Below are 117,397 nucleotides of genomic sequence, written 5' to 3' on the forward strand. Positions count from 1 at the left end.
GAAGCAGAGTATCAAAGCTGATGCTCTACAAAAGTGTGCTTAAGACATCAGCATTAGGTGTATGAGGTCAAGAAAATGTGACTGCTAGGTCCCATTTTGTTGAAAGCAACGAACAGAAAACTTGTGCCAGAACAGCCAAGGAAAGAAAGTTTGGCAAGCTGTTCATAGCCATGGAGGCTTTGGAGCACAGTGGGATGTGGTATCTGGAGAGGGTTTAGCAGTGGAGCCATAATCATATCTGTGTTCGGTTTTTCAGATTTTCAGGATTTGGTAGTTCATCAGATTAGTTTTTGAAGCTGTTTGCAAGGTTGGAGCTAATCAATGAGACACTGGCATGCAGGCAACACAGATCCAGGCATTTTTCTTACCTAGTTTCTCCACAGCTTCCACGCACACACTGGGATACATGCCCACTCTGTAAGCAGCAACAAGGATGAAAGTCTTTGTCTTCACAACTATCAGGCCTCCATCTGGCTAGATAATACAGAAAATTGGTGTAAGGTTAAAAGGTTCTAAAAATATGCACATGTGTACACAATGCCTTACAACTTGGGCTAATTACAGGCATTTTCTTTGCCAATACCTATCTTCTTGGGAAAAAAAAAAGGCAAATACTATCTCAATGTCTAAGCCAGGACACAGAAAAACAGCAACAGTGCATGTTTTGAAGACTGCTGACTATTAAAGCAAGTCAGTCAAATGCTTTATTATATTGCCTATTCTCACTTCCATTGATTAATGTATTATTGCACAGCATTTCAAAGAAGTGTTATCCGAGTGCTCAATGTCATATGCAAAAGCATTGATAAATGCAAATAAAATAACTAATATTTACATGAAAGCATGCCCAGTGTTTTATGAACCCTGACTCCCAAACTCTGCCTCACTCATTTGTAACAAGGAATGGAAAAAGATGTTGCCAAGTATTGCATTTTTCTGAAACAGGATCCAGGTTTCAGAGCTGCTCAGCCTCTTCTGCAAGTTGCTTTGCTCATTTCAGGATGGATTTACTGGGGAGAAGAAAAATTAAGAAGACTCCAGTAACAACCAGTTGGATGTGCTTACTTTAGATTGTGTGACTTGGCAGTAGTAACAAAATTCTGCCATCCTGAGCATGGCTGGATGCAAGCATGTCCTCAGTTTCTGTACTTCATAGGTGAATTACTGAGGCTGGAGTCCCATAAGGCGAGTAGGCTGTCAAACAAGGTCGTGCTCACCTGTGTCTCTCCCCCAACCCAGTTACCTGTTCCCGCTACCTTATTCTGGCCCTGGGCTTGCCAGGCCCTCCTATTCCCTGATTAATCCATTAATGTGGCAAGAAACCAAGCCAGAAAAAAAATGCAGTGATGAGGTTTTTTCTGTATTAGGGAGATGAACTGATTCAAAGGAGAACGTGACGAGCACTGCAGCTGGTGTTAGGGAAATGAATGGTGTTACCCACTAAATTTGTATTATACAGCTGACACTTTTTTGTACTCTACATCGACTTCGTTCCACACCTGCTGGGAAGGTGATACGGAGAGAAAGAAAGAAAGAAGCATGTGAAAGCTTTCTGCTAGTGTTACAGTATTCATGTAATCAGGCAGTGAGGGAAGGAAGTAGGAAATCTCCAGATTTCTCAGGATGGCCATAGCTCTTGTCAACGTACATTTTGAAGATAGATGGAATGCTCATCCGCACGGACACATTTATAGTACTTCTCCTTGAAGCAGAGTCCTCCCCTTCTAACTTGCAATAAGTTCTTGTAGAAAGCGTAGATAAGGTTTAAAGCATTCTCTGGTGGCACCTGTGTTAGTAAAACACAATGTTATGGACCAAAAATGCAAGTCTTTGCTACGGTGAACTGCTTTGCACCCTCCCACTTTCTTTGATAGTTCACTAAAAATTATGATGTAAAAAAATATTTTATAAAAATCTGCCTGGCTTTGAAACTAGACCTAGTTTTGTGTACAGTCCACTAGATTTTCAAAGTCTCATTTGAAACAATCTGCTTAATCTGTGATTACTATCTGTGGGGACTGAGGCAAAAGAAGGGTTAAGTGTGGTAGAACTAATAGGGAGGAATAAGCAGCTGCAGCACTGTTTTGGCAGACGAAGAAGTTGTGTGAAGCTATTCCCTAGATAAGGAGGTGCTGCTCACAGGGAAGAGAGATTCCCTTTTCGGTGGGAACATGATCTTTTAGAGTACGTGATGGTGTAAACAAGTAAAGTAGAAAATTACTGGCCTTGGTAGAAAAGCATATAAAGAGCATGCTTGCTTAATAAAACGGATTTCAATCCTGCATATTGGAGTCCGTGTCTTTCAGTCGCCACAAATGGTGACCCCGACGTGATGCTAAGGAAGAAGACGACTGGAAATAGTCGTGGGGACGGAGCTCAGTGAAGCTGAAGACAGCGGGCAGAGCTGTTGACGGATCCGGACCATACTTAAGAAGACACCTGTAGTAGGTGAGCCACTGGGGACATAGGAGGGAAGTCTGGTCGTCCCGACAGCAACAACTATCTGTGTAGTCCCATTAATCAGTGACACTTCTCTAAGTAGGCAATGCACCCCATGGCGACCAGACCCTTCTGTTAAAGGCAATATAGGGTAGGACACAGCCTTCCCTGGGCTTGCACAGAGCTCACCCAAGGATGCCAATTTCAAATACTCGTAGTGTAACCTTTAGCAACTGCAGGAGACAAGATCATCACACCTCAATGGAGCAGTGCACACAAGTCACAAATCTATTCATGTCGATGAGCTCTTGGGCTCAGTGTATGTGTAAGTGGGTCACTGGTTTGGCAGATTTATATTCAGCTGGTTGGATGAGATGATCCAATGATCCCTTCTGGCCTGAAGTTCTTTCAAGTCAGTGGAGCTGGTGACACTTTACACCTTCTGAGGACTTTGCTCTGGACCTCAGAATATAATCTGCTGTGCTAAAGAGACAGCAGGCTGGCATCTCTAAAACCTGTGATTTATATTAAATTTCATTTACATATCAAAGATGATGTCACTATTACCTCATGGACAGATGACTCTGCTGAGAATCTGCCCCCAGGGACGGAGTTATTTTAACAAGAGCTTCATCTTTTGAACACATTTTTCTGAGAATCCCAAGGGTAGCAACATGTACCCCTGGAAAAACTGCCTGGAAATGTTTCAGAGCTGGTATCATGGGGATTAGGAGAGGAAGTGGTACCTTCCAATGACATAAGGATGACACTGGTGTGGGGAGCATTTCTGAGCACCTAGAGAGTTCACAGACTGTGTCAGGGAGTGCACATTAGTTTTGCCATATAACATGCTATGAACAGAAGTGCTATTGTTCTGCTGTTTATCAGCTGATGGACAATGAAAACAGATAAGCTACATCTATACCAGAAAATGTAAGGTGCCAAGGAGCAGTTCTGAGTAATGTCAGAACAGTCCAGGTACAGTTTTGGCCTGGGCCCGCAAGCACTTTCCCAAACAATTCCCAGGCACAGTTTGCAAAATTAGAATGGCCCAGGACTGCTCGCCACAGGCAACCTGGTACAGCCATCCTGCTTGAGGTTATAGTATGGGCACAGGTTATTCCACACCAGCAGGTCTTGGTGCCAGGGAATGGACCTACGTACATCTGCTTTACCAGTGGAATCATTGAGTGCAAAGTAGTTAAAAACAACTCCTTCAAAATGCCAGTTAAATTTCATCTTTCTTCCAAAAATCAAAGATGTGAAATTAGCAATCATCTTTGCAAGTTAGCCTCTCAACACAGCAGCTAGGCTGTGCCTGTGTAACTCGGGCTCCAAGGCTGAAAGAAGCAAGTGTATTTAATAGAGCACAGCACTTCCTGCCATTATCACTACTTTGTGCTCTAGATTCCCAGAGTTTCTACCTCTGCTGTCACTTCCCAGGGTGCTCTTTGATCTCTTACATTAAAGCCAAAGGTTGATGCACAGACTTTCCTTTCCTTTATGTCGATGATAGCTGCGTTTTCCACATGCTCTGTTCTGATAAGACTGTCATTCAGCAAAGCCTGCAGTTGGTCCATTTTCCTTCTGTTCTGTAAAAAGAAATAGATGTATAAATGTTCATCCCCCTTCCCTTTTATACTAGAAAACAGATCTTCCTCCAAGTGAAAATCAGGAGTTTTGGCAGAAGTAATGATAGGCCTCAGAGAAGCAAAATAACAAAACAAAAATCCTAAAAACAAAATAGCAGCAGAATAGACCAGCAGGAAACTGGTCACCTTTCTCAGAAAGGCCATAAAAGTCCAGTTACTTTTTTATAGTGTAAGTATGTCTGGGTTCTTTTTTCCTGGCACTTAATTTTCCTCTTACTAAGGAAACAGCCCACAGTGAAAACACTAAGAAATGAAATAAAAGTTGCTACAACCATCAGATCAGAGCAGAAATAGGGAGGTTGGGGGTGATTTCTGGGACAGGCTTGACCCAAACCAAAAATTATTTTCTTTTTTAAATGGTCAGCGCTAACATGGTTATTGTTAGGTCTCTGGGTCACTGCGACAACACTGGGGTGCTGCTTGGAAATAAACCTTACATTTCTCTCATGTGAGGTTGTCTGCATAAGTAGCAACAAGAAAAGTTCGATGATGATTAAATCTTCAGAGAATTGCCCATAGGCATCTTGTTTACTTCAATCCTGGCCAGCTACTAGATGGTGGCAAAAATTGCAGGCCTGCAGTTCTCTTTGTGCCATTGTGCTCAAATCATTAGTAGAAAAGTAGTGTTTTCTTATCACTAGAGTAAAGCCACCTTATAAACCAGATTTAAGTTTAAATTTTAATTTCATGAAGTCAGTATTACACAGTAACATATGAAATCTCGTAATATAATTTAGTAAACTAACTCTAGATAAACTCTGTGGCTTTATTGCTACATAACCTAGGAGGGTTTGTTTTACTTGAGGGTATTGGAAAAGACATTAATGCTGCAATTAAAGCTATCAGGCTTATCCGACAGTGTCATGAATGGCCTGTCGTAAAGACATCAGGCTGGAGCATTTATTATTAATTCCTGAGCAGTGAGGACGGATGTGAATTATAACCCAAGCAGGAATGAGAGGCGGTGCGGTTAGGGGTGCGTGCAGGCCCCAAGCACCACAAGGAGCCTGGCAGAAGGCCGCAAAGCCTCGCCACGGCGGGGCTGGGCCCCACGGCCCCTGCTGACGCCCTTCCCCGGGCAGCCCCTCCGCTTTCTGCCCCCTCGCCAAGGCGGTTCCACGGGCCGAGGCAGCTCCGCCGCCCGTAGGAGCAACCCTCGGCTTCTACCTCACGGAGGGAGAAAAGCGCTCGGCTGCCTCTCACCTGCCCTGGAGGCCGGCTGTCCTCGCTCCTGATTGGCTCCCTCGCCCAGGCGCTCCCTTTCTGATTGGCGGAAAGGCCTACCCGTGGCCGCGGGGGCCAGGGGAGGGCTCTCGGTTCGGGTTGCCATGGCAGCGGGAAGACGCTGGGCGGCCGGCAGCGGAGGGATCCGGCCGCGCCTCAGCCCCGCTTCGTCCCGCCGCTGCCCAGGACGGCCGCTGTATGTCCCGGCCCTGCAGCCGGGGATCCGGATCGCTGACCCCAGTGACAGTCCCTCCTCTTCCCGAGAGGCTGGGGGTGGTGGGGGAGGGAGTATTTTCTCCGGCGGAAGGACACGGAGGGGCGGAGTGAAACGATTTGAAGTGCCCGGGGAGGGGGGCGTCGCCATCTTCTTTGTGGTGGGGTTGTGGCTACCACCGCACCACTTCCCGCCTCCCCTGGGGCCTCCCGGGGCCTCGCCGGAACCGGTGAGGGGTCCCCGGCACGGCGGTGTGTCGGTACGGGCGAACGCGGGGCCCTGCTGCTGCCATCGCCTCCCTTCGGGCCTGTGGGACCCGCTTCGGGGCTGGGCAGGGTGCGGGTCAGGCCCAGCCTTTCTCTCTCACCGGGGTTGGCCCATCGCTGCCTCTGAGGTGGAGGGAAGAGGCCTGTGGGTCCTCTGGACGTGTGCACCTTACCTGTTCGCATTCACAAACTACTAGATTCTGCTCACAGAGCTGCGCTGTTTGCTCTAGAGGCTGGTTCTCTCCTCATGCTCTGTCCTGGCATCTGAGAGCATCAGAGGGGGCTAAGCCCGCTGTGCTTGCAATGGGTGACGTACATGTATGCTGAGGAGATGGCAATACGTAAGCCTACGGGCATGGCCCATGTAAAGGTTTTTGTCAGAAAGGGGCTTTTGAGAGGACTGAAGCTTGTGTAGGGATACTGACTTTTTGTGACAGAAATGCTAAAAATATGTCTTCTCAAAGCTGTTGCTAAGACTCGTGTTTGGGCAGAGACTGAATTTTAGCAGATGGGTGTTTGGGGAAGAATGTTGTACTTGACTGAACAGGGCTTGTGAAGCAAGAGAAACCGGTCTTTAAAACAATTACAAAGCTGTATTGCTGACTGCAAAGTAGAATGCAGGTGTATCTAGCAAGACATTTTAGGCAGGGTTATTCTCAGGTCCTAGTACAGAACAGCCAACCCGCTCATGGGGTTTAGCACTTGTGGGCACAACTGTTAGATTAACTTCAAATCTTGTTTTATCTGTTCAGACCTTGGAAATCCTTTACTGTGTTTCTGTCCCAACATGAGATTAAACTAAGACTTTTAAGAACTGCCAAAGAGCTGGTGTCTCATACAAGAGGGCTCTGCCTTTGCGGAGTTGACATCTCATAGCAAGATTCCAAACAAAATGGAAAAAGTCTTAATGCTAGTTACTGAAAACAGGTGGAAAGGAGGCTAGTGTGGGGTTGATTTGTTTTGTAAACTTAGAAAATATTAAAATATATATTTTCCTCATCTTAAGCTTGTCCAGGGATTTACGGCATCCCTATCTCAGAACAAAACTGCTTTGAGTGGAAGGAAATCTGCAAAAGATGGCCTGAAGCAGGAGTCCGTGGCACCATTGTAGATAGGTGGGATATATTGCTCATAGGAAGGTGTTTTTACTTGCTAATACTAAATTTGTAGCACGTCAGGTATCCAGATCTTCTTAAGTCCTCACTGTTTGCCCGTTTATTTTATATCAGAAATTAGTTCAGTGCTAATCAGGGTGCGCTTACTGTTACTTATCCATGTAAGTAGTATAGTGCACAGTCTCCTTAAATTGGTTGTTGCAGGATAAAGAGTAAACTGTGAGAATCCTTTGCCTGCTCCTAAGAGACCACAAGGTCTGATATGCTTTACATCATTCCTTGGAACTTAGACTTGGGCTGTCTGGAAAAAGGGGAGATAGTTTTCAGAGCAGGGAACTTCTCAGAGGGAATATCAGCCTTCATGGCAGGCACAACATTGTGGAAGCAACAGGGCATATGTAGACAAAAAAAAAATAATCTACATCTCCAGGTGGAGAGAGGCAAGTTGCCTGCTTTCCAGATCGTGTAGTAGTGTCCTAATTGTAAGCCCGTATTTTACTCTGCATCTTTTGTGTCCTCTATACAGAGAAGGCAGGAAATCATGTTAGAGGAAGTTCCACAGTACTAAGGCTAGTATATATTTCTAGTTTTGGAAGCTGTCTTACACGGGCTGAAAAAAATATAGTAGAGGATTGGGATGTTGTGACCTATTCCACTGTGAATCTTTTAGTTTTCCTTGTGTCTGATGAAATAACAGAAATCTCGCAAAGTTATGCTGGAGGGAAGGAAAGTCCTTGATATGTGCATTACATTGGCTTTTTTCCCTTCCTTTGTCCTGGATTATATGGCAGAAGTGAGGATTTTGCTTTTATAGAAGCAGTTGGAGTGAAGGACACGAGGTTGCAAATTTGAGGAAGGAAATTTTCAAAACTTGAATGGGCGAGGCCCTGAGCAATCTTGTCTATGAGGTTAGCTGTTCTTTAAGTAGGCAGCGGGACCAGATGACCTCCAGAGGCCCCTTCCAAAGTATGCTTTCCTGTGGTTTCTGACTTTCGGTTGGAAAAGACAGATAAGCGTTTCTGTGAGGAGGCAGGAATATCCAGGCAGATGTGTCTGTCAGTGGATAAGAGCAGGGAATATGAAATGAAACAAATAAAGTTGTGGATTAAAGACTTCACCGTGAACCAGGGATAAGAGATTTGAATCTGCAGTCTAGAGAAGTCAGTTGGGAGCCAGGTAGTATCACTACCTGGCCGGGTTGGACAGAATAAATTCTTAACAGTTGTCTTGTACAAAAAAAAGTTGTCATCTTGTACAGATACCTGATTCAGAGAGTCTTTGTAGATTCTTTTAACTAGATGTTGCCAAAAATAATTGAAAAACAGTTGTTTTTTTTTTTTCGTAGCTGAAAGATTTGGCTGAAGAATGTGGAGGTCAGTAACTCTGCAGGTGTAAGCTTTTCTTTTGGTCCACTCTTTACCTAAGTAATTTTGTGACTACATCATTTCCTGGAAGCAGTGTGTCTCCAGTAAATCTGAAACAGGTTTAAATGGTGGTTCCTGTAAAGGGCATTTTGCCTCTGTGGTCCTACTGTCTCTGTGTTATAAGTCGATCCAAATATACTGGTGTACATACAATAGAGGAGATGGAATTTCCTGGCTGGTATGCAGAGTTAGTGCTTCAGCATAAGCTTCATCTGGTACAACTAACTTTAAAAACCACTAAAATGCAACCATCCCTATGGTGGAATGTAGCGGTTATTTGAAAGTGACTTTTATGTAGTTGAAAAAGGCACAAAGGAAAGAAGTAAAAGTCAGGAGATGGAATTTGATAACTGATGTTTTCAAAGCTGACAAGCATTCTGGAATAATTTGTGAATCACTTTTTTCTTTGAAACAAAATGTACTATCCGTTGCTCATGGACATGAAAACAGTTACTATCAGAGAGATTAACTGACTATAAACCTGATACTTCATCTCTCAGTTTAACTTACTGTGATTGGAAAATGCTGCTGGTAGAATTCCTTTTGAGATTTATTTCATTGTTTGGTGGGAATTGTAGGAAAACTAGATTTTTTCTGTTCATACAATAGTTTTATATGGCTTTGAATGTTATGTTTCTCACAGACTAGTCCAACAATGTGTACTGTGAATAGCTCAGACGCTACCTGGCTACTAAGACTTAAGTGTCCAAGACCTGTGAGAGAATGTGATCAGCAAAAGCCTTGGCAGGTGAGTGCCTCTATACTTTCCTTCAGCTGTACTGTGAAAAATCAAAGTTCAGGACACATGAAACCAGTATCTGTAACTGGGATCCCAGGATATATGGATGTAATTGAGCTCCTGTCTTGGAATTGGCCACCTAATAGCCACTGAAGTTCTAGACAGTGATCTGGTCTGTCTGTCTGCTCTCCAGGACTGCCATCCCCAGCATGTGCCTGAATTCATTAGTTATAATAGACATTCCTCCTACTTTGGAGGAATGTCTCTGTGCTTTTGTCCCTCCCTCCTTGACATGCTCAGTAATGTGCATTACAGGAAGATGTGTGTGCTGTCCTTCTGTCCAGAGGAAGCCCAAAGTCAATGCTGGTCAGCAGTGTTAGTACATTCAGAAAGGATATCGCAGCCTGCCTTACGTGTATGCATGAGTAGGCTGCTGACTCAGTAAGTGGCAGTCTGGTATTACAAGAGGTGCTTAAACTGTGAGTGGGTAGGATTGAACATACTTGTGTGTCTTTCTTTGAAGAAGCATGCCCAAACTATTAAAATCATGGCTCTAAATTGGGGTATCCCAATCTCCATTGTTTCTGTTTCATCTGTGTGAAATGTTCTCCATCTCCTGCCCTGAAGTATTCCTGAGAAGTGCTACAAGGATGCTTTGTTGTACTTCCTGCACAGAAATAACGAGGTTTGCAAGGCAGCACGGTGTGAAGATGTTCAGTGAACTTCTTACTGTTCTGTCCCAGTTTGTAGCTTGATTGTGGGTCCTAGACGAGAACCTGATCTTTATGAAGCAGGTTGGATTTTTATGCAGACCTTTTCCTTTTATTTTTTTTACATTTATCCGGAGGTTCTCCTTGACACCAGCAGAGAGTGGCCCAGCAAACTTCTGTTGTGCAAAGGTATGAGTGGAAAAATGAAATGGAATGGAAGGTATGAAGGGAGGATTGAAAAATGGTTATATGCAAAGTCCTGTAAAATCTGAGATATGGGGAACAAAAAACTCTGGAAATAGCAGTCCAATGGGTTTTATTGAGCCCTTGCATTCTTTTGAGGTAGCTTTATTGACTTCCGTGCAATTTGTGGAACAGTTTCCCATAAAACCTTAAACAATCTTGTGACTACTTAGAATCATAGACTCAAAGAACAGCCTGGGCTGGAAGGGACCTTGAAAGATCATCTGGTCCAGCCTTTTGTGGGAAAGAGATACTAGATGAGATTATCTAGCACCCTGTCCAGTTGCATCTTGAAAACCTGTGGTGACGGGGACTCAACCACATCCCTGGGGAAGTTGTTCCAGTGAATGGTTGATCTCACTGTAAAAAAATTCTTTCTTATATTAAGATTAAACCTCTCCCAGTGCAACTTGTACTTGTTGCGTCTTGTCTTCTCCATGTGGCTTCCTGTGAAGAGAGAGCCTCCATCTTCTTTGTAGCCATCCTGTCAGTACTGGCATACTGTGATGAGGTTCCCTCTGAGCCTTCTCCAGGGGGAAGAGAACTAATTCCTTCAGTCAAAGGAGACCTAACTCTTTTGGTTCTGTAAGGATTCTTCAGATGCGCATCATCTTGAAGCAAAACCTGTCACCTATTCATCAATGTGTGTTCTCAGTATGTTCTGCTGGCTGTTCTTCTCAGCTGGAGAGATGGCCTGGTGCTGGTGCTGTTAAGGTACTAGTTTTAGAATGATTCTGTGATTATGTGAAGTAGATCTGTCAGGTATAATGCAACATGCCAGTTGTTTCAAATAGTAGGATGAAAGGGTCTTAAAACACGCCAGAAATTTAGATTTCCCCTTTCTCATTTGTTTTGGTTTGTTTTGGTTTGGTTTTTTTTTGTTGTTGTTTTTTTTGTTTTTTTTTTTTATACTGCTTGTTTTCTACCTGCTTACTCTCATGTATGATGTCCTGCTCATCTCTGGGTAAGAAGCCTGTTGGAGTGTGGAGCTGGTCAATGGGGTCAAGGCAGACGCGACTGGAAACTACACTGTTTATTTGGATTAAAAATTAATATTAAGCACAGGTAGTCTCAGGCTAGTTTTCCATTCTGTGCATCAAATGCATTCCTTGAGTCTTGTGCTGCCACTGGCGTGGTAGGCTTGTGCAAAAATGCCATGGCTGTAGCTCAGTTTTTAAATGGCACAAGAAGGCTGCAGCAGGGATGGGTCTGAATTCATCTATGGAAAACATGGGAGGTAGCCAGCAGGTCAAACAGATGAAATATGAATGTTTCAGCCCTGCCTCTGGCTTCGGTCGAAGCAAAACCAGGTCACTTTTCTACCAACTTCTGCTGGTATAAAAAATTAGTATGGATATACTGAAACTGATTTAAACTTTTAGTGATACCTAAGCTGGCATTAGCATCCGTGCAATTCTTGTGAAATGCTAACTTAAAAGCGATGGCAATCATACGACGCACTAGCTGAGCCTTATTTCTCAGTTGGGACAGGCTGTGAGCGTGTCGTATTGTCCTGGTTTGAGGTAAAACAGAACCAATTTTGTTCAGTAACTTCGCTTCTTAGCTGGGCCTCTTCTAACTACTGAAATTAGCAAAGCAGCTAATGCGATAATTTGTTAAGCTGTAGGAACTCAGTTGTATGCCTGTTCTCTTAGGCTGAGCTGGTGCAAGTGAAGCAAGTTCCTATCAGTGTCTAAATTGAGGGTTAGTCCCAGAAGGCAGAATGGATTGTGAATTTGTTTTCGCTTAAATGACATGGTCTGTCTAAAACAGGTTGTGTTTTAGTTTCCTGCATTGCAACTTACCTCCTGAATTTTTGACATAATGCTGTAAAGCTGGTAATTTTTTTTTGTAGTGGATTCTTCAAGATAGATTTTGCTGTGGAATTAAAATTCTTTGTAAAGTTGTTGCTTATAAAAGCTGCTGATTGACTCATGAAGACAAGATCCCTCTGGTTAACCCACGAAGTTGGTCCTGCCTGATCACAGGGGAGATACCCCAATTGCATGTGTGTTCTAATCTTGCCTGGAGGGACTCCATCCCCTAATGACAGATTAATTTGTTCTGTATTGCTTGTGCTTGTTGGCTGCAGTGCAGGAGTTGCAGCTAATAAGCCACACGTTATAAGGTGTTACCTGTTTAACAATAAAATTGACAACAGCAGCGCATTGCAAAGGCTATTTTCTTAAATCATGTTTTGGTGTGCTGATATTCACAATGCTGGCAACAGTTTCTCCCTATTCTGATCTTCAAAAAGAGTAAGAGGAGAGCTTGGTTGATGTCACAACAGTAACTGAGATTTAAAATGCAGACCAATTCATGAGCAGAGGCAGCAGCGAGGCAGTTTCCTGCTTTGGAGGGTTTTTTTCTCGTGATCTTTCCTCTTACATTTCACTGTTTTCCTCTATTTTTCCTTTTATAGTTTTACTAATACCTCATCATGGTTTTAATTTGCTTGATTCCTATTTATATAGTGTTGCTGTATCTGTATTGAAAATGAAGGTGTGGAGAGATGCCTGTTGCTCATGTGAGCAACAGTGGCAAGGAGCAAGTGGTGGTGTGGTCACGGTGGGAAGCAACCAAGGAGGTGTATGTTCTGGTCCCACTGAACATGTACCTTCCAGTTTTTCCAACACTCCTCTGTTGCTACATTTAAGCTAACGATTCAGAGCAAGTCTTGCAAGGATTTGCCTGCCTGTGCAAGCTGACAAGCTGCCATCTGGGTTATGGTATAATGTGTCTATAATCACAACACAAGTAATTATTTTGAATACAAAGGTAATTCTAACTCTTAATCTAGTCCTGCTTTTACTTCATGTGGTTTTTTGATGTTTTGTTAGGCAGCACCTGATGAAAGCCGAGACATCATTGCTTCTGCTCAGCACATCTTGGACGGAGAAAATTATTTTGTGAGGGTAAGAAGTGATAGCTGTTCTCTCACTTGCTATGTGCTTTCCTGCATGTCAGTGTTTTTTCTCTCCATCAGTGATTTATGATAACACATCAGTTGGTATTCTTGGAAAACTAAATTCTGGCCTCCTCAGTCTCCTCAGGATATCCCTATGAGTGCATGGGGGTAGGACTGAAGTGGTAAGCCTAAATATGAGCTTAGGAATTGTCTGTCTTTGACTTACCTGCCTGTTTGCACCTAACTTTTGTTCTGTGGGTGTGATCAGATGGTGATGGTGGGCCTGTGAATAAAGGGCGCGAGGGCTGATCTGATCTAGCAGAGTGCCAGTGCTGCAGGGAGAAGGTCCTTCTCCTGCTGCATGTCTTGCACAGTCTGGTGTTTATATCAGACCCCTGCTCTGAAGTGATTTCAGCTCACTAACCTCATGGGAGAAAGTGAATGATTTTCTGCCAGTCTTGCACTACATCTTAAGCATTAGAGTCTGAATGCCAGAGCTCATTCAAGGGAGAGCTTGGAAACAAGTGGTGGGAATTGGAGAGAGGGAGGAGCAGAAAGAAGGGCTGGAAAACAGGGCCCTTGCAGCAGTGGCCAGTCAGATCAGGTCAGCCAAGCTGCGTAGCTTCACCCATGGACTCTTTAATGTGGTTGGCCAATAGGTTGCATGGCTTTTATTTTCTGTTTCTTTCTTAGGAGGTGGACAGGTATTTGAGGCACAATGATTTCTTAAATCTGAGAAAGAAGGAGATCTTGTACAAGAAGTGGCTTGAGGATGTTTCAGAGCCACTGCTGCAGAAAATTCAGAACAAAATGGATAGCCAGTCGAGTGAAGAAATACGGAAAAGGAAAGAACAACAACACTCTCTCTATTTAAACTACTGTAATAAGAAGGTATCAACGAGAAATAAATTTCTGTCATGGAGAGGGTTGCATACAGGGTTGTGTGGACAAGATCAGCAGTTTAGCTGTTATTTCTGGTTCAGTTGAGTAGCCTGGAGTTCAGATATGCCTTACCTGTTACTTATTCTTCTCAAGAACATCTGTAATGATGACATATGTTACAGCTGTTTAGATTCACCATCAGAGATGAACAATAACATCGTTTGGTGCAGTGAGCATGTGTTGGAGTCTGACTATGGTGAAACACCATATTGTGGTGGGTTTCCCTCTGTGAGCCAAACCATTTAGAGGCAAAACCTGTGAGCTGAAACCAAAGGCTGAGTCTGTGACCAGGGAGTGGACTGCACTCTCATGTCTCAGGAGTTCAGCTAGAGCAGTACTGCAGTGTATTGGCAGAGCACGAGTGAAACAATTTCATGGCCTTGGATGCTACTGATCAAGCTTTATAAAAGAAAAAAAGGTGGGAACGAGGAAACAGCAACAATTTTCTTAAGTCTGCCTGCAGGTGAATAGACCTGACTCATTGATTCTGTAGTTCCGTGTATTTCAGTACTCGTAAAAATTGCAGTCACTGTGGGAAATAGTTGCTGGTTTTCTTGATTTTGCCCTGAATTTCACACCACTGTTGAGTATCAGATCCCATGACTCAACTTTCTGCGTCTCAGGAATAGGTATATAAAGCAATAAGAGCAGTTATGTCATCTGCCACAAATAGAATAGTATTTTACATAGAGCAGGCTTTTGTTGTCAGTGGAAACCACTGCACAGTGGAGTTATGAGACTGTAAACAAGCTTCCCATCCAGAAATGAAAATATCATGGGAGCTGTGGTGTTTTAATGAGAGAAAATGGTCTCTTTTTCAAAGGTCTGATGTGAAAGACCCATGCATTTAAACTGCACATAATGACAAAGAACTGAACTCCTGGGATTTAGTATATGTTGGGTGCACTGTACGCATCTGGGTCTGCATCAGTCCATCTTGCAAGCTTCTGTGTCAGGTCAGGACTTTGCTGGGTGTCCTCCAAAAGCAATGGCTGGGTGTCCTTCTCCCTGAGCAAGCACAGCGGCAGTGGTCAGCCTCCACCTTTTCTCCTTGCTCTGTGATATTGGCTCCATCATAAGCACGTCTGAAAAGCAGGCTGAAGCCCTTCAGAGTAACAGGACAGTTAATTTGCATAGTTTGCATTAATTGTGGTAGCATATGATATATTTTCTAGAACTTAAGGTACTTATGTGTATTGGTTAATATACCAACTTCTAGCCATGTTTTTCCACACACCCCGCCCCCCTTCTTTTTGTCCATTTTCTCTTGCTCTCTTCCCTGCTATTAGGTTTCCCCTTGTCCTGTTACCCAGATCACCTCACTTTCCTGTGTCTCTGTCACCAGTCTGTTCCCCCTTTCCATATCTGTTCTTCTTCCTCCAGTCTCTCCTCTTGCTCTCTTTCTCTCTCTAGTCAACCCTTTTACTCCATCCCCAAGTCTTCCTGTTTTGCCCCTCTTTCTTCTGTCAGACTCCCCAGTGCTGTATGTCCCTCTCCTTGTTGATTCTGATGATTCCTCCAAGTTCTCCACTGTCCTTTGCTTTCCAAAGCTGCCTTCTCCCCCTTTCCTCCACTCTCTCCCCCCCCCTAACACTTTCTCTCCTCGCTATCCTTATAGGTTCCTCCATCTCGGTCTTTCTGTCAGCTCACGTTCTGCCTCCTTTTTCATGCTATCTGAGCCTTCCTCCTTTACCCCCCTTCCTTGACTCTCCATTGTTCCAATGATCTGCTCATATGTTGTTTTTTTTTTTTTTTTTTCCTTAAATCTGCCTCCTTTTCACCCTCGTTTTCACCTCCTCCTTACCCCTAGTCCCAGAGACATGGACTACAGATGGTTGATCATAGCAGGAAGATGGCAGCAGCTCTACTTTTCTTCTGGCACCGGCAGAAGTGCCATGCTGCAGCCTGCAAGGAGGGGGAAGTTTCCCTGGCCTCTGTTGCTGCTGTGTTAGCCACAACTCAGCTTCTGGTAGTCCAGAATATTGTAGGCATTGTGTGCTGAAATGCTGCAGAGTAAGAGACCCTTCTGACTCGTTTTTGAGAGCAGGCTGTTGCTCTGCTTTCTGCCGAGGGGTGTGTGAGTGATAATACACGGACTGCATGAAGGGATCAAACATGGGTGTGCTGCGCAGCACCTAGCACAATCGACTGAGGTCTCAGCACATACTGTAATGGGGTGATATGTAATAATAAACCAAGGGGTGGCACTAAAACTCTGCAAATTGAGGCATGTTAAGACTTAAGGCTTTCCAGGGACAGAAACAGGAGACGGTGAGTGCAGCTGCTGCGTGCTCTGTGGTGAATTGCCAGATCCTGGGGAGCAGAGGCCCGAGCAGAGGCCGCAGTGTTCATGCTCAGCAGTAGCTCCAGCCCCAGAGCTGCCCAGGTGCCTTACGAGTGTCTGGGAACAGCACAGGCCCTTGAGGCCTGGCTCACTCACCCATGTCGGCACCTTTGACACAGTGATCTCTTAAACCTGCTGCAGATCCCACTTTTTTAGGTTTAGACTCATTTTGCAGCACTCCTGAACCATCCACGTTAAAGTATGTTTTTTCAACTCTCAGCTTGAAATCACATCCACAGATTGCCAAAAAGAACTGTGTAGGGCTGAGACCTAGAGGGCCATGGCCTGAATGCTCCCTTTTCTTCCTGGGGACCCCTGGAGAATTGTCTGCACAAGAAAGCTGAAAAACTTCATTTGCAAGTTTATGGAAGAATAACTGAGGGTAGTGGGGAGAAGTATTTTATATGCTTGCCCTGTTCTTACTATTCTTAGGGCATCACTTGTGGCCTCTGTTCTTGTTATGGTTTAAGGAACCCACAACAATTTATTGTTGTTCAGACAATTATTCTATCACCTGATGACCCCTCCCCACACAGGAAGGGGAATCGGGACAAACAAGGAAACTTGAGGGTTGAAATATAAACAGATTTAATAGAATAAGACTAAATAATTAACGTTAATAATACTAAAGAACCAATATTGATACCGATACCAATATAAAATATACACAGATTGTACTCAGCCAATTCTATCAGTAGGAAGCTGTGCACTCCCAGCAGGCGACAGCAAATGTGGGACACTGTGAGTGCTACAGCTTCAGGAGGAAGGGAAGGGCTCAGGGGTCTGGCACTGGGGCAAGAAGCTCTCAGGATCACAGCCATCAAGGGAGGGAGAACTCCTCAGCAAACTTTCTAATTTATATTGAATATGACATTCATGGTATGAAATAATCCTGTTGGCCAGCTTGGGTCAAGTGCCTGGGTCTCACTCCGCCTCATCCCTGCATGTGGCTAACTCAAAAACACTGAGACCTTGAAAACCACATACCATAGCTATCAATAAAGTAAATATTTTCACAAATTCAGACACTATAGTCTTCTAAAAGTGCAGTTTTCCCAAGCATTAGAAGAGAAATTAGTCCTGTGTTGCTCAAACCAGGACTGTTTGTTTGTTCTTTTTACTTACATGTTTTGTCATCTGTACAGCTTTTATTTGATGCAGTTTAGGTATGTCCTGGCTTATTGGCTGAAAACAGTGTATTATAATTTGGAGAAAAATGGTTGTAATGCATCCAGATTTGGTCAGTGTGTTGACCTCAGTATCTGTTCAGCTTCTTGAGAGCCTGTTTGATCTGGTGTTCTTTGGTCTTGGCATCAATAGTGAATGCCAAGTGGTGGTACGTGCTGTTCCCCAGCTAACTGGTCATAGGGAACTTGAACTGCAGAATATGAAGTTTGTTGCAGGCAGAGTTCTTGATGAGGTGGAGCTGTGGTCTGGACCATTAGGTACTTACTCCTATATATAGATAGACAAGCATGCTCATGACCTAGACTTGGAGCTCGCATCTCACAGACTAGTAACTTGCCTAGGGCTATGGCTCAGTCACTTCTTTTTTTCTTTTCTTTCTAATATCTGTTTCCTTTTCAGTCAAAACATTTTCCCTTGAATGACATTTCCATTTTTCTTGACTGCCCTAGTTGTGATTAGCATTTCAGCCTGTAATTATTTTTGGATGCTTCATGAAATCATTTATTATGTATTTATGGCTATGATAAATTAAAATGGATGGAGGAATTTTCCTGTTAAACTTCAGTCACCTTCCTTCTGAGGTGCAGCATGTGAAAATTCATGAGTCCTTTCCTTCACCACCTCTGGTGCTGTGTTCCTGCCATGCCTGGCTGTGTATTACCTAGGCTGGCTGCTCTCTTACTATTTGTTTTATAACTAATAGCTTCTGAGACCTAACCCGCTGCCTGCTTCTCCCACAGGACTATGTGGCTTTGGAAACTTATGACCCATCAGAGTATGATCCGCTCTTCCTGAAGATGTGTACAGACTGCTGGAAGGTGTGATGGTTATTTATGCTATGAGGTTTAGAGGCACCCTTTGACCAGCAGGAAATTAATGGTTAGAGAGGTGCAGAACGTGTTACCGATGTGCTGCTATGGGACTGGTGTTGAGCAACACATTCTAGTTTTATGAACTGAACAAATAGGGGTCCCAGCTCCTACTGCATTTAAGCCCAAGAGTGTTTGAACATAGTTTTCACTGGGAGCATGGTTTGGATCCATACTAAGCCCAGATTTGGAAGCACAGTAGGGAATGGAAGGGGGGAGGTTAGTCTTCCTCATCTCAAATTCATTGTGGCAGTGTGGGAAGTGTCCCGTCTAACAAGGGTTGGGGAGTTCCCCGACAGGCTGGGTGTCTGCTCTGTAGAAGGAAATAATCTGACAGCGCAGATGATCTTTACAGAAGTTCACTCAAATGCACCAAAGACTTGGGTACCTAGTAGAAGAGTTGAGGAAGATTCAAACAAAAATCCATGAAGTGCAATTCTCTAAATCCCTTCTGGATGCTGTGGGCACTTGGCAGTTATGAGGACTGAGCTGATACTTCATTGCAATGTGCCACACAGGGTTCATCAAGATCAACTGCTTACAGGACATCAAATCGCATGTTTGTGGACTAACTTTGTGGCAGAGTTGTTGAATGCCTTATGGCCTGCCTTAGGAGCTGAGATGCTCAGTGTTTCTCAGGCCACTCAGGTCTGCACCTCATGTTTTTATTCATAAAAAATTAAGTTGATGTTCCTTCCCTCCTAACTAACGGTACCTTGACTTTGGTCTTTGAGACTCTTTGACAAAGTGCTTGTGTTGGTGCATAAGCATGAAATAACTGTCTCTTGTCACAGGTTTCAATACCAACTTTACAGGATCCTCTGTTAAAAGACATTCAAAAGAAGTTTACTGAGACAGGCATTATCAAGCAGTGTGAGACAGGTATATTAAACAATTGGTATCCCTTGGAAGTGTTTCATACTGGGCGGGCCATCCTTGCTTGTGACAGTAGATCCTCACGCGAAGCACTGTTTACTTTCCTGCCAGGAAGACCGTGCTCTACCAGAGAGCTGAATGAACTCAGTAAAGCAGAACTGCCACTGCTTCCTTTGAGCCGGCAACGTATGGATGCAGTTGAGTGGCTGAAGATACCACACGCCTACATTGCTAGTGACGTCCACCAGATGAAGAGGTAAGAGCTAATGTGTTTATTGAGAGGTAGCACAATAGCTACAGCAGATGAGGTGGTTGTAGCTGTTTTCCTGCTTGGCTGCATAGCAGAGTATTTGCTAAACTTAAATGTCATGGTGAATTCTGCTTTGTTGTGTATTTTTCCTGAGAAGGGAGTGTTGGTGAAGGGAAAGCCTTCAGGTATGGAGTGGACAGCAGGAGGTATTGAAGTAGAACATTGCTGGTCAAGCTGAGCCTTGAAATAAAGTGGCTTTTGGTGGGCTGTTTCCTGCATTTTCTGCATGCAGGCTGGCTGCCAGCCCCATAGGTCAAGCCATGGAATATCTCCTGGGTGGTTTACGGGAAGATCTGAAAGGATTTAGTGTTCATACTTGCTTTGGGGTTGGGTTTTTTTTTTGCCATTAGTTTCTAGACTTTGGGAGCAGAGGGAGGTCACTCTTGTATCACAGACTGGTTGAGGTTGGAAGGGACCTCTGAAAGTCATCTTGTCCAACCCCTCCTGCTGAAGCAGGGCCATCTAGAGCCAGCTGCCCAGGACCGTGTCCAGATGGCTTTTGAATATCTCCAAGGATGGAGACTTCACAAACTCTCTGGGCAACCTGTGCCAGTGGTCTGCACCTTCACAGTAGGAAAGTGTTTCCTGATATTCAGAGGAACCCTCCTGTGTTCCAGTTTGTGCCCATTGCCTCTCATCCTGTCACTGGGCACCACTGAAAAGAGCCTGGCTCTGTCCTCTTTGTATCTTCCCTTCAGGTATTTGTACAGGTATTGATGAGATCCCCCTGAGCCTTCTCTTCTCCAGGCTAAACTGTCCCAGCTCTCATGGCCAAGAGTGTCCTCAACTCGTGTCCTTTGACCGTTGTGATATTGTGTGCATCCTGGCTCAAGCCATGAGACTGGCACTATAAAGAAGTGGCTTGCACTGAGGGAGCTACACACCACTCCAAAAGTTGCATCCTATAGCTATGATGTCCCAGTTTTTAAGTCCCAGTGCTCCGATTCACCCCTTTTGAAAGCTCTCTGGTTCTGTCATTGCCATATAGCACTTGAGGGCACTCCTGCTCTCCAGTGGCAAGAGCATCAAAGCTGAACTGGGAGCCTGATGGCCTCCTGAACTAGGCGCACTCTCTCCCCAGCCAGCCCCTGCCCTAGAGTTTTATGCCTCTTACTGGCCCAAGGCTTTACTCCAGCATGTTTAGAGCAGTTATGGTATAATGGCAGGTTCTAGAAGGAAAACTGGTCACAAAGACAAACATTTCCTGGAGTGACTCAGTGTGGGGAAGAGCTAGTGCAGGAAGCTCTGCTGGGCTACAGCAGCCTTCATGTTGCAGGGCCTGGCAATTGTTTTTACTTCTGTTTAAAGGCAGAAAGTCATCAGCCACCACAAAGACGGAGAGAGCCAATGGTGTCACCTGTCCTCCAGCTGACTGCAGTGGCAAGCACAGCCATCTGCAGGTACCATTTGCAAAATATGCTACATCTTCTGCCAAAACAAGTGGTAACAGGCCAGGTCTTCTGTCAAACTGCAATAAACTCATTGTCCTGAGCACGCGGTTCTGAAGTACTGTTACCCACCAACCAAAGAAATATTTGAGATGCTGCTTCTGGTATCTCCAGCTCTACAGGCTAAAAACTACTATTTTATTTTAGGTGGTTTAACTTAGGCTTAGCTCTACAAAGACTGTGCTGATGTTCTCTGGTTTATAGGGTCACAGAGCCTTTGTATTAAAGGAGATGAACTGGTGAGAAAAGTTGAAGTCTGCTAGGCCCCTCTTCCATGTAGTGCAGAATCTATGGTAACCCCAGCTCTGGCAACAGCTACAGCTCTGAGCCTGTTGTATTTCACGTTGCAAGAAGTGTGAATGTTAGCAGAGGGAATAGCAAAGCTTGCAAAATTTTAGCTACAGCTGTTGCAATTTTGCATGAAGTTGGAAGAGGCCACCTTAAGAACAAACCATCTCTTTGAATGAGGAGGAGGAGAAGGAGGTGATCCTACCTGTGTGTGTGGTTAGCAGATGTGTACAAAGAGCAGCTTAGAAAGCACTGATAAGGAAATAATGATTTGGTTTTGTTTGTTCAAATCTTTATCAGAACTCCCGTAGTGAATGCCTTGCGAAATATTATTAGCAAAATAATGTTAGGCTAACTACCACGGTTTCAAAGGACCTTCTCCTGGAGGCAGTGTACAAGCAGTAAATCAAACTTTAATATATATATTGAGTGTTCTAGGAAGGCAGGAAATAATTAGGGGAGAGGAGATAGAAGGTGTTCTTGTACGAGACGTCTAGAACTTCTCAGAGAGTCAGTGCTGAGCGACAAATGCTGTCAGTGCCCTACAAATTGGTTCCCTGCTTGTTCCAGTATGATCCCCATCTCCCCGCCAGTGTGACTGCACAGCAGCACTGCTGTCAAAGCCTTAAAACAGAATTTTCTCTATGCTTGTTCCAGAAGCTCCAAACTCCCACTGTACAGACACAATCTCTCAAGAGCTGCCAAGATTTACTTTTATTTAGGATTAGAAATACTGAACCACAGAAAACTGTTAAAAGTAACAGAGGTTGACTCAGCCCTGTAACAGGAGGGTACACAGATGGCAATCGGGTGTGAAACTGTCAGGCATCAGAGGTATTGCTGCCCCCGTAGAAAACAAGGGCGTGCGCTGCTCAGAATTGCATGCTGTGCTTTTTCAACAAAGCAGTTGAAGGCAGCAGTAAAATGGTTACAATGTATCAAATCCTTTACAAACAAACTCTTTTTCTTTTTTGTTTAACCATCCCCTGATTTTGGTGCCAAGAGAAAGTTTTTGCTTTCAACCAGTCTCATTTTACAGATTTGTGTTGGGGTGACAGTTCCCCCTGAGCAAACCTTTTAAACTTATAATAAACTTTTCTTGAATTTAATCCTATAAGTTTTTCTCATTATTTCACATTCCCCTGTACAATAAAATATACTTTTTAAAAATCACTATGCATCAATAAACATCTGTAGACAAATTACATTAATAAACTTATATTTTACTCTCTATATACATGTTGGCAATGTCAAAGCTTCAAGATTCACATGGAGGTCTGTGAGACCAAAGAAATGTACACAAATAACTTACATTTAGGAAAAAAAACAAAAGCTGAAGAGTATTTTCCACATTATTGTGGGTCACAGTATTTAAAATATTTTTTTCTAGCTATTCTTCACAAACCCATTGTCTCAGCAGAGAATGATGAATGAAACTGAAGCAGAAAGAAAAATCAAGTAGCAGTTACTGATTTCAGTGCAGAACTAAGTCAAGTAAAGAACTACACTTGATTCTTAAAGAATATACAATATATTGGAGACTTCTCCAGTGCTAAGGCTTCTTCAGCATTTAGTCTTTAAAACTATCATCCTGAGACGGGAAGATTCCAGTGGATATCACTTTTCAGATTTCAAATGGAATGATTCTAGTGCTGAGCTAAACCATTCCTCAGTCTATACGTTAGACTAAGTGGAAAAATATACATATATCTTGATGCCATGTTTCTACTTAATACATTTTTATGGCCCTGAAAATGGAAACATTGGCATCCAAAACCATGATATTCCAACATAATAAAAAGGCACTGAGCTATAGTACTGTATATACAGTAACATTTGTGTTTGCATAGATCAACAACAACTTTGAATGCTGCAAGGAACTAAATGCAACCAGTAACTAAGAGGAAACACGGAAGCAGCAGGAACTCTTGCTTAATAACCAGCGTGGGGTAAGGAATCTTTTACAAAACAATGTTCAGGCTGTCAGCTTCAGTCGTCCTTCATAAATTAAAGAAGTGTTCTTAGAGGAGTGTTTTCTGATCAAAGAGCTGCAGGTCAAAACGGACCCAGACTTCGCCTGTTGGAACTTCATGCAGCAGTAAGTGTTTAGTCATGGGACCTTTGCTTTCTTGTTCTGTTCTGATTTTTGCTACCGGAACTTCAGTGCGACCCAAAAAATCTGTTGGGCAAATGAATAAGAAATTTCATCAAGCAAAAACGTTAAACTTAGAAAATCTGAAAGTGTCAGGTTAAGCAACAATGCCACGTGGTATGTATTCAGTTCCAGAGCACTGCTCCCAAGCTTCCAGTTGACTAGCCCTCAGCCCAGTGTAAAGCAGTGACAAAAAAGGGTCTTTTCAGAAGACAAAAATTCTACAGAATTAGGATGGAGAATGTGCCTTTATGTCACAGTTTGATCTAAGGGCTTTAAAAATACAGTTCCCTTTCAGAAACAGAGTTTCAAATGTTCTCCTGTCTTAGAGCTGGAAGGTCAGAGTTAAATGATGGAACCTCTTTACAAGTCAGCTGTGGTGCTACAAAGACCAAAAAAAATCAACTATTTTGACTCAACCAATTTTTAATTAGGTTTATATATCATTCTCTTCACAAGAACAATGACCTTGAACAATTACTGTCACTAACAGGTTTACAGTCCTATTCAGAAATTATATACTCTCTTTGTGGCCATTTAATATATAAATAGCTTTGTGTGTTTGTGTGCATTAGAAAGTTGACCGTGAACTGAAAAAACAGACGCCTCAGCTGTCCAACAGGGAGAAGCAGCCTGGCAAAGTCATGTTACCTCACAGGAGAAAAGCCTGAGCTCTAGTTACAGACAGGGCAACTCAGGTCAAGGCAGGACCTTGCAAATCTGAAATAATCATCAACTGTGTGTCAGAGCCCTGAAAAAGCACTTAACCTTTAAAAAAGTACTAGAAGCTACCAGCTGCCAAAAACGCGTTCCGTTTCCAAGCAAAAAAAGAAAGCTTATCAAGCTGTTGCACAGCAACAGCTTGATAATAACCTAGCGCCTTATTTTCACGCACCTATAGTGAGAGAGAACTTCTGCTTTCAGCTTCTCTGTCTCTGCAGTCTGGCAAAATAATAATTCTGTGCCTGATACAAAAGCCAGAGTGGGATCAAACCTGACTGCCCAGAGCTGTTGGCTCTGGAGGGCTACTGAACCTCTTGAGCAAGGAGGTGGTGTTTTTACACAACATTTTGCAGGAAGCAATCAAGCTCTTGGAACTGCTGGTGAGGAACCGCGTACCCCAAGTCACAAAAAAGCCTTCTTTTCCTAAAACACTCTTACCATCGGGTGAGAACTGATCTCTGTCAAACATGGTGATACACAGGACATCCTGGTACAGATCCTTAATGAAGAACTGGCAGTTGAAGTTCCACTTGGGGTTCAAGGTGTCCTGCAGGGTCCTCGTAGTGTAGCTCTGCGAGCCCATGCTGATCTCACAGTACGGGTTGCTCTTCCCTAAACACAGAAGAAGCAGTGAAACACCTCTGCAGCGCAGAAACCTCCCTCCCCATCTGGGGGCTGCATGGACACACATTGATGCTATTGTCCTGATGTGGGTCAGGCAATCACTATATCCTAGACCAGCACAGAGCTGGTTCTTCACTCGGTCCTCTGAAACTAAATAATGGCTAATTGGTTCAGAAGCTGTAGCCGAATCCACAATGTTTCTCAAATCACCAAACACTTCTCAGCAAGCCTTTCCAAACGTTGCAGGAATAAAAGTGATTTGACCTTATTTCCTTCACTTACCATTGGGCTTACAGGCCTTTAGCTCTGTTGCTTCAATCACATGCACCATCAAGCGTCCTATTCCTGAGGTCTTCTGTGAACGAGCTGGGAACAAAGAAGTCAGAAATAAACTGTAAAAACTGGCAACAGATCTGAAGAGGGAGATCCTACACGGAGACTGAGGCACCCTCTAGAAAAGGCCCTGCACACACGTCATGATGAGTGTGGATGAGAGGCAAATACAGAACTCGGTAGGTACCTTGATAAGCCTTTTCACGTTTCTTCTTCTCAGTTTCGATGTACTGCTCTGATGCCGCTTTGATTTTCTGGACCCAGGCAGTGCTGCAAAGAGCAATCCCTATGGTCAGGGTCACACCACAGGCAGGAAATCCCTCAGTATCAGCAACTCTGCTCCAATCTCTTTTGCCACTTTTTTACCCCCACTGGGTTTCAGAGGCATCACGAATCAAGTTAGTCCAAGGACTAAAGTGATGGAGTTTTTGGATTTAATCTTATGCCACATTTCACATCAGCCTAAATAAATGAAAGTGGAGCTGCTGCTTTATTAATGACCGCTGGGTCACATTAAAGACTGACCAGAACTGGGGAAGAACCTAAGGGACACTGGATTTGGCAGCCCTAAACTATTCTATACAACTGTAACATTGAGGGGCAGTAGATGTGACTGGATTCCACTGCAAAAGCTGCCGCACAAGCAGAACAAAATCAGAGAAAACTTGTCATTCAAATGAGAGTCAAAATGAGTTTATTTCCTGACCGAGAGACTAAACCCCGTTCTTGAACTCAGAGACCCTCGTATCTGCTCACTGGGAACAGCCTACAGCCATGATCAACATGTTCAGGCTCAGATCTGCATCTTCACTACTCACCGCTCGTTAATGTTGTCGGTTTTAAGTGTGTAAACTCTGTCAATGTGTGATATGTGGAAAACTGGCTCATCACTTGAAGGATCTGTGGGCAATTTCACCAGGACTTCATTAAGGAAAACAGGCTGAAAGAAAAGCAAACGTCACTGTGGCCGTGTCACCCTGACAATAAGCGGAAACTCTACATGGATGTTGAAATACATTGTTTTGCTATAGGGAAAATGAAAGTTGGAGGACATGGGACAAACAATCAGATCACCGTATAAAGGATGTGAGAAAGGACTGAGGGAAAAAATACTCTGGCGATACACCCCATTCTGTCCTCCTAGATGAAGAGCTTCATGAAAGGGGCAGGACTGTGTAAGCAGAGCTGCAGTGTGGAGCTTGGAAATCCTGGAGACCTCCCAGGTTCCCCGTCAGAAAGCAGCCCTGATACTTAAAATTATCTCCCCAACTGCAAAATCTTGAGAACACACACTGTGTGGACACAGAGACTAAAGTTTTGCACCTTTTACTCTTTTCTAAAGGACAAGGATTTTCTTGTGGTGCAGTAACTTCTGCAAACTTAAGTCAAGGCTCCTGCTCCTGAACATCCCACTCAGCTGCTCCGGCACGGTGCTATTTCTGCCCTTTTCTATTCTATTTCTGGAAAAACGTGTTTATTAAACCAAGACGCAGAAGCCTGTCCTCTTCCAGGGACAAAGCCAAATGGCGTATGTGCCCCTATGACTGCAAATGATCAGACGGGGCCAGACGGCTGAGCCCAGCAGGGAGAAGAGCATTCCTCATCAGAAGCCAGGTCCCACCGTATCAACATGACCACGGGGCACCCTGATTCACTCACCGTTTTGTACATTTTGAACTGAGAGTTGGATTTGGGGCTGAACAGTTTATCAGAGCCGGACGAGACAAACTGTTTAACCATGTAGGTGAGCAGGAGGAAGTCATTGAAGAGGAAGCCATACAGCTCCTTGCTGCTCTTGGCCTTGTACAGTTTGCCGCTGTGCAGGAGCTTCCGTGGTCCCAAGCAGTTTGTGAGGGAGTTGAACACCGGTTGCTAGGAGAGAGAAAATCCATTAGTAGCAGCAAGTTAATGCAGACATCAGTTCCTGCTCCACTTCACAGCGGAGATTGCTCAAGCTGCTCAAAATCCTCTTGTGTTTTGGTTAATGAATTCAGTTACAAACAAAGAGAAGGGGAACTGTTTTTTGATCTGCCACGGTATCAGCACTGCTCCCAACTCCAAGTAGATTTAAGCCTTACCAACAACATACACACAGGTCTGACTGGATGAAGGCATTTATCTCATGGCCACGTTTCTGTTGTCCAGAAGCTGTGTTTAAGAAGAGTCTGCAAAGTCTGCAGTCAGGTCACCTCTTACGGGTGCATAATTAGGCGATGGAACTAGGACAGACCTTCTGGGCCTGTCAGGCCCCGGTTCCTGCCATTGGAGAACTGTCACAACACCTCATGCTCAAGGCTGTCCTGAAAGGTACAGGAGCCTGACCTCCCCCCCCCACCTTTGAGGATCTGGCAGTGAAGGCTGCTGTGCCCTTTCTGAGTGAAGGAAAGCCCTAGGAAACACGCACTAAGTGAAATTCCAGGTAGTAACACCTGACTTAGCTCAGCGGCAGCACGGGCAGAACTTCAGAGATGGGAGTTATTCCTGTTCGTTTAACCATTTACATGGTATCAGTTTTAAGCTGATAAACTGAGATTTCTCCACTGCCAAAATCATGGCTCATCACATTATGGCTGTGGGCAGAAGTTAATAAAAGCTTCTCTGCCAAGAGCTCAGCAGAGAATAATGTTCCAATAACGGATGTGAGCAAAGACCTCCGTTCCACCCCACCCCGGCCTTTCTCAAATGGCTCGGGAAAGTCTCTGCCATACAGTGTATCAACGCAGCTACCTCAGCAAGACCTTCGCACTGGACGTGGGACTGTATCCATTCCAGCCTGTCGGAGTTCTCTTTCTCACGCACACCTTCATTAACTTGAGAGCACAGCTCCTCCGCACGCTCCAAGGCAAGCTTGAGGTTACTGTGATCAGGGTGATTTTCTGGAGTGTTCTCTAGAATCTGGGATGGATCAAAAAGGGAAGAAATCAAGATCAAAGCAGAGGTAAGCACAGGTACTACTTCTCCACGCTCTCAGAGAAATCCCCATAAAGGGACAAGGCTTTTTTTTGCTTTTGCTATCGAGACCAAACTCAAAAGCATTCAGTTACAAAACCTCGCGTGGGGTACTCACACTTTTTATGAGCAGAGGGTAGCGAGTTATTCTTTGCATAGGTTTCAGGAGGAAACTGGAGAGGGGCATTCCTTTGCAGCGAGGGTCCAAGGCAAGTTTCTATGGTGCAACCCAGAGATTTAACAGAGACATCACATTACTCATCAAGAAACAGTTGCCTCACTGCACTGAAAACTGAAAACTGTCTGATCAGATTCATTTTTCCAGGCATTCCAAGAAATCTTAGATTTTTCGGTAAGCAAACAATACTTGTATGTAGAACAAACAGGAAAGCTGGTGCTGTCATTGTATGCGGATGCTTTGCCAGCATAAGCTGCGGGATCATTGTTCGTGCAGAATCCTTACATTCAAAACCGTTCCAGCTTTTATTTTGACATTACAGGCTCTGCCCAGGTTGAAAAAAACACAAAGCAATGAAAGAAAAAAACGCGTGATGTCAACAGTTCTGGCATTTCTCCTTTCATGGTCTCAAAGCCCCCGCATCAGCTGCAGTATGGCAGCAATTCCTTCTTTATTTCAGCCACGTGCCTGCCTACGCTACGCTCTGGCCCTGGCTGCAACCCCACCGGTCAGCCACGCCGCACGCCCCGCTGAATTAGAAGCGCATTCAGGAAAACAGCTTTTTTATTTCAACTCCACAGACTCTTACCCCTTCTGACAGCATGAATTTTTGGGAAGGTGCAGACATTGGCACCTTAGCGTTACACTGAAGTAATGAGCAATGGAATAGGAAGTGGAGTAATAAATTAGCTAGGGAGAAAGACAGGCATGTAAATAAAAAGCAACACAGAGTGTTAAGCATGGTCGTCATATAAATACACCTTGGAAGGTTCTTAGCTATTTTTGTAATTTTGGGGTTATTTTGATCCAGTCGATGCTGGTTTGACGAGCTCCTGTCATTGAGGAAAGGAGAAGGCACAAAAGCTACTGTTCAGTAAAGGTAAAGATACCTTTAAGTAGTCTTTGAAATCAGCGTCTTCATCGGTCTTCTGCTGCAGCAGCGAAGCTCCGTTAAGCTGGCAGCTGCAGAACCGAATGTAGGCCTGCATGTGAGAGAGCTCTGCTGCTAAGATGTCCCCAATCATCTGCACTGGCATTTTTTCTCCTCCTGTTTTCTTACGCACTCGCAAGGCTCTGAAGAGGAAAGAAATCACCATGCAACTTGGCTGCCAAGTCCGCAAGGCCGAAATCAAGATCCTTACAACATCCATCTCCGAAAAGACGCATGCCTGCGAGGGGAATTCCCTTACACAGCACGGGCGCTTCCAGGCGGTGGCAGGGCCCAGCCTGACCCCCAGCACAACACGCTGAGCTCAGCGGTCTGCCTGATGGGGTCTGAGGGACTGACACCTCCTGGGAGGTTTCTGGGACAATCGGCATCAATCTCTACATTCAACCAGTATCCCGTTTCAATGAATTATTAGCCACTTTGTCTCTCCGAAGTTTATTTTTAGACAACAGAAGGTTGCTGTGCAGAAAACTGGGAAGAACACCTCCCATGCACATGCTTTTGTGTCGGCTCTGTTTCTAAGGTATTATAGCAAACGTGCATCTGTTCTCGCCGTTTATTCCCCTCTCTCTCATAACAACTCCTTTCTGACTTAGTCTGAATACCTGTAGCTGTTCTGAATGCACGTGTGCATAGGAAATAATCAGCAAGGACAAAAATATTTACTGTAAAACCAGAAAACTTCCTGGGGAAAGGAACAAGAGAATAAAGATGAAGAGAAACACATAAAAATGTGGGTACTCACTTCAGCAACTTTGTATTTGACATGATGAGTTCCTTCCAGTTAACAAAGATCAGCCCCATTTCTCCTTCTGTGAGACAGCCCGAATCACCCATCGGTTTTTGGAAAACCTGCAGTGAAAAAAGCAGAAAGGTGAGCAATTCTTCAGAGATAAAAGCAGCTCAGCCTCTTGTTTAGCCTAGCAGTGACTTTGCCTTTTTTTTTGGCTCAGTATCCAATTTCTCAGAAGTTAAAAGCAATTCCTTACTAGCACTTGTTACAGCTGTCACTATTTTTCCTAGGCGTGTGACCAGTTCTGACACCCGCACCACCATTTGCGAAGCAGGGACAAGCACTGGGACCTGCAGGCTGACTGCTCAGCAGAGGAGCGTTCCCATTGTTTCGGAGTCAGTTGCTACACAAACCGCACCGACGCATCACGCCTAGCCCATACCCAGAGCACTCACAGTCAACCTGCGGGCAGAGCTACAGCTTCTTTCAGGGACCCTCGGCACAACACCTCTGGAGAGCAGAATACCTCTGCAACTCAGTCTATTAATCTTCTTCAACACTGCACCACACAGTTGTTTTACGCAGAGAGGTCAAATCAGACTCCCAAGAGCACCTAATTCTGGCCAGTTCCTGCCCTGCCTAGTGAGGCGGTCCTGTTTCCAGAAATAAAACTGGAGCTGAAGGCAGATGATAAACTGTTAGGGTGCTTAAACAGCTTCTGTCATGAGCCCATGCAGCTTTGCCAGCCAGCCTGGCCCAGCCCATCAGCTTCACGCTGAGCCCAAACACCTCAGAACAGGATGTGGAACACAGGAATGTCCTTGGAAGACGATGGCTTTCACAACACGATGTTTGTGCCTGGTGGACATCCACGTAACATTTGCAAGAAAGGGAAGTGCTCACACAACCTCACTTTCTACCTACAGCATTTCACAATTCCTAAGAATCCCTTTATTGCTATTATCCAGTAAGACAGAGATGTTCTTTTTCCAAGTGTATGTTCACATCCAAGGCATCTCACCTCTAAGACGAGCTGAAGATCATCCATATACCTTTCTTCCGTCTGAATGAGTTCATGAATGTAGCCCTGCCTTTTCCGTTCCATCGGTTGCATAGTGTCAAGGCTCTGGAGATCAGCACACCCTACAAGAAGGAAGCCAGTCATTTAGATCCCACTCAGGCCATCAGATCTGACAAATTAATGAAATTGCATCAACATACACCAGCCTATGGTTCAGACTATATACACAGTGGTTCTCTTTAAAAGCCCTGTCTACAGCAGCAGCAGGTTTCAAAATCGAGGGATGTAGTGATTGACCTCCTCCCCCCTTTATGTCATTTTCTCATCTGTCACCTTTTTATTTCTCCAAACATCCCTTGTTCTTGTACGGTGATGCCAAAATTTCCGACTTCCTGCCAACTCCATTTGTCTGATGATTTGTCCCTTTTCTTCTCCTTTTCTGCTATACTGTTTCAAAACCCTGATTTTCTTTTACCTTATGCAATGTCTATTGTGAGATGAAGGCATCTAGAATGTGTCTGAGTCTGACTTAAGACATTGCACTTTTAATCTCCACCCCATTTCTCAAGTACTCTGCCTTGGTTATTAATTTATGATACAAACCACCACTACAAATTTGTGAAGTTATAATGCGTAATGTTACAGTTGCGTAACTTCATGGTTGCACAACTTTTTTTCTCATTTGGAAACAGAATGAGCCTGAAATACGTTGAATTATTTTATGCATCAAGTATGAATGATCAAAATCATGCACAGGGACACACAGACATTCAACGACACAAACCCCAAAGTTTTCGGTAATAACATGCAGATCCTACAGCTTCACACTGCTCTTTCTCTTCTGTATACACATTAGTAAGCATGATAACAATGTTTGAAATTTAGTAACCAAATCAAAAACTGGTAAAACCAAAGTGGTGAATATGTTTAGATGGGTAAAGGAGAGCACAGAAAGTCAAACTCCGATCCCTCTGTTAGCCACGGCATGCTAGCAGAGCACTGCAAAGTAGCGGGGTGGGGGAAAACGAAACGATTACAGAGCGTTTGAGAACATACATCTATCGCTTGATGTGACGGCATCAGATTTTAATACAACGTGGCCTGTGGATTTGGCAGGACAGCAGAAAGGACATCGCAGGGACTCATCTAGATCCGGCATTTCTAGAGGAACGATACTTTTTGAAAGCTTACAGGTGTCACCCTAACGCATCTATAGGACACTAGAATGTGACTTTATTCACGGGCAATGCATAGATCTGTTTATGGGAAGGCTGCTCTAAATAATGAGATGAAAATGAATCAGTAATAAATCCAGGGCAGTGGAGGAACAAAAAACCACTAAACATTTAGCTAAACTTGATGTGACCATGGCTTAATGGGAACCTCGTAGGCTTGTGGGCTTCCCGCTGGACAGGCATCAAGCTGTTTGAAGGAGCAGCATCCTTCAGCAGAAGAGAAACACTTGTCAAATGAAGTTTTACGACACCAAAGTATTTTAACAGGAAAACCCTCTGAACAACACATAGTAAAACAGTAAAGGCAATAGTTAGATTTAAAATCGAGGCTTTGCAGTTCTGCTTTGTACCCCCTAAGGAGGATCACAGCTCTTAAGGTTTCTGGTAAGATTTGAAAAAAAATGCCCCTTTTTATGAAGAGATCTGGGATTGCAGCTCTTCTGATTGTGCAGAATGCTGCTTCCAGCCTTGGCTATTCCCAAAGTTACAATCAGGCCAAAATTAGATGAGAAAAAGTTACAGAGCAAAGTGTTTCCTATGAAGTTTGGTATCTCGGTCCATCCAGATGAACTGTGGCCAACGTGTGTTACTTGTGGACTCCAGAGTCATTCTTTAGTCTATACAGGACTGAGTTTAAGCCCACCTGGTTCCTAAGAGATGAAATTTTAGGATAATCAAGGGCTTGCACAGTAACCAGACTTTTATTTGTCCAGACATGGAAATCTCAGCTTTGACCACATGGTTCTCTTTTCTAGGTACAGCCCCGCAACAAAAGCAGGCAGAGACTGAAGCTCCTGTTGTTATCTGCTTATATCACAGCTGTTACAACAACGCACAGCTGGAATTTGTGTCTGTCTCATGCCTTCTACTTAAAGTTGAAGGAAACACTGGAAGGAAAACAGGCCTTTTTTTTTATACACCCGAGATAAATTTGGTTTATAAGCTCACTATCAGATACAAAAATGCAGTTAAATTAACTGGCTCCTGCACTAACCTTGTATTTGGACTATCAGCCTTTGCGATGAGTGCTATTTTATATTTAAATAAGCACTAATGAAAACGCCCCAGATTTTGATGGGTCTGATGATACTGGCATAAAACGATAGTACGCGATCCACACATCTGTTTTTAGAGGGTGAATTCGGGCATTTGGATCTGAAGGGAAGAAAGGCGAACTAGACAGAGAGTAAAACAACCCACCTAGTGCATTTGCCAATGTTTTTTTTTCTGAAATGGCCATAGGGACCCATGGGCTCACCGGTACGGAAAGGGTGGACCTGCATCTCTACTCATTCTCCTCCCACATTCCTGTTCCCTCCTTTCCTTGCATCAATTCTGGCCCTTATCCGACTCCCAGCTCACACTCTGGCAGTACATGAATCCCAAGGGGGGAAAAAGAAAACAGTAGTTTTATGCTAGTTTAGCGGCCAGGAATGTGCGTGGAAGCAGTAAAACTGCCTTTTTTTGGCAGCAGAAAGCTGTTGGTTTGGCTTGTGTCTTGTGAAACTTCATCCCAAGCTTCCCACGCAGCTAATGAAAAGCAGTGAGGTTTTGGGGAGCGCCTGCAGAGGGGTATCTCAGCTGCTCACGCCGGGGGCTCACCTCCCTCTGTTGCCTAAGTAAGAGGTTTACGATACCGCTGGAGCGCAAGCCAGCCTGCCTCTTCCGCCCAAAGCAGGGTAGGGCCAGGCTCCTCACGCAATTTGGGGCAGCACCTGCCCGGCTCCCTCCTGAGAACGTCTCGCGGAGCAAGCAGTGGGTGTCTGGCACCTTTGAAAGGTGAAGCACAGCAAGAGAGCGATGCCTACTGCAACTGCAGTACCTTTTCGTGATAAATCCTGCTCTCCAAGGCGAGGAAGCGGCCGTCTCTCAGGGGCAGGGTAAAACAAGCCAAAGAGTTTACAAACAGGAAATCCCAGTCTCTAAAGTTACGGTTAAAATTATACTTCCCTCTCCAAATATACCTGAACAAGAAATACTTTCTTCCTACTAACATAACTAACCCTGCATGAAAAACTACCAACTTTCACAATTAAAAGATGTTCTACTCTACAGAAGATTCAAATGCCTGAAAAACACGAGGGGCTGAGGGAGAAGACCCTTCCAATTACTGACATATTTTGGATTTGAGGATGTTCAAGGGGAAGAATGACACTTTCTGAAGAAAAGAAATCCTCCAATGAAAGAAAGATGAATGAGACCTAGCACCATTTAAAAAAAAAATCCATTTTTTTCTTTGTTAATAAAGGGGGAGTGAATAAAATTCTTCACTTAAAAGCCAATTCCAGAGAAACGAGGTAAAAACCAGATGGATAAAAGGCTTTCAAAGATGCCCAGATCTGCTTGGGCACCGAGTGCATTGTCCCCTTCCCCAGCAAACTTCCCCATTCAACGAATAATATAAAAACACATTAAAAGTGACAGCTCTGGAAGGACATCTTAAGCCTCAAACATGAGCTGAAGCACTTGCCCTGAAGGATTTATCTACACCAGAGGCATCACCGCTCTGGGTCACAGCGAAGACTATGTAGGGGTAGAGGTGGCCCGTATAAACTGCGTTTGTAAGGAACTAGCTTGGTTTGTTTAGGGTTGTGGGTTGGGGTGGTTTTGTTTTGTTGTTTTTTTTTTAATGTTTTGGTTTGGGTTTTTTTTTAGCTCAAGCCAGTTGATACGGCCGGAAAAAGCAGACATGGGTGGGTGTTTTTGCCTGTATTAGCCTGCCTCTGTTTTCCCAGGCTACCACAGAAAGACTACATCTCACCTTAAGTACCATGGGCTGGCAATGAAATAGTCCCTTGAGTACAGCCAGAGAACAGACTGGTGGTAACACGGGACATCACCCACAGCCACTGTGCAATCTCTGCTGGCACACATACGGCTAATTCGCTTGCAGCGTACTCCTGCCACTGCCTGCAGCTCTCAGTAGCCTCTGTGAACTACTGAAAGCAGTGAAATGAACTAATCCAAGAAATTTGCCACCGCAGGAAGGTTTGTTTTCATCAGGCCCCGGGAAACATAATAAAAACTTTTATCCAGTCTCCCCTCATCAGTAAATGCAGTATACTCTCTTTGCTGCAACAGAAGAAATGTACGATTGAATTTTCAAGAGGTAAAGAGCAAAATTAGGTCGCTCCATCGCACAGCCAGGTAACATAATGCTCCTATCAAGCTACTCCGATGGGAAAAAATCCTCCCCAGATTGACAAAAAAAACCACAACAGACAAACTAGATCCTTTTATGTGTCCCTTTAATAAAATACATTTGCATAGTTATCTTACAACTTTGTTTAAAAACAAAGATAAACAATTGCCTCATGCTAAGCGTAGCCTGCATTTGCATGTCTTAACAATCATCCCCAAACATTAATACTCTAGCTTGAAAAGAACAACAAAAGAGATTTTAAGGCAGCACACACCATTACGTAGCAGTTTTATTAGTTCATTACATTAAAGTAGCGTGACCCTGCAGCAGCTCCCAACACTGCTACAGGCCAAGGTCTGCCGGCATTCCTACGAGCAGACTTATTTACAGGTGTTTTCAACCCGACCCAAGAAAATCACACAGGATTACAATCTGACCGAACATCGAGATGGCATAAATATTCAATGACTGGTAGGAGACCTTTCAATTATAAGCGTGTAACGTTTTTGATCGAGCCTTAAGCCTTCTGCACCCCTAACTGTAACATTATTAACATCGACATTCTGACAGCGCTTTGTACGCTTTTGCAGCCCCCCACCGTCGCTGACCACTCGCGCACCCCAGCCCTGCAACTGGGTCTCGGTGGTGGCACGAGACTTTCCTGCATGGATCTGACTGCTGAGTCAGGAACTCAGCGCTGTAAACTAAGCTTTTGTAAAACTACGCTTTTGTAGGTGGTCAATCCATTATGCAAACTAGACAGTGACCAAATTAGGAAGCGTTTCAGTACCTGTTCTTGTGCATTTACAGCACCGTTTACATTCTTACCCCAAATTACACCATAGCCGCTATTCTCTGCTGGCCCACAGGAAACCATATGAAGCAAGTGCTACGCTGCAGGCAACATCAGATTTGGCTTTCCTGGTTGGCTTCGGCTTTAACGGTTAACCTTGTGTGGCTCTGAGCAACATTTAGACTCGGCTCTTCACTGGGGATCATCAGTCCAACAAGTAACTCTTATTTTACACTTTGTCCTTAGTTCCAAAGCCAACCTTTTTCACCCAAATAAGAGATGAACGCTTCAACGGTAGTTTTACTCAGCTGGCTGGGATGACAGCTGAACCCAACCCTATGGACTTCTATCAACAAGGGAGTGGATTGCACACACCACCAGGGAAAAAGTAACATTTTTGAAAGAAAAAGTCTGATTTAAACCCAGCTTCTATTAGCTACACCTCTTCAGTGATAGAGAACATTAAGTAATTTTGCCTTAAATACATCCTCAGCGTTGTCTTTCCTATGATGATCTGATGTATGTATACAATTCTTTCTGCACCAGGGTGTGGAGGAGAGCAGAGCTCTCAGGTGATTGTGCTTGAGCTGTGTTAGGCAGCCTTTTGCAGTAGAGATAAATACCGAAGGCATGGACTACATCTCTTTCAATCAGCATTATTAAAGGTGTATTATTATTATTATTATCATTATTACAATTAGAGAATTTAGAATGTACTCGGGTAATACTGAAACATGAAGAGGTAACCGTGAAAGCCCCAAATGCTTCATTTCAATGCTCATCGCTTAAACCGAGGGGCGGCTCTTTCAATAATTATCAATGCTCATATCTACATACCCAACTGTGTATTTCATACTACTGTGAAACTTTACCTAATACTACCCTAATCTCCAATTTTATCAGTTAAAAAGTGGGTAGAATGCCAGTTATTTTTGGAAAATGCCATGTTAATGATTTCCTAGAACATCCCAGATAGGATGTGAAGTTGTTTTTCATTTTTTCAAAGATCATTAGTAGCAATTAGGCATTCAAGAAAAACTGTCACTGAACACTGAAGTTGGTTTGGCTCAAATCCCTCAGGTTAACAGTGCCTTTTAGAAATGGGATAATTTATAAGATCACCTAATTATTATACTACAGTAAGTGACTGTTTGATGCCACTGGTGTAGCACAAGACACTTCAGGCTGTATTAAACAGGCTTTCAAAGTCAGAAATTCAGAGAAGGCAATTCAGGGTGATTAGTATCTTTTAGTAGAAATACCTAAAATGTAGTTTCATAAGGAAATCAAGTCAGCTAGAATACTTGAGGAATTATCTAGCACATTATTTGCCTACAATAACATGATTTCATTCTGTAACAAAATATTGATTTAGACAAAATACATCCAGAATAAAAATCCATTTGTAGTTTTATGTAGGCACATTGCTGTAGTCCGTATTGCACAAAAGATATCTCTCTGAACTAAAGGGCACATATATGTTATTTGATCAAGTATATTAAATACATAACATCTCACTCTTTCTATAGAAATTTTGGAGAAAGGCTTTTAAATCTCTGCAACTGGACTAACATTTTCCTGATAGTACCTTCACAACATTCACATATATATATATATGTATATAGTAAACAAACAGTGTTTTGTAAACATTTCTGATTGCATAAGTGACCTTTGCTGTTTTGTAACCATGTTCAAGAAACCAACTAAATTAAATACCATGTCTACCAGATCTCTCCTGTTGTTGCAGGAGCACAGAACTATTTAATCAGACAAGTAGTCTGCTATTAAGCTAATCCTTTTATTTAAAGGGGTATCAGGGTTATAGTCCTGAAGTCCTGGTCCCTCCCTCCCCCCAAACTGATAAAACATGGGCACCTTTACTGCACCATACTGCTGACACGCCGTAACTGTACCTTTGAGGACCACTTTTGCGCTGAGGAATATAGTTCCATTTTTAAAGCCAAATGCTCTGCCTTCAGCTCCAAGTGTCCGTTAGTGTTTCTTTTCTGGCATCAACTCTTTATCGAGGTTACCTATGTATTAGGCTGCTAATTTATTTAACAGAAAGAGCAGCAGCTTTCAGACAGCGTTTACTTCAAGCCACTGCAGACTGTAGCCAGATAAAAACCACTATTCAGTACCGTTAACTATGTAATGAAGAAAAGGGGCAGGGAAAGGGTCGAGCAGCACAGAGGCTGTATACGTACTTACTGCAGTAACTAGTACACGTTTGCCGTTTGCTAAAACTGAAAGCAAATATGAATTATCGGAATCAAGTATTTAAAGGAAGGAGGTTGTTTAGGGATAGGACACATTGGGCCAAAACAACCTGAATTCCTGCTATAGTACTACTGTGAAGGAAATAAAAAATTAAAGTATCCTCCACTCTACGCTTAAGAGTTCTTTCCCCAGTTAAAAAGGGTATTAAAAGGCCAGATGGACTGCACCAGATATATATAACTTAGATCTTGTAGCATGTTTGTAATCACAGTGACTATCAGCAGCAGAGACAAGCAGGGTTTGTTTTCTGGTTGAGCCCTGTAGGCTGCCAAATTTTCAAAGCTCAATATGTAAGAGATTCAATCAAGTCCATTAGAACAGTAATCAGCGAACATTTTAATTCTGCAAAGTATGTACATTACAACATTAAAAGAACACAACTGCCCATTCAAAACAGCTCAGATAAACTGTGCAAATAGTGGGTCTTTGTGTGTCTGCAATCCCACCATGCAAACGATAACTTGATATGCATGCTAATGATCTACGATTATCAATACCAAAGAAAAATACTAAAGGAAACAAGAATGAACAGCAGTGAAAGCCACACAAAGACCCACTATCCTTTCTGCTTTTACAAATCAACTGTAACTGTAGATTATAAGAAAACCCACAAAAACCTAATTTCTTGACTGGATCTAACGTTCAAACGAAGCAAAAGGATTGTGTCAGAGATATGTGAGCAGGACTGGCCACCCTGCCTCCACGCTACAGTCAAACTTGGATAGTGGGTCTCTGAGGTGCTTTCACACTGGAAGACAACATTGGGTCCTAAAAAAACAAAAAAAAAAAATGAAGGATAAAATGAACATAAATTTGAAGAGTGAAACATATGAGTTCTATGGACAAAGACAGAACAACACCAAAAAGGTCAGAAAGGAATGACTAACATTCAACTTTCTGAAAACAGACATCATGCGCTTCTGCTCTGGCAATTTCATATTTATAAACACACACAGAATATTAAATACCTGCAACCAGCCACCACTGACTCTGAAAAACACCTGTAGCTGATTCACTTGAAGAAGAATGTGTCTTCCCAAGGAAGACTGCTGTTATGTAGACTCAACAACACACGGTCAAGCCCTAAAGGTTTTTTTAAAGGCAATGGCAAAATTCCCTGAGATTTCAACAAAGCCGGGATTTCTCCTGAGACACTTGTAACGAGACGTTAGAAAATGAGGTAAAAACTAAACTTGTAAAGAAGAGCCTCATTGGAATTTATTTATATTGGCACATAAAAATTAACCTGTTCAACTCTGTTCAAAGCCTGAAGAGAAATGAAACCTTGTCTCTAGTAACGTGTCCATGAAGTAGGAAGTACCACATCACTCAACATACCATCAGAAAGCAAGGTCTACACGGTCTAGAAGAGGCGCTGCAAAGTCAGGTTAAAGGCAGATGTATGAGGTGGGCTGCAGGGCAATCCAGAGACTATTCCGGACCCCAGGGCTTCAACCTGGAAGCTTTATCAAGCCTGACTAACATTGATCAAATAGTTTTAGAAATACAAAATGACTATGTTGCTATGAACTAAAGGATTGATGTCGTATTTGATCCCTGATAAAAGGGGTAAAATTCTGCAGCTGCTGAGTAAAATCTTAGAATAAGTTATTAATCTTCATGTGTTAAAAAACAAATGTGGACCTGCAACATGCAACCTCAAAGCCACTGATACCACAACCTCTTCCTCCATAATCTTAAAGAGAAGTTACTTGGCAATAACTAGAGAACTTCAAACTGTGTTGTCCATATATAGACACAGAAATGCACCTGCCACGAGCATGTTCGGAAGTTGTTTTTTCACTACGAACACCCTTGAAAGTCAGTCAGCTTCATTCATTACACAGGAATTACTGATGATTTTTTGTGCATGGAGACAGAATTCTGGAAATACAGACCGTTGTTGAAAGGACAGGACTTACCTCATGTCTCTAATGTGTTACATCTAGACGTAAGGTTTGAGGAGGAGAAAACTACGTAGATCTAGTGGTATTACTACAAACACTGAGTTTGTACCTAAGGAAATTCACACTTTCATCATCTGCATGTCAAGAACAGTCTATGGAGAGAAGATCTGTTTCCAGTCTAACCAACTTTTGCCATTGCACTGGCAGAAGACAAAGCAGTCAGGTTTAAATGGGGGAAGGATGTGCTTATGGGGACTACCTGGAGCTCACATCTAAGCACCTGAAGCAGTAACTTAGATGCCTGAGGAACTGCAGCAATGCTGGGCGATGAAAAGCAAAAAGAATGAACAGAAACAATAACTATATGTACAGTAGAGTAGAAAGAACTGGTACAACATTCAGCTCTGTGAAAGACAAATGTAATGAAGGGAGATGAGATACATCAGATAAGATGAACTAGAAGGCTCTGCACACTGATCATTGGTGTATCCACCTGGCTGAGTTGTCCAGCTCTCAGCAAGAATGTCTCAGAGATGAACAGAGACATCCAGCAACTAAGCATGCAGATCTAGTAGGAGCATCTGTCTTGCCTCCACCTGAGGTACACAAGGGGAGAAAACCTCAACTACAGAAAAGACAAGGACAAGGCTCAGACTGGTCCCATGGTTAAGATGAGAAGCTGAAAAAAAAAAAAAAAAAAAGCTGTCTTGCTGAAAAAGCCAACAAACAAGGAGAGAACAAGTTTCTAAGAGCAACCGTTTAAGGCAGATGAAGACTGGCTGAAGTGACAAAATTAACTCCAGACCAGTCAGTCCATCAGGAAGAACTGTAGAGTGATAATTGCACTATGCCTACCCAGCCTCACACAGACCTGGGGAAGAAAACCTGATAGACATGTCTTAGACAGGTACTGGCAATACACAGAAGATCTGACCCTGAACAGTTGAGCAAGCACTCAACAAAGAACAGAAGATTATGCATGTTCTTTAATTTAAATCTATAGCTACTTATATTTTGAAACCGCCTGCGTATCTTATTTATTCTTTATGATGACTTCTGCGCAAACACTAGAATAAGGACTATTAAAATGTCATTAAAACATAAGTAAGTCTAACTGTCACCAAGGTCACTGAGAGCATGACTCAAGTATTCTGTGTTCTGCAATACCAGGACTCAGTTGTATTTAAGAGACCTGCTGACAGACCTATGGCACCCTTCACAGAGATTTTTCCTTGCAGAGACCCTATGCCAGGATGCAGCTACACCAACAGGAAAAGTGATCTTGTCAGCACAGCTTAATCTCGAGAGACCTATTTCAGCAACTTAAGAGAAGAAACATCTCATTGACGTTACATTTATGGTTCAGTGGTGGACTCGGAAGTGCTAGGTTAATGGTTGGACTCAATGATCTTAAAGGTCTTTTCCAACCTAAATGATTCTATGATTCTAAGTTCCTTCTTTGCTAGGGAAGTTTGCCATTACAGCTATAACTAGTAAGTCCCAGAAAAGACTTTGGGCACAAAGATGGTACACAGAGTTTAATTTAAAGGAAAAGCAGAATTTTCCTAAGCCGCAAACCTATTTGAGTAAACCAAATCTGTCTGTTCCCTTTCAAATACCATTACATCTGATAGTCTAGAAGAGAGAGTGGGAGAAACTGCTGTTCTTCAGCAGAAACATTACAATACTCAGATTAACAATTCTTTAAAATACAACCATGCATTTTTAAAATTATATTCCGTTGTATCTCCAAGCTGGTCCCTAGAGATCCACATCAACATTTCTGTTGGATAATTCCTTAGTGATTTCTGAAGAATACCAGTGATTGTTTCGGCACTATATTTAAGTAAGAGCAAAAAATATTTTAAGGAAATCCAAGCAATTTTGAACGTTCAATCAGTACATATTTAAATACTTCTCTGGCTACAGAAGAATGGTACAGCACTAGCTTACTGCTAACACAACTTACTAGCTCAGACTTCACACCAGTGGAAAGCAGTCCGGCTGAAATCTGCACAATGTATTTGCACAATGCTGCACTCGAGCTAACAAGCCATGCTGGTTTTGAGCAGGGTTTTTCCTGAACTTTCCAAATGCGTATGTTTTAATATCACAAATCAGTGGCAAATCCCATCACAAAACTGATACACAACTAGCTTGTTTGAAATTCTCAGAGAATTTTTTTTTAAAAAATTCAACATATTCTTCATTCACCAATAGGCAGATTTTGTTAATTAAGCACCAGTGGATCTGCTTCACAGCAAACAGATTATTTCTTAGACAAAAGTTTAACAATGACGTACAGATGACGTACATCTGCTCATGTGCACATCTGCTCAGCTGACTGCCACTGGCTGACCTTTGTCAATGCACTTGCAACGGAAAATTCTGTTCACACAGCCACAAATTGATTTGGAAATATTTTTACTCCACAACATTGAAATCTGAGAAAGAGACAGCCTAATGTCATATCAGCAAACAATGAGAAAAACTTAATCATCACATCAAATGCTTCCAATTACAACTTGATCTTAGCACTGCTTTTGTTGAAAATGAGCGGTATAAGTAATCATCTTGCACTTACCACACTCAGCTACATCACTCTAAATGGAAATACACCTGGTGTGATAAGATAACGTCTCTATCATTTTTGAAAATTGAGAAAGTTTAATACGCAGCCAGAAGCTTAATTTTATAGCCATCTGGATTTAGTCTATGCTACTTCTTCAAAATTGAGCTTTTTGTCTCTATTTAAACAAACAAACCTTTCAAAGACCATTTTAATGATTTAGATATGCTTAACTGAAAGAATGTTAAGTTCAATCTAAGTGCAGAATCTTTTTTCATCACAGCCACAGCAGCATTAAAAATAATAAAAAATTAATGTGTTACCAAAAATGTAAGCACAGATGTAATTTAGCTAAAAAGAAAACATCAAGAATGGTGCATATTGTATTTTGCCCAGGTACCATAACAAGCTACCCAGGGAAAATACTTCAACTTTCCAATCCAAGCTTTGCCTTCATTACCAAATTTGTGAATTCTTCTGTAAGAACACAACTATGCTGATCAAATCTTTAAGTGCGCACTGGTCTTACACAGTAGCTATAGGTTAGTAAGAATCTACCTCAACCCCACTGCTGGATGCATGTTTTTTATACTGAGAAAACTACAAACGATGCCTAGGGAAAAAATAGTAAGTGAAGGGACAAGGCTTGTTATGTCAAAGGAGTAACTTTTACATTAAGGTATGTTCCCAAATCCACTGATGTCATGGGTTGACTTAAAGGTTGGTTTAATCACAGTGCCCCAGGATGAGGGAGGGAGTAAAAATGGTGGTAATTTTCTCTGTGGAGAGGGCCCCAAAAAAACTGGGGTGTTACGTGCAAAAAAGAAGAAATTTTCACTGTCAGATAGGTGTATATTCTGGCATTCGGTTCTCAGCCTGCTGCTGATAATTTTCAGCTTAACATTATATATCAGTTTTGATATATAGCTTGTTTCTCAGAATCGGATGAGAGCTGGATTGCTGGAAGCTGGAACACATGTATTTATGATAGCACAGATCACTTGCTAATGCTAGAATCTTTTCCCTATCCTTCCCATGGTTATTTTTACTTAGGTTTAAACATAAGTTAAATATAACTATAGCAGACACTTTTTCATATTTGATTAAACTTGCTCAAGTTCTGCAACGGAGCACAGTACGCCTGCACTGACTCCCAGTCAGTGGCAGTTACCAAACATCAGCACCTTTAGTAGAAGGGGAACATCTACCAAATGTAGTATCTTAGCTCACTCTACCACTCTTACTGTTGCACTCTGGCTGGTTGGTAATGTGCTGGTTGTTTGTAGGTTCAATAGAAAAGTGTTTGAAGTACTTAGTACTATAGTAAAGTATTTAAAGAAAAGGTATTGAAAGTACCAATAAATTCAGCTGATGCCTGGAACTCTGAATTCTGAACACAAAGCAATGAGCCTTTGAAATAAAGTGACAGAATTAATAAAAAATAAAAGTTGCTTACACTGCTGACTTGGATCAGAATCCGTGGTCATCTTCACGTAGTTTGAGGGGAAGAGACCTGTCACACCACTGATTTCTCCTTGCCACCAGTCAGCATCATCCTTGCTCAGTACATTAATAAGCTGCCCTTTGGAGAAACTGAGCTCATCTTCATTGTTTGCCATATAATCATACATTGCTATCACTTGACACACTATGAAGAAAAAACAAATATAGCAGAAGACTGTTACAAGTATTTTTGAGCGTTTTACATAACCACAGGAAAGAAACAATTTCACATACACTGTTACACAAGAAAAACGCCACATGAGCTTATCTTGATGTGGAACTGTCCTCCCTTTTATTTATTTTTTTTTTAATTGGGCCAGGCAGTAATCTTTATTTCCACTTTATATACTTATGCACTTATATAGTGAATTGATTCAGTTAGTATAGCATCTATTGACCTCCTAAACATCTTAAAATATAATCAAATATGCTTCTATCTCTTTTACTGCCTCAGAAAAGAAAGTGAGTTTGATTATCTTATAGCTGATACTTGTGAGAAAAACATGGCAAAGGCAGAGGAAGTGTGCATTAGCTAATTGGGAGCTGCTAGTTTAGTCAAAGGGAAGTTTTGTCCAGTAACACTCAGGAAGCTGTTGTATAAGCAAATCGTAACTGTGGAGAACAGCACAATTTAAGCATGCAGAACCAAAAAAATTCCTTTTCTATGAAATAATCTCATTTGTACCCAGCCATTCAAATGGAAAAATCTAGTGGAAATTTGCTGCTTAGTCTCCCTCGTTATAAGGAGCGGTGCACGTAATTCCAAAGTGTTTACCAATGACTGTTAGTTTTCTGTAAGATTTTTGCTAGCATTTGGAAACACGGAGCTTCCAGATGAGAAGAGTGTGGCTCTTCAGTACATTCATCAAAATTAAAAAGCTCTTGCCATGGAAGATGGACTGCTGATCCTCACAGATTTCTGGACATAAACATCTTTGTACGACTGAGATTTTCTGTTGTAAGGTACATAGAGGACAGTATATGCTAGGGAAAGACCCTACAAAGAACTGCTTTGATTAAGAAATTGTGAGATTTTACCTTTCTTGAACAGAGATAAGAGCTGAACACAGATTCTGACTAGGACTTTACCTTCCACAGTGACACTGCTATCAGACATGTCCATTGAATGTAGTATTACGCTAGTTATGTAATTCAGGCTAGCATCCGAACAATTGAAGCAGTTACATAAAATACTCTAAATGAAATATAAAGTCATTTTTTTTTTCACCTGAGGGAGCAGCAGATGTGGTTCTTTCACTGCTTGGACCCAGTAATTTCACATGGCTGGCAGGGAACCATCCTTTCTGTCTCTTTTTCCCTCTTGCCTGTAAATGTTTAAAATGGTTATTACACAATTAAGAAACCAAATAGTCTACGGACTGGAAAAAATGCCAACAAATATGTTACACAGTTTTGCCAACAAAAGAAAAAAAGTCAGGCTTCCAAACACCCACTAAATACTAAATAGATATCAAAAGGAAAAAATCTAAAGCTAAAGGATAAAATGATCCAATTCAAATAAAGCTGCACCCTAATATCCTCGGGCAAACTTATTAATCCAAAATTTTCAAGTGCAGCTAATTATTTCAGTGCACAATTAATTATAGGGCAGAAAATTCGCTCTATGAACATTCCACTTATGCATCATATAAGGAGTCTCTAATGAGATACCCAGAACAGAAGCAACAATTACCATAAGCTGTTTCTGCAAATCCTGACCTAAGTATTTGATATCACTTCCTACCTAGTACAACATGGGAGAGTTGGAAAAGAATTCCCACATTTTTTAGTCTTTGCTTTTTGGGTCCCACAGGTAAAGATGATCTCTGCACACACTTAAGAAACAAATATACTTCAGAATGCACAAAAAAGCCAGAATGTAAAAGTGAGCGTAAATTTTAGAAAGCAGTAACCGCAGAGTGAGCTCTATTACAACAACAACAACAGAAATTAAAACTACCAAGAATTGACAATTATGTGTCTTAGTTTCCCTTCCCCCTGCCTTTTTTTTTTTTTAATTATTATTCCTGAGCCAGTACTGGACCTACTTTTCTTAAAATACAAACTATTCATTGCTTTCCGTATTTTTATTTTTTTTTTTGCACATACTATGAATAAATTTTCCACTGCTGTTAATTCACAGAAACTCAGCACAGCAATTTCTCAACTTGTGCACTGTGATCTCTGCTCCAGTATCTGTAAAGCAGGCTGGTTTTAATAGTTAGATCAGCTCTGTTCTAGCTGTTGCAGAGGGAAGACAGGTGTTAACAAGACTCAAAACAGAGTGTGTGAGGCTGTAGAATACCTTGGGAAAGGTCAATTAAGTGATATTAAGAGGACAGAACTTTCTATTGTGCTGTTCGATCCCAATATTGGAAATAGCATTCATTATTGGAAGCAACATTTTTAAATTCAGGCTAACACTGCAGATTCAGCTAAAATTCAGCTAAAGAAAAGAGTAACAAAGAGACATTGTAAGATCGTGATTTAACTTTTTGCATTGTTTGCAAAGATGAAGGCTATTATGGACAAGATCCGTGGGGCTCCAAAAGTCAAAATATCAACTGTGATTTAAGAAGAACGTCATGTAACAGTACCCTCAACCCTTGGGACTAGAAATTCATCACTAGGTGGGGAGAGGAGAAAAGCGGGAACAGCAGCCTTCACAATAAACTAGCTTTCAACTCCAACTTCCAAGAACTCCCGTTCTTTCATTAGAAAAATTTTACAATTTATTGTTTTACCAATTAAATCCTAACCAATTTATTAACTGTCAACATCCCTCTTCCCCCTCCCACGCACACATTCACTGACAGTTTTACTATTGTTACCAAAAAAAAAAATCCCAGACCAAAAACCAAAGAAAAATCCCCACCAACTCAACATTTAATTAAAACCTGGGTTTCCCCAAATATGGTCTATACAAGATGAAAATAACTCTCCAGCCAGCTTTTAGAATGCTATACTTAGTCATTTTCTCGAATTAAACACAATATCACCTCCTTGCCATTCATGAAGTCACAATTATTTCTCTTTCAGTAATTACCTGCAACTCTCCTTGCCACCATCCACTAGCATTTTTCTTCAGAATAAGTATCAGCTGTCCTGGAGCAAGACTAAGCTGTTCAGTTCCTGATGCAGCATAGGCAGTAGTAACCTGAGCAATTTCTGAAAAGATAATATATTCATTACATTTGTTGTTTTTTTTCATTACATTTGTTATTTTTTCATTACAGCTAGATCCACAGAAATATCCTGGTACGTATCTTGCAGCTAAGCACATTAGCCACCATTAAAACAATGCTATGAACCTAAATGCTCACAGTCACTTAAGAAACAGTCCTAAATGTTAAAAAGTTATCACACACTTACCAGGTTTCTTATTTATTGTTCCAGTTTTGCCAGCATTACTAGAAGCCTACAAAGACACAACAATCATCTTTTAATGTGCAATAAAAACAGTAAAGTTTACACCAACTTTAAGGATGTGGACAGAAAAGCATGTGGAGATTTTAATTTTGAGCTCGTATTTAATAATCCTGTACGGAGAGGGACAGTATGACACTGTGGCTACAGCACTGATTTAGCACTCAAGCTACCTAGGCTTTTCTGTCAAGCACATTAACCTCTGCTTAAAATCACTAAGAGCTGGATATCAATACGAGTAATACAATAAAATTGAGAGTAAGAATCGTGCGTTAATTCTCAGAATACGAACTCACTTCTTGATCCTTTGGTTTGACGTAATTGGAGGGGAAGATTCCAGTTCTGCCATCAATGCTCCCGGTCCACCATTCCCCTTCCTTCTGGGTCACTAGGATTTCCTCGCCTTCCGTGAAAGTCAAGTCACCAGGCTCAGAGCTTGAGTATGAATAGAGCGCAACATACTCTGTGCAAACAGCACATATAAAGAAGGAGACAACAGTTTCAGACAGGAGGATAAAAGTACGTCAGATGCAAGTAAAGGTATTTTTGATATCAGCGTTCATCAGTGTGTTCATAACATGGATCATGTCTTCACAAGTTTGTGAATCAACCTACCTACTTGCTTGATTGTAATCACATCTCGCCTCATGCTTACATATCTGAACTTTGTACAACTTTGTACAGATAGATGAATTTGGCACAGCGAGACTTGCTACCCTATGATCATCCTGCAGACCAGCAGAGGCCTGTAGACCACAGCTTGAAAACTCATCTCTTGCATCAAGTATTCCACCCTGTGTTTCACAGCAAGCTTGTATATTCCACACCTAAACCTGATTAAAACCATTCTTATCTAACACAGCAAAAATGAAAAACACAAATGGAATTAAAATATAACTGGGGAAGCATGGAGATACACTACATTAAAAAGCTTAGAAAGTGCTTCCCACATTTTTTTCTCCAGTAATATTTGTTTTCTCTACTCCCTGCTGATTAAAAGAGAATGATCTACACTCAGGAGACTAAAAATCCCTTCTCATGTCTCTACAGTATAGCATTATACAGTAGAGAACAGCAGGAAGAGAACTCAGCTTATGGGCGTGAGACATATTTAAGTTTTCAGAAATAAATTAATGCTCAAGCAAAAGTCTTAAAAATAAACCCAAAACCCAGACCTATGCTCAACCTGAATTCGTTATAAGCTTTACTTAAGTTCCTGTGCTAGAATTCTCACATCAGTAGCTCAACATTTGGACAAGCATTAAAAGGCCTGCTCAGAAAGTCTTCATGTATTTAAGCTTATTCACATGCCATTAAGCAGAAACAGACTGTCTCATTAAGTAGCATATTTCATGCTGTCTTACCCTCTCCTGCTGTGTAAGACTGTGTATTGGGTTTTTTGTTTACAGCTGCATAAATAGCTTCTGGTCTGCAGAGAGAAAAAAAAGGTTTGTGTAAAGAAAAGGCCGATCAAGAACAAATCTCTCTATTAGGATAAGACTGAGCTCATTTTGGTAATCTCAAAGTTAGTATTGCCTCTGAATTAACTGCAAAGACTTCCCTGACTGTCAAACAGAGACAGGTACTATTGATATTTAAGATACAAATGGCATGCAACAGCACATCATTTCAAAAAAAATGTAATGTGATAAAAGATGAGAATACATATTCACAAATTATGCTATCCAAAAGACGTACAAACTAAAGATTTTGTCTAAATTTTCTCATTCTAGAGAGTTTCTAAGAACTTTTATCATAATGTATGAAAAGAAGAATTCACACGCAACAGTGCAGCCATCCCAGAAGTAACCAGGCTTCGAATTATTACCTGAACAGTTCCCTGTAGCATTAGAATAGACATAATGATCAAGTAAAGAAACATACAGTATTTCTGCAAGATGTGCCTTACGAGCTTACAGTTATTTGTGGGTCACTCGGAAACTGGCACCTTCAGAGGCAGAACACAGCTACACTGCAAGAGAGCTGACTGGGTAATGAACCAAAACAAAGTCTGGCACTTGATGAATAATGAAACACCACTGATTTTTCACAGCACTCAGCCTTGGAAGACTGTCTATTTACACAGTAGTGAGCCCAACATTACTTGCCTTGCCAGAATGAAATAATAAAAGCCTAAAATGCCATGGTGTAAATTGTAAATGGTATTTATGTTCTGCACTGCAAGAATTTTGCACTCTAAACCAGCTCTTTTTGCCAACTATTGAATAAAACAAGAATAAAAGTTGCACTTACTCCTCTTTCTTGATTTCGCTCCCTGGTAAGAGCTTGACATATGATTTTGGAAACCAACCCCTTCCTCCATGTACCTCTCCAAACCACCAGTTCTCCTGCTGCTCCAGGACAGTAATGATATCATTTTTTGAAAAATTCAAGTGGTTATCTTTTTTTGCAGTCCAAGAGCAAAGTGCTTGTGCTTTTAAGTTCTCGACAGGCTGCCCCTGTTAAGACAGAAGTGGAGATGTTGATCAACCACACTACCCTAAACCGCTGCAAGCGTTAAACACAAACAAACATTGATGTATCTTTGATTGAAGTTTAAGCAACTTCATTCCTACGTGATGGCTGAATAATTTGTTGTACAGTCAACAACATTTTACATTGATTTGTACAAGCTGTTGATTGAGAAACAATCTCTCAACTCTGTTTTTTATTTGTTAGCAATATCTCATGTGCCTAATTACAGGTGAAAATTATTTTAGAATTATGAAACATACATGAGTCTTCAGAAACATATGGAATTATATCTAAATGCACACTAGTGGAGCATTCAGACTAGCTTCTTTATCCGCTAGCCTGTTCAGTGCACCCAGTATTAGAAAAGTCGTGTTTTGGTTTGGTTTTTCTTTAAATCAGTTTCATTACTGTGAATCTAAAATACGTGAAGTTCTCCACTCTCACACAATATACCTGTCCATGAATGGGTGAAACAGATCCAGGGGACACGGTGCGAGTAAAAGCCGATTTCTGTTGCCATGCTGTATTAACATTCAGGTTAGAAAAAGGTATGTTTTGGTAATCGGATTCTTCTGCAGATTTACTTGGTGAAAGTGGTCTGCAAATTGAATACAGGCATATGTAACACATTACAGTTTTTATACAAAAAGTACCTCAAGCAGAAGAACTTTTTTTTTTAAACTTATGTCAAACAGATATGCTATACAATGTAAAGCAGACTATCAAATACTTAAAATTTCCAAGCTAAGACTTTCAGGTAGCTTCTCCAATAAGTTTTCTCCATTCATAATTTAAAAACAAACACCGAATGAAACTATACAGGACATCATGTGTTAGCTAAATTTAGAAAAAGCAATTTTAACACAAACATAACAAAAACTCACTCTGAAGCAGCTGAGGTAGTAGATAAAGATACTGTAGGAGGAAGTAAGGCCTTCTTAGGAGACAAAGATTTTTCTCCTTCTGGTATTTTTTCCACATAATTGCATGGAAACCAACCAAAATGTCCTTGAAAACTCCCATAAAGCCAACCAGGCTCCCCTACAGTTTTTTCATCAACCTATGGACGGGAGGATAAATACAAAGAAAACACAATTAGCAGTGTGAAACAAACAGGGCATCTAGTGCATCAGCACCTGCTGGCACTCGGAATTGAACAGTGTGAGCAGCGCTCACATGAGGATCAGCATTTTCATTCTTTTCCCTTTCAGAATTGAGCTGATTTTGCTCTGTTCAAGAAACAGGGTGATGATGCGGTTGCACTGGTTTTAGACACAGGTGGGAGACAGGCCTCAAAGACATTATATTCCTTCAAATGGGCCCCAAACATGCACACTGGGGATCAGGTACTATACCTGGAGCCACTCTGGCTTGCCAAAAATTATGGTGCATTGCGTTCTTATTTTGCCAAATGCACAACCGAGGCGCAGCGGCTGGCGAGCCTAGCAGCGCATGAAAACAACGGCTGCAGTTCTGCTTATAGCTATAATTAACTGTGTCATTTGACTGCATCCAAAATACGTCCAAAAATTCTGTTATTTACTATATCATTAAGTATAGAGCATCCTTAAACATGCATACCAATATTGAAGCCTCCATTACGCTGCAAATTAGCAAATTAGTCAAAATTAGCTAAAAATCAGCAGCTCATCAAATATTATCAGCTAGTTAGCTTAGCTGAGGTTTGGGGTATAATATAGGTATATATATATAGGAGGAGGAGGCGGCAGCAGCAGCGGCAGCAGCTGTTAGCCTATTTCTAAAATAAATTATCAGTAGTTAAATGACACAGTTAATTATACCTGAGAAGGAAGCCAAAACAAAACCTACTTCTCTTGTTCCCTCTTCCATGCTTCACTGGTATGAAAATGCAAATGATTTAACGCTGTCAAACTGAACGCTAATACTTAAGTGTTTTAATAGTTTGTACCACATTGCTTTGTAAATTTTCCCTTATCACCTACCTATATCACTTATAGTACATATGGTTCCTCCTCGTTCAGACTTATATATTGGATACATATATTAATTGTATTACCATAGTTGTAAATTTTCATTTCAGTTTTCACATTCCACCGGAATGCACTTGCTTTAAAAAACACGTATGCTGACAAGTGATAGAATTTCATGACATCACACCAATTTCAACTGAGATGTCAGAAGACACTTCCAATCTTATGGGCCTGCTGTAATGTTAGAGATGGCATATTCAGCGGAATCCAGGAAAGTGCTACAAAGAACAGACACCGAATAAACTACTATAATTACCTGCCCAAAGGAGCATTTATAAAGGAGCAGCCAACAAGAGGCAGAAGTCTATGTTAAAAATACATTAGAAAATGGTATTAAGATTCAGAAGAACCTTTCACATCTACTTGTTAAATAACTAGTTTCGTTTTAATTTGAATGTCATTAATTGATAATTCATGCCTCTATCTACTATGCTCATATTTCAAGCAGACACTTACAGGCCAACCTGTATATGTACAACAAACTGCAGCAACTATAATTTCTGATCTATTAATTGAATAAAGTTTGTGTTTAGTGTTCACTATTGTTATTTTAAACAGATTCTCAACACCTCTAGGATGTTTAAGAGCCAAAGAAAGATTTTAGCTAATCTTAATTTCACCTTTAAAAAAAAAAAAAAAAGTTTTAAGTAAGTCTTAAAACATATCAATGTAATGCTTTTGACACTTAAGACCCTGCATATCTCAAGGCCAGGGAACAGGGGGGTGATTTTTGCAAGTAAAACGTGAATGGCAAATCTTACCTGAATTACATCTCCAGTATTAAAGCTCATCTCATCGTGATTCCTTGCTTCAAATGGATATAAAGCTCTGTAATTTACAAAGGCAACTGAATTCCTAGACTCTGAGACAGTAACAGCATTACCTAAAAGGACAAGAAAACTTGTTACCTTTTTGATACAGCTGAAAGGCACACACTTAGTTGGAGCCCCATCGTTCTGAGCAACGGGTATGAACACAAGAAGAGAACGGTTCTTGCCCCAAAGACACAATGCAAGTATCAAAGGAGATCACTAGCTACAGCAGGCTGATGGACGCATACAATGCAAGAATGTAACATGCTAATCACAGTAAATGTAACACAGACAATAAAATGCATTGTCTTCTGAAGTGGAAAAAAAATGAACTCTTTATCTTCTCATTTTTTCTTGTCTAACTGCTCTGGCTAAGCCAGTGCTTTAATATGTGACAGAGCACTGGCACAGGCTGCCCAGGGAGGTGGTGGAGTCCCCTTCTCTGGAGATTTTCAAGACCCGCCTGGATGCAGTCCTGAGTGATGTGCTCTGGGCAATCCTGCTTTAGCAGGGGAGTGGGGCTAGATGATCTCTAGAGGTCCCTTCCAACTCTGAAAACTCCGTGATTCCGTAATATTGTTTGTTTTAACAGAATTATAATTTTCCAAGTTGAAAAGATACCACTTGCAACAGTAAGCGTTCAGCAGCGTGTGTGAAGATTTTACTTAGAAATCTAAAATAACAGAATATCATGATTTCTATTTTCTTTGCACCTCCATTCTCCAAGTCTGTGACTGATGTTGCTAACAGTGAATGTTTTACAAGGTATAGCTGAGGTGTGCAAATATCTTTCAGCACTGTTCTAATTTAGTTCTTGCTGAACTCAGTGATAAAAGTGGCTAATAAAAACTGACAAGAACTAATGAAGGATGGAACTAATCAAAACTGCCTTTAGAGAAAATATCGTTAAACCAGTATTTTTCAAAATCCCACAACTAGAGTTACATGTAGTCATTCAGTTCTTTGCTTTTTAATAATATGTATTGAGTAATGCAGAAATAAATTAGATCGCAATGTTAATAAATCACTTTGCTGAGCATTACCTGCCCATCCACTCATCACTGAACAAAACTCCATATTAGCATTCTGCTTTAACGACAGAAAGTGCAGGCCTTAGGGAAAAGCTAAATTATTACTGTTTCCAGCCTCTATGATTTGTTGACCGTGACCACTGGAAAATTTGTCATCAGTCATAGGTGCTGAAACCTGACAGAAGTAACCTAAGTTAATAGTATGATTTATAACTAAGTAAAGACATGAAATGTTGTTTTTTTTTTTTTAAATAACATTTTAGACAATAAGCCTTCTATTGTGTCACATTAACAACAATGTATTTGAAGAATGAAATAATACTCAGGAAAATAAGAACCATTAGAGCAAAAATGTAACAAAGATTACCTTCGTTTTTCCACGGTGGCTTAAGACTTTTACCCTCTGTTGGTTTCAACAGATCTGCAAACTTCTCATTTATGTTTAATTTAGAATTGCGTTTCTCCACCTCTTGAGAGTTGGTCACTTCTTTTATCTTCTTTATTTCTTGGTTTTGCTTACGCCTCTCCTCGGCTTCTTTTGCAATTTGTTCTTGCTTTCTTTTATCTTCTTCCAGTTGCCTCTGCCTTTGCTGTTCTGTCTCCCTCAAGATTGTGGCTTGCCTGTTTTTTTCCTCCTCTGCATGAAGCTGTTGTTTATTTTCCCTTTCTCTCATCAGAGCGACTGCTTCTTCAGCTTTCAGCTTTTCTTGAACTTTTTCCTGCATTCGTTCTTCCTCCAGTCGCTTCTTTTTCTCTTCTTCTTCCCTTCGGATATTTTCCTGCCATCGGTTCTCCTTCTCCCGTTTTGCTTTCCTGAAAGAGAGAGAGGTAGGTAGGAGAATATTCATATAAAAATGAATGAGAAGGTGTTCATAGAGTAATTGACTGCACTTGTCAGTAAAACTGAGTCTGTGATATTGATCATTCTTGTCTCTGTGCGATAAGCTCTTCCGCAGGAGACCATGCTTTGTCTTAATGTGAGTGCCAGTATATTTCACATATAAATAATAAATGGATTAAAATTCTTGGAATAGAAACACTGCCACGTGGTTACTTGTGCACTGCCTCCGTGAGCACTTCTGCTCACATACGTCCTGATGAGCAAGAAGTGATCTGTTAATTAAACAAAGGTGGTTTTAAGCTGTCCACCAACTTAGTTTCCAAATTTCATGACTGGAAACTAAGATTTCCAAACAGATTAATAACAAAATTTCACTCTGGTACTTACATAAAAATAGCCTTCACATACTGACATTTGCTGCTTTAATTTTTTTGCTTTCAGCAGTTGTAACCTATTCAATATGCTTATCCCCGCCATGGCCACACTCTTCATCAGACAGAATCTGGAAATCCAACTGTATTCTCTGAAATTCAGATTTTATCCTGTGCCTCATCTCTCCAAATAAGTTATTATCCAATTCAACACCCTAAAAAATCATTGTATTGTAGCTGTTCACGGAATCACAGAGTTTTCAGAGTTGGAAGGGACCTCTAGAGATCATCTAGACCCACTCCCCTGCCAAAGCAGGATTGCCCAGAGCACATTACTCAGGACTGCATCCAGGCGGGTCTTGAAAATCTCCAGAGAAGAGAGTTAGGTCTCTCTGTTGAGACCTTTCTTCTGAAAAGAGCCGACCTAACCCTTTGGGCCACCTTCTGAAGAGGTTGTTGAGGAGGAACCACGCCTCATCAAATCAAAAAGTGGGAGGTCTGCTAATCTGATAGTCATTTTATTGTGTTTTAAGCAAATGATAGGATCTAGTAGGAGCTGTGCAGTAATGTTGTTACTCTATCATATAGCTACGCTCAACAGAAAAATTAATGGGATATCATTATACATATGGCATATGGTTCTCTTAAAGGGACTGTCACAAATGTTATGAGACCCCATCACACTCTTGTAGAAAAACGCTGTCATGTTAAGACCGTGAATCACACATAATATGAGGTCACCGGCTCTGCTTCATTAAAAGCAGTCATAGCAAATATGAATCATTGAAAAAGAAAATCTCTCTCAAATTAAAAAGACAAACCACAGCAATTCTGTGAATGAGAAGGAAGGTCAAAACCCGTACACCAAAGCAACTCCAGAGCTGCGGACTCCCCACCGAGAGCGCACATCCACCCTCTCTCCGGCACTGTTTCAATCCAGGCCTGCTAAGCGCAACACAGGCAGCTGATAGCAGAAGGTCCGGAGAGGAAAAACAGAGTGGCACCTTAAAACAGCCAGAATCAAACCCTGGAAACTACGGTTTCTTAATCAGTGAAACAAAAGTAAACAAAACTACTGGGGAACAAACCCATGAGAAATCAAGAGCTGAGAATGGCAAAAGTTTGAGTGCCTGATACAAGGCTGGGCTGAGCAAAACCAGGACACGAAGGGATATATACAAATACACGAAGAGATGATCCTCTCAGACATTATGTGAATTTTCTCATTGTCCTCCTAAAAAAGGAACCAAATTTAAAAACTGAAAGCTTGCTCACTCATCCAGCTTTCAAGATTAACGTAGGAATTAAGCAGTCAATGCCCCTCCTATTGTCTTAAGTATCAATCTCACAGCTGCCTGGATATACGTGACAAACAACTAGTACCTACTCAGTCAGAAGTGCTTTTAAGGCAATAGGTTAGATCTTTTGAAGGCCAGCAAAATGAGGCAGAAAATATAAGGAATTTTACATGTGTGAGGATTATCTATTAAAGGAGCTAAAAATCTTATTAGCAAAAGTGACTACTTGGTTTATCTGAATTATAAGGTGGGTTGTTTTTTGTTGTTTTTTTTTTTTTTAAAAGAAGATAAAAACAGATTGGAAAGAGGAAATTCAAACCATCTTATATCAGTGGTACTCCATTGAAAACATTTTCTCTAAGGCAACTCACTAGGATGCGTTTTTATCGATTAGCCCTCCTGCTTATCCGTGTCTTAAAGTCACCAAAGCATTCTCTTGCTTTAAAAACTGCAATGCTGATACATTCAGACATGGTACCTTGCAGCCTCATCTTCCAGTCGCTTTTTCTGTGCAAATTCAGCTCTTCGTTTTTCTACCTCTCTTATTTTGTCCTGTTTGATCCTGTGGAGCTGCTCCAAGGCTAATTGCTGTGTGCTGTAACTTTCTCTCAGGTCCTAACGAAGAAACACAATGAAGTACATCAAAAGGAATAAAGCCAATCTTTCGAGAAAAGCACCCAGGCATTTTAATGCTTTGTGAACCAAGTTTTAATACAAACGGACAAAGTAATATTAAGTTATTAATAGTCCTTGGAGGTCACTGTAAAGAAAGTCAAAAACCAGAAGTATAAAAGTAGCAGGCAGGTTTGCAAAGCCTTTGATGTAACTTAGGCTTTCAAAGAGACCTTCCAGTCATACATACACCTGCTGGAAATGGCAAATACAACAGAGGAGAAGGGAAGATATAAATCTGAGCGTTCAAGCACAACATTATCTAAGGACACAGAGGGCAATGAAGCATATCTTAAATAACTACGAGACACATTAGCCGAGGAGGCAGCTTCAACTGAAAACCAACACAATACCATAAACCTGAGAACACATCCCCTCAGTAGGGTGTTCGCCTTCACAATGCTGTCTGAATGATCAGTCCCACATACAAATCAGAAAAACTCTATAAAAATGTCCAGAAAGCTTACCACCGTGGGAAGCCATAGCCTAAACACACTAATTCAGACCGGAGTTTTCCTATATTTGTAAACTTCACAGTTTTATGCTTTTCCTTTTGAACACATCCCTTCAACTCCCATTCCACCTCCCTCTGGTAACAAACTTTTTCACAGCAGAAAGGTGACCATGAATCTTTGGGATAATTAGATTTACAGAAGAAAAAAAAAAAAAAAACAAACAATAGAATTACTTCGGACTGTACTTCACCATGTTACAAAACATCTGTAAGATATTACATTTTTTTTTTCTTAGGAATCCTATTGATACAGACTGAGTAATGCAACAGGTATACCCTGACTTTTCATATCTGATCTCATAAATGCAAACAAAACAATTAAGAATCATCTACTCCCACTACAATATGCACCTCTACCAATAGTCATGCTGCCTAAGAGACATTGTGCAATTTATATGAACAGGGCAAGATAAGATTTCTGCATCAGTGAAAGTCTCTGTAGCAACAAACTAAACCAAACAACTGACTACTATTTTCCCCTGAACGTATTCAGCTGAGAATACTTTTTCTTCTCATTTTGCGCAGAAATTGAGGATTGCTATGGAAACAAAACTGCATTATAAAAACTCTTGTATCTTTGATTTAAGGACAGAATAACCCTTATGCAAAATGGAAAGGTCAGTAAAGTAATTCTGAGAATAATATAAGGGGGATTGGGGGGGGGGGGGGGGGGATAAATCAAAGTCAGATTTTTTACCCCAGCAGACAAAAGCAGTGTAGAGGAGAAACAGCAAGGAGGTTTTAGTACTGGGTTAATCTCAAGGCTTAATAGCATTGTGTTCGCCATGTCATATGTCATATGTCATATGCTGGGCATTGGTTCTATTTCCAAACTTTTAAAGTAGAATGAGAATTCATTAACCTGACTCACAGCTTAAGATATATGGATACAGGCATAGCAAGACAGGTAGAGAGCAACAGACGGAAAGGTGGGAGAAGACACTGTTTCCAACTACAACAGTATTTTTTTGGTTGATGTTACCGTAACTGAAAATAAAAATATCTGAGTAAAACAACTGAGTGAACATAGTCCGTTAAGAAATAAAATGGCCATCAGTATTTTGCAGTTTGGCTTTCTAAGCAGGTAAGAAAATTTTAAGGCTTTAAGAGGATGTAAAAGCTAGCAGAAAGGAAAAGCCTATCGAATGTCTTTTAGGAAAATTTATTTAATAGAAGTTGTACATCCAAACAGAAAGGGTAAGCAGAGAAAAATTGCAAAATAATTAATAACCAAAAGAGCGAAAGATTAGAAAATAACCTTAAGTAAGAGGAAGAGGTTGTTGAGACAGCTTAGCAGAGACAAAAGGCACTGAAGAACAGAATCATCCATATTCTCACACTGTAAGATAAGGCAGATAAAAAGCCAATTAATCTTTGCACTATATTTTGAAAAACTATTTTTAGGGAAGACTAAATGGTAGGTGCAGCCACTGAACACAGCAAGCCATGCAATAAACAAGTAACTAAAACCGCATGTTATATGTAGCCTTTTTTTAAAAAGAAAAGAAACTCCTTAAATATTTACAAATTTTTCTTTCTGTTCTTTTTATTGGAGAGTGCAGAGCCCTCATGCTGGCCCAGCATAAATCCATTACTGAAGAATAAAGTTCACATCAGCGCCACGAGGAAGAAGCTGGTCAATGCAGTTAAGTGGATGCATGCTACCCTGCCTGAGAGGTGCATACATTTTTAGGCAAGTCAAGAGTTGCCTCAAACAAAAACACCTTCACGGTGAGCAGTCAGTATTTCTTAACTTCTACACAAATAAGTGGCCTATGCTTACTTTTAGGACAATACCCAAGTCTGCTAGCAGATCTTGTACAATGTACTATGAAACCCTGTATTTCTTTCAATTAAAGTTTAATGTTCAGTCCACAATTCAAAAATTGTAGCCAACACAACCTCAGTACCACAAGAACAGAATTTGCAAGGGCCTGAGAAACTTCAGTTCTAAATCAAAATGAATTCTAAAAGGCAAAAGTTGAGTGAGCAACAGTTGATTCATGCAAAGCAATGATTAGCAACAGGTTCATATTTTAGTACATTAGCAGTAATATTAAATGCGCTTTTATTACATTATTTACTCCAGGTTTTTTTGTAATTCTTGTTTGACATTAGAAGCTGGGGAAAGCTTTTTGGAAGCCTGGTAGAAGTGTCACCAATCTTTATGACTTGATGGAGGAATAAAGATACTGTGTAATGGTGTAAGACGAAGTATTTAGATAATGCATGTACCTTAAGCTGACTGTTGAATGCATCCATTTCGGCAAGTTTAGAAGCAGTTTCTTTCTCAAGGGCATCTAGTTGTTCCTTAAGTCTTTGGCATAATTCCTCCTTTTCTAGGGACTTCTTGTGCACAGAACTGATTTCTGTACCTGCGTAAGGAAATACAAGCAATTGTATAAGGATTTCTGTTTTCACTAATTATTTTACAACTTTCCTAATATACACATATTGCCAACTTCTTTCTTTAAAAAAATTCCTTGATTTACCTTTCGTTTGTATACAGCACAAAGAAGAAATGACCCCAACACCTAACTGAGACATAGAAACATTACATGCGATATATACAGAATAATTTGCAAGGTGCTTTTTTTAATATCAGACCAAGTTTCTCTAGATAGGGACTTCTAGTGTGATTTGATGTGAAGGCCAGTGTAAATTTTACATAAATTAACTCCCTTGAGTTTTACGCTACCAAAAAAAGACAAGATGTAATAGTATCTGTGGGCTGTGTAGTCTGTGTAAATAAGGTTTCAAGCAAAATCTGTGCTTTCTTGCAAAAACGTGTTTGTTTGACCCTTATTTTGAACATGAAGGACATAATGGAATGCAGATGCAACAATGCTAAGATGGCGCTAACTCAACAGATACAAAAACGAAGGTGTGATTAACACCCCTGTACCCTTCAGCCGTTTTTATAAGTGATGAAAAGCCAGCAATGCAAACCAAAGAGAATTCATTTGCAGGCACTTACTCTGAGTGTTTTCTTGTTGAGCGTTTTTAATTCTTTCACTTAACAATTGCTTTTCAGGAACTAAATAGATCAGTTTATTCTGATAGTCCTGTAGATATTGAAGAGAACATAACAAATTTTTAATATTGTTTATAAATCATTGAAAATTCACCCATTTTTACTCAAACAGATCTTCAATTCATGTTAAGGAAATGTGGATGCAAGTTATCATTATGGGGCAGAGGAAAAAAGGACTCCTATACTCTCAATATAAATACTATTAAAACTGAATGTTTTAATAGTATTAAATAATAACTATTAAAACATTAAACACAGCTGGGAAAAAACAAAACAAAACAAAACACAGACATGCTAAAAGTGCAAATATTATCATGAGAACATTTAAGTTGACTGCCCAAGCCTAACATAATGTATTAACTTTCTGTGGCACACAGGAACATGAAAGGAAGTTTCCCTGATGTGCAGAAGCATTACATGAAAATATAGTAGAGGATGATTTATGGTAGTCAATTGATTTGAAATAATTCATGTCTTGCTATTCAAAGAGACAAAGAAAAAAAACAGCAGCAGGGTAATTCAGCCCAAAGACCAACTTGCTCTGCATACAGAAAAACACTCCTTGTAAAATTCAGAGTCTGGAGCCGTAAGAGCATTTATAATTAAAAATAAGTCACTATTATTGGTTCACATAAGAACAGTTGAGGTTTTGAATGCTGTCCTCATTCAACTATCAGCTTGTTGTAGTACATGTAATCATTTCTTTAACACCAAAAATAAAACTAAAAATCTGTGCACTGTTTACAACCTTGACAATTTCCTCTCTCTGCTACAATCAAACCAATTCACTATTCCTCCCTATGGGTATGAATTATCAGCAGCATTATGGAAACACAGAATAAGCAGTAAAGGAAAACTACAAGCTTAACAGAAAGTCACGCACCTGAAGCTGTTGTTGTAGTTGCTTCACTTCCATAATTCCTTGGTCATATTTCTTATCTAATGCCTCCAGCTCAGTTTTCCGAATTTGCTTTTTGCTTCGAATATCTTGCAATCTGCCTGAGATTTGCTGATGTTTGTCCGTCTAGAAGGAAAGCAAAGACAAAATATACCTCATACAGCAAGTAACACTGCTCCACTACATCTGTGGATGACTAGTTCATGATGAATTCTTTAAAACAACCCAAAATATCCGCTTTAGATTGCTCATCCAAAGCAGGGAGAAACTCCTGGTAGGCCATTAATGTAGATTCTAGGATTTGCATATTTAAAATACTGTATTTCAAGATGTGTAGTGAAACTTCTGTCTTACCAGGGCTTCTAATTCAAGATTAAGGCTCTTCTTTTTAGAAGTCAACTTGACAATTTCTTCTTGTTCCCTGTTACGTTGATTAAGAAGTTCTTGGCGACGAATTCTTTCCCATTCCAATCGCCGCTGACGCTCAAGTTCTTGCTTTGCTGCCTGCAGAAAAGTTATATTACCTTAAATTACAATAGAGATGCAGAACTCTGAGATCGTGATTTAATACAACATGCTCTATTTCTAAATAGCACAACAGCAAAACATCATATTGTCTTTTGTAAAGTGCTCTTATATACTTCAGCACCAAAGAATGGAGGAAGTGATCCTATCAGATTCTTCACAGCATGCTCCTAACTTTGGGTGAAGAAAAACTACATAATTCTGAGAGAAAGTCTGTTTAGCTTAGAATACTGCCCATAAACGAGCACACTGACAGATATTACTCATAACCTCCTTTGAGTATTTCACATAACTACAAAAAATATGCAAGTCTTAGGCATGCGCTGAGACACCAAGTATAAGCAAATTTGTCTCACGTTCAACTGTCAAAATATTATGAATTCACCACAACCTTGTTTGGTATATGGAATTTTGCATAAATCCAAGAAATCTGTCCAAGAAAATCTCATCTGTCCTATGAAGCACGTGAAAATCTTCAGCCTATCCTTGATTCATTTATAACAGACACAATGTTTTCAGACAGAGGCGATGTTCACTCTCCAAGACAATGGCCAATGGCCATGGGAGGAGACAGAACCAAAGCCAGCATTCAAATCCTGAACGCTCCGTCAAGTGGATACTGTATGCATGTACATATTCCTTAAAGAATTAAAAAATAATTTCAAGAAAACAACCTCCCGCCTTTCTATTTCTTTTCTCCTTTCTTCTTCCCTTTGTCTTTCCAACTCTCGTTGTCTCTCCAGCTGCCTTTCCATTTCAAGTTGTTTTTTCCGTTCCTGTTCCTGACGTTCCCTCTCTCTTCGTTCTTGTTCTTCTCTTTCTTTCTGAGCCTTACGTTCAGCCTCTCTCTGCTGCTGTTCCAACAGGACCTGACGGCGTTTTTCCAGCTCCATATTTCCCCTCTCATAGTTGGCTTTCCTTTTGTCCTCAAATGTCACTAAAATAAGGAAAGGTAGTTATTTCTGTCCTGTGCAAAACACTGCTGTCAAATAAATACTTCGGTTATGCTACTAAAGATAGTTTCTTTTTGGCAAGCTCAGGTTGTTGGGTCATGGATGACATAAGCATCTTGCATTTGTTAAAGTGTTATTTTTCTTTTAAAAAATACCTTTAAATTTTCCTAAGTTTATTCCAATTGAAAAAAAAAAATGTTGTAATTTAAAACAGACCACGAAAATTACTGGAATTTTAAAGAAAACATAAAAGAACAGCTTTTATAAGCTAGGAGAAGACTATGTTCTGTCAAAAAGATTTTCCACTGTGCAAGAAACCTTAACAAACAGAGTAAGAGCTTAGTTTTTAAGGGTGTTCCCTGTAAGAGCTCCTGAAGGTAAAGACAGCAGAAGACAAAACAGGATCAAGCTCAATTACTGCAGTATAGGATAAAAAGAGAGACAAAGGAATGGTTTAAGCTTCCAGCCACCATCCTTCCAAAAAGAGGCAAGCTGTGTCTTGCAGTGTGCATGTAAGAGACCTTTGCTGGTAGCATCAGGGAGTCAACAGCAGTATCTGTTATGTGCAAATTGCATCTAGTTCTCAGGGAACTGATCTACACTGGAACCCCTTGTTTTCAAAACGTCCAGAACAAAGTCATGCCGGGAACTTTCAACTGAAAAAAAATCTGCAGTAGCATGGCAACATTTGGCCATGAAGGATTTCCTTTCCAAAATACATTATTAATCAGCACACTTTTCCTTTCCTACCAGTAAAAACAGCCCCTCTCTCTGCCTTCTCAATTCTGTCAGATGTAATAGGCTGACTACGTGCACTTAATCTTGCTACCACCCAAGTTAAAAGGGATCTAGCTCCTGAAATAAGCTCCCTAAGGATTTGATTGTCTTCCATTTTCTAAAGGTTCCAGCGTCCTTCAAAGACAGCCCTATACATTAAGAATGTGAGCCCTGTTTTACCTGGCTGTTTTTTCTGCGGCTCCTCCTCTTGCACAGGCTGGTAAGATGGCAGAGTTCCATTTATATTTTCAGTATATTTTCCACTCCTGAAGGGGAAAAAAAACCCACACCATTGTTAGAGAAATAACATAGTTATTTTCTTTGAATAAAGCACTTCCATTGAAAATATATTATGTTTCACTGCCCTCGGTGATATACCTGAAAGAAGGTGGTACCAGTTCAAGAGGCAGAGTTAGTGGCAGAGGTTGTCCGGCTTTGGCCATATCAGTTAGGTGCATGGCTAACACAAACTCATCAGCTTTCAGCTGTCCATCTCCATCTATATCAGCTAGTGACCTGCACGGTTTTAACAGCAATAATAATGATCACAATCACTCACAAATGATAGCTGAAATAATTTACCATAAAAATATTTTTTAAAATAGAGAATTCCTATTAAATATTCTGGTAAAAGTAATTACAATTAATAACATGAATATTGATGAAAGGAGGTATTATTTTATTTAATAATGCACTGCTATTCAGATGTGTTTGTAAAATACAGCAAAAAGGATAGGAAAGGTTAAGAGACATCTCTTGATTTATTGCATCAACAAGAGAAGAACTGGGAAGAGAATCCAGGACTGTTCTTAACCGGCTGAAAATGCTAGAAAATACTTTTTTTTTTTTTTTTTTAAGTCAAAGAAAACATTACATAAACTACATCAAATTCTACAACAGGAACCTTTATATAGTATTCTGTTTTCCTCTTGTGTCTCCTCAACAGTGCAGGGAAGAGGTAAGCTGCCCCAGGGTACTATGCAATGGGTAGGAAAAGGATCACCTACCCCCTCTAAGGACAGGGCAAACACCACAATCATATCATTGACCTACAAAATGCTTCCCACACAACCGGGGGAGGAGGGGAAACAGCAAAATGTTTCCAGAGATGCAGGCAAGCAAGCAGGAACCTTTCTCAAAGAACTATCTGTGTAGATACAATTGCAGGAATGCGTCCTCAGACTGCACTTAAGTTCAATGCTTAATAAAATAACTGCTCTTAAAAAAAAAAAAAAAAAGGCACTTAAAAGACTGACTAAAAGGAAACTGCAAAACAAAACATCACCCCCTCACATACTGCAGTGAAAAACAAAAGCAGGAGATGATGAAATGAGATCTGCATTATGTTCACAGACCAGCACTATTCACACATAACGGTACCGTTATTACAGTAATTACCATGAATACAGCACCCCAGTAGAAATATTGGTAATTCCTTACTTAGGGGAAAACTGAAACTTGGGCTGTTAATCCCCTACATGGGCACAGAGACCGCCTTGCACTGGCTACTGATATCTTCAGGCTAGGCACCCCACGGAAAACAGTCACCATACGCCTGCTTTATTTCCCCACGCTCCAGAGTGGAGGAATACAACCCAACACTCCCTTTTTACCTTCACAGCATGCAACCAAACAAGCTGAACTAATATGGGGAATATTTCAGCTTGCTGCTGCTAGAGACAAACAAATGACTGCCCTGGGATAAAGAGAAGAAGAATGGGGCCTCAGAAAGAGCTGTAAAGCACTAAGCTGTTGTGGATTCTGCTGGGCCAGGAAATTTTATGTATAACATTCAAGTTATGTCTGAAGGCGTACTCCAAACTACCATATCTAGCAGGACAGATTATTCAAGCCTTCAGACAACTGTAACCATTTCCACCACCACAGTAAAGTCAAGTCTTAACAAATGTGTAATACGCAGATATCTCTATGGGAACTGCAGTAAAATCCTGAAAAACTGAAGGGTCACTTCATTTTTAATCTTTCTCCATATTTTAAAACTAACACGCTTGATTTCAGAATCCTACTTTTAAAATGAACAAACACTCATCTCAGCTGAACTACTGCATCATGAATAGGAAACTGAAATTAGTTTCTGTACTATTATATGGAGTTTAACAAACAAGCACAGAGAGTGAAAAAAAATACATTCTGTCAAGGTGTTTCTTGCAAATGTACTAATGAACAAACTAGTTTAAGAAGTAGCTTAGTTTCAGTTTATGGTTTTAGATCTATGGTGTCCCTTCATAAGTTCTTATTAAATAAAGTGCATTTCCTCTCTTAATACCATAAACACATCGAACTCATGATCAGTAACCAAACTTACCAAATAGTAGCCAACTGAGTCTGTGAAAGGTTTGATTGCAGAAGGGCATTCCTTGCTTGAAATCCTTAGTGAACGTGTAAAATATTTTAATAAAAATAAATACTTTGAAGACAAGATTCACATGTAGCAAAAAATAGGTCAAGAACTGGGGCATGTTTATTTTTAATATTAATCTAATCCATTTTCATCAGTGGCTGTCAGTTGGCTTTACTTCCAGGCTTAACAACAGGCATTACAACCTGAACACAATAAAAATGTAAGTATTCTTGTGTACTTTTTTCCACACAGAACACCTAACAGAAAAACTGACATGAAAAATGGATATTTATGGTAATCCCCACAGCTGTTACAAAAGCACAGCTGACTGTCTACCTAAACCTTGAGCTAGCAGGCTGGAAAGCTGTCAGCTTTCCTTTGATAACAAAGAACCATATACCTTTCTAGGCGAGTCGATGAAACCTTCAGCCCAAAATCAACCGAACAAGATAAAAAAAGCACTGAGTCCCTTTCTTGAAAGACTGAATTGTCCTCCTTTTTTGTAAGCTAGGAAATCGAGGCAGAGGCTTGGTAAGTGCTGATTCAAAATGGGAAATCTAGTCAGCTAGAGAAATACATGCTGACTTTACATCTACTAACTGCTTGGCCAGCGTTCTACTCACTACGTTGCAGTGAGTAATCCGGTTTTATAAGAACTTTCATAAAACTCTATTCTCCTATTAACTTTGTGTGAAGTCTTTCGAAATCACCATGATGCCATAGCACAGCACAAACATCACTGAAAGTCAACAAGGAATGACTCCCTTAAATTACTTCTGGAAAATTCCAATCAATGGCTGCAGTACTGCAGTGGCTTTCCAGAACTGATGTCTTTAAAAAGATAAAGCCCAAATATCTAATCAATTACTAATACATATACATAGGAGCACATGGCACAAAAGTGATTGCAAAATGGGGGACACCTCACTAAGTCATAAGAAAGAGTCTCAGTCAAAGAGTGATGCTTGAGAAATGACTGTGATTTTATGGAGCTAAATTCCCAGCCTTATGGTTCTCAGGCTCTTCCTACTGCCACTCTTCCCCTCCACTGCTGCTGTAGCTTCCCCAGACTACCTGGGGAGACTGCTGCCTCCTCAGGCCCCTCCAGGTCTAACACAGAGCCCAAGCCAACAAACTGATACCCATTTCTATTTCTTGGCTGACTGGAACCAGTAGCTGAAATACACGCTCTCCTGAAAAGGTCTGAATGTCAACAATTTCAGCTTTTATTTCATATGGAAGTCAAATCCCAAACCGGGATTTCATCCCTCAGCCTGTGACGTTCCAGAGGCAGAAAACACTGCTGGCTTTCCCCCTCTGTATCAAATGCCATACTCACCCGATAAATATCCACTCATACTCTTATCAAGACTGTTAAATTTTTGTCTGTATTTTAATCTGGAGGCCTGAGGAACTGCCCAGTCTGAGGGTGCAATCTTTGGTGAATTCCCAGCTAGTGAAGCACTAGAGGAAGAATTTGAACTGTAATGCAATTAAAATAAATAAAAAAAAAAAAAAAAAAAAGAGAGAGAAAGAAAGAACTAAGTTACTTGGCTTAATAAACAGGCCTTGGAACAGAAGATACATAACATCTTCTGGTAACATGAAACAACTTCCACAAAGTTTTATCTCTACTAACTTGCTATATTTTCATCACCAATATGGAATTTTAATGTGAAAAGTAGGGACGTACATCTAAAAGGAAACTCTTGAATTCAAGATCCCATTCCCTTGGTATTGCAGGCACTTGTATCACATAATTCATCGGTCCACCACTGCAAAATACTACTATATGAAACCATAGGAAAACATCTCAACTTTCACAGGAGTGTTTACTGTGAAGCATTGGGCGGCCGTCTAAGTAACTTTAATGCAAACGAACAACCACGAGCATAAAAATTTATCTGGTAAATTCACAATCAAAAGCAGCTTCTAAAGCTGCTGAAGCCATTATATTCCACCTCTACTTATTCTTTTTATTAGTGACAATGACAAGGTGAATGGAGTTTTTCCAACTCAATTCAGTTTCTGCAGAACAGCACTTGGAGTGTTTAGTTATACCTGTAAAACTTCCACCTGCAACTCCCAGCATTTTCACACTGTCCCACCTTTGAAGATCAGAAAAAACCCAGGTCCATCCAGCCTGCCTTATTTAAGGTAATCCCCTGCTCTGTCAAGTCAAAAGAACTACTTGCAGTGTTATCCAAGGCAATAAAGTAAAGAATGCTGATATAAAAAAAGCCTTTCAGGCATGATGCTGGATAGACATCCTTTGCATGGAATTAGGTAATTTGATAGTGAAAATGCTGTCAACAGTAACATTGAAGAAGAGCTACTTTGCAGCACTACACCACCAGCAAAAAAAAAAAAAAAAAAAAAAAAGCTTTCCAGTAGGAAAAAAACACCAAATGATGATTACAGGCACACATCATGCCTACAATCATCTTAGTGAACATCTGCTAGCATCAGGTGCCTGTCTGTATGAGGAGCCCAAAGTTAGACATGGTTCATCCTAGATGCCCTGTATCAGCAGCAAAGGGGTGCAGTCACTTCCAAGTCACCTTCCGGAAGGAAGATGGGGCTGAGATGCACTCTGGATTGTCTTTTGGGAAACTGTTCCCTGGATGCCCAATTGGATAGATAAGCCTAGTCCCTCACTTTGCCTATGATGAACCTCTACAATCAGCGAAATAGAGCAGCTGATGACAAAGATGCATAATCTTCTAATATTCATAAAACAAATCCACACATAAATATTTATAACAAATATTATTCTTACATGCCTGCTAATTACATGGTGCCCTCTATAATGAATGAGCACATCAATCCATAAACATTGCTTTTATAACCACTGGGTAAGTTTTACTTCCATTTACTAATGAGGTACATTCCCTTCTTTTTGGCAGTGCTTTCTGTCATTTGAATTCCTCACGTACTTTGGATAGATTTGTCAGATTTCCTGAAAATTTATTTATTGTGCATATCAAAAGAATCTGTTTTCAGTCTTGGTAGGTCATATTAGATTAATTTTTAACGAACATACTCTGAAAATAGAAATGCTCCATAAGTTTTGGAAGGCATACTACTCAAGTTTAAGATATAACCATTCTAAATTTAACTTTCTTACCTGCTAGATCCTAAATCGATTAGTGACTGTGCCTTCTGTATACTAGTACCACCAAACCCTCCTGCCATGGGACCTAAAGAACCAGTATGAGGCAGCGCTGAAACAAACAAAAAAAGCCCATACCAAAAGCTGTAAAGCAACTGGGTATAAGGTAATGCTTTGTAACAAACACTCAAAACTTTGATATAAGTAAGAAAAGATAATCAGTGCTTTGTTGATAAGATTAACTGGTTAGAAATGATTCAACACGTGAAAAAAATACATTTTTTTTTTAACTCACATGCAATTATTAGCATTCCTGTCGTAAATTAGCCGTAGAGAAAGTAAGATTCACAATTCTGAAAGCGAATATTGGACGGTACTATACTTACTTGAAGAGAAAGGTACGGACAAAGGCTGCAGAAGGCTGGATGTTCCATTTGGCAATGAAGAGGTACTGACGGAAGGCACCAGGGGAGCAGAGATAACCAAAGGAGGAACAGAAGTCATGGAGGTCACAGACATGGGAGCTAGTGGTGTGATCGTAGACATAGATGTTGGCATGGACAGATTTGGCATACTACCCATTCCTAGAGCAAAATGCAACAATTCATGACTTAATATTGCAGAGGCTCCAGCAAGAAATTGGCTCCATTATGCTAGGCAGAAACTACACAAAGCAACCTGCGTCCAGAGATAATGAGTTAAATGATGCAATGAGTTAAAATAGATGCCCGTGTATAATATTTACTCTATCTCTAAAGTTTAGACAAGACAGCCCACAGAGGAAAACATACTGAAGAACATGAATTAAAAAACCATAAAATCCTTACAAGCAATTCATTCTCAAGGTAGATTTATCCAGTATTTCACAAAAGAATAAGGTCAAGTTTTCTATAATTGCAGCCATAACTAGTTCTCCACCAAGCCTTTCCCTGGCCCCTGAGAGAGAATTACAATGCAACTCAAAAGTTGTCACAATCCTCCATAGGGAAAAACTGATAGTGTTTCTGAGCTAAGCTTCTTTCAAGTGTTGGCCTTGGAAGATTCCGTATGGGTGAAAAGTCCATACTCAGGGACCCGTGCCCAGCAAGTGGTTTCTTGAAGGCAGTTGCCTGAAGCGAATAAGGGCACTGGAACTACCGGCTCAATCTTGTGGAAGTTAACAGTATGCAGATTCTATGATGGAAGGTTAAGAGGAAGTAACTTTATGCCAACCACAGCTACCTATAAATGCATGCACTTGTATGCAAACACACAGGATTTACTGATGGGCAGACATTTAAATCATGTATGTAATTAATATATGCATACATTTAATTTCAGCATAAAAGTACGCATTTTGTAATCCAGCTAAAGTCATTACGTGTATTTTGTTCTACAAAACAACACAATAACAACAGGCATGCACTGAATCCCAAAACACTGTCAGAAAATGAAAAAAAAGTTAAAATAATTATAGACAATTGCTCATATAACCAAAATAGACAATCTGACTGATTTTGAAAAAAGTTTAAAATAAGTATTCTACCAAAACTTTGACCTTTACTAAGTTTAACTTTAAAAACCCCTGAGTATAAACAGGTGAACGAGTAGGAGGGAGACAAAAAAAGACCTTCAGTACAAGATGAGAGCCTGCAAGTCAGATAGCAAATGTGAATTACCTTCTTGCACCTTGTGTCAAAATTCAACAGAAGGTTTTTCTTTATTATTAAAGTCTTCAAAGCATGAAATTATCAAAAATGTCAAGAAAGTGACTTTGTGAATTTCCTAAATCAGAATACCCTTGGGGTTTTTTTAGTGATACACTCAACTGCAATGGTTAGATTAATCTTGTATTTGGCTGCAATTAACTGTGTTTTTTTACCTCTGAACACTAAGTAATTATATATTCATAAGTACCAAAGCGAGCTGACATTAGCGGCGAAAATACTGGAGTCTGTTTCATGACAGGAGGGAGAACCGCAGGCAAGTGCTGTCCTTGCAATTTCAGCTTGATGAGTTTCATGGCTATAGAGAACTCCTGTTGATCCATTTTTCCATCCTTGTTCAGGTCGGATAGTGTCCTTAAAAAAAAAAAAAAAATAAAATTTAAAAAAGCCTACAAGGAAGAAATGTAAAGTTAACTTCTTCACTTAATGAGAAGCTGTTCTATCAAATTTATTTACTGTTTTGTACGAGAAAAGAACAAACATATCACAACCATTTGTAGATTTTCTACTTTTGATGACATTCAAACCTTCAGAATTTTGCAGATCGTAATTTTTATTTGTTTGCCAACCTACAGGTATTGAAGGTCACCCTGGACTTCCAAACATAATGTTCGTCTAGCTGCAGTAAGTATAATTCACTTGGTAGTCTTCTGCAGAGTTCAGTTTTAAAGTTGCTGTATATTGAATACTTAATACCTGAGAAAGTAGGAAGAATGCTTAGAAAAGCAGTCATCTCCTGCTCAGTGGATACACTTGTTGGTACAGATATGCCTCTGCTATGCTTCTTTCTATGCTACTAGCCAGATTAAGTATTTTAAATTAGTGTCTGGTATTGTAAGGAATTAATGCAAGAATCTGAAACAGGAGGATGCAGAAATGTGCTAAAGGCACTATATACCACTATGAAAACCACATTAATTCACAAACAACTTTTTTTTTTTTTTTAAGACTGATCTTCACACTGTCTTCTTTTGACACTTCTCCAAGTAAAATTAAATACAACAGGAAATTTATGCAACAGTGCATACATAAACAGACAAAATTTCTGGTGAGACAGAAAATTTGAAGTCTTATTAATACTTAAACATTAGTCTTTTAGCATGCCTACATCTTGATAACAACTGAGCACCCCAAACCAAACAGTATTCTGGTGAAGACTGGAGTTACAAAGAAGAAAATGTCTGTTTCAAGTGTTGAAAGCACCACACATATGCTGCAAAGAACAGCACTTTTTCCAGTTCCTGTATTACAGCATTGGTTGCTATCTTAGAATGTATTATGACTGACCTTCTAATTAGATTTTCTGTGGCTTTAGGTTTTTTTTTCCCTGTTTTCTACTTTCAGTACGTTTTCCACTCCCAGTTTAGTAGCATATATTTTTTCCCACGCTTAATATTATTGCCCTTTTCTTAGTGGTTACTAGTATTTTAGACACCATTCAATCTGGTATCTCCAGAAATTCATTAGCCCATTACCTATCTCTTTTTCCATACTATTATTAAAAATATTAAGACAAGGCTTAACAATGACCTTTGCGGCAGACCAACAGGCACTTCCCACTTTGAAAGCCTTGCAATTTATCATTGTTTCTTGTTTCAAGCACTTACTATGGTTTAAGAAGGCTGTGTTCAGCATGATCCAATTTGAACTAACACCATGAGAAAGATTTAGAAAGATACTGCTCTTTAATTAAGTGTTGGTACACATATGGGCTAAATCCTTCTCTAAGTTTAATAAAATTAAAACAACGAATCAGACAACACTCCTGCTTTGACTGCTGAAAGCCCCTTTCAGACAACGCAACGTACCAAAGATAGTCTGTGAATGCTATTCATCTCCTATTAAAAAAAAAAAGAACCACCGTGAAGGATACCTTACCATATTTCAGCAAGGACTGTAGCTGGTAGACCGGATTGCAAAAAAAAAGTACGTGCTTGATCACCTATGATAAACAAGAAAGACAGACAGTCTTTTACACTAGAGACAGAGATTTTCAGAAGACCTCAGCTCTCTGCTGTGGGACAGATTTTCAGAAGGAAGCAGCATGCTGGATGCCAAGCTTTCCAGTTTCATACCACCTAACTCCTTCCCTGGTGACAGTGATTGTCAGATACCCACATATTCTGAAATCCTGAATCTTTGCTCTGAGCAGTGATTTCAAGAAGCTGGAAAAAGCTTTACGAGGTCACAAATCAACAGCTGACAACAGTTTAAAAGATGCAAGGTTTAAAGAAGTAAATATGACTGAAAATTTAGTCCTGACCCAATTACTTTTACAGGAAAGGATGTGCATGCTATTTCTTCCCTTTTCCTTCATCCAATCTAACGTTAGCTGGTATTGCCTGTTTAGAAAAATTGGAAAAATACCATGTTCTAAATAATATTCTGTTCTGTCAGAGAGCACCCACTATTTCAGTATTTCAGGAAAGGAATGGGTACTGTTGTGCAATTCCACACCAAGTTCCCCACTGGTACTGAACATGTTGTTAAACAAACTCATAATAAGACACGGATAGTGGTGTTCATGCTTACCTAGAGCGATGCCTAAAGCTAAGACTTCAAGTTATTCTTGCAGCTCTTTCTTCCCTGATATTCCTACACAACCTTTCATTTCAAGCACTTGCCAATAAACAACAAAGCCTGCAGACATAGGAATCATAGAATCATAGAATGGTTTAGGTTGGAAAGGACCTTGAAGATCATCGAGTTCCATATGTGTAGGTAAGAGCCCAAATGTGGGACTGCATACTTTTAGCTGGTGGTAAACACCAACCTCCCAGAGCTGTCTGGCCAAGGCAGGAGTTACGTATCACTTCGCCAGAAGATGTGCACATTCCAAACACACAACTTCCCACTCCTTCCTCAGTCTTTTTTGGGCCAACACAAGGAAAAGCAGGGGCAGTGGAGTCACCAGCTAGGGCATTAGCAGATAGTTAGGCAGGTAGGGCTGGTCTTTAGTGCCCACCTGCACACAACGAACAGGTCATTCTTAAATTAAGTCATCTTTGCCAGTGAAATCAAGCCTTTTCTTCATATCACAAGCAGATTCTTAAATTTAAAAACTGCAAATTCTGAGGTGCACAGCAACGTGACCCCATTGTTTCAGAGGAGAAGCAGCTGAATGCAACTAGAACTGACAGCAGGCCATTGCAAAACGCCATTAGCCTACCCAGAGCCTGCTGAAGGCCCAAGGGTTAATGAATTTCAAGCAGTCATTAACAAGGATGAGCTGTCAGCATCTCTCTCCCTGCCTCCTCCCCCAAAACAAAGATATCTAACAGCACAGTATTCTCTAACACTGCTCAGACAGAGGAGAACCACTTCTGGTGTCTCTGGTGTCACTTGCCACAATAGCTACTGTAAGTGCTCCTTGGCAGCCTCCCATCTGGCCCGATACTCTTTGGTTTTCGAAATTAAGACAAAATGACAGCCAATAACTGCTGGCTGCAGAAGTGATGGGGTTAATAGAAGAGTGTTCCCGTGCCAGACTTTAGCCCAAAGCTTGTAGAAGTTTAGTAATAACCGGTGGCTGTTTGCCCAAAGAATATGGTTATTAGTCACATAACAAAGGGCTAGAAATAGGATGTAGTTTTCAAACTGTTTTACAAAGATATTTATGCGTCCACAGAAGTTAATGTGTAATGCAGAATCTCAGACCAACCTGTGATGTAGCCTCCTGTGGGTTTAAGGCTATCAAACTGCTTGTCATGCTTGGCCCGCTCTTCTGAGGTGATGGCCCATATGTTTGGGCCTCCTAAAAAAGGAAAAAAACAAACAAACAAAAAAAAAGAGACTGAAGACTTCTAAAAATAAAGCACGTCACTTACAAAATAAGAGCTTGGCTTCCGGAGAGAGAAAGTTAGATCTGACACACCCAGCTCCTACCAGTTTGGCAAGGATGTTCCAAAACACAAACCTGCTTCCCAGATGTGCAAGCGCTAAGCCGAGACAATTCCTCAGCCAGACCTGCGTTACACTCGGCTTGCAAACAAGCTCTGTCGTGCTTCAAAGCTGGCGCGAAGCAGTTTCCTCTTGCTGCCGATTGTTTGCAGCCCGGGCAGGATGCGTGTTGCTCACCATACCCTGTGTGAACCAAGTACTTCCCTGGTTCCCCCGTAAACAGTTGCGATTCAATGTCACTTAAAGGTTCTCATACAGAGGGCTAACATCTTACAGCGGCCAAAAAGCTCCATCCTTTGTCTTGCCAATACTCCAAAATCAAAACTGCTAACAAAAATATGTTGGTTTTGTCTGACAAAGGAGTAACATTCTGGGTTGTTTTTTGTTTTTGGTTTTTTGTTTTTTTTTTTAAACAGCATACAATTTCAACTTACCTCTTTTCAACACTTAAAAAAAAAAAAACAAAACCAAAAAACAAGTAGAAAATATTACAACCTCAAAGTAATAAAGAGAAATTGCAGGGAATAATCAGGTTTACAGAGCTGTGCCGATATACCAGGCAGAACCAGAGCGCCTTTCAGAAACGCTCCAACCTGCTGTATAAAGGTCAGGGTGTGCGCCCTTCGCAGGAAAAGCAGCCTGCCAGAAATAATTGGGTTTGGGTTTGAAGTAGGAGGAAGTTTTAGTTGGGAAGCTCTGGACAAATATGTAATTTTTCAAATCAATGAATGCAAGAATTAGCCAAAGTTCTGAATGGAAACCCCCAAAACAGCACTAAAAGTTTATTACTTAAAAAAAAAACCACCTTTAAAAGTACATTCTTTTGAGCATTACCACTTCCAAAGAACTGTTAATCTGTTCGTCAAGTATTTGTATTGCTCACTAAAAGACAGTCAAGGGACTAAATAATTCTTCTAATGAGATACTACCAAGTTGCTTTAAAAACCACAGCACTTTGAAAGAAACTTACTATAAAATGCTTCCTCTTTTCCTACATAAACTTACTTTCAAAGCTTTGAACCTATGAAAGAAATCTCAACAGCTCTTTTCTCTGCTTTTAGAGAGTAATAACAAAGCTAACAGACTGCAAAGCTGACATACATGCCAATACACATTTATTAATCATTTTAATCACCTCTCATCTGTGTTGATCCATATAGGCAAACAACATTTTACAATTTCCAAAAAGACCTAATGTCTCCTCTTATGAAAGTTCTTTTAAGACAATCATACATGTACAAACTGAACTATTTACCCCTGCTGCTTAATAGGGAAATAGAAAATAGTTAAAAAACCAAACCAAAACAGAAACTCATTGGGGATACGAATGACAAAGAAAGGTGGGAGGGCATTAGTATACAACTTTTAAGCACCTGAATTTGGAGTTTTGCTTCCCTCTCTTGAGAATGCACCCATTATTTTTAGTGTGGCCTCAATGAAAGGGTTTTCTTGCAGGCTGCATGCAAAACCACACTTCAAGAACCTGCCTTATTTCTCACTTCTAATTAAAAAAGTCTAAATAAATCTAGGTTAGATACTGATAATAAATGCAAATAAATCTAAATCAGATGTCTAAAAGTTGATGGCCAGTACAAGGATTGCCATAATATGCAAATGAGGACAACTTGCACCCAATAGCAGAAATTAGAGCAACGTTTAAATATTTTTAAAATGTTAGTTTTAAGATAAAAATGCAAAGTGCATAATGTGGTTAACGCTTATAGAAATTATCTTGACAAGATGAAGATGTGCTCCTAAAGCTGTCAGCAGCAACCTAAGAAAGTCTGACTTTTTTTTTTTTTTTTTTCATTGACAGAAAATAAAGTATTAGCAATGTCACATTTTCCTTATATGAAATACTGTGTTCTGGTCATCTTTTGAATCACTCCTCAGCTTTTTATAATAAATGACAGAAGGATTAAGACCAAAACAATATATTCATGTATAGTTATGAATATGGCAAGTTGTGTTTCCTCTCCAACTCTGAAATTCAAAGTTCTACATGGCATTGTATCAAACGTGTTAAAATCTTGCAGCTCAACAAACCACCAGATTCACACCTGTAGCTGTTATGACGACTATCACCTCATTCAAGAAGCATTTCAAGATCAGCATTCACCCTTCATTCTCATTTTTGCCTTCATTAACACTCCCCAAGAATCTCACTGGGTTTTGACTAAATATTTTGCACAATGCTGCTCCGAGGACTGCGATCGCTTTCCTCTGACAAGCAGAGGCGCTGAGCGCAGGGGTGCTGCCATTGCCCCGACAGCCGCGGCATCATCACAGAGCTCCCCGAAAGGCAGAGCACGGGGGGGTGCACGACTGCTCACTGCACCCCAGCTCCAGCTTCGCTGACTCTTACCACCACATACCTCACACTGCTGATCCTAGCCTTGGCTAAAAAAGAAAAAAAATATCATGGGTGCAGCCGTAACAAAAGGTCTTCAGATGCACACTCTGCTGCTAAAATGATGCTGCTAGCATAGCTTATTCATTCCCAAATTAAACATGCAACAGCATTTCTTCAGCAACCATCTCCATGATAGGTTTCTTGAAAGTATAAATTTAATTTTAAAACAATATCTTTGACTACAACCCACATTATTATAACAAGTGCTTCTAGAGTAGTCCCAGCAAGTCAGTGCAAGCAGCTACTGTCACAGCAACGTGATAACCACAAACACACGTTATCAAATGTACACTGAGTGAATGTTTCGGGAGTCTGAATATGCATCCTGAAAAGGTTGACCTGCTAATAATTTATTTGGAAAGGTAAGAAGAATTTCAGATTCTTCATATCCTGAGGGCACAGACGGAAAAATCTTTTTTTTTCTGTTGACTAATTCCATGAAGATACACTCTCCACTGAGGTTTTTTTATAGGCATGGAAGAAAGCAATGTAGTAAGTCTTAAAATCCAAAGCAGACCTCCTCCCACATAATTCAACTGTTTTACTTAAAAATAAATATATAAAATATACACACTCTGAAATATAAATTCAAAGAAAATATATTCAGTTCAGACAATTTTAGCCACAGCTCTCTTAACACCTAACAACATTCAATAATACTTTGAAATTTAAGACGTTTAAAAGGAGATATCAGAGGATTTTTTAATTTAGAATTCATTAATTTGAATGAAAGCTTGTACTAAGTTCCAACCAGAAATTAGGTAAGGCGGGGGCGGGGAGCAAGGCAGTATCCAAACAAAGTCCTTCCAAAGCTGTGACTCTTTGCAAGCTAAGCCTAGAAAGTTAGAGAGAGTATCCACCATTTTCAGGCAGGTCGTTGTTTTATGAATACAGGTTAATAATCATTGGAAAATGAAAACATTTAAAAAAAATAAAGTTAAATCCCACACACTACTTATTGTAGGGATCCACAGTGTGGGCATTCAAGCCCCACCCAACACTTCTTATTTAAAGGATTTACTGTTTTTCCCAACTCCTTCCCCAATACGCAACAGAAACAAAATCAAGAGCACAGCACAAGAAAGAAGGTGAAAGTGTTGCGAGAACTTATTTTAGTTAAGGTGCTCATGACTCTTTTGATGTTACCATTTGGCGATACAAATAAGAAAAGAAAAATCTGTGTACAGAAAGTGTCATTTAAATTAAGATTCCTCAAAATACCGAGCACAAACACCACATCAGTCTATCTGAAATTAAGACTTTGAACAACGGGGATCACAAGCTCTTGGCAATTCCACAAAGCACGTCACGAAACCATTCTTCAAAGTAATTGCCATGTTTACTTATAGCACAACCGGGACCATCACAATAAAGACTTGCCACAGACAAAATTAGTTTGAAACTCAGTTCTCCTTTGGAACCACCATGAAAACATGCCACAATCCTCACGAATACTGTGGTTGCTTCCCAAAGCTACCACCAGTGGTAAAACTGGCCGCTCAGCAGCACTGCTGAGAAAACTTACACTGCCTGGTTTACAGACAACCAAGTTATGGGCACGTTGAACTGTGACAAAGGGAAGACTACTCTTTCTTGGACAGACAAGGCTGCAGGAAGAGTCAAACACAAACATCTGCCATCCAAGACGTATTATCTAAACTTATCTAGCTCAACATTTTTTTGCACTAACACGCCTTCATTCCCAAGGCTGAGAAACGTCCATAAGCCCATAAGCTAGATCCAGCCAAAGAGAACAATTAATTTTGTCCAGAGACATCGCGGCTGTTCTTCCTTCCTCACAGCCGTGGTCCTTACTCATGGCAAGTCATACATGAATCACAAAACCAAACTGCAGACACCTCCTCTTCGCAGACACCTCTCTGATCACAGGATGGGGCCAGAGGCGTGCATCTCCTTGACGGAGCAGCGGTGAACCTTTGGCTCTCCAGAGATTCTGAGCTGGCCCTCATTCTGAGCAGCGAACTAGAATACTTTTAAAAATCAGTTTAGCATCAGAAAACAAAATACAGTTGCCACTACATGTTCTCATGACAGGCTTTGCTGCAGCCAATGAATGGTATGTCATGACTTTTCTGACTTAGCTTGTTTCCTGGAAATTTTTATGAGACAAATAATTTCTTCCTCAACTGTAAATGGCATAATTTTGAAGGGGAAAAAAATACAATCTCTCTGACAAGAAGATATCTCATGAAATCATTATTCTTCAAAAGAGGTTACTTTGCAATCTCATAACTCCACACATGAAGCAAGACACACTTAGATGAAGATAACGCTATATTTGACTATGCTACATTTTTAGGAAACAAAACTCAAGAAATGCTGAACTTGGAGATTTTCCCCACAAAGATTCTCCTTTGAATAGAGTAACTATTGCCTTCACTCACTTTTTCTGTTTATGAAAACACAAATTTCAACGTTGCATATTCACTTTTAGAGTACAAATGTCAAAACTATCCTTCTTTTCTAGAGGAGGATGGTACTTTCAGAGAAGACTGTGGATAACCACCAGGACTGGCAAGTGTTCTTGAGACCCAACACGGGAAATCTGGACTCAAAGTCCAGAAATGTCTCAGTGGATTCCTTATACCAGATCAGAAAAACAACAGAGAAAGCTCCACTAACTTGCGCACGCGGCTCTACAACATGCTCAAGAGTTCAGAGACACGTGGATTCCACTCACATAGAAAGTCTGTACGGAATGACAAAGACTCACAGAATCAACCCACTGCTATACATCATTAATTTAACATACCTTCAAGACTTGTCTAAAGATGACAAAATACATACTGACTGCACCTGATGTAACAAGTACTAGTAGGCAATTCCATGTTTATAGCGTTAGAAACAAGCAACTATGCTAGGGATTAAACAACATTTTCTGTTCCTTTAGGCTCATTTTATATAAAATACATCTTTCTACAACAGAGCATGGGGGTCTGTTTATGGCAGGATCACAGCATTTGGTAGGACAGCTCCAGAAATGCCTTTACAACACTGCATCAGACAGATAATCTTCTGAAGAAAATAAAGGACTTGCTTTGATGGGCTGCCAACACCAGAAACAAACACTGTTCTTTCCTTAAAGTTGTAAACTGCAATGGAAAAAGAGAAGACAAAAGAAAGCGCAATCCTAGAAAAAAAGCAAATAGACTTGAAAATACTCTGTAAGACCTCTGCCACTGGTTAGTACAACCCATAGGCAAAAGTACCGAGAGCGGTACTCTTAGCAAAAAGGATAAAGGCAACTTTTCACTCGTGGAGAATCGTAAGACGTTTCTCACATTCCCCAAATAAATGTGTTTGTTTTTCCACTGATAGGCGTTGCTTGTTTTTCTCTAATAAAAACTATGCTCCTACAACCTACAAAGTTAATTAACTCCACAGAGATAATAAACCTAAATTGAAAAGCATTCCTTGTACGCATAAGTCACGAGGATGAGTGATTATACCACCACCTTTTTAACCATCAAAAAACCTAGCATTAAGCTTCATAATGACCCTAAATAAATATTTATCCCCATGTTTAAAGACGGGGAAATTTTAACGCAGACATGCAGCAGCGTGCCTCAAGCGGCACAACAAGGGGTTTTCCGTAATGCAACCCGCAATCGCATTACTGTATCCCATTAGGAGACTCAAGAGAGTTGTTTGGTGTAAGACATATCGGGATAAACCTAATAATTCCAGTCTTCTTCTGTCTGTATTTGTAGATAAGTTTACCACAGAAGTATTTGTTACAGATCAGATTTAATGCTCTCAACTGAGATGTTGAATCATACTTCTAATTTTTCCTCAGTGGTGAGTAAACACTCCAGGAGTCCAAAAATACCCAGAACATTTTACCATTAGCCTGAATTTCCAAATTTCTTATCAGTGTTATTGCTACTTTCAATATTTGCTTTCCTCCTTTGTTGTTGATTCCTTATATCAAGCGTAGGAGAAAATGCTGACCGATAATAAGCACTTATTCTTATTTAGGTGTGTAAATACGTTATGAACTACTACGGCAGCGGCTTTGGGTCCATCCCAAAGCACCACCTGCCCTTCCTGGAGAAATGCATCTCCTATTCCCAGCTCCCATGTTCTCAGGCCGTGGCAGGAGCCACACGCAGCCTCCTTTCACAACACACACATTAATCCTACTACTACTTGTTCTACCAGAAGCGCTTCACGGAGGCTCTCAGCACGTTAAGCAACAGTGCGGGACCCGCCAGAGGAAAAGGGTATGTCTGTGCTTAACAACAACTCCAGCAGCTTCCTTAATGCATACACAGTTAAAAGGAAACACCTATAGATAAAGCACATTAAACAGAGGGAAACATGTTTCTCCTTCAATTTTGTATTTTCACTAAAATTACAAGAATTGTGCCCATCGAAGCCAAGAGAAATTTTTAAGATTTTCAAGATTCTCTGATGTGCTATCCAAAAATAACTGTCACCTGCAGACAGGCTGTTAAATAGCATCAGGCAAGTGCAGGGCTACACAGATTTGGCCGAGAAATGCTTGCTTAATTGAAGAGCATCTTTACACATATGTGGACAAAGCCGTGGCAGACACATTGTATTTTAGGGTACAATACATATTCTCTACATTATGTGCAGGATTTCTAGATAATTTGGCGTATTGTGAATCGTTAGGTTCAGCAGTTCACTAAAATCAAATATTGGGCTTGTTTAAACCAACCACGTGCCATATGAATCAGGATCAGAACTCCATATGATGCAGTATTTTGACTGATGAAACCGTCAGCGGCGTCCCCCCACTTCAATACACAAAATCTCTCTTTAAAGGAAGAATGTTAAGATTTCTGTGCCATGCAATGATCTCAACATAGAAACATAATCCTTGCTTTTAGAATTAGTATAATACCTGAAACAATTTAGAGATACATAATAGTCTAGTCCGTGCTAATAGTAAAGATCCACTTGTCTTCTGAATTTTACAGCACAACTTGATGATTCCAAAGCACTTAAACTATCAATTTATAGTAACAGGATAGTATTTCTATACTTCATAAAAATCACAGAATCATTTAGCTCATTACAGCTATCCATTTTCAGAAGCCCACTTTTAATTAAATTATTGCCAAGCTCCACTGAAACATAATGCAACACACCAAGCAAGCAAAATACTAAAAAGCACGATACAGACATAGCAAATTACAACAATTTTACCTAAAGATGTGTAAACAAAAAAAAAAAAATAATCTTTTTTTAAGTTTTTTTTAGAGCTTCACTAATGTAAAAAATACATCAGGAAATGTGTATAAACATGACAGTACTCTCAACTGCACATTAGTATCCTACCTTTTACGCTAGTTTTCTGTAGAATTTGTGACAACTCATTCAACAGTATTTTTTGAAGTTTAAGGAAACAAACAAGATTTCTATTTCTCATCAAGAAGTGCAATTAATGTAACCTATAATATCAGTACATTCATACTTTAGTATTGAAAGCTAGTTCAACTTTTCTTTTTCCTAAGGGAAAAAGTTGGCACACAGACTTGGCTTAACCTAAGCCTTCCCATATCTAGATTCAATAATAGCAATAAATATAAAAGTATTTTGTGCCTAATTCTGGAAAAACAATGCCATTGAAATGACCTGTAGTTGCCAAGTTACAACACTGATGCAGCACGTGAAACAAGCCCATTCTTCTATGCAATGACAGTCACGTCTTTGCCCAAAATCATAGAATCATTTAGGTTGGAAAAGACCTTTAAGATCATAGAGTCCAACCATCAACCTAACACTGCCAAAACCGCCACTAAGGCACGTCCCTCAGCACCACATCTACACACCTTTTAAATACCTCCAGGGATGGGGACTCCATCACCTCCCTGGGCAGCCTGTTCCAATGCTTGATAACACTTTCTGTGAAGAAATTTTTCTTAATATCCATCCTAAACCTCCCCTAGTGCAACTTGAGGCCATTTCCTCTTGGCCTATCGCTTGCTACTTGGGAGAAGAAACCAACCCCCACTTCGCTACATCCTCCTTTCAAGTAGTTGTAGAGAGCGAGAAGGTCTCCCCTCAGCCTCCTTTTCTCCAGGCTGAACACCCCCAGTTCCCTCAGCCGCTCCTCATGAGACTTGTGCCCCAGACCCTTCACCAGCTTTGTTGCCCTTCCCTGGACACGCTCCAGAATCTCAATGTCTTTCTTTTTCAACAGCTGGGACTGTTTAGTTTGAGGAGGAGGAGGCTGAGGGGAGACCTCATCACTCTCTACAACTATTTGAAAGGACACTGTAGAGAGGTTGGTGCTGGTCTCTTCTCACAGGTAATTAATGACAGAACAAGAGGGAATGGCTTCAAGCTCCAACAGGGCAGATTTAGACTGAACATTAGGAAATAATTTTTCACAGAAAGAGTGGTCGGGCATTGGAAGAGACTGCCCAGGGAGGTGGTTGAGTCACCATCCCTGGATGTGTTTAAGAGACGTTTAGATGTGGTCTTGGGGGATATGGTGTAGGGGAGAACTTTGTAGAGTAGGGTAGATGGCTGGACTCGATGATCCCAAGGGTCTCTTCCAACCTAGACAATTCTATGATTCTACGATTCTTGTAGTGAGGGGCCCAAAACTGAACACAGTACTCGAGGTGGGGCCTCACCAGTGCCGAGTACAGGGGGAATGATCACTGCCCTCGTCCTGCAATTAATACTTTTGGATGGTTTTTAGAAATGGAAATGAGAGAGAAGTAAAAAGTCATACCAACAAGAATCTTTCCAGCGGAAGGTATGAAAACTTTGAAGTAAGCAATATTATCAAGGCATAAAACAGGCATACTTTGCCAAATTCTCCCCTACCAGCTGCATGACTTGTTGTTAAGGTAAGCATACTTCCAGCTGACGGACTCCATAGCCCTCCTTCCCAACACGACACAGAAGGAGGAAGATATGCTTACCCCTCAGTTTAGGACAGGTCAGAAGCTTTTTTCAAGTAAACTCCTGTCAACCTGTAGACCATCAAAGTCTTCAATGAGGGGGGAAAAAAAGGTTTTAGTTACGATGTTTGAGGAAAAAGCCCACCAGAGCTTTAGATTAATTTTTTTTTAATTCTGAAAATGGATTTTTTACACAGCTGCTGCTCACCAGCATTCACAAGAAAAAACCTACAACTTAATTAAAAATTTACAAAAGGATAATTTGTTTAATTATTGTCTAGCAAATCTCTGTGGAATGCAGCAAAACTAATAAGATTCAGGTGAGTTTCCATCTGCGGCAGCTAGTAAATCTTTCCACACTGGGCGAAATGCAGGCACTAAAAATAGGAGGCAAGAGGATGCAAAATGAACCTTGAAATTAGGTGGAGTAAAGGAAATGATCATCCTACAAAACATACGCTGACATAAAGCAGAACTGTGTTCAAGGAATATTAGATCTTTTATAGTAATTTTTGTAGTTCTCATCATTATCTGGCCATTAGAGTAAAAATGACATTTCCGGGTTCTCAGCCTTGAGGAGGAAGTCTGGGACCAGGAGGAAGGCTGATGGGCTATATTTACAACAGAGAATTGGGATACGGACTTGAAAGGAAATAAGAAAAGAGAAGAATCATGAAATTGAAAAAAAAAAAAAAAGAAAAAATACACAGGAAGGGTGGGAGAGTAGGAAAATTATGAGGCATTTCCTGAATGATCTGTGGAATAAAATTAAATTAAGAGCTAATTTAGGAAATAAAACACAGTAATGACCCCGACGTCTCAGATCGAATTTACTCAGCAAAGCTCCCAGCACAGTGACAGGCTGAGGCACGCATGTGGTGGTACATCCCTAGCATGTCTTCTCAGCCCCCAGTGCAGCTCCTGAACCAGAGGTGGTACACCTCATTAATGGAAGTAAAACCCACCTATCTCCAATTGCTTAAGGAATCCAAGTAACCTTTTGACATCCACAGCTTCCTATGGCTTACACTGTTTGACAATGGGCAAAGTGCTCTGTTTGCTTGATATCTGCCAATGGCATTTTCATTCGATACTGGTTAACTCTTGTGTTATCAGAGATCAATTACCACTCCCTTGCCTACAAAACAAAACGATGAATAACCTTGAGAAGGTGACATCTACTATAGCCACCATCTTCACTGTTTCCTTGCTAAACTGAAATGCCCCAGCCAATGTAATTATTCCTCATATGGAAGCTGTTCTGCATCTTTGATCATTCTTGTTACCCTCCTCTCTGCAATTTCTAGTATTGACAGAAAGAAAACCTGTAGGAAAAACTGGAAGAAAACAAAAAGGTTACAAAAGAGAGTTTGCTTAAACAGTACTCCTTATAATGTTAAATTACTAATTAGTAGAACATGCCAACTACACCCAGTATGTATACAATACTCTTCCCAGCACACCAGGGAGTTTGATTTTAAATATAACAAATTAAAAATTGTCTGATTTATGACCATAAGACCATTGGTATCAGTTTATACCATAGTCCCTAATCCTGTCTCCTAATCCCTGCCTCCCATTTAGGGAATAGAACTAGGAACAGAGTTCTTCCCTGGTTATTACAGTTTCTCAACTGTCAGAAATCAGCAATTTGGCAGCCTTCTTGAGCTAAAAAGGCACACCCTCCACACACCAAAAAAAATAAAAGGGAATTTAATAGCCTAATAGCCACGGCATAGATCTTTCCTCCCCAAGTTTTGATTCCATGTACTTGGAATTTTTGGTTCCCAAGCAGCTCTTGACAGTGAGTCCCATGACTGATTGTTCATTATGTGAAGCAAACAAACCAATCAACAAACCCATTTTCTTTTCCCTCCCTTAAGCTCAATAATTTCACTAGGAATTGCTTTCCTTTTCAGTTATGAAAAAACAGTGAATATTCTTTCCCTTGTTAGCCTTTTCTATTCTGTTATGGCTTTACAAATTTCTATTGTATCCTCAACTCAGCTGTCTCTTCTCCAAACTAAACTCAACAGCTCTGATCCATTTAGCCTCCCTTAACACAGTACAAAGTACAGTCTGTGTATTTCTTAATTCAGTCTGAATATAGAGAATGCAAGAAATAAGAGGAGTACTTCTTCTGGCCTTCCAAACCACATCATCTATATGAGAAACAGTTTACACGTTAACTTGCACCCGTATTTTTTTTCCTCAAGCTTGAAGATTTCTTGTGAAATGCAGTGTTATGAAAGCACTGTAATTTGTTGCACAGCAAATTTTACCTGCAATTCTTAAGAAAATAGAAACGTACTCTTTTCCATACTGTTATACAAGTATCAACACATACTACAAGAACTGCAGAGTTCTTCAATAATAGCGAACCATGACTTTCAGTAACACGTTTCGTAAAGAAACAAAAGCTGTACTACAGAGATCACAGTTAAACACAAAATTATGGTTGTGAGAAGAAATGCAGGGAAAATGTGTACTTTAAAATACGCCAAGTAATATTAAAAAAAAAAATAATATAACTTTAAACACAAATAACTTCAACAAACAGCACTAAGACAGCTCTTGACATTCAGTTAATCTTACCTGTTCTTGAGTCTCACACACAGAGAACTTCACATCCAACTAAACCACAAATGTTTTTAAGTTATTTTAATATCTTCTCTGAAGGTACTTCATAAGCATGCTAGTCCCATGAACTTTGATATTCTTTTAGCTTTCAGGGGTTTCACCCCTCCTAGCTATCTCAATTATGATTTAAGGTTACTGTTCCATTGTAAGAAAAACAACAGATGTCCTAGAGAACTGATGCGGTATATTGAAAAGCTTGAACATACAAGATTCCTCATTAAAGTAACACAGCATTATATAAATACATTTGACAGACCACAATGTCTAAAAATGTGTTTATTCTTGTCATTATAATTAGTGGGCTAAACCTGAACTCATTCTGCCAATACCAATTAATATCATCTATGGCCACTTCAAAGTGGACACGATGATCACAGACGACATGGAATTTAGTACATGTTAAGATGGTACCACTTCACACAATGCTTATCAACCCAAAATTGCAACAACCAGATGAAGGCGTTTATCAGAGCAGTACACTTCCCAAGCTTTTGGAGCTAATCCTGCAAGGAAATGAAAATTCTAACAGTCAAAGCCCTTTGAAGCTTGGCCACGTGATAGATTTATGTTCCTGCATCCCTTCATAAGCCTTCAGGCTCTGGCTCCATTTTGGGGAAGTATTTGTAGATATTTTTTTTTTTAATTTGTTTTTTATATGCTTTGAAGAAAAACCATCAGGAAGTCTCACTGACATCCAAAATGAATAAAGCAGCTTGCATTATAGTATTATTATTCCAGATAAAAACCATCCTGGTTTCCCCACTCAGTGTAATCTTGCCTTATAAAAGCTAACTCATGATACTAACAAAGTAAAATCTTAGCAAGACAAAGCAGCTATGGGCTTAAAGTAAGGTCATGGATTAAGCTCTAACACCAAATCTTCACTAGGTTATTATCTAATTATTTTTTTTTCATGTTTTTGGAGCATAGGATTGGAAGTGACTACCAAGCTCACCATGTCCAGACTGCTGCTACTCCAAAAACCTGCAATACATTAATTCTTTCCTAAAATGCAAGCTCTGCCTTGAGGCAATCAGACTTTTTCCTTGACCATGATCCAGAATGTTACCGCTGACAGAACCATTCCCATTTCCAGACCAAGTGCACCAGCAGCTGATTCATCTCAATTTAACCTTGTGCTAACATTGTAAAGTTATTTTCCCTCCTTAATGTTTATCTTCCTAATAAGAAAAAATAAAGAGTAAATTTATTTACTGTAAAGTAAACACAATGAAATAAAAAAAGAAAACAGTAAACTTTTATTTTGGTAGGTTAACAAAGCCAATCTCTTTAGTCTTTCTCAACACTTAATTAATTTCTCCTGGATAACACTGAAGCCTAACTCTGCATCTATTATACTTTGCAGGCTTTTTTTCCCTCCTAAGCAGATAACCCAAATTCTACCCTATATCCCACAAAATGTCTCACCAGTGCCTTAGGCAATAGTACACAGTACTCCCTATTTCCCCATCATATTTCAGGATGCATTTCCTTTTCCTCAAATCACGTAATTATTACGTGATCACCTAATACATCGGTTGTCTTCCTCCTTAGTCACAGCCAACTGCCGAGTTCCCAGCACACAGCAAAAATTCTCCTAGACCATAATGGTATGGCTAAAAGCTATTGGGAGACAGCACAACAGAAATATGATGAAATTTAACCAGTGACATGCAGTTCGTACTGTATAATTCTGGCCAGAAAATGACTCCTAAGTTTGTGTCATCAACCAATATAACCAGCATACATTTGCTTTTTACTGATGATGATTTACTGATAAATAATAACAAGTAAGGCTGGTCTCGAGATAAAGATCCACAAAGAATATCACTATTACAACATCCTAGTCTAATATTTGCATCTTCTCTCCCTTTTAGCCAGTTATTTCTCTAAGGAAGTCCAAACATGGAATCTGTTGCACTTTCTCTACAAAACTCAGTTACTGAAGAAAGCGTAAGGTGCAACCTCCTTTGTTAAAACCGAGTTCCATTTATTGCATTTAAGATTTACCTCCATGTTTAATTATTTCTTCCTTCCAAGATTTTCTCTTACGCATGAATCGTATTATTGTCATAATTAAATACGAATAGACCACTTTGTATTCCGCAACCCTACAGCGCTATTTCTGACTTGTTAGGATTAAAGAAAACATACGATATGGCACACACAATTGGAAATATAATTTTTTGCAGGGTGTGACAGTGGACTTGAGCACATGAATTTTGCTCTGTATCAACTGACATCACTGTCCTCACTGAAAAATGAGAGGAATGATAAATTTATAAGTAAGGACACAGAAAATATTTGTCATTATCTTAGAATTTCTTTCCTTTTCCTTCTTTTAGATAGGAAAACAAGTTCTGATATTTTCTTTGCAAGGTAATTAGACCAGCTCAGTATCTTTATCCACGCTTGCTGATATCCAAGTGTACAATTTCTGTATCTACAGTGCACACAAGGTGAAGAGTCAGGCTGCATTCAAGTAGTTGAACTGTGATGACCAGGGTTCCTCCTCATTCAATAAAATTCAGACGTTGGATCTTGAGACAGACTTTTTTTAATAAAAGAAGATGCAGCAGAACTTAGCATCAGTGAGTGTTTTATCCCTGACATTAGTGGAACCAGGACCTCACTCAACCCATTCATGTCTACCCTAGTTTCCCCACACACCTAAGTGTGCAGACACAAAGCTCAGTTCTATTCACAGCAGCATAAAATCCAGTTTGACTTGCGAAGGTTGAGAAGCCTATGAAATGAGTTATGAGTATTACATTTTTGCACCTCAGTTTATCAGACGTATTTTCCTGCTGGACCACAAAAAAATTATATCAAAAGGAAACAGGTGGTAGGAGGGAAGAGGAAGGACAAATAAAAACATAAACAAAAAAAAGCAAAGCCCCAAAATTCCAACAGTACTTAAGGAAACAATGTGAAAGATACTGATCAGCAAATACTGCTTTCCTTGTTCCGGCTGGACCATCAAGATTAAATCTCCCCAAACCAAGATCTAGCATCAGCATGGATATTAAACCCTGAAAAAAAATCTAGCCTACGGAAGAAAGGGAGTTAGGAGAAAAGCAACATCTTGCAACTGCTCTCCAGCTGTAAAGAAGGCATCCCCCGGCACTGAAAGGTGACTTCTTCCTGCTCTGTGATAAAGACAGCAATCACAGAGACAAATTAAGTGGAAGTGCATTTTAACCTGTTAAAGCCTTTATACTTTTAACCGTTGTTTGTGGTTAGTGTATTAACTAGTTCTTTAGAAATACAGTTGTTGAAGGTATTTTTTATTTAGTGTAACTAAATGCTATTTACAACAGCTTTTGTAAGACTTGGGGTGAACTTCTAAGAAAGCGTTGTCCAGATAGAGAACTATATGTAAGGGGAATAAACTACCAGAAACTGGGTTTGTTTTATCATTTTCACAGAGATAGTGAACAATATTCAGACAGTTACAGGATAAAATGAAATCCTCAGTAGGCAATCCTTGATCTTGTTTGCGGACTGGGGAGATGGACACACCTGGAGTGGCTCTTTGATAGAACTGGACTCCACAGACAGAAATGTCTGTTATCCATCTGGTGCTGTACATTTATTTTGTAATTAGCAGCCTTTCTGCATTAGAAGAACCATGTTGCTCAGCCTTGCCTATTCATATAAAATGTCATTACAACCTCTACATTATGCATGGGAGACAAAATTGTAAAATCTGGCAAGTCTGCCCTGAGTTCCAGACAAGCCAACATGCACTTTGTAAGTCCTACTTTTCCCTCTCTGAATTTCCAGCCTGTTAGTAAGACATCCACAAAGGTCACCTTGGACAGAAATGAAGGGTCAAAGGGAACGCCTTTCTGCTCACTGAGTCCTTTCATGACTTTAGAGAAGAAAGGTAAGCAGTCTAGCAAGAGCACGTGCCCCTAGAGTACACAATACCACAAACCGAAGTTTACATGTGGCCACAAAACTGAATACACCAGTTCTCAGTATAACACGCAGTTTGGCCATCAGCCACATGCTGAGGCTGAACAGTCTTTGGAACCTGCTCTGGTGGAGGTACATCCTGAATAACAGCTCAAGGTGTCCTCAATGAAGTTGAGTCTCTCAACTGGAACTCAAGCACACGACTCAGGGTTCCTTCTTGAGGTCCTGCGCAGACTTCCCTTTCTCGGCTTCGGTTGCTAAATAAAGTGTTCTAGCATCTTCCACTCACATTCGTTTGAGACTATCTCATTATCGTGCTTTGTCATTTGAACTCTGGAGTTCTCGAACTTAGTATCACCCTGTATCATGTAATCACTCACTTGTACACACACCCGCTCCACACTCCACTCATTTTTCTGTAACACCAAATGCCAAAAATAATCCTGAAACTACTTCATGCCTTACATGACTGAAAGCTAAGCATATTGTACCTTGATAAGAATATGAGAGTTTTGCGCCCAGAAGAAAACTACCATTTTCCCCTAGTAGGACACAAAAGGAAAGGGTCAATGCTCTGCTAACACGAAGGCGCAGCCGGCAGCCAGTGCTCCCAGGCTGCAGCCACGTCTAATGGTTCAGCTGCCTCACGCATAACCTCATTCCTCATCTCCTGCTTGAAGTCACTGCCAAGGTCTAACAACATCATTAGAGGTTTCCACTGAGCAATGAGTGGTAAACGCAGGTGATCTACGTTGAATGCAAACAACAGTGGTAGTAAGTAGCAGGGAAGACGAACACAGATTAAAGAAGAACAAATTCAACAGCAAAGGCTGCTCAATATTTACCCAGTAATCACATTAAAACTATTTTTTTCTCCCATCTGACTTATTGGAAATTTAATCAATTCCAGTAAGAAATACAACCGCAAAACTATACACATTCTAATATTCCGTGAGGAGCAATAACTTAACTATTGTCTGGTATCTCTCTTACTCTTACTTGACTTTTCTTACTACGTTTTTCAACACAGCAAAATTCTGCAGGGGGAAAAGCTGCAGCTTGTGGATTTCACGGGATTTCAGATGAAGGAAAGCATCACTCTCCCAAACTAACAGACTTCTGAGAACAAGCCATGTATGTGCTCAGCACCGTCAATACACTTGCAATCCTCCACCAGAACCAAGGAGTAAAGAAACAAACCAAAAAGACACCAAACAGTTCATGCATAAACCAACCATGAAGACAGCCATGGACATAGATCTGCATCCTCTCTGAAGAGAGCTTTTATTTGTTTGTTTTAAATTGAGGAAGAAAAAGCATGTAGCAATTAAAAAAAAATTGCTTTTTTATTATGTCCAAGAAAGTGGGGAAGCAAGTCTGGTATTTAGGTTTTTCCCTATTATATACAATATACTGAATCCTTTTACTTCTCTCCTATTGTTAAGTCTGTGAAACAAAGTCTGGAACAAATTGCGGCTGACTGTATAAAAGAAGGTATTGATCACACCGAATACTTTTGAACAAAATGTTTTATGCAAACATGACACAGATGTGTAAAACAGGTTTAATTTGAAATCTGAACATTCTTCTGCAAAAAAAAAAATGTTTCCCCTTACTCAGCAGTGACAATTTCCTAAATTAGTTAAATAAGACCACTCAGTCCTGCAGTAACCTTCAAAGATAAATGACATAAGGAATACATTTTTTTAATATTTATTTCTCTACTTTTATCAAGGGAAACACTCCCTATCTGGGATATCTGAAGTGCAAAGCATTGTTCTTATACCTGTCTTTTCATTTTGGCCAGCTCTGTAAACAACAACACGTAAACATCAAATTTCTCAGCAGATATTTACAAATTGCACCTTCACAAATAAGCTTGCTCTAGAAATAAAGAGCTCCAACACACACATACACACACAAACAATTTTAAAGTTTTAACTCTCATATGTCTTCTAAAGGAAATCACCAAGAAACAAATCCAAAAGTTTCTATAGTAGGCTGGGCACAGAATCAAAAGGAAAAATCTTAACATTTTTTTCGAGAAGGACTGATTATTTTCGTCAATGCAGCAAATTGCTTAATACATTCAAGTATTTTGGTTTAAAATACATAGCATGATATATTATAATGAAACACATTTTGTGCTGAATTACATAACAGAAAAGGTATGCAAGTTTAATCAACTATTACTTAGCATATTCCCCACTTGAAGTCAGACAGTAATCACACCAGAAGTCACACGTTCCTCAACCCTTTAAATGATCTGAGATTACTAGATCCGTACTCCAAATTACACTGCAGCAATGCTTCTACCGAATTTCTCCCAGGCTTACAGTGCAAGTTAGGCTACAGGAAGCAATCTGCAGCAAACGGACCATAACGCTGCTGCAGGTACTAAAATCAGCATATTTTTTTTAAAAAATAATAAAATGAAGACAAACGCTCCCAACCCCTACCTAAACAAACCGACCCCAGCTACTCACCGTTCATGGCTGTGGGAAACTGAGCCATCATGGTCTTGAATATCCCTCACTAGCTCTTAGCCATCTGCAACATAAAAACATTGTGCCATTAATAATGCAACAAGGGCAAAACGTAGCTCCGCGCTCCCGCTGAGCGGGGGGAATGCCCGTCCCCTTCAGCTCACACTTCCGATACCAAACAATGCCGAGCTTCAGGCTGCTGCTGAACCAGCTGAATTTACATTGGTGACGGGGGTGGAGGATCTTTTTTTTTTTTTCTATTTTTTTTTTTTCATAGGGTATGCAGTGCAGTCCTGAACCTAGTGGCACATTCTTAAAGGAAAACAGTACCAACTGTTTAGTAACTGCTGCATAATGTACACAAACAGTTGACAACATGTCAGAACATATGGCCTGGAGACCAGCCCTCTCCTGGCAGGGGGACAGAGCCGGGGTCCTAGCGCATCTTTTCCGGCTCTCCCTGGGAAATATTTGAGTATCATAAAAAAAAAAAAAAAAGTTCAATGCACAGCTCTGTAACTGAACGCTTCTGCTGAAGAAAGTGGCAGAACAACTATTATTCAAATTCATCTGTTCCACTACTCCACACACAATTTACAAAGAAAACACTCTTACATGATGTATTTGCAAAAGCATGACTCGTCCTAATAAAAATTTGCAGTCAGCCAGTTTTCCATAACCAACACAATGAAGTTATTCCTTTTCTGGAGCTATTGCATAAAGACTCAAAAGTAGCATTTAAAGGGATCTCAATACAATTAACTTTCATAATAAAACGTATTAGAGTACTAAGACTTATTTTGTTTTTCTAGTATGTATCCTTTCAAAAGTACCTCTATTAATGTTATTAAATCTTTAGAATTGCAAAGTATTCACTACTACTTATCTAAGGGATAAGCATAAGCACCACTTTACAAATGCAGAACTAAATGCAGTGAGCTTTTGCTTTGGATGACATATCTTTTAGTTAAATACTTGAATTTATACATAATTATCCTCCACTCTACATGCAGAAACTATTGTTCAGGATGCAACCACAAAAAATAGATTTTTATTTTAATTAAAAAAAGAAAATAAAATTCACATCTCAGACCCCTCTGTTGCTCCCTTTTCAGATACCAAACCTTCTGCCCCTACTAAAAAAACCCCTGCACCTCCCAATACAACCACAAATTTTAATATTACATACAGAAATATCACATCCCCTACACTCCTCCCCCTGTGAGGAAACTCCTGCACATCTCATCACAAAAATCAGACAACTGGCAAGCACTCCAGTTTTATGAGTGGAGACCACTCTTTGCATCTATTGCACATTTCTGCAATAGAAATAAAAATGTGTGGGATCAGTTGTTAACCATCCTCTCTATATATATTTTACATTATTATTTAAAATCAGGATATTGTAATAGGCCACAAGTCATTCATTCTCACTGGGCCATTTGCAAACCTCGGAGCCATATGTGCACCTGGTCCCCCGAAACAAACAAAACCAGTATTTAATCTGAAGTTATCCTGCCTTGTGTTGCTTACATAACTGCCCAATGAGGAATGTACAATTATTGTTTTAATTATTATTTTTTTTAAATCTGACAATTAGACCAGTGTCATTAATACACTCGACATTCCAGAGGGTTTTATATATATACACACACTATACATACACTTGTGTGTATAAATATGCGCACATATGTATACACACAAATATACACATACATATTTTTTTAATATATTTTTTTTTTTAAATGGAACAATCAGTGAGTCTAAATGATCTCTCAAGGTGACGTTAGGTATCAGCTGCAGAAAGATGAAAAAAGGAAGCATGAATCTATTCCAAGACAGGAATTCTCAAACAAATTGGGGAATTTTTAGGTTGCTTCCAGTACCCCTTCCTAGGCCTTACCAGCAACCTACCGAGAGACACTTGAAACCTATAAATAGCTTTCCAAACAAACGCTTCCAGTTTCTACAGTGTGTTTCTCTGCAGAAGCTGTTCTGTCAAGGAGGGCTACGAGAGAACCTGAAAGTATGACATGGAAGCGGGATGCTGGAGAACCGCCTCAGAACCAACAGGGCAAAGCTCAGTAGAGCTCTGCATTGACAGAGACTTCCACCTGCACGTGACTTGTTGCAGATTTACAGTATTACTGGCTAAAGGCCACACATCTGATCTTTCCTCCAACATATTTTATTCTCTTATTTTTAAACTGCTTTTAGGGTTTCTTTTAAATTACTAATTACAATAGAATCACAGAACCACAGAATATTCCGAGTTGGGAGGGACCCACGAAGATCATCACATCCAACTTCTGACTCCACACAGAGCAATGTAAAAGTTAAACCATATATAATGTATGGTAAACCATACTGTGTTGTACGAACACTTCTAGAACACCGACCAGCTTGGGGCCATGACCACTTCCCCAGGAAGCTTGTTCCAGAGCATCACCACCCTCACAGTGAAGAACTTTTCCCTAATATCCAACCTCAACTTCCCCTGACACAGCTTTAAGCCATTCCCTCGTGTCCTACCACCGGACACCAGAGAACAGAGACCAGCACTTCCCTCACCGCTCCCCCTCATGAGGGAGCTGTAGGCAGCAATGATCACCCCTTGGTCTCCTCTTCTCTAAGCTGAACAAACCTAGTATCCTCAGCCGCTCCTCATAGGCCATGCCCTCTAATCCTTTCACCATCTTTGCTGCCCTCCTTCGGACATATTCTAGTATTTTTATATCCTTCTTACATCGTGGAGCCCCAAACTGCACACAGTACTCAAGGTGAGGCCTCACAATATGAGTCAGATAAATATCAAGCAATACAAGCCTGATAATGCACTGATGCACTTCTAAAGCCTAAAATGTTAAGATATATTTTTAAAATACTTTATACAGCTTAGAGCTATAGAGGAAGTCAGACTTTGCCTTCCTTGGTTTCACTGAAACGACTCATGTAGATTGAGCTTTCTAAAATCCCAACTGCTGACCACGAGAGCGGGAGACGTAACCCAGGCACAAAACGTGTAAACCCTCTCCCCCCCCCCCCATTTGGGTGTCCCTAAAGTCTCAACCATACTGTATTATAAAATCAATTTCAATTGAAGAATTCAGAGGTCAAAGGCCTCACGTTAGCTTGGTGAGAGTCTTCCCTATTTATGAAAGTGCTACACCAACAGAGCACACATGTTCCTGGTTCATTTTCACCAGCCGGGGTAACGCCAGCCCACTGCTACCCACAGCACGTATACAGCCAACTACCCTTCACGGAGCTGTAAGACAAGTGGTATCCCGGGCTGCGCCAAAAGCAGCGTGGCCAGCAGGTCCAGGGAGGTGATTGTCCCCCTCTGCTCAGCTCTCATGAGATCCCACCTGGAGTACTGCATCCAGTTCTGGGGTCCCCGGTACAAGACAGATATGGACCTCTCAGAGCAGGGCCATGGAGATGGTCAGAGGGCTGGAACACCTCCTCTATGAAGGCTGAGAGAGTTGGGGTTGTTCAGCCTGGGGAAGACAAGGCTCCAGGGAGACCTTATTTTCAGCCTTTCAATATATAAATGGGGCTTATAAGAAAGACAGAGAGAGACTTTTTACCAGGGCTTGTAGTGACAGAACAAAGGGCAATGACTTTAAAGGGAAAGAGGGTAGATTTAGACTGGATATAAGGTAGAAGTTATTCACAATGAGGGTGGTGAGACACTGGAACAGGTTGCCCAGAGAAGCTGTGGATGCTCCATTTCTGGAAGTGTTCAAGGCCAGGCTGGATGGGGCTTTGAGCAACCTGGTCTAGTGGGAGGTGTCCCTGCCCATGGCAGGGGGGTTGGAACTCGATGATCTTCAAAGGTCCCTTCCAACCCAAACCATTTGGTGATTTTGTGATAACAAGATCATGTCAATCAGAATTGGACACCACCATCAGACACTGAATACAGCACACCCAAATTATCATTCATATCACTGTCCTCGCCAAAGGAGTCCAAGATGAGATGTTTCTGCTACCACAGTTTGATATCCTGTTCCAGTGCAGCACTCCTAAAAATAACGAGCAGCCCAGCTCAAATGCACTGACACAGGTTTTTTTCAGCATACCTGAAAATTCCCCAATTTCCCCAAGCCTGGGCTGACCCCGTCTGACAGGTCTGCACCAGGCATTGCCATGTAGATGCACCAACCTTATGTCTGAAAAAAAGAGGGGACTGCCCAACAGATGCATATGAAGAGTCCATTGCACTCATTGCTTATTGTGATGAGATTAAATCACGATTTAGTTCCATCATCTCACTATTATGTCTATAGGCAGATCTTGTCATATTTTAAAACGCTAGACTGGACGGGCAACATAAACCTCACACATTAATCCTCACAAATACTACTAAAAATTAGGAACTTACTAGTTCCTAGTTAGCAACTAGGAATCATAAATGGGATTTTTTCAGGACTTCAGATCATATCAGCACTGAGACCCTATTCTATCCTTTTGCACAGATTCATTTCACGCAGACACCTGTGTTACACCAAACACATATGTTTCTCTGGTGACAGATTCAGAAGTTGTACCAAGAGTTACAAAAGGGAAAAATAAAAGTATTGTTGCAACACGATTTCCCCTCATTCAATTTTTTAGGGAAGGAGGAAACAGCCGAGTAAACTCAAAGTCTACGCACATTTCTCAAAGGTCTGTGGAAACAATCCTTCCCAAAGAATGAAACTTGGTCTCAACAAATATTGTTTTCTACATTTCCACAGCACTCCTCAAAGGCTTGGATATTATGCTTATATTGAAGTTAAAAGTAGTTTATTGTCACAAATTCCAAATAAAGTTGATGTAGTTGCCACCTGTAAAAGCACCTTGCACTTTTAGGACACAGGTGCGCACCACTTATTTACCAAGGGAAATCTCAGCAAAACATTCTCGCTTTAGGCCCAACTTAAAATTTTTAGAACAACTCTAACTTTTAATCATTAATCGCAGTGAAAGCTGTAAATTTCCAAAGAACCTTATTACACAATACTACAGAGAAACCCAATGCAATATAAAAATGTTTACTGAAGAAAAAAAAAAACTTAAGAAAATATTATAATCGGTATCCCAAATGGATGATATAGATGAGAAAATGGCCATCACAACCACAGTATCTCATTGAAAAGGATTTGTTTCTGCAAAATGTTCTGGAAGAGGTGCTTGGTGAACTCCATTACCAGTCCAGAGAAACAGTGGCAGCCACAGCACAAAAATCCACGTTGTAACAACACAGGATCAAACCTCCCTGTAGACGACATTGAGCCCTGCTGCCATTCTGGGTGAAAACAGGAAAACTTGGATGTTACATTTAAACAGCAGAACAGCAAGTTCTTGTAAACAAACCATCTGATTAGTCCCTATGTTTAAAACACTAATTGTTTTCACAAACTGACCCACCAAACTGCAACTTCTGCTCCCTCTCCCAGAGTCCGTTATAGTTGATACAAGTTGAGAAAAGAAATGAGGAGATTGCAAGGAGGAGGGGAGGACCTTACGACCATGCTGAAAGCATTAGAAAGCATTACAGCCCGGCAGGCTGCAGGAGAAAGGGAAAAGAAAAAGCTTCTTTTCCATCACAGGCATATTGCCATTTTATGAAGAACAGTCTTACCACAAGCTTTGTTAATATTTATACTTGAATCATTTTTTTTCCAAAAATATTTCTCAGAAAAAACACAGCCACATAGTTTTAGTAGGGATGAAGGTCTGGTGCATCAGGCTCTGCCCCACCAGTTTTAACTGGAAGAAAGCAAATACCACAGAAGCAGCATGTGTGGGCACACTACTACTCTTTTGCCTTTCCCAAGGACAGAAAGAAGATATATTGCAGATTTTTGCTGTAAGAACCCATTAGCAAGAACAGAGGTTGCGGTACTAGTCGAGTGATTTTCTCTTCGCAACACATGTAGAACTGGACCACACAAAGACTACCCACTAGTATTTGCAAAGCAAACAGTGACAATGTAACATCCCATGTAGTTCTGTGCTTTTTTAGGATTATCCTCTTGAAAATCAGAAACTAATAAGCATTAGTAAGGCATTATAAACTGGCACAGTCAGAATTTCTCTTTGTTCAAGACGTATCGATAGAAAAGTTTACCAATTAAAAAAAATAAAATAAAAACAACACAACATCGTGGCAGGCCAAGAATTTATCTCCTTTATACAGTGGAGTTATACACAGTGACATGGCCTTTTCAAAGCGTACCGTGGCCAGCTTCACAAAGTCCACCCACTCTGATAACAAATGAATGACATCAGTAGCAAAATGAAGAAGTCGATGCCGGGTAGCTGGCAGATCGCTAGCTCTTCCTGCTCTGTTACTGCGGATAAGAGTACCACAAGCCTTAGTTAATATTTTGACATTTCAAGAAAAAAAAAAAAAAAGGTGTTAAATATTTTACTTCCTAACCCTACGGTACAAAGTTCCTTCCTTGCTCACTGTTACAGAGTACCTTCCTTCCAAACTGTGATTAAGACAGAACACACAATTTTTTTTCTGACAAATATCCTTCTGCCCACCTTGCCCAACTCACAGGTTTAGTGAATATACTGACCATGGAAAATCCAAGAACAGCCATTTCAGTTCAAAAAATACAATTGTGTGGTCAGTTTTGATGGGTTTATTCCCTTTCTTACACAGCTGCTCAGCTGTGACAGCACCCATTCAAAATATCAAGACCCAGTTCGACTCTCTCCTCTGTCTCTGGAGACTTAAACCCATCTTTCTTTCCTCCTAGGAGGCTTTCCCGCATTTTATTACACGGTTGTTTGAGGAAACGCATGCACAGTGTTTGGAATAGTAAACTCAGGACTTCAACCTCCTACACAAAATTCTCTACCATTAAGCCAGAGCGTCACAGGTCCCTTTGCAGAGAAGAAGAAATTTTGCAGGAGGGACTGGGAATCCCACTTGAGGAAGCTCCCTATTTAAATCCCTGGCCCTTCTCCCAGGAGACGCATACGTGAACTTCCTCAGGAAAAGACAGGAACTGAACCCAAATCTGCCACACCCGGGAAGAATACATTCACTAACCTGATCCCACATAAGAGAGACATCACCACCTCTGCCTGCTTTGCTCAAAAAGGGAGAAAAAAAAAAAAAAAAAGCAGAGGGTAAATTATTTATGTGGGTTTTTTTTAAAAAGTCTCTGAGCTTCTACGTTTGAGAAGGAACTCCAGGCTGCATATCACAACCTTTCCAGAGAGCTGAGTGAGATACACTTGCTCCTGAACGGGTGGTAACTTAAAATACACTCTTCTTTTTTGCTTCCTACTTTCTAATTTACATGACTCTGCACTCCATATGCTGTTTTTCCTAGATCCTGTTTTAAGACACACAATTCTCACAACTCATTATTTGCAAGCATCATACAAGAGCCCTAAGATGCTATTCCGTGAGGTCCACACACCTTGAAACCTCCAGTTCTCGACTTCCAGGTTGCAACTCCTAACACATCAATGTGGACTTGGGCAAAACATACATCTTTGATGAGACTTCTGTTTTTTATCTTCTTACATCAACCATGACTGGAAACATTCAGGACACGTTAATTATGAACTTATCCATTTTAAATCTTGCCATCTTAGAGGAAGTTATGAGCCCCGTCATGTCCTTCCATCAGAAGCGTAAGCAAAACCTGCCTCCTAACAGAGCAAAAAAACTAACAGCACAATTCTTATGTTACCTTCTACTTATGATACAAGAGCTGCTACTTAACTTGTTCCTTGGCTTTCAGCCCCAGGCAACAGTGCAAAATATACAGAACATCTAATGGACTGATATAGCTAAGCGTAAAACAAAAAATACAGAATAAGCAGTCAAGTCTTCTACGCTCAGCAGAGAACAATCTTTCACTATTTGTGAAAGCTGGACAGGCGCACAAAACCTGTCTGGCTTAACTTCTCGAAATTGAATGAGACGACAAGCAGAGAGGAGCCAGGCCTCAAGAGGCCTGTAAAGCAAAGAAATGTAGTTATCTTTGATGAAACAAAAACCAGAGAAGCCCCATGGGAGAGAAAGCAAAGATCAGCATGAGGCAGTCAAAGCAAAAAAAATGAACTGCGTAGCATTATGTCAGACGGGCAATGGACAGGTGAAAAGCCATTCCCCAAAGCGTGGATGCAATGGAGGTCCACGAGAGCCAGCCTGCATGGGCACCCCAGGAGACACACAGGACCCCAGCAGTGCAGCCCCAACACCGCGTACTGCTCCAGCTGAAGCCTCCTGCTTCTGACCCTGCTCTCAGCCACCGGTCCCATCCGCGCTGGTACCAAGACCAGTCCTTCAAAGCATCCAGTTGAAATTTGGTCTCTTAACCTTTAACACTGAGCTCTACAGTATGCAGTAATAATTTTTTGACCATTACAAATTAATTTCATGAACTTAGGGAATCAATTATCACCTGGGTCAGACACAGATCTCAACATTAGGTAAAGTCCCTATGAGCAAAAGTATACCTTGGTCAGAAAGACACTTGTCCTGCCTTAAGAAACTCATAATATTATGACTACACTAAGAGCATACTGGAAAAAGCAAGAGAGTTTTAGATTTTGACTAGTACAATTCTTGACCTTTGAAAGTTAAGACTAAAAGTATTCTTTAAATCAGCTCTGATTTTTTGATACATTTATTAGCATAACCATAATTTTTTTGCATTCCAATCGTAATATTTTTAGAAACAAAGAAGAGTAACTCCCATTTCCTGTTCTTCCCTTACTTCATGCATATGCTGTTGAATCACTAACTGCAGATATCACTCACATCTGATGCCACAGCATTTCACAAGCTCCACTTGCATCAGCCTTGAAAATTTTCACTAGAAGAGCCAGCTCAGAATTATTATCTGCTACTTCTGAAGCTGAAGCAGCAGCATCCCGTACCAAAATGTCGGAAGTCAAACTGGCTGCTCTCAGAATCGCTGTTCCAAAGAAGCTGTGACTTACCTAGATCAACCGTGGTTTTTTCAAGTCCCTGTAACTGCAAAAATGTCTTAAAATAGTTCTCAGGTAATTGTCCTCTGTTAGGTAATTCCAAGGCATTGTGCCGCCACTGTCATCACGTTACATCATTTGAATTTCATGTGGTGTTCTGAAAATAAGAGTTACACAACACTGCGCTCATCTATATATTAACGTTCAATCCATTACTTTAACTCTAGGATCCAAGTGACCCATCTGGCCAGGCTGTGCTCCTGTACTGACGAAGTCTTAAACACTCTGAATTTAAAGAAAAATGAGATTTCATCAGCTCCACTTTTACTTTATGATTCTTAGGTGACCTAATCGTCACCTTTTGAACATTTGGTGCTAATGGCACAACAGTACCAGAAAAAAAAGTCACTACAGTCTCTCTATAATCTTGCAATAGGCAATAAAACAAAGTATGTGTGGATGTAAGATGCCTCATGAAATAAAAATCACCTATCTTGTTTTTAGAGAACTACTTATCCTTAAATAAATATGAGAATAAAAAAAATAAATCCTGACAGACAGTCAATGAAAGGAGTTATATACTAGTAACCAGCATGCTTAAATTCTTAGCTTGGCTTTCTAAGGGTATGAGACCTGAGTAGTTAATATGTACTTTGATGAATCCCATCATCCACCATGAACCAAACTTAACAGAAGGGTGGACTTTGCAAAGATATTAACTGCCTACAAGATTCATGAAAACAGGCAACCAGATAGCGAAGACACTACCAAATTTAGTGCCCCTCATTGATGAGGAAGACTGCTATATGTTTGGGTACCAATATTAGACGCCAGAGAACCCACATGGCTAAAAGCTGCTCTAAACATACTAACCACAAGAAAAACTTCCACACAACCTTACATCTAATTAGACTCAGACAGCCAAAGCTGCAGAAAACAAAGCTTCACTGGCGACACTGCTCACAGCTCGTTTGAAATGTCAGCTTACATTGGTCCATCACTGGAAGGAACTTCAACTTACACGTAGAGATAAGCCTCCCACTTCTGTACTGATCAGAATTTCAAAACAGATTTCCAGAGGTAATGCAGGCATCTCTAGTATTTGCAACTAAGCATCTGAAAATTTTGGGATCACTTAAAACATCTGCTTAGCCCTTCCAAAAAATCTGACCAGGCACTCTAACAAGCATGCTTCTCCTCAAAATAATCATTGCACCATCTACCACCAAAGAGGCTACACAAGGAAAATGCAATTTTATAAGGTGATGTTAAAGGGTGATAATGTGTTTTTAAAGCAAAAAGGAATACAGTAACTACCCTATTTCACCCCATACCTAGAGTCAACCTCTGAACCTCAAAGTATAATTTAAGTGTTTTACTGACAAGCGATAGTGCTTGAAAAAGGTCAGTCAGTCATAAAAAAAGAGAATTCTCTAATTAGCTCTACATTATCTTTGTTATCTTTATAATCACCAATCATCACCTAAGACAAAAAAGGTAAAGGAAGGTCACTGACTTTCCCAGATCATTCAGCCACATGAAAAGAACCCTCCAATCTAAAAGCAATGCCACAAATTCACAAAGCCAACAACCTACTGCTCTCACAATTGTCACAAAAGAACTATGTTTAGGTCGAGCTTCCCCCCAAAACTTAAAAACATGGCAGGATCCATCACTGAATACCTTGCCAAGAGGTGTGGCATTACACTGAACTGAAAGAGGCTTTCAGAAGTCAAAATAAAGTAACTTGAAAACAAGGAAGTATAGCAGTTGCATACATATATGTGGAACAAATTATAGCACCAGTGCTGCCAGGAACACTGGCTGATGTCATTGCAAGACCAAGCACTATGGTTTTTGGAAGGTCTCGGGGAATGGTCAAGGATCCCGATGACTGGAAAAACACAAACATCACACCCATCTTCTGGAAAGGCAAGAGGGACAGTTCAACAATACAAAAGGCTGCTAATTCTGACTTCAGTCCCTGCAAAGATTATGGAGCAAATCCTCCTGGGAGCCACCTACAGATGCTTGAAGAACAAGAAGGTGATGGGAAACCACCAGCATGCATCTGTCCAGGACGAACCATGCTTGACACATCTCACAGCTTTCTGTGTTGAGATGATTGGCTCTGTGGACAAGGCCAGAGCAGCTTGTTTTGACTTTATGAAGACCTTCGACAAGATGTCCCACAGTATCCTTAGAGCCAAGTGAAATATAGCTTGAATAGGTTGATTGTAAGCTGGGTGGAAAAACAGCTAGATGACTACTGGGATCAATAATCAAAAATCCATCTGGTTGGAATTAATCATGTTTCCTAGGGGTTGCTACCATGGACAGTACTGTTTAATGTCTTCACTGACAATCCGAGCAACAGGAAGGGATGCATTCTGAGCAAGTTTGGGTACCAAACTGGAGAAGGTAGTCCAAACACAACCAGACATGGCACTGAGCAACCTGAGCTAAGTTGGCCACTAAAAAGCGAGGGTTGAACCAGACGATCTTCTCAAGTCCCTTCAAAATGAAATTATTTTACATTTTAGGTAAGTAAAAACAAACAGAAGCAGTTAAAAGCTATTTTTAAAAACTGAGATATTGGAGGTCTTTACTTTTAATGTTCATTTCTAGCCTACTTTCACTTGAAAGGAAGTATGTCCAACTTTTGAACCAGTTTTAAAAAAGCAAAGAGAACAGCTCCGGACTTTAAAAGAAAACTGCATGAAATGCTGTTTGCACAAATTTTACATGCTGATCAAACTAAATCTTTTGAGGTAAGAGCAGAGAATTTACTTGTAAACTTTTAATTAACAGTCTGTCTCTCAGACCAGAGACCTCTATCTCAATTTGCAACAGGAGCTAGTGATCTGGTCTACGCTGCTCTTCAGGAACTAATCACAAGGCCTTTGCATGACAGACACCTGTTCCCAAGGGCTGTGAAGCTTTTTGATAATGCCCCAAGCAAAGCATGTACATCACCTTTCACTTTTCAAATGCTTTCCCATTTTCCCCATCAGCTCCTGATGAGTGGCTCAATGAAGAATTACTATCACCTAATGATCTTAGCTCTGCTTTTCATAGCTGCTACGGCATTAAATTACTTCACTTTTCAATATCAAAGACTACAACAGGAATATTTGTAAAAAAAAAAAAACTACTGTAAGAACTGCCATGGTCCCAATCACTGTAATACCTGAATCTCAATAAATGAAGACTCCTGAACCACACTGTTCAAAATCATCCACAGGTCACTTCTGCCTTGACCTATCTCACTCTGTCCAAAAGAAGAATGCTGAAAAAAAAAAAAAAACAAGCAGCCATAAAGCTCTGATAGCAGAACATCACCTATGATAGATAATCCCATACGGCGATTAGCACAAACGAGCCATAGGTACCACATTTTTGTTATTGTTACTGCTACAGGGACATACTCTGTGTTTATATTACAGTGGCAGCTAACAACTCAGTCAGGGACACATCCCATACCCTCGATCTTGCATAGACAGAGGAGAAAAAAAAAAATGCAATTCCCTCAGTATAGTAATTCACAGGAGAAGCATGTTCACTTGATCTAATTAGGCATCTCAGTTAGGATGCTAATCTTACCAAAATTCCTGTACAACAGAGAGCGCAGAGCAGCCTAAATCCACGTTTGCAGGGATGCGTGTGATTCCCCTAACACCACACAGAGCCTAGAGGCTGCACTAAGGTTTCTCTAAATATCCAGCAGTACGGCAGTGTGAATGGCCCTCCTGGCTTAGTCAGAATGAAAAAAACACAGACAAACCAAACAGAGGTGGTAGAGTGAAAACAAGGAAACAACGAAGTTCAGCAGAAAAAAATGAAGCCCAGCTAGCTACTTATCCAATTAGTTCCTAATGGTCGTTATTTCTAAACATCACTGTCGCATCAGTGGATGCAGATGCTTGTTACAGCTATAGTCTTTGAATTTCAACCACATTTCAGATGAACAGTGTAAAATTCTGCATTTTGCTGCATTTTATGCCCCACTGACATTACCCCCACCGTGGCAGAGCGGTACCGCTTCACTCGCTTTGTACGTTTTCCTGTGTACACACACGCGTGGGAGCTGCTGCCACCACAGGCAAGCACGAACAAAAACAAGTTTAAAAGACATCATGTTCCCAAAGAGAGAGCCATACAATAGGGCAGCCTGAGTGCAAGGGCAAGCAGCTTGTAACTTCTCATTCCAGTGTTTTAGATGGGGAATTTCCAACCAATGTTTTGGAGAACCGCTGTGAGCACAGAGTTAAAGATCACAGGTACTATCTACTTTCGAGTTCTGCTATGCGACGGATGTCAAAGCGTCAACCGCTATGAAAATCACTTTAGCAAAGCATCAGTTGCTGTGAAAATCACTTTAGCGTATTCGAAACAGTATCTTAATGATTAGGGAACCGAATCAAATATCTCAGCCTCGGTTTATGTTCTGAATTACTTGATGCTGTGGTGTGGAGCGGAGACCAAGGGAAGCCAGCCTATTTATAGACGAAACAGTTTACAAACTTTAACCGCAGAAACCAGTTCAATTTCTCCAAACTCTAGGCTTTTCCCAGTAACTACAAAAAAAACCCCGAAATCACCATCACCACAGCAAACTGGGATCTCTTAAACGCGTCTGGGCCACCTCGCCCCTCCAGAGCGCTCCCTTGGGTTGTCTGGGCACTGACATCGGCGTTTCTGCCCCTCGCAGAGCCGTAATAAAGCAAAGGCCAACAGCAGCAGCAGCACTACCGGCAGAGGCTACCACGGCTACCGGCGGCTCTGCCCGGATCGCCGCCCCCCTCGCCCCCCCCCGCCCCCCCCTCAGCCGGGCAGCGACGCTCACCGGCCAAACTTCACGGCCGGGCGATGGAGCCGGCTCCGGGGAAGAGCTGCTCCCGACGGGGACGGGGTCGAAGAGGGGGACGGCGGCGGGGGCTCGGCTGCCCAGCCCGGCTCCCTCACAGCGCCCGGCCCCGCCGCCGCGGGGACTCTCGGCCTCACCGGGGACTCGGGCGAGTCCGCTGCTCTCCGGCAGAGCGACACGTACGCAAAACGCTATTTTTAAGAGAAAAAAAAAAAAAAAACCAAACAAAAAAAAACCCTAGCAAACAAACCAAACAAACCCCCACCACCACCTTCAAATAGGGGAGGCGAAAAAAAATAAATAAAACCGCTTGGCGTAATATAAACCCCAACTGTTCCTCCCCCTGCCCGGGCGGCTGCTGCGCTCACAGGGCGTCAGGAGCGGGCGCCTCCCCGCAGGGCAGCGCCGAGGCCGGCCGTGCCCCGCCGCCCCCGGGACGGCAGCGAGGCCCCGCGCTGACAGCTCCTGCGCCGCCGGAGCTCGCCCCCCGCCTTCCCCGCACCTCCCTTCCCCCGGCCGACCCCCGCGGCTCCAGGCCGGTCGGGACGCGGGCCCCGCTCCTCCGTGCGCGGAGGAGCTGCAGGCCGACCCGCCGCTTAGTACCTGTTGCGCTGCCCGTGAGCGCCTGCTCCGCCGAGGCTACTGCCGCCGCCGCCTTCTCCGCCTCCTCCTCCGCCTCCCGCGGCGGCGTCAGCCCCACAACATGGCGGCGGAGGCGGGGGCCGCCAGCCAAGGAAGAGGGGGAGGGAGCCGGGGCCGGGGCCGGCGGGCACGGACCGAGGGCGCCGATTCCCCGCCCGGCGGTCGTGGGTGAGGGCGGGGGGTTGGCGGCGTTCCCTCGGCTGCAGCCCCGGAGGAGGGCGGGCAGTCCCGGGGGGATGGGGGGGGAATAAGTAGTTGGGGGTGCAAGACCGAAATGGAGGGTGGCCTCGACACGGGGTGCTGCTGCCTGCCGGGTCTGGCCCAGGCGAAGCCGATAGCAGTGCGGGAGCCCGGGGGAGGGAAGGGCAGCCCTGTCGCCATGGCCTGGGCTGACCTCCGAGGGGACCCCGGGCACGGAGCACTGCTGCGATCACGGCTGCCGCTGTCCTCCGCTCTGCGGGGTGATTTCTGCAAAGCCATAAGCTACCGATGAAAGACCTTAACCGGCAGAAAATCTGCCACATCCTTACTGAAATTTTTCTCACTATTGATTGCAACCACCACTTCCCCATCAGCCCCATAAATCACTTTTTATTTCGTTTCCTAGGTGTATATATTTATTATATTTGGGGGGGATGAAAGGATTTAGAGCAGCCCTGCTGAGAAGGAATTGCGGGTACCGATGGATGAAAAGCTGGACATGAGCCGGCAATGTGCGCTCACAGCCCAGAAAACCAGCCCCATCCTGGGCTGCATCCCCAGCAGTGTGGCCAGCAGGGCGAGGGGGGGATTGTCCCCCTATACTCCGCTCTCGTGAGACTCCAGCTGGAGTGCTGCATCCAGCTCTGGGGCCCCCAACGTAAGAAGGACATGGACCTGTTGGAGCGGGTCCAGAGGAGGCTACAAAGATGATGAGGGGGCTGGAGCAGCTCTGGTATGAGGAGGGCTGAGAGAGTTGGGGCTGTTCAGCCTGGAGAAGAGAAGGCTCTGGGGAGGCCTTATAGCCCCTTCCAGCACCTAAAGGGGGCCTAACAGGAAAGATGGGGACAGACTTTTCAGCAGGGCCTGTTGTGATAGGACAAGGAGTAATGGCTTTAAACTAAAACCGGGAAGATTTAGACTAAGGAATAAATTTTTTTACACTGAGGGTGGTGAAACCCTGGCCCAGGTTGCCCAGAGAGGTGGTGGATGCCCCATCCCTGGAAACATTCCAGGTCAGGTTGGACGGGGCTCTGAGCAACCTGATCTAGTTGAAGATGTCCTGACTCATTGCAGGGGGTTGGACTAGATGACCTTTAAAGGTCCCTTCCAACCCAAACCATTCTATGATTCCATGATCTAGAAAAAAAGGGTAATAAACTCTAAAAAATTCTCTGCTCTGTCTCAACTGTTTTTTTGTGGAAGCTGAAAAGCTAACACTTCTGGTTTGATCATTCTGCCTGAGAATGCCTCCCAGATTAAGCTAATTTTTCCACGCTGTGAGGCCATCTCCCTCCTGGGAGAGGGATGACAGGGCCCTTCCGAGTGCTGGTGGTGTTCCTCCATGGGAAGTGTGTCCTGCTGGGGTACCAAGGAGGACAGGACTGGCACGAGGAACTAGCTGGTGCCAGGTACTGCTCAGCATACTGAAATATGTAGGGTTTCAGGAGTTTATTTAAAAAAAAAAATAAAATTAAAGAATCCTGTAGAAAGAAAACACATGAAAAATGCCATCAGTTTTAAACAGTAAACATTTTCCTTCTTCAGCAAATGGATCTCACTATGTATGGAACATTACAGCGCCTTTCTGCTATGTTTTTGCTGTGTAGTTAATTACATATCACCTTCATACAGAGCAGTTTTTTCCAGTGACTCATTGTTCTGGGTTCTTAATGAGCCTTTCCAGTTTGTTACACCTTCTATCATTCATCATGATTCCAGAATAGTCATGTTATTGTGTCATGTGATGGTCATAGCCACATACTAGTACATACTACTCTTCAGTAGTTTCGCTTAAACATCTAATGTTTGCATTTGCTGTTACAGCTGCCACACTGCATTGGCAGCTCGCATTCATGCATTTATCCCTCGTGATTTCCTCAGCCCTCATCTGATTTAATGCTTCTGAAGACATTCTCCTTCCTTACTGCCAGCCCAAATGCATGCTATGCCTTTTTGCTCCTAGGCACAGCCAGCAAACTTGTCTTTGACGCGTAGACGTTTGCCATGTAGGTGGATTAAAACACATGTTCAACAGGCACTTGCTGAGTTTGTGATTTAAATTGCTCAGTGCCACCAGAACAGATGGCCTTCACTCTTTGACTGTTTTGAAGTGACCTGCAGATTTCATGAGCAGTGCTTCATTTAATCCCAAATAATTGACTGAGCTAATAGAGCAGCCCTGGGTCAAGAACAGGCTCCTCTGGAAGCCAGTTAAAAAGTCTCTCATCTGACATTTTTCATTTGGATTACTTTCTGATGTCTCTTAAAATGCAGCCTTTAATCTGTTTAGTACACGTTAGAGTGATATAGCATAGTTCTGAACGTGACTTTGTTGTGTAGGCAACACCTCCAGCCTGCTTTGGATGGAAGGTAAATGCTTGCGTTGGATGTAACAGTCTACAGGTTCATAAAGGCTATTGTAGAGAGGATTAAGATGACAATAAACCAGATAAACATGTTTCTTCTTATAGGAAGACAAAGATCAGGTTACCGATTGCGGTAGTTAAGTATTGGGAAGGGCAGTAGAAAAAAATCTATCAATAGAAGTCTCTTAAGAACAGGTTAGACAGATATGTGTGAGGAGATAGGTAAATACAACTAATCCTGCATTGAACATTGAACTCGGTGTCTTCTCAAGGAACCTCACGGCTCTTTTATTCTATAATTAATGTTGCCGCCAGGTCCCGCCAAGCGAAAGGACTTGGGCCGTGTACTGTGTGACATTTGTCACCCTGGACAAAAGGCCATGCAGATGATGGGGGGCGGGGGGGGGGAGGGGGGAGAGTTGGAAAGCTGCGCCAGGGGCCGGGTATGTGGTAGGGCATATGTTCTGTGCGCATGAGCAAAGACAAGATGAATCATATGGGGGGTGAGTTTTAATGTATATTTTGTTGATTTTAATTTTATTTACAGTTCGACAACTACTTAAGCCTATGGCTAAGCTAGAATATGACCTTTAGTGACTCTCATTACCTGCTTCACTGCCATCATTGCCTCTGTTGCGAACTCCAGCAGAAAGAAGGAAGATACCTGGAAGCTGTAATACCTTAGCTTTGAATACCACCTTAGAACACTACGTGCAATTTTGTACCCTAACAACGTTTACAACTATTAATTACATATTTTCATATTCTATGTTCTTACTGTTAAACATTCCTCTCTCCCCACACTAGATAATTCATATGCTAAATAAAGGCAACGGTGGAGCTTTTTTTAATATGCAGATTTGCCAATCTGTGCATATGAAAGAAGATATATATGCCGCCTTCATTACTGGGAATGAGACTCATGTGATACTGAAAAAAATCCCAAATTGCTTCTCTACTCCTGCCTGAAAACATACTGCCATCTGAAGATAAGTTATTAAACTTATTTTTTTTTTAAATTAAAACCAAACATAGTGCTTAACCACTGCCTTTGAGGTGACAAAGTGCACAAAGCAGATTCTGTAAATATGACAGCTGGAGAAGGACCCATCTGCGTTATTAATGTTATGTGAGACCTCTACAGAAAAGCAGCAATGATATAGCTTATTTTGAGATAACTACAGATGCTGCCTAATACCTCCTCTGATACAAAACTGAAGCCGGGAAAACCTGCAATACTGTGAGCTTTGTTGCCTGGGAAGGGAGAAGTCCAAGAGAATGCAAAATTCGTCTGACTCCCTACAGAGAAAACCTTGTGTAAAAAAATTAACATATCAAAGCTTTATGTAGTCTTATTCTAGGGAAGCTGAATGCTGTTTCATCTGCATTACTACAAATAACCAGAGCTAATCAGAGGTATTAGAACAAAAAATATCTTTAAGATTAATTAATTAGCAGGAAGAGGAGGAGGACTCACACGCTGCTGTGGAGACACATTTGAATGCAGCAGCCCCTCGGTCACTCCTCCTTACACCCGGAGCGTGTAAACATCCAAAGTTTAGTGTGAGCTATAAAAAATCTATCCTTAGAGTGAAGCTGAACTAGTTCTTACCCAACCTGAGAAGACAGTTACAGAGATGTTTTCTAATGATGTCTGAGGCACAAACTGGTATTACATCTACTTTGTATAAATTTTTTGTTTGTTTTAACTAGTAACTGCATTACCATGCCTTTAAAATGAAGAATTTCTTCCTCTGGTTTACTAGAATGAAATTTGTTTCCATTCAGAGTTTGACCATTGCTAAAGTATGTTCAAAAGAAAAACACTCTACTTTTATGAAGGTGGAGTTTCTGAAGGTGCTGTTGCAGGTGCTGCCTTTGGGCATCTCAAGGTTTGGGGAGAGTGCCTTTTGCAAGCTCCAACATGCAGTTTTGGGGGCTGATGTCAAGTACTAGGTGAAATAAAAGTCCCTTCTGGTGGTAGTTTGTACCCTTCTAGCAAAGAGTGGACAGTGGCAAAGCAACTTAAAACAGCAGGAATGAATTTGTTTGTCTCAGAAAGCCATTAAGGTAAGGGAAATTACTTAATAATAAGTGATAAGTACTAGAAAAGACAGCTGAAAGCAGAAGAAAGCAATGGTGTGATAGCATAGACGCTTGTTTCAGACATAGGGACAGGGTTGCAGTACAGCAGCTAAACAGAAGAGACCAATTAAGATGAAACATGTGGGAGAAGCAGAAAAGAAGCAGGATTTACTATAAGCAGTGTCTCATCCTCTAGTATTACTACGTTATCATTTACTATCCTGTATGTCCTTGTCATATCTGAGCCAAAACCAACATACAACAGCAAAAGCTAACAAGATATAACGAAGATGGAGAAATCAGGAATATTAAAAGCAACTCAATTTTTGCATTAAGGCTTTACTTTTAATCATTATCTGTACTCTGTCCTCAATTTCCTGTTACAGGCAATTTTGCTATCTTCAGAGTAATAAGGGAAGATCTCCACTGATAGCAAAAGAGGTCATGACTAAACTTGCTTAGCCTGAACTGAGCGGCAGTAGGTAGGATAACTTCTTCCCTGCTCTCAGTTTAGTCCATAATATTGCGTATTTTCTCTGCTGTGCTGTAGGAAAACACACCAGAAGTGAATGCTTTATTCGCCCGGTCCAAGCCCCCTGACCAGGCAGTGTCTAAGCTCGTTGGCAGACATGTTTCTGCAAGTGCATGTTTAAAACATATAAAGTTAAGTGAGAACATAAATGAACACCAGAAGTCAGTTACTGCCAAGAATAAGCCACGTTTTGTAGACAGTTACAGATCAGGGATCAAGGAATGTAAAGTAAAGCAACTACTTCTGAATGGTCAAAAAGCAGTAATTGCATCATAGTGATCTGCACAGGTTCCTTGTGTGGTGTCCTGTTTAATTTTGCTTGCTAATGAGAGGTATTTCCTCATCCGTAGAGTACAGCTTGTTGTCACAGCTATAAAGAACTACTTCGAAACAGCCACACCTACTCGATGAGTGACAGCTCTGACCCCTTTATTAGATGCAACTCTATTATTCATACTAAATTTCCTTTTGCGCCTCCCCTTTTTCCCCTCAGCTAATAGAGAAGCAATGAGCCCTCACTTAATGCTGGTGCCAGGTTTCATTTTTACATCAGTATTCAACGGTTTTCTTCCTTCCGAGCAAATGCTAGATACTGTCTCTAGTCTCGGCCTTTATTGAAGCGTGAAGGTAAAAAACACAATGGGATAAACAAAAGGACAAGTTAATACTTCCCATACCTAACACAACAGGGGTGGTGCATTTCTGATGTTGATTCTGAATAATAATTTGTCAAAAAGGTACAGAAGGCACAAAGCACACACTGCATCAAAAATAGTACTTCTAGAGATGCTGCTTTGGATTCTGAACCAGAAATCCAGACAGTTTTTAAAATAACAAACAGTACGTGCTACTGTATTAATTTGTAGGATTTTCAGGTACTTAACAGCTATATAAAATAAAATATTCATGTCCCAACCTTGTTCCCTGCCAAGCACAGGTATTACTTCGTAGCAGATAGAGAGCTGGACTGTATTTGTTCAAAGAGAGGTAAAGGCTCCTTTGGCCAATCACACTGATTTTTTTTTTTTGAGATTTATAGAACATCTACGTAACCATAGAGAAAGTAGATTTCCAGACAGGCCAGAATGTGTTGTGAAGGAAGGCAGCGCTGACTCATGCAGACTGAATTATAGCAAATAAAGTTTCGCCAGCTGCTGAGCAGGCACAGAGTTTTAATTGCAAAACCTAGCTGCAGCACAGGCATTCCGAAACATTCAACTACACGTGAATTTCACGTTTCAAGTGCTGGCAATAACACATTAGTGGCATTAAGCGAGGTTATTTGTTGCAATTTGCAGTCCTTATGCTGTAATTAGTATATAATACCTTGGTAAACCAGAGCTGCAAGTTCATTTCAGATGCATTTGTTTCTCCATGCTCATGTTTTACTGCCAGCCAAGCTGCCTGTTGAATCCCAAGAAGCTGATATCCCTGCTATAAATGCATTTTTTCCCAAAGCATTCAGTTTTAGGTGCTAGAAACATGTCATTGGGTACATATTGTTAGGTTCTGTGATAAAAGCTTAGGTGCATGCCCTCAGGGAGACAATGGTGGGGAAGACCAAATAATACCCAGCCCAGCTACTCATCATGAGGGCCATCAGCCCGTCAAAGATCCATCTCTGCAAGCCCAGAGGAGCACAGGGGCACAATGGCAGGTGACAACCCAACTCACAGATTCCAGAGGAGTGAACACCTTGTCTGGGTCTTTCATGGGGCTGTCCCAGCAGAGTCATCAGCCCCAGGGTCCAGGTGTGAAAATCATCAAGGTGAATCTTGGGAGCAGCTCTCCAGGACTACAGGGGTTACTGCCTTGGCGGTGTGCTGCACACTGTGGGATGCAGGGGAAGAGCATTTTAGGATCGCACAGGACTTACTATGGAGTGTCTAGGGGAGGAACAAAAGGTGGGAAAAAGGAGGGATTTGGATGATTTGGGGAGGAGCAAGTGTGGGAAATAGAGGGGCTTTTGGAAGAGTAGAATCTGAATTTTCTGAGGTTCTCTGGAATTTCATGTTTCTTCTAAAGGTTGAATGATGTAAGAATAAACTTTGAAATAAGTCTTCTCAGATCTTTCAGAACGTTTTGTGAGTTGCTGTGAAAAGGAAAGTTTTCCAGATTCACAGATTTCTGGAAATATGCGGGCGGGCATGCTATATAGGAAATAAGTACTATGACAAAGACAGGCAAACCAGTGTAAGAGAGTAAAGAAATATATGATAAACATAATTAATAGAATCGGGGATTCATTGACAGGGCAAACAGATCACTCCGGTTTTAAGCCGGCTTACGGAAGAGTACACGAAAGCTCTGTGTTGATGAAACACTGAAGTTTCTCCTGACTGTGACTCTTCCTTGCCAGATGTCACTCTGACAGTTCGAGGCGCTACTGCCCCCCTCTGCCGGACATTCAGCTGGACTTTTCCGTGACGGACAACAGGAACAAATACAAACTCTTATCCCAGCTGCTGCAAATGACATTGTTCTGTACCTCCAATCAGTGGCTTAAAGTTGTTTCATTCAGAGGGTTGGATGTAGTTTTGCAGTCTTTTGCCAAAACTGAGTTGACCTTTTAGATTTAGAGTTTTTCTGCACTTGATTTTTTTTTTTGTTTTTGAAGAGCACTAAGTCTTTCAGAGCAAGTCACTCTGTAACTTACATTGACCTTGAAGTTTAATAGAGTTCAAGCCAGAGCTGGAATCGATGAAGTATGAAGAGACCATACTATCAGCCACTACTGCTTCACTTGAATTTTCTTGCAAGCTTTGCCTTGCTTTCATGCTGCTTCTAGCTTTGGTAAGGGAAATCTGTAACAATTTGCTGATCTACTTCACTGATCTCCTCAGAAACCTTTCTTAAAATACATTTGCTAGCAGAATGTTCTAATGGTTAGACTGCAGTCATTAAACACTAAAACAGTATCAGTTGTCTAACGAGTATTTCTGCCCAATAATTCTCACCTGTCCGTTACCTTTAACCTTCAACTCTAAATAGTTTAAGGCAAAATTATCTTTTTGTCCTGTGTCAGCAGTATCAGGAAAAGTGCTTAATAAAATAAATTCATTAGCACTTGGCACTGGCAGTCCTTCCAAAGAGACACTATGCTGCATCGCTGCGGTTTAATTTGCTTTTCTTCTTCTGCACTGGGATCATCTTGCTTGGATGCCACTGCCTAGATTCATACCTTGGCACTTAGTGAGCATATTAACTGGAGTGACAACTGCAAACACGGCAGTTTCAGCCTGCTAGAAATACCAAGTGTACAGTAGTTGTGTCCCATGTTTCTGCCACGCTGAAACCATGGACCATTTTGCCTTACAAGGAGCCAGCTCAGTCCTGTCCAAGCAGCACTCACTAGATTGAGAAGATTTAAAATCAGATAAAAGAGATGAAACTCTTTAATACAGTCACAGCAAAAGAAAGGAGCTTTGTCACTGTTATGAGGACGTCAGAATAACAGTAGGTTCCTTGTAAAACTCACAAGATCTTTCTTTAGCATCACGAAGCCTTCATCAGTCCTGAAGTGGTAAACAAGAAACAAGTAACTTTGTTGGCATTATTCCAGGTCAGTCTAGATCAGCAAACTCTGCATTGTCCAGGTTACAATGGAAAAACTCAGTACAGCTGTGCATCCCCAGAGCATACTCGACTTCATTCTTCAGTCACAGAAACCACACAGGGAAAGCGCATACCAATTCCACAGAGATAATGCAGCTTTGAACCAGAGCTCGCAATAAGTCAATTTTAGGCACAAATCCATAGAAAAGTTTAGTTCCAGTGCTTGCAGAACTACTTTATTTTTTCACAAGACCCCTAACCTTTTTCAGTGCAGAAGATGAATAATGCTTGAAAGATTAATGGTACTTATTGAATTGTTACTTTAAAAGTTTTTATAATCCTCATTATTCACTGTATAGCCTTGGGCTTTATTTAATATATACCATTAAGAACCAGTGCTGAGTAGAAACACATTTTAGTTATTTTTCTCTTGGGTTTTTATGTTGTTGTTACCATAATGGGTGCTTCACGAACGCAGATTTTTCTTCACAAAATTCCTGAGGCAAGTTAATATTAGTATCTTCATCTTACAGATGAAGGACAGAAAGATGGAACAATTTAAGCAAGAACATTTGAAACATCCACTATTTCGGGACATTTCTCTTGAGACACAAAGGCCTTACTTGAAGGACTTGCTCTGTGTAGCTGTCATGGTTTCATTTGAAGCTGGATGTGCTTTTGTTCCACAAGGCCCATCACACATAGCTCAAGTCAGCACTGCAGAAATGAAAGACTGGTACAAGCTAAAGCACAATGCTTTACCATACAAACCAATTTAGGTCATCACTTGCCAAAATCCCACCTTCCTTCTGTTCCCAGCCAT

At 40.9% G+C, this 117,397-nt stretch overlaps 2 protein-coding genes across 3 annotated transcripts; one reads left to right on the top strand and one right to left on the bottom strand.

The window, feature by feature from the left end:
- Positions 1 to 8,989: 8,989 nt before the first annotated feature.
- FAM228B (family with sequence similarity 228 member B) lies at positions 8,990 to 20,316 on the top strand (the record flags this gene model as incomplete). Its single annotated transcript, XM_082480759.1, has 7 exons — positions 8,990 to 9,082; positions 12,867 to 12,941; positions 13,628 to 13,825; positions 18,149 to 18,226; positions 19,072 to 19,159; positions 19,265 to 19,409; positions 20,211 to 20,316. 7 exons carry the CDS (start codon positions 8,990 to 8,992, stop codon positions 20,314 to 20,316), a joined length of 783 nt encoding a protein of 260 aa, XP_082336885.1.
- Positions 20,317 to 21,898: 1,582 nt separating this feature from the next.
- On the bottom strand, positions 21,899 to 93,661 carry ITSN2 (intersectin 2). Of its 2 annotated transcripts, XM_082480864.1 has the most exons (39): positions 93,375 to 93,661; positions 74,771 to 74,863; positions 72,988 to 73,051; positions 71,300 to 71,463; positions 69,790 to 69,987; positions 69,419 to 69,515; positions 67,631 to 67,773; positions 66,256 to 66,319; positions 64,308 to 64,445; positions 64,110 to 64,195; positions 62,874 to 63,136; positions 62,029 to 62,178; positions 61,660 to 61,800; positions 60,720 to 60,807; positions 59,978 to 60,117; positions 59,001 to 59,081; positions 57,035 to 57,171; positions 54,414 to 54,859; positions 52,965 to 53,086; positions 51,076 to 51,251; positions 50,645 to 50,789; positions 49,970 to 50,175; positions 49,081 to 49,145; positions 48,013 to 48,179; positions 47,663 to 47,708; positions 47,337 to 47,458; positions 45,519 to 45,615; positions 44,244 to 44,435; positions 30,862 to 30,983; positions 29,853 to 29,959; positions 29,049 to 29,232; positions 28,099 to 28,197; positions 27,759 to 27,926; positions 26,691 to 26,903; positions 25,850 to 25,971; positions 25,219 to 25,301; positions 24,981 to 25,064; positions 24,513 to 24,686; positions 21,899 to 23,378 (listed from the first exon to the last, which is right to left on the bottom strand). In XM_082480864.1, exons 1-39 carry the CDS (start codon positions 93,403 to 93,405, stop codon positions 23,221 to 23,223), a joined length of 5,376 nt encoding a protein of 1,791 aa, XP_082336990.1. In that variant the 5' UTR covers positions 93,406 to 93,661; the 3' UTR covers positions 21,899 to 23,220. The 2 variants fall into 2 exon arrangements, with proteins under 2 accessions (XP_082336990.1, XP_082336991.1); XM_082480865.1 differs by lacking the exon at positions 59,001 to 59,081 and having other exon boundaries at positions 93,375 to 93,659.
- Positions 93,662 to 117,397: the final 23,736 nt, after the last annotated feature.

The sequence above is a fragment of the Vanellus vanellus genome, assembly GCF_965231255.1.
Source record: "Vanellus vanellus genome assembly, chromosome: 3".
NCBI lineage: Eukaryota > Metazoa > Chordata > Aves > Charadriiformes > Charadriidae > Vanellus > Vanellus vanellus.

Coding starts and splice junctions, on each gene's coding strand:
- ITSN2 (XM_082480864.1), bottom strand. CDS start 93,405: ATGATGGCTCAGTTTCCCACAGCCATGAACG. Junction 73,052..74,770: donor CACAGGAGGCTACATCACAG/GTTGGTCTGAGA, acceptor TGTTTATCATAG/GTGATCAAGCACGTACTTTT. Junction 71,464..72,987: donor ACAGTCCTTGCTGAAATATG/GTAAGGTATCCT, acceptor TTTTTTTTTAAG/GACACTATCCGACCTGAACA.